The 122,977-nt window shown below is 46.6% G+C and overlaps 4 protein-coding genes and 1 long non-coding RNA gene across 5 annotated transcripts in view; 1 reads left to right on the top strand and 4 right to left on the bottom strand.

Moving 5' to 3' along the window:
* Positions 1–1,581: 1,581 nt before the first annotated feature.
* On the bottom strand, positions 1,582–13,936 carry LOC101172146 (noelin-3). The gene is made up of 6 exons (XM_011473377.3): positions 13,632–13,936; positions 12,183–12,326; positions 11,072–11,227; positions 3,932–4,151; positions 3,356–3,462; positions 1,582–2,653 (listed from the first exon to the last, which is right to left on the bottom strand). Exons 1-6 carry the CDS (start codon positions 13,701–13,703, stop codon positions 1,976–1,978), a joined length of 1,377 nt encoding a protein of 458 aa, XP_011471679.1. The 5' UTR covers positions 13,704–13,936; the 3' UTR covers positions 1,582–1,975.
* Positions 13,937–14,961: 1,025 nt separating this feature from the next.
* LOC111949041 (basic proline-rich protein-like) lies at positions 14,962–17,217 on the bottom strand. Its single transcript, XM_023964959.1, has one exon. It carries the CDS (start codon positions 17,215–17,217, stop codon positions 14,962–14,964), a length of 2,256 nt encoding a protein of 751 aa, XP_023820727.1.
* A 1,208-nt stretch (positions 17,218–18,425) lies between these two features.
* Positions 18,426–94,187, bottom strand: LOC101171898 (collagen alpha-1(XI) chain-like). The gene is made up of 67 exons (XM_023965025.1): positions 93,848–94,187; positions 89,433–89,597; positions 88,035–88,248; positions 87,079–87,241; positions 86,464–86,586; positions 84,028–84,114; positions 81,484–81,582; positions 79,995–80,270; positions 78,997–79,062; positions 77,867–77,908; positions 77,605–77,667; positions 69,949–70,023; positions 69,500–69,583; positions 65,426–65,482; positions 65,099–65,152; positions 64,944–64,997; positions 64,503–64,556; positions 64,379–64,432; positions 63,849–63,902; positions 63,730–63,774; positions 60,634–60,687; positions 60,511–60,555; positions 60,090–60,143; positions 59,483–59,527; positions 59,233–59,286; positions 59,104–59,148; positions 58,734–58,787; positions 58,617–58,661; positions 57,752–57,805; positions 57,515–57,622; positions 56,922–56,975; positions 51,120–51,173; positions 50,700–50,744; positions 50,462–50,515; positions 50,310–50,354; positions 49,874–49,927; positions 49,732–49,785; positions 49,129–49,182; positions 48,055–48,162; positions 47,858–47,947; positions 47,585–47,638; positions 44,591–44,698; positions 44,396–44,503; positions 43,669–43,722; positions 43,331–43,384; positions 42,656–42,763; positions 41,362–41,415; positions 41,165–41,218; positions 41,026–41,079; positions 40,825–40,878; positions 40,573–40,680; positions 40,409–40,462; positions 40,185–40,238; positions 39,862–39,915; positions 39,197–39,250; positions 38,800–38,907; positions 38,519–38,572; positions 38,329–38,382; positions 37,997–38,104; positions 24,171–24,224; positions 24,051–24,086; positions 23,920–23,973; positions 23,439–23,688; positions 22,926–23,038; positions 22,780–22,848; positions 20,477–20,710; positions 18,426–19,474 (listed from the first exon to the last, which is right to left on the bottom strand). The coding sequence occupies exons 1-67, from the start codon at positions 93,948–93,950 to the stop codon at positions 19,328–19,330; spliced, it is 5,409 nt and encodes a 1,802-aa protein (XP_023820793.1). The 5' UTR covers positions 93,951–94,187; the 3' UTR covers positions 18,426–19,327.
* Positions 94,188–119,969: 25,782 nt separating this feature from the next.
* Positions 119,970–120,787, bottom strand: LOC105357968. The gene is made up of 3 exons (XR_002875202.1): positions 120,581–120,787; positions 120,226–120,317; positions 119,970–120,146 (listed from the first exon to the last, which is right to left on the bottom strand). It is a non-coding gene; the product is annotated as an uncharacterized LOC105357968 (long non-coding RNA).
* Positions 120,788–122,514: 1,727 nt separating this feature from the next.
* Positions 122,515–122,977, top strand: part of LOC101163630 (pancreatic alpha-amylase) — a 3,139-nt gene continuing 2,676 nt past the window's right edge. Inside the window, exons 1-2 of the mRNA XM_004085067.4 lie at positions 122,515–122,718; positions 122,927–122,977. The exon at positions 122,927–122,977 is cut by the window's right edge and continues 96 nt beyond it. Of these exons, the coding sequence (XP_004085115.1) occupies positions 122,551–122,718; positions 122,927–122,977 (219 nt within the window). The 5' untranslated portion in view covers positions 122,515–122,550. The remainder of the gene's footprint in view (positions 122,719–122,926) is intronic.

Genomic DNA, 122,977 nt, shown 5'->3' with positions numbered 1-122,977 from the left:
TGTGACCAGGAGCTGCAGCGGGACGTCTCTGAAGTCAGTTTACAGCTTTTAGCAGCAGAAATAGAAAAAGACTGACGGAGTCTCATTCTTGATGTGTCCAACTCTCATGTGACGAAGCAAAACAACAAAATACAGATGTTCTACAACAGAGACGACTGAAACTCCAGCAGAAACATCAGCACCCACCTCATCATCGCGTGTCCTGCCTCCTGGAACCGTCCTGGAAACCTGTGAGCTGATTGGCTATCAATAAAGTTATTGTCTCATTCCTGTGATAACACGTGACATTAATGCACTCCTCCATCATGAGAAGAACATCGATTTGATATGGATGGAGGTCAGTCCATTCTGTCAGTAATGCAGAAGCATCCATGCTAGCCCTGGAATCATTTGGTATCGGATCGATGCCCAAATCTCCAGTGTCGCCCAGCAGAGCAGCTGCCGTTATAGTGACCGCGATCGCTTCAGCTCCATGGACTTATGATGTTTATCTTAGTTTCATCAAGGCAATAATAAAAAAAAGACCCCCCAGGTTTGTTTTTCAAACTGGGCCACAGACAGAAGGAAGTAACGTTTAAAACGGCCAGAGGGACGTGGGCCGGGAGAGTGCAGAACCTCTGCTGCCCAGAGGCCAGCAAAGCTAGCTATGCCGTCCACCGGCGGCTGGCTAGCGTGGCGAGGCCGACCACTGAGTGCCCACGGAAACTTGTTCTATCCTAGGCACTCTAACATTGGGAGGTGGGTCATCTAGACCCACTAGACAGTCTCTGAACCTTTTTTCTTCAGTAATTTGTGATCTTCACTGGTGTCCATGGATTACATGAAATCTTTCCACCTTTATCCACCTTTGTCATGGTAGGGAGAACACATCAATGGAAGGGGGGGTCATCTAAGATAGCACAAGGGTTAAATGATGTAACCAGGTGGGGCCACCACGGAAACTGCAGACAAACCCATTCGGGGCCCACTTTTAAACCATCTTGGCCTTGCTGGCTGACCGCAGACACGGCAACGTGCTCGCCGGCGCCTCGGTAGAGTTCCCCAAAACATCTCAACCCAAGCTACTCGCTCAACACCATCCACGTTTTCCATGATGTGGCAACCAATGGAGTCCAGAAAAACATTGGCAGTTGCTCAACGGCGGCGTCGATCAGTAAATTTGACGAGCGTCAAAAGAGAGGCGGCAGACGCGAATCCCGTCCGGTGTGAACACAGCTGTAGGCGTTCATTAGCCACGTAAGCCATTAGCAACTTAACCTCCTCAGGATCTGAGGTCACGCACTGGCGCTCTTTACTGGACAGCCGATTTACCAAAAGTGCTCTTGAGCAGAGGAATGTGACCTCCACCTCTGACAGAGCGGCGAGTAACACGCTCAACGCTGTTTCTTTGACTGATAAACTCTGCCCGAGGATCCGAGGCCAGTTAACGCAGTGCTTCATACATCAGTTTTAGTCCCAGTCCTTTAATCAGCAAAATGGACATTTATCAAAAGTGAGAGGAGTCAATGCAAAGACACCCGAGCTTCATACAGCAGAGAAAAACAAAAGACCCTAACCCTCTGACAAAAACTCAAACACAACCCTGAAGACACAATATTTTATTTACACACAGCATCTTGTTCACGCAAAAGTAAAACCAAAGGAAGGAACGAAGACACGCAGGTTCACCATCAGAACAGGAGGAACAATGGAGTCAGCTGAGAGTCACGCACTGCAGAATGACCAATGACCTGCTGACGTGCACGAGAAGACGGCGAGACGCTCCACAGACGCCGAACGGGAACAACACTCAACGCAGCTTGGTACATTTATAAAGGTACGATTGCAGACGTTTCTACACACTTCTGCTCAGACTGACCACTAAAAAACGTAAAGCAGTTGAAGAAAACAAAGTCATGTCAGATTCAGCAGAGAGTCATCAGCATAGACGTTTACCAAAAGCTTCCGTGCTTTCTTCCTCTCCTCCAGCTCCGTCTCAGGACTCCTCCTCTGTTTTTATAAGGTGAAAAAGCGTGACGTTGAACAGAACCTGGTGCCCGTTGTTCCAGCCGTACAGGGCCCGGTCCCTGGCGTTGTAGTCCAGCATGGACAAGTGGAAGTACTGGTTATGGAAGGGGATGTCTATGTACTGGTAGGTAGAGGTTTTGGTGGAGTAGGCGTAGTACACCTTGGCCCCCGTCAGGTGGGAGTTGGTGACGTACAGAGTTCCACAGATCATGAAGGACTCGCCAGCGTTCCGCTTTGAGTATTCCGTGTTCCACGTGTTAAGGATCTGGAGCGTTTCCGGGTCCAGCTTGCTGACGACGATGTTTCCAGCATTCTGGTTGGTCGCGTACACGGCCCACAGGCCCAGTTCATCCGTCATCAGGTCGATGTCTGAGAAGCCCCCCCACGTGTACGGGTACACGTTGTGGAAGCCCGCAGACTGCAGCGCCCTCTGCGTGACCACGCGGCCCGTCTCAAGGCTGTACCTCACTATGATGTTGCTCTGCATCTTGTTGTAGTACAGCGAGCCGTTGAAGACCACGTGGTTAGTCCCCGCCCACTTGAAGGGCAGGTTGTAGGTCCTGGACTCCACTCCAGCCACAAAGTCAGACAGAGACTTGAACTCCTTGACTATTTTGTTGTTGGTGTACCTGTCCATGTACCACACCTGTAAAGAAAGAGGCACACTCTGGTCACTTTGGCCCCCCAAGGAGGAACGGGAGTCGAGTCTGTTCTCACTGTTGGCTCAAGACATTTCAGACAAATTCATTGTCCGTCTGACTTCCGGCACACTACAGAAGAACAACTGATTGGTGGAAAACGTGTGATGTCACTCCTCCTCAGACTGATCCTGAGAGAAACTGGCGTTTCAGAGGAAACGAAATGAACGTTTTAAAAACTGACAGCAAAAGTTGGAGCTCAGTGAAGGGCTGTCCCACAGTGAAGGGCTGCCCCACAGGGAAGGGCTGCCCCACAGGGAAGGGCTGCCCCACAGTGAAGGGCTGCCCCACAGGGAAGGGCTGCCCCACAGGGAAGGGCTGCCCCACAGGGAAGGGCTGCCCCACAGGGAAGGGCTGCCCCACAGGGAAGGGCTGCCCCACAGGGAAGGGCTGCCCCACAGGGAAGGGCTGCCCCACAGGGAAGCTTTTCTTCTGGCATGATCAGCATCCTGTGGTTGAATAAGAATGAAGACACTTTCTGAGGTTTGGATCTCATCTACAGTCCAGTCCTCAACTTCTTTCTGTTCACACGAAAGTACAGATTCTGCTTTTACTCTGAAAAGCCAAAACTGGACATCTACTTCCTTTTCCTGTTACTAAGTGTGAATTGGGCAAACACAGCCCCTCCTGACAGACCCCCATCATCTCACTCGGTTGTTTTGGAGAGGTTCCTGAGGGTCTGACATCCAGGCTCCAAATCTGGTCCCTGAAGTCTTCACTGTCAGCGGTCCGGAGATCTTCATCAGCTGCCCACATGCTGTAAAGAACCACACAGTGTGTCAGGACGGCGAGGAACAGGACGCCTCAGATCGTCTTACACTTTCCACGTGTCCCAGCAAAAGCTGAGCCGTTTGTGTTCATCAGCAGCTTCTCCTGGCTTTGACATGTTAATGCTCAGACCAGAGCTGAAGGTCATGTGGTACAATCCACTTCCCTCAGTAGATCCCTTAGCGGTCTGGTGGTACAGTGTCCACCCTAAGGCCAGAAGGTTGTGGGTTCACATCCAGAGGTGCCTCCCTGTTTGACACTCAGCAATAAGGAGTGAATGAAAAACAAATGGACACCCAACTTTAACCTTAAAGCCACGTTGACTCTGGCCTCAGAAGCTCCTGTTCCAATGAAAAGTCTTCATAAACGTGTCAGACTTCTTTGAATCTCTTTTTCCTGGATTATAATCTGCAGTAATCCTGCCGGTCATCCCTTCACAGCTGACCACAGAGACTCACTGAGTTTGTTCATGCAGCTGTGGAGGCGGGTCTCCAGCTTCAGGACCCGCGGACGCAGCTCCTCATAGTCGTCAGCTCCCCCCTCCTCCTGGATGCCCATCAGCACAGCAGACAGGATCCGGATCTCCTCCTGGAACTGGGAGACGAGTCTGGTGTCCGTCTTGTACTGCTCCAGAACCGGGATCAGCGGCTGCAGGGACGCCATCTTCCCCTTCAGCTCCTGGAAGAAAACAGGCAGAGGTGAAGAAATGAAGCCATGAAGGAGCGTCTGCATCTCAACGTGATGCTTGTTAGATCATTTATTCCTGATTTGGACTTCAATCCCCCACCAGTGAAAACGTTCCTTCTATCCAGAGGACGATGATCATCTTCTTTGCTCAGGATGGATTACCACTGATACAACTGTTTGGGTGGAATCCAAACTTTTCCTGGATCTGGTTTATGAAAAAAGCTTGAAATGATGTTCATATGTCTGTATTGATCATTGCTGCAACAGGTTCAGAAGCAAAAAGCTGAACGGAGCCTCGGCTCCCGGAGGTTCTGGTGGACTTCCTGCGTCCTTCGTCTGTTTGCTTTAGCCTTCAGTTCTGCTTGGACAAGCGCCTCCATCCTTACAGAAAAAAAATGGAGTCATTTACTTTAAAAAATCCATGAACGTTTTTTCCACCCAGTAAATGTTTATAAATTTTACTGCGGCTTTGTTTTTTTTAAAGTAAAACTTACCTACTAGAACCAGTTATTGTTCATGAAAAATACAATTTAATTTCACTCCGATTATTACAAACCCAAGTAAATGTTGTCGTCGTTTCTTTGTAGATCTCACACATTTTTACTTTGTTACATTCTATGTAATTATTAGGTAATTTTAATAAATGATATGTTCATTATAATTGAATTAAGGACATCTTTTTACTATTCTATTAAAGAAATAATTCTTTATTTTCCCAAACACATACTTGCAGCTTGAGGAATATTTGAAAGACACTTTTATTTAATAGTAGAAATGGCATAGATCCATTTAAAACATCGACATAACATTACACACAGACACGGCCACACAATGTCTGAACACATACACATGTCAGGTACAAGCAAGGAGCTCAGAGATCAGTATCAACCTCAAAATACAGCAGAGTACAGTAGAAGTTAAAAATACTTCAAATGTATATTTGAATTTCATCGGGTAAGTTAAGTTGACATCATCCTATAGATGACACCCATGAGTAGAAGACAAGCGTCTGTCCTCCAGAAGCCCCGCCCCCTCATGATGACGGACGGTCCTGGTTGTCTCATTGGGATGGACCACAGCAATCTGCAGTCCTCTTCACTGCTTCTCGCCTGACATGCTGGGAAAATGAATAAGCCTTTAATTAGAAATAACTTAGAATAGATTACAAGAAAAAGTTAAGAGAGATCAAATATAAAGTAAGAGGTATACTCAATGTAGTGTAATCAATTTATACAATATTTATATGACAATATTCATAAATCATCTTTTTATATCAAGTTACACAACGTGGTTCACAGGGGCTGACCCTGGGACAAAGAAAGACACGTTGGGGGGGCATACACACCACAACCCTGGCCTGGGCGCACAGTGGTGCACAGCCCCCCAGGCAGGAGCTGTCAGTGGGACAGCAGCTGTGTTGGTAGAGCAGAACTGTTCCCAGTGAGAAAGGTCCCGACGGGGAAAAACTGGAGCTAAAAACGGAATAAATCAGTAAAAAGGTCAAACTTAAATACTATTATGCTCCTAAAAGAACATTAATAATTCATCAATGACAACAAATGATTTCAAAATAAAGGCTAAGACAGTAAAATACATTTAAGAAATCAGCTAAAACTCTTATAAGAAAAATATGCATCTTGATTCTCTTAAAAAAAGAATTCACAATTGTAGAGAAAACCATATAAGGCTAGACAATCAAATATGGTCATCATGATCATAATATAGCTCAGTCTATGATCAGCGCTTTTCCACTTCATCCTCATCTTGTGGCACCTGAAACATACAAGTTAAAATTGAAACTAAACTACAGCACAAAGAAATTTTGTGACAAACATTTAATCTTACCTTGTGTCAGGCGGGGAGTCCAGATTAGCAGTCAGAATGTGCCAGGCTCTTGAAAAAAGGTTATCGATATGTTTTTCACCTCATTTCAACTTATTTTTTATGTAGAAGTCACATGATGTGAACATTATTTTGTAATATTACCTGTGTGGCCAGGTGTCCTGTAATAGTGTAGTAGTGTAGTACTTGTCCAAATTAGTTGCTTATGCGCAATCAAAGTCTGATGCTCCTCCGGTTCTGACTTCCTGTTCAAGTCTAAAAGGAAAACAGAAATATGACGAGCAGCAAAGACTAAACATAGTACTATGGCGCCATGGTCAAAAACACAGACCGTTATACTTTCTATATAATAAGTGTATAACTAATAAAATCTGCTAGTTACGTAAGGATTAATGGGGAAAAAAAGTAAGGATTCTTGGCTGACAAAGTGTGCATTATCACTTTTTACCGCACGCCGTGGAGCCTGAACCGTCCGACTTCGAAGGCATTAACTCGCTTATACCATGGTCACTTACAAAATAAATACATATTAACCCGTTTTTAGTCCCTAATTCTTGTTTACTTTCCGATTTGGATGGCTTTTCTCACAAAAAGCGGACTATTTGTTACGTGCTTCGCGCTGCACCACCGCTGCAGTCAAGATTCGGCGATATATCTATGCTGATGATCACGATGTGTTGAATAAAGCATCAGTTCAGAGAGAAAGTTCACCTTTTACCGCGTATTTTTGTCCAGATGATGAAGCTGAAGGTTGTTTTAAACAATGAGTTTTATCACTAGAGGAGACACGCCATCTTGGTGAGGTCGTCGGTGTCCACATGACAATACTTTCTAAAGCCTTTAGTGGCATTTAAGTAGCTTTTATATAATTTATATTTGTATATATTTAAACAAAAATATAAATATATATGTGTATATAATTTATATATACACGTCATTTTTTGTTGTTAAATAAGAGAAACAGCTCAAAGCTCAAACTTTAATAATAATAATAAAAATATATAAATGATAAGTCAATGATAATAAATAACAATAAATCATTAACAAGTCAACAATAAGTCCAAAAGTTAACAACAGCTTTCCCCTTAAAAAAACTAAAGAGAAACAATAGATTTACTGATTCATGTTAGTGATCAGTTTGTGTAACACAGATGTTATGGTGTCGGGTTTTAAGCTAACATTCTGGCCTCTTATCAAAATGTGTTTCCTCAAATGTTCTGAACATATCCAGACTGTATTACTAGTTGGTACCACAGTGATCCATCTGGGTTAACTCTTTTTATTGCTAAGGCCCACTTTTTCCTGAAGTCTGAATCCTTTGGAAACCTGCAAGAAAAGTTCAGTCTCTGAGTCAGAAATGCATAAATCTATATTATTATAATAGTCTAGTCCTAGTATGCTGTATACAGGTTTGACACAATAAAGTTTACATTTATGTCGACAGCAAATTATACGTACATCATGCAGCAGCATGTTGATAACAGCCCTGCAGCATCATGCATGTCAACATGTGTTCTATTAAAAAAAACATGTGTACTATTAATCAGAATTACTTTATTGATCCCACATTAATGAAGCCCCTGCAGCATTAAAAGAAAAGAATTATAGTACCTACCTCTGACATGTTCTGCCTTCCTCCTTCCTGCACTAATTTCTCTGATTTTGGCAGTTGAAACCCGCACAATGAACTGGCATTTTGCCAAAAATGTGTTCACATGCTGAACTGCAGCAGCGACTTGACCTCACCAAGATGGCGGTGCTCTCCTCCCATGAGGAACCACGTGATGTCTCCTATAGTGATAGAACTCATTGGCTGTAACCCTTGTGCTATCCTAGGCACTTTACCATTGGGAGTGGGGTCATCTAGACCAGTGTTTTTCAACCAGTGTGCCGCGGCACACTAGTGTGCCGTGGGAGATGATCAAGTGTGCCGTGAGAAATTGCCCTCTTTAACTGATCTAAAAACATTTTCCATCTCCAGGAAATCAGCTCTTTGTTCATCCAAACAGGCCCTGATAAAACACTGAGAATTTAAGAATATGAAATATCATAAAATTATTTTTTCTTTGTGTTTATATGATTCTAATAAAGACATTTTGATAAGAATAACGGGATACCGCGATTTAGCTGCAGCTATAACTATGTAAGGAAAAAAGTCCCGCCCCTTTAACTGTCTCCACCAATCATTCTTGAAGGCTTAATCACATGTCATCAGTCTGACCAATCAGAAGTGGTTAAAGTCTTCACTTCCTTGTTTCGATTTAGCGCAAAAAAGTCTCTCTGTTCTAACAGAAACACCAGCTAAAGCTCGTCTTTAGCGGTGTAGCTTTGCACAGAATCTGGTATCAGACTGGAACAAGTGAACAAAACCATGAAGCTCAAAGACGCTGGTCTTTCTGCGGTCGGCGGATTACGGACACTACATCTCCCATGATGCAATAAAGTGACTGTCTTAGCGCACAATGAGTCTCTCCTCTTAACGTCTTAAAACAACGAACACATATCAAACAGTTTTTGAATCTTTTAACTTAATTTTTAATACATCTTTTAGAAAAAACAGCTGCAGCTTCCAGCTTTTTCTGCAACATTTATCACAAAAATGCATGTGAGATTGCAGAGCGGCTGGAAATCAATACAGACTGAGCTTTTTCTTTTTTTTTTATTTATCTATTTTTTTGGATGCTGGTGTGCCGCGGGATTTTTGTCAAGGTTAAAGTGTGCCGTGGCACAAAAAAGGTTGAAAAACACTGATCTAGACCCACTAGTCAGTGCTCTGAACCTTTTTTCTTCAATGATTTGTGATCTTCACTGGTGTCCATGGATTCCATGAAATCTTTCCACCTTTATCCACCTTTGTCCTGGTAGGAAGAACACCTCAATGTATGGGGGGGGGGGGGGGGTCATCTAAGATAGAACAAGGGTTACAGAAGCCGGCGCAGTGATACAATTCATTTAAGATAGGTGACCGGAACTTCTTTTTTCACCGTCAGGTTACGGCACACCCAGCAGAGCAGCCAATCGGAATCGAGAATTCACCCGGACTATCATGGCATACGTTTTCGACTGCATGCATACAATTAAAGGTTCTCTTTATTGTAACGTGCAGACTGTCCATGAACACCTGGCTCACAGGATGTGCACAAACCAGAACATTTCTCCAGCGGACTTCCAGAGTCAGGCGTCCTGCACCATAGCGACGCTGAGGTTCACCGTGTCAGCTCGGTCGGTGTCGCAGATAAAACAGGTCGACGGAGACTTGAGTGAAACTGAGTTCCGTAGACCAGCGGGTTTTTTTCCTAATACATTTAATCATGGCGGCAGTGCAATAATTGAATCATTTCAAACTAGACGGTCTGGGGCCATACTTTAGTCATAATGGCGGGTGAGACAGAGGAGACATGACGGGAAGCACAACTTGATACCATCATCATGAAATTCACTCCTTCCAGCATGAACTTTACTGTCTTTACCACCGTTTGTTTTGGTAAAAACCCGCCTTCAAGTATTAATGGGGCATTTCCAGGCAAACGGACAAAGTTAGCTAGTAGCTCGTTAACTTAGCTAGCTAGCAGAAAAACCCACATTTGCTAGCGCAGCTGCTTGAAGGGAGGACTAACGTAATTATGTGAGCTAACAGGAACGTACAAAATTTGCTTCACTAAAAAACTTACCTTTGTGATCCACGTCTCAGTCAGCAAAGTCCGCCATCATTTGAAATGTGGAGCATGCGCACCTGACCGCTCAAATGAGGGGCGGGGCTCTGACGTCGTGCTCCCAGCACAGAGAGGCGTGTTAGAATCACTTCTGTTTCTACCAGCAAAATGCTTTTTCCCCAATAAGGTCAAAGAAATCCGACTTAAACTAATCCATAAATTCTACCCATCCAGAAATCTGCAAAGGTTCAAAGAAGATATAGATTAAGCTGCTCTGTTTGTCAAGAACAGCCTGAAGATGCTGTACATTTATTTCGGTCGTGTCCCTTTTCCACTAAACTCTGGTCTAAAGTTTGACATTTCAATTCCGCCCACATTGACTCAGACTTCCACCTTTAGAACATGTTATGTTTGGCCTCACCCACTGTCCATCCCATAAAAAAGAACAAGTCTACATCATTAACCTTTTATTGTTTTTATGCAAATGGAACATTCATAAAACCAAAGTTACAAATCCCAGCCCTCATTGTTCTATCTTTATCAATGAGTTCAAACGATACATGAACACAATAAGAAACTCTGACAATGAGAAAGCCATTAAAACATTTGATCTGTGGGTCAGTTTCAATGTCTTTGTGTAAAATGTAATAATAACCCCCCCCCCCCCCCCGGTTTGTTCCTTCCCTGTTGCTGTTTTCAATTGTTGTGATTGAATTGTTACATTCAATAAAGTTTGTAAAAATATACCTTCTGTAACTCATTCACATTTACTTGGAAATATTAACTAATTAAGGCCATGAACTGGTTTAGTAAATATGACTTTGGATGATTAAACTTACATACAAAACAGAAACTTATAATTGCAAAAAATCACCAAGTACTGCATGGAAACAAGGTATTTTAAGTAAAAGCACAGAATTGGTATTATTTTATACCTAAAAATAAGATTTACAGTGTTGTAAAAGTTCAGATGTTGTCTGTTTATGTGGGAGAAACGCCGACACGCTGCCCAGCCTTCTCTAGGTAGACCTCATGAAATGGGCGGCACCCAAAAGGAGCGAAAGGCGGGGCCTCCAAGATCGAGCCATCTTACTTCCAGGTTGGAAAATGAGCTGTGAAAATAACTCATATTTCCTAAAATAACGTTCTTTAGTGTGCCGAGGTGATATTTGCATGGATACAGTTAGCTATGAAAGGCTTGACCATAGCGTGGTAGAGGCCGTAAAGCAGAACCTATGGAGCTATGAGGTCCGTCACCATGGAGGCTGTCCTTGAGCGTCTCCTTGCTGCCTTTACACTTCTGCTTTACAATCCCTGCTTTCCGTCTCCAGGCGGCAGCAGAACTGCACACATCTGACCCCCCCCCCCCCCACACACCCTCCTCCACAGACACCCACCCATGAAAGAAACGCATACCTGAAAGTTCTTGCTAACGTGGGTCCTCCTGTCGGACTCGACCTGCCGGAACCTGGACCGGAGTCCTTTGATCTGGTTCTCCATCCTCATGATGTACTGAAAGTCTCTCTGAGTCCGCAGGTTCAGAATCTGGATGGACTGGGTCATGTTCTGCACCTGTGAGGGAAACGGTTCTGATTTCTCCGTCCAGCAGCAGATCCACACATGAAACTAGACACGTCCTGCAGGAGAGGCTGGTTCTCAACAAATGCAACACGTTTATGAAGCACATGGAGACCCATGTGGGCTGGAACCGTGAACCCGTGTGCACAGACACTGCTCTGCCCCCCCGCAGCAGCTTCAAAACAGCCCCGAGGCTGCAGACACTCAGCTGTGAGCAGAGGCTGGACTCTTTATGTGTTTGTGTCCAAAACTGTATAACTGATGTTCCTGAATGCACCTTCAGTGTGTTCAGATCCAATGTGACCCCCGTCTGTCCGCTCCTGACTTAGTAAAACTTCAAAACATTGTTTTTTGGCTTTTGAGTCTTATTCAGTCTTTTTGTGTGCCTGGAAAAGTGGGTCTGAACTAACAGCATTTCTCTACGGTCCATTTTCAGAAAAGGTTTCCTGAGGACGGATAAAGATGGAGGCAGAGATGCTGCAGCTCTCCAGCTGATGACAGCTGACACGCAAACATGGAGCTTTCTGTGCTGTACTTTTACCAAAGCAGCAACACTGGTGCATTGTGTTCTGTTCTGGTAGATGGATCCTGACCGCTGGCCTCAGGCAGTACATTAGAGAACATACAGGCGGATGTAGGACACTCTCGCACAGCTGATGTGGTTTGTTTCCACACAGAAACTGGACTGTGGGAATGTGACTTTAAAGCGCTTTGGGCCATGTCCCATTTTAGACGCCATGAATGCTGGTGTGTGTGTATGTGTGTGTGTGTGTGTGTGTGTGTGCGTGTGTGTGTGTGTGTGTGTGTGGGTGGGTGTGTGCGTGTGTGTGTGTGTGTGTGTGTGTGTGTGTGTGTGTGTGTGCGTGTGTGTGGGTGGGTGTGTGCGTGTGTGTGTGTGTGTGTGTGTGTGTGTGTGTGTGTGTGTGTGTGTGTGTGCGTACATGCCGACCTTCTCCAGCAGCCGTTTCAGCCGCCTTCCTTTGGCATCTCTGGAGCACAGGTTCTGTTCGGGAGCCACCACGGTGCAGACGCATCTCCCGTCTGCGTCCTGAGCGGAGCTGTAGACCTGCCACCCCTCCTTTGACCCGACCGTCTACACAAGAACCCAAACACAACACTCAGCCTCCACAGTCACGTGTGCTGTGACCCCCAAGGCTCCCCCCGTCTGACTGCATTGAGACCGTCCTGCCTTCAGGGAAGTGCAGCTTGTTTCTAGCTTTGATGGAGGAGCTCCTGGTTTTTCTCTGTCAGTGAAAGTTCCTCAGAGAAATCAAAGGATCTAAACTCGGTGGAGCTTCTTCTGCTCTTTACCAATCATCGCAGAAGGCTTTGTTTTAACAAACCAGTGCTGCATATTTCCATGTTTAATCACAAGCCAACATGAAATCCAGCATTGATCCACAGACCATAAACATGAACCGATGCTGTTTGCTGCAAACATGGAAAAGAACAAAAACCTGTGATCTGAAGACATGGAGATGTTCTGAAAGCAAGCTTGTAGCCTGAACCTGGAGGAGCGCGACTTCTCTACCAGACGGTGACAAGCTGGGCCTTTTGACTCATTTACCTCACCTGCTGATGTGTCACCTCTTTGCTCCAAGGACTGACAAGAAACGCACAGAAAATGACTCCTTCTCTTCTCCTTCCAACCCAACTTATTCAGCGTTTTATGAATTAGAGTCTGATATAATAGAACAGTCATGGGAGTGGCGGTTTTATGGAGTTCTTGCAGAAATCTCTCATTGTGTTCTGCTGCTGAAAGGATGATAGAGACAAACATCCTCTGCTCCTCTCTGAGCTCTTTGCTGCTGAACCTCACTTCCTTCATGAGTCCCTCCATGACTGACTGTCCTCCGGCTCTTTCATTCCCCTCACAATAACTCATAAGACGGACTTCCCACTATGCCTTCCATGTAGCAGAAACTGCAGAACCAGCTGCAGACCCAGTTCATCCCTGTTCTCCCTTCAACAATCTGAGAGCACAGTCAATTTAACACCACTTCCTACCACTGAGAAGCTGCTGCAGGGCAGGGGCAGGGGCAGGAGCAGGAGCAGGGGCAGGAGCAGGGGCAGTGAACTTTTTTGCCCTGCCTGACCTGCTCCCCCCCAGATAATTTTGGTAAACTTCTACATTAGAAACACGGAGCTCCTCAGCTGAACACGCGTGGACATTTTTGGTTTGAGTGATGGAGCGGATCCTTTCTAACTCCACCTGATCCACCGTCTCAGATCAAAGTTTCCGCTTTTGCTCTCAAACATCCCGGATGTGTCCAGGTGTCCGCAGTAAAAGAAACACACCTGAGCTGTGACGTCGAAACACATCAGAACCCCTGAACTTTACCCGAGCCCGTGTTCGGGTCGGCCCCAGTCCTCCCGGCGGGTTTGCGTGCGCACTCACCGCTGTGGGGGGGCAAGATCCGAACAACAGCAGGAAAAGCAGGTGGTTCAGGACCACGGACAGCGACCGCATCCTCCGCTGCCCTTGTGATGAAAGAAGAAAATCCCGCAAGTCCTCGTCCGCGTGCCGTTGTGTTCACTGACTGTCGCAGGGAGCGTGGATATCGGGGAAGGGGAGGGGGCACATGCTCTCTCTCACGCTCACCATTCGGCAACCATACCCCCCCTCCCCCTCCACTGAGAGGAGGACAAAAGTTGAAGGGTCTGTGCGTGACAAAATGCTGGTTTGGGGACCCTTCCTCATGGATGTGACATCACGCAGCGGCCCCTCCCATCTGTGTGTGGGGGGAGGGGTGTGTCATCCTTGCAGGACAGCAGCTTTAGTTTGTTTAGAACAGTGTTTTTCAACCAGTGTGCCTCGGCACACTAGTGTGCCGTGAGAGATGGTCAAGTTTGCCGTGGAAAATTGCCCTCATTAACTGATCTAAAAACATTTTCCATCTCCAGGAAATCAGCTCTTTGTTCATCCAAACAGGCCCTGATAAGACACTAAGTAGTTAGAAATATAAAAGATCATAAAATTTAATTTTCTTTGTGTTCATTTAATTCTATTAAATACATTTTGATAAGAATGACGTTACCGCGATTTACCTGCAGCTATAAGTGTTTGCGGAAAAGTCCCGCCCCTTTAACTGTCTCCGCCAATCATTCTTGAAGGCTTAATCACATGTCATCAGTCTGACCAATCAGAAGTGTTTAAAGTCTTCACTTCCTTGTTCCAATTTAGCTAAAAAAATCGCTCAGTTCTAACAAAAATACCAGCTAAAGCTCGTCTTTAGCGGTGTAGCTTTCCACAGAGTCTGGTGTCAGACCGTGAAACAAATGATCAAAACAATGAAGCTCAGAGACGCGAGTCTTTCTGCCCTCTTTCGGTAGTTTTCACCCTACATCTCCCATGATGCACTGGCTTAAAGGGACAGTGTCTCAACGCACAATGAGTCCTCCTTGTTTAACGTCTTGAAACCAAAACAAACAGTTTATACATTTTCTAACGTAACTTTTATTTCATCTTAGAAAAAAAACTGCCGCAACTTCCTGCTTTTTCCGCCACAACTATCACAAAAATGCACGTTAGATTGCGGGGGGGGGCTCGATTAATGAAGACCATGAATTTCTGCTTCTTTTTTTTTTCTTTGGATGCTGGTGTGCCGCGGGATTTTTGGCAAGGTTAAAGTGTGCCGTGGCTCTAAAAAGGTTGAAAAACACTGGTTTAGAACATCTGACGGGACAGAAACTGAAGTGACAACAATCAACCAAATAAATCTCAGTTTCTACTGACCTTTGTTTCCACACATGCTCAGTTTCCAGTCCGGCTGGATTCTGTCGCGGTAGAGGTCAGGGTTAGGGTCAGGATTGGGGTCAGGATTGGGGTCAGGGTTAGGGTCAGGATTAGGGTCAGGGTTAGGGTCAGGGTTAGGGTCAGGATTGGGGTCAGGGTTAGGGTCAGGATTGGGGTCAGGGTTAGGGTCAGGATTGGGGTCAGGGTTGGGGTCAGGGTTAGGGTCAGGGTTAGGGTCAAGATTGGGGTCAGGATTGGGGTCAGGATTGGGGTCAGGGTTAGGGTCAGGATTGGGGTCAGGGTTGGGGTCAGGGTTGGGGTCAGGGTTAGGGTTAGGATTGGGGTCAGGATTGGGGTCAGGGTTGGCGTCAGGATTGGGGTGAGGATTGGGGTCAGGATTGGGGTCAGGGTTGGGGTCAGGGTTGGGGTCAGGGTTGGGGTCAGGATTAGGGTCAGGATTGGGGTCAGGGTTGGGGTCAGGGTTAGGGTCAGGATTGGGGTCAGAATTGGGGTCAGGATTAGGGTCTGGATTGGGGTCAGGGTTGGCGTCAGGGTTAGGGTCAGGATTGGGGTGAGGATTGGGGTCAGGATTAGGGTCAGGATTGGGGTCAGGGTTAGGGTCAGGATTGGGGTCAGGGTTAGGGTCAGGATTGGGGTCAGGGTTGGGGTCAGGGTTGGGGTCAGGGTTGGGGTCAGGGTTAGGGTCAGGGTTAGGGTCAAGATTGGGGTCAGGATTGGGGTCAGGATTGGGGTCAGGATTAGGGTCAGGATTGGGGTCAGGGTTGGGGTCAGGGTTAGGGTTAGGATTGGGGTCAGGATTGGGGTCAGGGTTGGCGTCAGGATTGGGGTGAGGATTGGGGTCAGGATTGGGGTCAGGGTTGGGGTCAGGGTTGGGGTCAGGGTTGGGGTCAGGATTAGGGTCAGGATTGGGGTCAGGGTTGGGGTCAGGGTTAGGGTCAGGATTGGGGTCAGGATTGGGGTCAGAATTGGGGTCAGGATTAGGGTCTGGATTGGGGTCAGGGTTGGCGTCAGGGTTAGGGTCAGGGTTGGGGTCAGGGTTGGGGTCAGGATTAGGGTCAGGATTGGGGTCAGGGTTGGGGTCAGGGTTGGGGTCAGGGTTGGGGTCAGGATTAGGGTCAGGATTGGGGTCAGGGTTGGGGTCAGGGTTAGGGTCAGGATTGGGGTCAGAATTGGGGTCAGGATTAGGGTCTGGATTGGGGTCAGGGTTGGCGTCAGGGTTAGGGTCAGGATTGGGGTGAGGATTGGGGTCAGGATTAGGGTCAGGATTGGGGTCAGGGTTAGGGTCAGGATTGGGGTCAGGATTGGGGTCAGAATTGGGGTCAGGATTAGGGTCTGGATTGGGGTCAGGGTTGGCGTCAGGGTTAGGGTCAGGGTTGGGGTCAGGGTTGGGGTCAGGATTAGGGTCAGGATTGGGGTCAGGGTTGGGGTCAGGGTTAGGGTCAGGATTGGGGTCAGAATTGGGGTCAGGATTAGGGTCTGGATTGGGGTCAGGGTTGGCGTCAGGGTTAGGGTCAGGATTGGGGTGAGGATTGGGGTCAGGATTAGGGTCAGGATTGGGGTCAGGGTAAGGGTCAGGATTGGGGTCAGGGTTAGGGTCAGGATTGGGGTCAGGGTTGGGGTCAGGGTTGGGGTCAGGGTTAGGGTCAGGGTTAGGGTCAAGATTGGGGTCAGGATTGGGGTCAGGATTGGGGTCAGGATTAGGGTCAGGATTGGGGTCAGGGTTGGGGTCAGGGTTAGGGTTAGGATTGGGGTCAGGATTGGGGTCAGGGTTGGCGTCAGGATTGGGGTGAGGATTGGGGTCAGGATTGGGGTCAGGGTTGGGGTCAGGGTTGGGGTCAGGGTTGGGGTCAGGATTAGGGTCAGGATTGGGGTCAGGGTTGGGGTCAGGGTTAGGGTCAGGATTGGGGTCAGAATTGGGGTCAGGATTAGGGTCTGGATTGGGGTCAGGGTTGGCGTCAGGGTTAGGGTCAGGATTGGGGTCAGGATTAGGGTCAGGATTGGGGTCAGGGTTAGGGTCAGGATTGGGGTCAGGGTTGGGGTCAGGATTGGGGTCAGGATTGGCGTCAGGATCGAGGTCAGGGTTGGGGTCAGGATTGGGGTCAGGGTTAGGGTCAGGATTGGGGTCAGGATTGGGGTCAGGATTGGGGTCAGGGTTAGGGTCAGGATTGGGGTCAGGATTGGGGTCAGGGTTGGGGTGGAAACATGGATGGAGTCCTGACCTTCTCATTGGTAATGTCTCTATCAGTTTATGAAACTGTTTTCTTGCTTTTTTTCTGAAATCATTTGATCCATTTGGGCGATGCTGGGCCTATGTGTGTGTGGTGTAGTGCTTGGCACTCTCACCTCACATTGAGAATCCAAATCCCAGCTATGTTCCTCCAGTGTGGAGTTTGCATGTTCTCCTGGTTCACATGTGGGCTTTCTGCAGTTTCCTTCCTCAACAGAAACTTGCTTCATTAGTGGGTTTGAATAGTTTCCCAGGTGTGAGTGTGGTGGTTGTCAATGTGTGTGTGGCCCTGTGATGGACTGGGTGACCCCCCCCCCCTTACCAGATAGGATAGGCTCCAGCAACTCCAAAAGGCCAGAGCAGGTTTAGAAGATGAATGGAGGCTGACATGCATGTGTCTCCTGAGGGCAGCAGCTCTCAGCAGATTCAGATTTTTCATCTAAAGCTGCTGAATAAACTTTCAGATAAAATGATCTGCTTGAAAAAGTGTTGGAAAAAACACTATAAAACTGAGAGAACAGGCAGCTGTGGAACAACTAAGGAGACAAATCCATTCTAGATCCTTCTACAAACCACTGAAAATGACACTTTGGCTGCTTTCTCCACACAAACCTGCTGTGGGAACGAATATGCTTTTATATGTTTCTATATATGCATGAACATTATTGAGAACTGTGCTTGCTGCAAAATGAACAGTGAGACCTGCTTGCATCAACAGATAAGAAGTGCTGGGGTCCGTGCTGAGGCCATCATGGAACACAGACACCTGTGGATTGCAGACCAGACTTGTGGACGTGTCCATCCTTGACTGGCGGGAAAATATCTGCTTGCTCTCACGTACAGACAGAATCTAATGACCTGTGTTACACGTCCACGCGCATCTCCATAATGGACGTTCTCGGTAGGTTTTCTTCAGCCGCATCATCATCAATCCACGCGGGAATGCGGGCGGCCGTGATGTGCATTCGCTAAAGCACCAACCATTTATTTGAATTGTACTCAGGTTGAAAAGGTGGGGTAATTGCACAGGTTTAAAAGAGACTAACAAGTCTACTAAAAGCTCAAAGTCGGGGTTCCAGTAGATCCGGATTCAGAGAGGACCAAAAACTGAGCAAATCCACCTCTTTAGTTCTTGTGACCAACATGGAGGATCAGGTTTAGGCAGAGTCAGTTCTGCACTCGCGGGCAGCCAATAAAACATTCAGCTCAGCATTTTTAGAATCAAGTTTTAATCCTTTCCAATGAAAGCATGTGAAAACATACACAGATCATTTCCACAGGGCTCTTCTGCAGCCGCTTTAATGAAACCACACGACAACTTTGAACTGATAAAACTCTTTCTGTAGGCTCTTTAAAACTTAGAACATGCTTCCAGAGAAAAATTAGGTCCACTTTTGAGGTACTGCAGTTGGCTGGATAAAAATACCCTCAATAAAATTTGAAAATGGGTTTTTATAGCCTCCCGTTTAAACGCAGTAGGAAGGAAATCAGAATGAGGCGGTGTTTGCCAGGCCGGTTTTATAACATGTACATCCAAAAACAGATTCACAGGGTTTGGTAATGCGTGTCATGGTTGATTGGAATCCACTGCTTCCTTAAGAGACAATAATATATTCTTTATTTGAGCATGACCTCTCAAGTGTGTTCAAAGTTGAAGACAGGGCTCATGCAGGCGAGAGAGTGCACCAATTTGTACAAATATTAATAAAATTAATTACAGTTTAACAAAACGCACCGATCGTAGCACCTTGAGTGGTTTGTGCACAAAAGCTCCTCTGTGGTTGAATTCAGAGCAGAACCTGCTGGGTCAAAGGAGGAGGGAGGAAGAGGAGGATGAAGCTGAGACCAGCAGATCCTCAATGAAGAAAAGGTGCACTGCTGTCCACTGCAGCATCAAAAGTCCTTTTGCTGATGTCACAAGGTCAAAGTCAGGCGGTTCTGACCCAAGTTGGGTCCGCATGCCGGCGCTTCCAGGACTGTTCTGGGCTTTCGAAGACTTCTTAGAGTCACAGGAAACAGAAGTTGCTTTGTGGGGGGAGCAGCTGTTGGGTCTAAATGGGCGTCCGTACAAACCGTCTGACCCTGTCCTTCAGCGGGAGAAGGGGCGTGTCTAACCAAGGAAACACACGGGACCAACCTCGAAGCCAAACCTCTGGTTGGATTCACCAAAGTCATTGAGCATGACATCAATGATGGGCAGCTGGTCAATGCGGGGGGTGTTGATCTCCAACATGGTCCTGGAGTAACCCTGCCTCAGCTGCACACAAAACACAAAAGTCTTTTTAACGGAAGTACTTTAAACTACCAACTGATTTTCTGTCAATAAATGAGGGAATCAAACATTAGCAGGGATGAACATGGAGGCTTCTTTCCTAATCATGAGTTCTGATGTAAACATCTGATATCATTGATCAACCTAAACTATCAAAGGCATCCTGATCAATGAGTGTCCTTGAATGTCACGACTGTCCTTAAAATGGGACGTCTTTGAAACATTTCCTCCCTGGTCCTGATGCTGCTTTACGCCTCATCAGCTGAAGATGCTAACGTGATGGTCACACAGGGAGGGGGGAACATGTGTCCATCACTGAAATCCATGAGAAAAATCTGACTTCAGGCAGAAAGGTTTCATTAGCTTCTGACAAGAGTCGGTCCAAAAACGCTTCAGGGAAATCTGCGGTTGAAAAAAAGATCGCCAGCAGTAAATATGACCATCAATCGTATTGCAGCTCATGTCGAATCACAAGAAAATATTAAAAACATGGTTTGATGTAAACCATCTCAGTTTTGGGGTTCAGATTCAAATGAAAACGTTCTTTCCTGCAGATTCATCTCATAGATGGAAGCGGGAGCTCTGTGGGATCATTCTGTGTCTAACAACTACTTCATAAATCCTCAAGATTTGCTGTTTTGCTTTAAACTGACGTGCAAAGAGAAACACGGACATGTGTTTGTGTTTGAGGTTCTAAGAAGCTCTCCAGTATTGGGAGATGTGCGGATTTTTCTTCATAGTTTAATGGTGGTTTTTGTTTGCCAAATGCTAACCTCCCATTAAACTTTTTTGTTTTCTTGGTTCAAAGTCAAAAACATAACATTTTGTTGGCTGTGAATAAACTAAAAGGATGAAATTAAACTGATGACAGTTTTCTGGTTTCACTCCAGCTGCTATTTTTTTTTAAATTCACCACCTGCAGACATGCTCCCCCACCCATCTGCATTTTCGTGAGGATTGGCGGCATGTTTTGGTCTGTGTACCCACCGAGCAGCCGTCCATCAGAGGCTTGATGAAAGGATTATTGTCATAAGACATCTCCTCGTCGTTGGAGCCCAGGAAGCGCAGAGCCTTGTCATAGCTGTCAGTCAGGGCGTTGTACCAAGCCACAGACTGATGGCAGATATAGGTGAAGTTCTGCCGCGCCGACGAACTCAGAAGCTTCAGGAAGGTCATCTGCACCAAGTCGATGGCGTTGTCTGCTGCGTCCACATAGTTCAGCTAGATGGAGGCGGGGAAAGCGGTTAAAAAGGGAGATGAAATAACAACAATAATGAAATGGACAACAGGAAAGAAGTGCAACACTTGGCTTCATGGAGCAACGATAACAACCTGATACTAAACATCACAAAGACCAAGGAAATTATTGCTGACTTCCGGAGACGCAGTAAGAACCATCAGCCACTTTCCATTGGCAAGGAGATGGTGGAGAGGGTGACCAGTTTTAAATTTCTGGGGGTCACAATGACGGAGGACCTATCATGGGGTCCACACACGGCCTCAGTGGTGGGCAAGGCCCAACAAAGCACGTAACACCTGAGGAAACTAAAGACGGCAAAAATCTCCAGGCAGCTGATGGTGAACTTCTAAAACTATGCCATCAGCAGAGTTCTGACATTTGGGTTCCTAGTGTGGTTTCACAGCTGCACCAAGGCTGATCAGAGATTCCAACGGGTGGGGAAAAAACAGCTGAGAAAATCATTGGGACCACTCTCCCAGAGATGAGCAGCCTCTACACCACCCGCTGTCTGAAGAGAGTCCACAACATCCTGCATGACCAGCACCATCCAGCCCACCACCTCCTCCATCTGCTGCCCTCAGGAAGGAGGTGCAGGTCTATAAAGGCCAAAACAACCAGACTGAGCAACAGCCTTTATCCACAGGCTGTATGGCTGCTGAACAGTCCCTCCCAGCAACTACCCCCCCTTATCTGAGCACACTGTGAAAACTGGACTTTGCATTGCTGCTACTAACTTAAGATCTTGTGTACACTGAATGTCTTATTTAAATGGCGTATACTTAAATAGCGCCTTTCTTCCTACAATGAAGAAATGGGCGTGCAAGGCGGGAATCGAACCTGCAACCTTACAATCATGGGACGACCGCCCTACCGCTACACCAACACAAAACATGTGAAATTAAGTTTGTCATCAACCAATCTCCAGCTGAGCAGAGATGAGGACTGACCATTTCAACAATTTTAGGAGGTAACAACTAAACTGGCTCCCATTATGCAACATCAAATGCACACCTGCTGGATTCATTTTTTTCTTTTCTTTTTCTTTTTAAATTAAAACAGCGAAATAAAATGCTAGGCAGGTTCCTTTAATGTCTTATTTACTTACAGTTTTTCTCAGTGGCTTTAGTACTATTCTCAGATCAGAATTGAAGTTTGCAAATACGTGTGTGCATTTCTCAAAACAATTTCTGCAAACAGCAAAACACTATGGATTTCTGGCAAAAGCCTGTAACTTGCTCAAAATCTTTAGTTCATCTCTCAAAACTAAGTCTTTATGTCATTGAACATGTCAGTGCCATCAGAATGTCAAGTCCTTGTGTCATTGTCTACGAACAAGACAGTCAAATGACTTAGTCATGTTGTCAATATAACTGTGTACTTTAGAGGGAGGTTCTGATGGAAACTATGGCTAAAGTTTGGATGACAATTATTGTAAAATGGAAGTTACACCTTTTTTGTTTGATTGCAAGAGACTGATAAAGATTCCAATTTACACTTTTATTGTTCATATTGTAATTTGTTGACAGACCATGTCATACCAACATAGAAAAAAACCCACTGCAAACAGTAACACAAAGGGAAAAAAAGAGGACAATATTCTGTCCAACAGTCCAGGCAGTGCAGTAGGAATTGGTGTGGTCTTCCTACACCTCTTGTCGTTCCTGTATGTTAGGCCACAAATTCTCATCCACATCACAGCGAATATCCTCTCTAGCAATCCAGCGAAATATGTTTGTCAGATTATGACAACTTGGTCAACCATTTTGCAGTTAATGACTTATACGATGAACTAATGACTAGGTGTTTTGAGGAGGAAGACTATTGCACAGTGAACTTTAGAATACATTTTGATCAACATGACATAAACAATTGATAATGTAGCAAAGAGCAGAGAATTGTACATATTCATTTGCATGGATGAACCAAAGCAATTGCAACTTGTTCAAAGAAGTGAGAAACTGCTTATATGATGTACTAAAGCGACTGAAAAAACTGTATTTGTGAAACAAAGCTCTGCAAAAGAAGAACCACATAACACATGCACACTTACTATTTTGCCACGTTTAAACTCACTGAACCAGGCTCCTGGTGTCTCCTTGGGCCAGTTGGATATTCGAACCTGAAACAAAGACAGAGAAACGTTTCAGGTCCAAAGCTGTACTGAGGGCTGCAGAGACCATGGGGGCCGTTCCTCACCCCCGCGGATTTCCTGTCTGGGTAGATGCAGGTTTCTCCTCCTGCTGTGAAGTTACAGTAGACTTTGATGGAGTCTCCAATGCAGCCCTGGTTGGGATCAATCCAGTATTCACCTGAGAGACAAAGTGATCTATAAACACTGCTGAGGCAGCAAATGACTGACTGTTAGTCAGTCAGTCAGTCAGTCAGTCAGTCAGTCAGTCAGTCAGTCAGTCAGTCAGTCAGACAGACAGACAGACAGACAGACAGACAGACAGACAGACAGACAGACAGACAGACAGACAGACAGACAGACAGACAGACAGACAGACAGACAGACAGACAGACAGACAGACAGACAGACAGACAGACAGACAGACAGACAGACAGACAGATAGAAAGAAAGAAAGAAAGCAACAACTTTGGAAAAGTTTTCAATCTGACATCCTGAGCAAACCCTCAGAAACTGGTGAAACAACCGTTAATGTATTGTGTCGGATCACTGGGTTCTGAGGAATGCTGTGGCCGTTTTACCATCAGGGAAGTCGGGTTGGCTGAGGTGCAGGTCATTGCACGTCCTGGCTGGGTTGTCCTGGGTGCCCAGGGGGAATTTCATACGCTCGATGTCCTGTTTGAGGTTGTTGAGAGATCCAAAGACGTCCTCCATCCCTTCCATGCCGGCGTAGTCAGCCATTGCCTCATCCGCCTGCGCCTCAGCCTGCCGCCGGTTCTTCTTACCGGGCTGGTGGATGGGCAGAGGCTGGATCATGTCTCCAGGAGGACCCTGCAGCACAGAGGAGGTCATTTAGCGGCTCTGAGAGACGGACTCCACAGCAGGCGGCTGCTGCTGCAGGAGAGACGAGCTGCTACAGCCTTCCAGTCATGGCTGATCTGCACAACAACAACCACCTCCATGGAAACGACTGAAGACAGTGAACAAACAAACATGGATTAACAAAACCAACAACAAACAGAAAACACACACAGAATCCAGTCAGTGTACATTGAAGCTTACAGGTGGTCCTGGCGGTCCGATCACTCCGGGGTCTCCCTTCTGACCTGCTGAGCCCTGAAAACCAGCATGACGTTACTGAAACAAGCCTTTTAATATTCTCGGGATAAACTGCCGCCGACACAAACACTCACAGTCGAACCTTTGCTGCCCTTCTGTCCTTGAGCTCCCTGGAGAGAAATGAGAACATTTCCAGTATAAGAAGCTTCTGTGAGGCAGAAAAGAGAAGCGAGAACAGAAAAACTGGAACTCACAGGGATCCCAGGAGGACCAGGGGGGCCGAGAGGACCGGAGGAACCCCCAAGGCCCTGGAGACACACAACAAGGTCAATTACATGGCATGAACCACAGGAACACAAGACAACAGAGAACCACAGGAACACAAGACGACAGAGAACCACAGGAACACAAGACGACAGAGAACCACAGGAACACAAGACGACAGAGAACCACAGGAACACAAGACGACAGAGAACCACAGGAACACAACACGACGCAGAACCACAGGAACACAAGACGACAGAGAACCACAGGAGCACAAGACGACGCAGAACCAGAGGAGCACAAGACGACAAAGAACCACAGGAACACAAGACGACGCAGAACCACAGGAACACAAGACAACAGAGAACCACAGGAACACAAGACGACAGAGAACCACAGGAACACAAGACGACAGAGAACCACAGGAACACAAGACGACAGAGAACCACAGGAACACAACACGACGCAGAACCACAGGAACACAAGACGATGCAGAACCACAGGAACACAAGACGACAGAGAACCACAGGAACACAAGACGACAGAGAACCACAGGAACACAACACGACGCAGAACCACAGGAACACAATACGATGCAGAACCACAGGAACACAAGACGACGCAGAACCACAGGAACACAAGACGACGCAGAACCACAGGAACACAAGACGACGCAGAACCAAAGGAACACAAGACGACGCAGAACCACAGGAACACAAGACGACAGAGAACCACAGGAACACAAGACGACAGAGAACCACAGGACCACAAGACAACACAGAACCACAGGAAAACAAGACGACGCAGAACCACAGGAACACAAGACAACACAGAACCACAGGAACACAAGACGACGCAGAACCACAGGAACACAAGACGATGCAGAACCACAGGAACACAAGACGATGCAGAACCACAGGAACACAAGACGACGCAGAACCACAGGAACACAAGACGATGCAGAACCACAGGAACACAAGACGACGCAGAACCACAGGAACACAAGACGATGCAGAACCACAGGAACACAAAACGATGCAGAACCACAGGAACACAAGACGACGCAGAACCAAAGGAACACAAGACGACAGAGAACCACAGGAACACATGACGACGCAGAACCACAGGAACACAAGACGACGCAGAACCACAGGAACACAAGACGACATAGAACCACAGGAACACAAGACGATGCAGAACCACAGGAACACAAGACGACGCAGAACCACAGGAACACAAGACGATGCAGAACCACAGGAACACAAGACGATGCAGAACCACAGGATCACAAGACGACGCAGAACCACAGGAACACAAGACGACAGAGAACCACAGGAACACATGACGACGCAGAACCACAGGAACACAAGACGACGCAGAACCACAGGAACACAAGACGACATAGAACCACAGGAACACATGACGACGCAGAACCACAGGAACACAAGACGACGCAGAACCACAGGAACACAAGACGACGCAGAACCACAGGAACACAAGACGACGCAGAACCACAGGAACACAAGACGACGCAGAACCACAGGAACACAAGACGACGCAGAACCACAGGAACACAAGACGACGCAGAACCACAGGAACACAAGACGATGCAGAACCACAGGAACACAACACGATGCAGAACCACAGGAACACAAGACGATGCAGAACCACAGGAACACAAGACGATGCAGAACCACAGGAACACAAGACGATGCAGAACCACAGGAACACAAGACGACGCAGAACCACAGGAACACAACACGATGCAGAACCACAGGAACACAAGACGACGCAGAACCACAGGAACAGAAGACGATGCAGAACCACAGGAACACAAGACGACGCAGAACCAGAGGAACACAAGACGATGCAGAACCACAGGAACACAACACGACGCAGAACCACAGGAACACAAGACGACGCAGAACCACAGGAACACAAGACGACGCAGAACCACAGGAACACAACACGATGCAGAACCACAGGAACACAAGACGACGCAGAACCACAGGAACAGAAGACGATGCAGAACCACAGGAACACAAGACGACGCAGAACCAGAGGAACACAAGACGATGCAGAACCACAGGAACACAACACGACGCAGAACCACAGGAACACAAGACGACGCAGAACCACAGGAACACAAGACGATGCAGAACCACAGGAACACAAGACGACGCAGAACCACAGGAACACAAGACGACGCAGAACCACAGGAACACAAGACGACGCAGAACCACAGGAACACAAGACGACGCAGAACCACAGGAACACAAGACGACGCAGAACCACAGGAACACAAGACGACGCAGAACCACAGGAACACAAGACGACGCAGAACCACAGGAACACAAGACGACGCAGAACCACAGGAACACAAGACGACGCAGAACCACAGGAACACAAGACGACGCAGAACCACAGGAACACAAGACCACAGAGAACCACAGGACCACAAGACAACACAGAACCACAGGAAAACAAGACGACGCAGAACCACAGGAACACAAGACAACACAGAACCACAGGAACACAAGACGACGCAGAACCACAGGAACACAAGACGATGCAGAACCACAGGAACACAAGACGATGCAGAACCACAGGAACACAAGACGACGCAGAACCACAGGAACACAAGACGATGCAGAACCACAGGAACACAAGACGACGCAGAACCACAGGAACACAAGACGATGCAGAACCACAGGAACACAAGACGATGCAGAACCACAGGAACACAAGACGACGCAGAACCAAAGGAACACAAGACGATGCAGAACCACAGGAACACAAGACGACAGAGAACCACAGGAACACATGACGACGCAGAACCACAGGAACACAAGACGACGCAGAACCACAGGAACACAAGACGACATAGAACCACAGGAACACATGACGACGCAGAACCACAGGAACACAAGACGACGCAGAACCACAGGAACACAAGACGACGCAGAACCACAGGAACACAAGACGACAGAGAACCACAGGAACACAAGACGACGCAGAACCACAGGAACACAAGACGACAGAGAACCACAGGAACACAAGACGACGCAGAACCACAGGAACACAAGACGACAGAGAACCACAGGAACACAAGACGACAGAGAACCACAGGAACACAAGACGACAGAGAACCACAGGACCACAAGACAACACAGAACCACAGGAAAACAAGACGACGCAGAACCACAGGAACACAAGACAACACAGAACCACAGGAACACAAGACGACGCAGAACCACAGGAACACAAGACGATGCCGAACCACAGGAACACAAGACGATGCAGAACCACAGGAACACAAGACGACGCAGAACCACAGGAACACAAGACGATGCAGAACCACAGGAACACAAGACGACGCAGAACCACAGGAACACAAGACGATGCAGAACCACAGGAACACAAAACGATGCAGAACCACAGGAACACAAGACGACGCAGAACCAAAGGAACACAAGACGACAGAGAACCACAGGAACACATGACGACGCAGAACCACAGGAACACAAGACGACGCAGAACCACAGGAACACAAGACGACATAGAACCACAGGAACACAAGACGATGCAGAACCACAGGAACACAAGACGACGCAGAACCACAGGAACACAAGACGATGCAGAACCACAGGAACACAAGACGATGCAGAACCACAGGAACACAAGACGACGCAGAACCACAGGAACACAAGACGACAGAGAACCACAGGAACACATGACGACGCAGAACCACAGGAACACAAGACGACGCAGAACCACAGGAACACAAGACGACATAGAACCACAGGAACACATGACGACGCAGAACCACAGGAACACAAGACGACGCAGAACCACAGGAACACAAGACGACGCAGAACCACAGGAACACAAGACGACAGAGAACCACAGGAACACAAGACGACGCAGAACCACAGGAACACAAGACGACAGAGAACCACAGGAACACAAGACGACGCAGAACCACAGGAACACAAGACGACAGAGAACCACAGGAACACATGACGACGCAGAACCACAGGAACACAAGACGACGCAGAACCACAGGAACACAAGACGATGTAGAACCACAGGAACACAAGACGACAGAGAACCACAGGAACACAAGACGACAGAGAACCACAGGAACAAAAGAAGACGTAGAACCACAGGAACACAAGACGACGCAGAACCACAGGAACACATGACGACGCAGAACCAAAGGAACACAAGACGACGCAGAACCACAGGAACACAAGACGACGCAGAACCACAGGAACACAAGACGACGCAGAACCACAGGAACACAAGACGACAGAGAACCACAGGAACACAACACGACGCAGAACCACAGGAACACAAGACGACGCAGAACCACAGGAACACAAGACGACGCAGAACCACAGGAACACAAGACGACGCAGAACCACAGGAACACAAGACGACGCAGAACCACAGGAACACAAGACGACGCAGAACAACAGGAACACAAGACGACGCAGAACCACAGGAACACAAGACGACGCAGAACCACAGGAACACAAGACGATGCAGAACCACAGGAACACAAGACGACGCAGAACCACAGGAACACAAGACGACGCAGAACCACAGGAACACAAGACGATGCAGAACCACAGGAACACAACACGATGCAGAACCACAGGAACACAACACGATGCAGAACCACAGGAACACAAGACGACGCAGAACCACAGGAACAGAAGACGATGCAGAACCACAGGAACACAAGACGACGCAGAACCAGAGGAACACAAGACGATGCAGAACCACAGGAACACAACACGACGCAGAACCACAGGAACACAAGACGACGCAGAACCACAGGAACACAAGACGATGCAGAACCACAGGAACACAAGACGACGCAGAACCACAGGAACACAAGACGATGCAGAACCACAGGAACACAAGACGACGCAGAACCACAGGAACACAAGACGACGCAGAACCACAGGAACACAAGACGACGCAGAACCACAGGAACACAAGACGACGCAGAACCACAGGAACACAAGACGACGCAAAACCACAGGAACACAAGACGACGCAGAACCACAGGAACACAAGACGACGCAGAACCACAGGAACACAAGACGACGCAGAACCACAGGAACACAAGACGATGCAGAACCACAGGAACACAAGACAATGCAGAACCACAGGAACACAAGACGACGCAGAACCACAGGAACACAAGACAACGCAGAACCACAGGAACACAAGACGACGCAGAACCACAGGAACACAAGACGATGCAGAACCACAGGAACACAAGACGACTCAGAACCACAGGAACACAAGACGACGCAGAACCACAGGAACACAAGACGACGCAGAACCACAGGAACACAAGACGACGCAGAACCACAGGAACACAAGACGACTCAGAACCACAGGAACACAAGACGACGCAGAACCACAGGAACACAAGACGATGCAGAACCACAGGAACACAAGACGATGCAGAACCACAGGAACACAAGACGACGCAGAACCACAGGAACACAAGACGACAGAGAACCACAGGAACACAAGACGATGCAGAACCACAGGAACACAAGACAATGCAGAACCACAGGAACACAAGACGACAGAGAACCACGGGAACACAAGACAACGAAGAACCACGGGAACAAAAAGACGACGCAGAACAACAGGAACACAAGACGACGCAGAACCACAGGAACAAAAAGACGACGGAGAACCACGGGAACACAAGACGATGCAGAACCACAGGAACACAAGACGACGCAGAACCACAGGAACACAAGACGACTCAGAACCACAGGAACACAAGACGACGCAGAACCACGGGAGCAAAAAGATGATGCAGAACCACAGGAACAAAAAGACGACGGAGAACCACAGGAACACAAGACAATGCAGAACCACAGGAACACAAGACGACAGAGAACCACAGGAACACAAGACGATGCAGAACCACAGGAACACAAGACGACTCAGAACCACAGGAACACAAGACGACGCAGAACCACAGGAACAAAAAGACGACGGAGAACCACGGGAACACAAGACGATGCAGAACCACAGGAACACAAGACGATGCAGAACCACAGGAACACAAAACGACAGAGAACTACAGGAACACAAGACGATGCAGAACCACGGGAGCAAAAAGATGATGCAGAACCACAGGAACAAAAAGACGACGGAGAACCACAGGAACACAAGACAATGCAGAACCACAGGAACACAAGACGACAGAGAACCACAGGAACACAAGACGACGCAGAACCACAGGAACACAAGACGACTCAGAACCACAGGAACACAAGACGACGCAGAACCACAGGGACACAAGACGATGCAGAACCACAGGAACACAAGACGATGCAGAACCACAGGAACACAAGACGACGCAGAACCACAGGAACACAAGACGACAGAGAACCACAGGAACACAAGACAATGCAGAACCACAGGAACACAAGACGACAGAGAACCACGGGAACACAAGACGACGCAGAACCACGGGAACAAAAAGACGACGCAGAACAACAGGAACACAAGACGACGCAGAACCACAGGAACAAAAAGACGACGGAGAACCACGGGAACAAAAAGACGACGGAGAACCACGGGAACAAACAGACGACGCAGAACCACGGCATCAAAAAGACGATGCAGAACCACGGCAGCAAAAAGACGACGCAGAACCACAGGAACACAAGACGACAAAGAACCACAGGAACAAAAAGACGACGGAGAACCACGGGAACAAAAAGACGACGCAGAACCACAGGAACACAAGACGACATAGAACCACAGGAACACATGACGACGCAGAACCACAGGAACACAAGACGACGCAGAACCACAGGAACACAAGACGACGCAGAACCACAGGAACACAAAACGACAGAGAACCACAGGAACACAAGACGACGCAGAACCACAGGAACACAAGACGACAGAGAACCACAGGAACACAAGACGACGCAGAACCACAGGAACACAAGACGACAGAGAACCACAGGAACACATGACGACGCAGAACCACAGGAACACAAGACGACGCAGAACCAAAGGAACACAAGACGATGTAGAACCACAGGAACACAAGACGACAGAGAACCACAGGAACACAAGACGACAGAGAACCACAGGAACAAAAGAAGACGCAGAACCACAGGAACACAAGACGATGCAGAACCACAGGAACACAAGACGACAGAGAACCACAGGAACACATGACGACGCAGAACCACAGGAACACAAGACGACGCAGAACCACAGGAACACAAGACGACAGAGAACCACAGGAACACAAGACGACGCAGAACCACAGGAACACATGACGACGCAGAACCAAAGGAAAACAAGACGACGCAGAACCACAGGAACACAAGACGACGCAGAACCACAGGAACACAAGACGACAGAGAACCACAGGAACACATGACGACGCAGAACCACAGGAACACAAGACGACGCAACACCAAAGGAACACAAGACGATGTAGAACCACAGGAACACAAGACGACAGAGAACCACAGGAACACAAGACGACAGAGAACCACAGGAACAAAAGAAGACGTAGAACCACAGGAACACAAGACGACGCAGAACCAAAGGAACACAAGACGACGCAGAACCACAGGAACACAAGACGACGCAGAACCACAGGAACACAAGACAACGCAGAACCACAGGAACACAAGACGACGCAGAACCACAGGAACACAAGACGATGCAGAACCACAGGAACACAAGACGACATAGAACCACAGGAACACAAGACATGCAGAACCAAAGGAACACAAGACGATGCAGAACCACAGGAACACAAGACGATGCAGAACCACAGGAACACAAGACGACGCAGAACCACAGGAACACAAGACGATGCAGAACCACAGGAACACAAGACGACAGAGAACCACAGGAACACAAGACGATGCAGAACCACAGGAACACAAGACGATGCAGAACCACAGGAAGACAAGACGACGCAGAACCACAGGAACACAAGACGATGCAGAACCACAGGAACACAAGACGATGCAGAACCACAGGAACACAAGACGACAGAGAACCACAGGAACACATGACGACGCAGAACCACAGGAACACAAGACGACGCAGAACCACAGGAACACAAGACGACAGAGAACCACAGGAACACATGACGACGCAGAACCACAGGAACACAAGACGACGCAGAACCACAGGAACACAAGACGACAGAGAACCACAGGAACACATGACGACGCAGAACCACAGGAACACAAGACGACGCAGAACCACAGGAACACAAGACGACGCAGAACCACAGGAACACAAGACGACAGAGAACCACAGGAACACAAGACGACGCAGAACCACAGGAACACAAGACAATGCAGAACCACAGGAACACAAGACGACAGAGAACCACGGGAACACAAGACGACGCAGAACCACAGGAACAAAAAGACGACGGAGAACCACGGGAACAAAAAGACGACGGAGAACCACGGCAGCAAAAAGACCATGCAGAACCACAGGAACACAAAACGACAGAGAACTACAGGAGCACAAGACGACGCAGAACCACAGGAACACAAGACGACTCAGAACCACAGGAACACAAGACGACTCAGAACCACAGGAACACAAGACGACAGAGAACCACAGGAACACAAGACGACGCAGAACCACAGGAACACAAGACGATGCAGAACCACAGGAACACAAGACAATGCAGAACCACAGGAACACAAGACGACAGAGAACCACAGGAACACAAGACGATGCAGAACCACAGGAACACAAGACGACGCAGAACCACAGGAACACAAGACGACTCAGAACCACAGGAACACAAGACGACGCAGAACCACAGGAACACAAGACGATGCAGAACCACAGGAACACAAGACAATGCAGAACCACAGGAACACAAGACGACAGAGAACCACAGGAACACAAGACGACGGAGAACCACGGCAGCAAAAAGACCATGCAGAACCACAGGAACACAAAACGACAGAGAACTACAGGAGCACAAGACGACGCAGAACCACAGGAACACAAGACGACTCAGAACCACAGGAACACAAGACGACTCAGAACCACAGGAACACAAGACGACAGAGAACCACAGGAACACAAGACGACGCAGAACCACAGGAACACAAGACGATGCAGAACCACAGGAACACAAGACAATGCAGAACCACAGGAACACAAGACGACAGAGAACCACAGGAACACAAGACGATGCAGAACCACAGGAACACAAGACGACGCAGAACCACAGGAACACAAGACGACTCAGAACCACAGGAACACAAGACGACGCAGAACCACAGGAACACAAGACGATGCAGAACCACAGGAACACAAGACAATGCAGAACCACAGGAACACAAGACGTCGCAGAACCACAGGAACACAAGACGACTCAGAACCACAGGAACACAAGACGACGCAGAACCACAGGAACACAAGACGATGCAGAACCACAGGAACACAAGACGATGCAGAACCACAGGAACACAAGACGACGCAGAACCACAGGAACACAAGACGACAGAGAACCACAGGAACACAAGACGATGCAGAACCACAGGAACACAAGACAATGCAGAACCACAGGAACACAAGACGACAGAGAACCACGGGAACACAAGACGACGCAGAACCACGGGAACAAAAAGACGACGCAGAACCACAGGAACAAAAAGACGACGGAGAAACACGGGAACAAAAAGACGACGGAGAAACACGGGAACAAAAAGACGACGGAGAACCACGGCAGCAAAAAGACCATGCAGAACCACAGGAACACAAAACGACAGAGAACTACAGGAGCACAAGACGACGCAGAACCACAGGAACACAAGACGACTCAGAACCACAGGAACACAAGACGACTCAGAACCACAGGAACACAAGACGACAGAGAACCACAGGAACACAAGACGACGCAGAACCACAGGAACACAAGACGATGCAGAACCACAGGAACACAAGACAATGCAGAACCACAGGAACACAAGACGACAGAGAACCACAGGAACACAAGACGATGCAGAACCACAGGAACACAAGACGACGCAGAACCACAGGAACACAAGACGACTCAGAACCACAGGAACACAAGACGACGCAGAACCACAGGAACACAAGACGATGCAGAACCACAGGAACACAAGACAATGCAGAACCACAGGAACACAAGACGTCGCAGAACCACAGGAACACAAGACGACTCAGAACCACAGGAACACAAGACGACGCAGAACCACAGGAACACAAGACGATGCAGAACCACAGGAACACAAGACGATGCAGAACCACAGGAACACAAGACGACGCAGAACCACAGGAACACAAGACGACAGAGAACCACAGGAACACAAGACGATGCAGAACCACAGGAACACAAGACAATGCAGAACCACAGGAACACAAGACGACAGAGAACCACGGGAACACAAGACGACGCAGAACCACGGGAACAAAAAGACGACGCAGAACCACAGGAACAAAAAGACGACGGAGAAACACGGGAACAAAAAGACGACGGAGAAACACGGGAACAAACAGACGACGCAGAACCACAGGAACACAAGACGACAAAGAACCACAGGAACAAAAAGACGACGGAGAACCACAGGAACACAAGACGACTCAGAACCACAGGAACACAAGACGACGCAGAACCACAGGAACACAAGACGATGCAGAACCACAGGAACACAAGACAATGCAGAACCACAGGAACACAAGACGACAGAGAACCACAGGAACACAAGACGACTCAGAACCACAGGAACACAAGACGACGCAGAACCACAGGAACACAAGACGATGCAGAACCACAGGAACACAAGACGACTCAGAACCACAGGAACACAAGACGACGCAGAACCACAGGAACACAAGACGACGCAGAACCACAGGAACACAAGACGACGCAGAACCACAGGAACACAAGACGACTCAGAACCACAGGAACACAAGACGACGCAGAACCACAGGAACACAAGACGATGCAGAACCACAGGAACACAAGACGATGCAGAACCACAGGAACACAAGACGACGCAGAACCACAGGAACACAAGACGACAGAGAACCACAGGAACACAAGACGATGCAGAACCACAGGAACACAAGACAATGCAGAACCACAGGAACACAAGACGACAGAGAACCACGGGAACACAAGACAACGCAGAACCACAGGAACACAAGACGACGCAGAACCACAGGAACACAAGACGACAGAGAACCACAGGAACACAAGACGACGCAGAACCACAGGAACACAAGACGATGCAGAACCACAGGAACACAAGACGATGCAGAACCACAGGAACACAAGACGACGCAGAACCACAGGAACACAAGACGACAGAGAACCACAGGAACACATGACGACGCAGAACCACAGGAACACAAGACGACGCAGAACCACAGGAACACAAGACAATGCAGAACCACAGGAACACAAGACGTCGCAGAACCACAGGAACACAAGACGACTCAGAACCACAGGAACACAAGACGACGCAGAACCACAGGAACACAAGACGATGCAGAACCACAGGAACACAAGACGATGCAGAACCACAGGAACACAAGACGACGCAGAACCACAGGAACACAAGACGACAGAGAACCACAGGAACACAAGACGATGCAGAACCACAGGAACACAAGACAATGCAGAACCACAGGAACACAAGACGACAGAGAACCACGGGAACACAAGACGACGCAGAACCACGGGAACAAAAAGACGACGCAGAACCACAGGAACAAAAAGACGACGGAGAAACACGGGAACAAAAAGACGACGGAGAAACACGGGAACAAACAGACGACGCAGAACCACAGGAACACAAGACGACAAAGAACCACAGGAACAAAAAGACGACGGAGAACCACAGGAACACAAGACGACTCAGAACCACAGGAACACAAGACGACGCAGAACCACAGGAACACAAGACGATGCAGAACCACAGGAACACAAGACAATGCAGAACCACAGGAACACAAGACGACAGAGAACCACAGGAACACAAGACGACTCAGAACCACAGGAACACAAGACGACGCAGAACCACAGGAACACAAGACGATGCAGAACCACAGGAACACAAGACGACTCAGAACCACAGGAACACAAGACGACGCAGAACCACAGGAACACAAGACGACGCAGAACCACAGGAACACAAGACGACGCAGAACCACAGGAACACAAGACGACTCAGAACCACAGGAACACAAGACGACGCAGAACCACAGGAACACAAGACGATGCAGAACCACAGGAACACAAGACGATGCAGAACCACAGGAACACAAGACGACGCAGAACCACAGGAACACAAGACGACAGAGAACCACAGGAACACAAGACGATGCAGAACCACAGGAACACAAGACAATGCAGAACCACAGGAACACAAGACGACAGAGAACCACGGGAACACAAGACAACGCAGAACCACAGGAACACAAGACGACGCAGAACCACAGGAACACAAGACGACAGAGAACCACAGGAACACAAGACGACGCAGAACCACAGGAACACAAGACGATGCAGAACCACAGGAACACAAGACGATGCAGAACCACAGGAACACAAGACGACGCAGAACCACAGGAACACAAGACGACAGAGAACCACAGGAACACAAGACGATGCAGAACCACAGGAACACAAGACAATGCAGAACCACAGGAACACAAGACGACAGAGAACCACGGGAACACAAGACAACGCAGAACCACGGGAACAAAAAGACGACGCAGAACAACAGGAACACAAGACGACGCAGAACCACAGGAACAAAAAGACGACGGAGAACCACGGGAACAAAAAGACGACGGAGAACCACGGGAACAAACAAACGACGCAGAACCACGGCATCAAAAAGACGATGCAGAACCACGGCAGCAAAAAGACGACGCAGAACCACAGGAACACAAGACGACAAAGAACCACAGGAACAAAAAGACGACGGAGAACCACGGGAACACAAGACGACGGAGAACCATGGCAGCAAAAAGACGATGCAGAACCACAGGAACACAAAACGACAGAGAACTACAGGAACACAAGACGATGCAGAACCACGGGAGCAAAAAGATGATGCAGAACCACAGGAACAAAAAGACGACGGAGAACCACAGGAACACAAGACAATGCAGAACCACAGGAACACAAGACGACGCAGAACCACAGGAACACAAGACGACAGAGAACCACAGGAACACAAGACAATGCAGAACCACAGGAACACAAGACGACAGAGAACCACGGGAACACAAGACGACGCAGAACCACGGGAACAAAAAGACGACGCAGAACAACAGGAACACAAGACGACGCAGAACCACAGGAACAAAAAGACGACGGAGAACCACGGGAACAAAAAGACGACGGAGAACCACGGGAACAAACAGACGACGCAGAACCACGGCATCAAAAAGACGATGCAGAACCACGGCAGCAAAAAGACGACGCAGAACCACAGGAACACAAGACGACAAAGAACCACAGGAACAAAAAGACGACGGAGAACCACGGGAACAAAAAGACGACGGAGAACCATGGCAGCAAAAAGACGATGCAGAACCACAGGAACACAAAACGACAGAGAACTACAGGAACACAAGACGATACAGAACCACGGGAGCAAAAAGATGATGCAGAACCACAGGAACAAAAAGACGACGGAGAACCACAGGAACATCTGTGGAACATTCGGGGTGCAACAAACTTAGAAAAAAAAGTTTCTCCATCTTTTTTATTTGGAGTACTTACAGCCTCTCCCTTACCACCAGCAGCTCCCGCGGGTCCTGGCAGACCTCTGTCTCCTTTCTCCCCAGGTTCACCAGGAGGTCCAATCAGACCAATCAGTCCAGGATGTCCCTGCAGCAACAGACAACCAAACCGTCCATTCAGCAGAGGAGCCCATTCTCAGCAGTTTCATGAGCTGTCAGAAAGACGATGCTTTTGGACCGATGTCTGCTCAGTCGAGCCAAAAACATCCACACAGTCCTCATGGTCAACCGGGTTTCCTCATGAGGTAAGTCTGCAGAAGGTCCAGTTCAATAAACAGGAGCAATGAGGAGCAGATGAAAATGATGTCTTGCCTTTTCTCCTTTTGATCCCGAGTCACCTTTCATTCCAGGAAGTCCCGGGGGTCCCTGGGAAAGAAAACTCTGTTTTTGAAGGAACTTAACTCTAGCAGAGAGGGAAGGTTTTCATTCTTTTTCCTGAACAGCTTTCAAACAGGAATCAAACCATACTCCCAGACCAGGAATGAACAAAAGTATGTCTCACAATTGGTCCAGGGGGGCCATCTTGACCAGAAGCACCAGGGAGTCCTTGTTCACCCTGGGGGAAAATGGAATCAACAGCTTCTTCGTTAATCCGAGGACCATGATGGACGATGACTTGGTCTGAGTCTAAACTGGACTGAGGAGCTTGACTGAGGTTTGCATCCTCTCTATAACCTGCCATAAATCCTGCAGGCGGGTCAAATGTGTCCCAGCCATTATTTACACTCCAACCAACAAGCCAATGCAGACGGTCTCTGAAATACACGCCACTAAAAAACTCACAACAGGGCCAGGGATCCCACGCAAACCCTCAGCACCAGGCTTTCCAGGGGGGCCTTGAGGTCCCACAGGCCCAGTTTTTCCAGCAGGTCCTTCTGCTCCGGGATCTCCCTACAAACCAAAGGTAGAACATGGCGAGATGCTCCTGACAGCTGATAGAGAAATTCAATTCTACTAAATTTAGGGATGAAAACAAGTGGAGAAGAAGCAGAGCGGGACGGACGGACGGACGGACGGGTTTGTATCTTCCTTCCCATTCAGAGTCAGAGGACTGGAGAGCGGCTAACAGAGGGTTTCTAACTGATCTTCTGGTCGCAGCATGTCTGCTGGTCATTTGATCGACCGTAAATGACCCACATTATCCTAAGGAAATGATTGTGTTTGCTCTCCAGGAACGTACCTTGGATCCTTTTTCTCCCTGTTTGCCGTCAGCACCAGCTCTTCCTACGGGACCCTATGAGACGCACAAACCAGCAACCGACACAAAAAAGCAGTTTTAGGAAATGAAAAAACAGACACTTCTACAAGATGTGTGTGTTTTTCTGTGTGTCCGTTAGGATCTGTGTCTCTTTCTGGTTCCAAGCATTCAAATGTTTCATTTGGACTTTAACTAAGGGAAGTATTTCATGACTCATTTTTACTTGTACTAAAGTAACTTTATTTGAAAGTATTGCTTCTCTTTTGAAAAGTTCTGGCTGCTCTTCCTGTTTATAGTAGGAGAACCCAAACCCACAAAGATGACATTTGACTTTGTATGAGAGACGGTTTAGTCATGTTATAGTTCAGGTTTTAAACAAAAGTTGTAACAAAGTAATGCATCATAAATAAACATTCTTCCCATAAACAGTAGTTGCTTTATTATTGGAAATGAAAGATGCTACAAAGAAGAATACAGCAAAACTTTCAACAAAAGCAGATTTTTAGCATTATTTATATACATTTGTGTGTGTGTGCCATAAATACATGATTCTATACTTTTTCATAAATAAAACATGTGGAGTTCAGATCCTCAGAATCCAATAAAGGCAGAAGGATCATCTCTACTGAGTTTCAACAAGCACTTACCCTTTTGCCAGGAGGTCCTGGTACTCCAGCTTCCCCAGATGGACCTGGAGGGCCCTAAATGACAGCAGATAAAAAAACTCCTCATAAACTGAGGTGGAGTTCACAGCGAAATTCCCTGCTAGAAACAAGAAAAGGACTTCTTCTAATGATCCATGAAAATATGACATATGGACGACTTTCAGATTCTTATTTCTCAGATCTCAGATGCAGTTTCCAAATTCTCACTTGGGATTTTTTCAGGAGGTGCTAAGAAAAGGATGGGGAGGACAAGATGGTCGTAAATCTCTTTAATCACTTTAGTTTTTGGGTTCCATCGCACTCACCGGTTGTCCTGCCTCTCCATCGTCTCCTTTGTCTCCAGGTAAACCGTCCAGACCCTGGAAACAGGTAAACAGAATTATTGATTCTATTTTAATAAGAACCAGGCACAAACCTTTCCAAAAGTAACAAACATTTGATAGTTTTGAGGTTCTTCTGTAGTTTTTGTGACACAAACCCGCATCAGTGAAACAAGCATCCATTAACTGGAAGATCATGCAGAACTTACAGCAACACCTGGCTCACCAGGGGGACCAGGGTCTCCTGGGAAGCCAACAGGACCCTGTAGACACAAAGGAGAGGGCGGAGCTTGACTCACAGCTTTGAGCCTCAAAGGGGGGCTGCACAGCAGTATGACACCCATCAGTCACTGCTTCCTCTCAGTCCACATACAGGGTTACCCTTAGGACCATCATCTCCAGGGGGTCCTCGACCACCGGGGGGTCCAGCTGCTCCCGGGGGGCCAGTTTCTCCCTTCTCACCGATCTCTCCTCGAAGTCCCTGCGTCACATGCATGACAGTGCTGTTACCTTGGCAACAGATCCCTGTTTTTAAACCAGTCAGACGGTCGGAAATGAGGGGATCCACCCCCACTCCCACCCCCCAGGCCTAAACAAACAGCAGTTCATCAACAGTTACACTTACGCCAATGCCAGGCTCTCCGGGTGGTCCTGGGTTTCCAGCCTCACCAGTTTCTCCCTGTAAAGTCACATTAAAGCGTTACTTCACTGAGATCGTTATAAAGGTGTGTGTGTGTGTGGGGGGGGGGGGGGTCAATTAACCACAGGAAGATGTCCACATTTTTAAGGTGGTATGAGAGAAATTCAGCGCGTTTCTGGTTCTTACCTTCTCACCGACAGCTCCCATGGAACCTACACCTCCAGGAGGACCGGGTGCACCCTGCAGGGAAAACAGAAGCAGGTTCATTTCTTCTGCTGTCTGAGGGAAGTTCAGCAGAGAAGAAGGGAAGCTGATGCTGACGTACATCTGCTCCGCTGGAACCCTGAGGACCTCTGGGACCAGGAGGACCAGGGGGACCCTGTCATGGTTTCAGAAAAACGGTTCAGGGGGGCTCAAGAGACCAAAGAGAGTTTCTGCACGTTCAGATAAAGATGGGAAAGGTTCCAGAGAGTCTGAAGCTCTCAGAACTTTCCACATCTGTCTCTGATGGTCGCCACCCACCATCGCACCGACATCTCCGTTCTCCCCCTTCTCACCAGGAGGTCCGGGCAAACCCTGAGAAGAAGAGAAACACGGGTCACACAGCAGACATGGGGGGTTCTACGAAGGAGTTCCATCATGGAAACCTGGAACATTTGTGTCCGTAGAGGAACTGCAGCAGCTGCTGGCTTTGCTTCTTGCCGTGTGGATGATGGCGGCTCTGTTGGTATGGAGGTAGTTTGAAGGGCACTAAGTTACTGTGACAAGCTGACATGGAAATCAATCTCAGCTTTCAGCCATTTTGTTGACTGACGGCCCCTTTGTTTCCATGGAGACAGCTAATTCATCACAGGTGAGGGAGGACTTGGGACGTGAGAGCAGAAGATATCAAATCATTCAGTGACAAATGCCTTCAGACTAAAGCTGCCCCCCCCAGGAACTCGTGCTTAAGCCTCCACTTCCCGTGAAAGTCCATGTAAACGCGCGCATGGATGGCGTCCCGTTTAGTTTAGGAAGCACCAACCATTTAAAAGAAATGAAGGAGAAAGTCTTGATTGTGGTTCGTGTCCGGCTGGAATTCTATGACGCGTCTTTCGTGCATCAGAATCGAGCTGAGAGAGAAAACGTCTGGATTCAGCAGACTGACACCGCTGCCACATTTCACACCCTTCCAGCTGTAGGCGGGTGGCGACAGTCTAGCGTGCACACCGTATGTCACGTGTCCGTGTGAAGGAAAAAACATTCTAGTCCTCTCATCTGAGCAGCATGAACCCACTCTAGTATCTGCTCTCATTTCCCAGAAGAGATTCAAAGCAAAGCAGCAGTTTAGAAGATTTTCCATAAAAGTGGAGAGAAAAGCCTCCAAAGAAATGAAGCTCCTTCTGAAATGTGAGGAACAGGTCATCCTGCAGCTCCAGCAGGAAGGTCATTTCTGGAAAAGCGTCTTCAAATCAATGACTGCCATGAAAATCAGACACGGAGGTCAGAGCGTGAACAGCTTCTGATGAAAGCTCCTCATATTTCTGTCCTCCACGACAAACAGGTTTGGATTTTTCTAAACCAGAAATAATGAGCATCACATTTATTCCTGAGTTTAAAACATTGATTTATGCGTGGAAATGGAATAATATCACAGTGATAAAGTCTGTCTCTGAATCTGACCAGACAAGCAGACGGCGTTTTTTCTCCTGCAGCTGTGTCAAGGAGGCGGGTCTGCAAGGAAGGACGTGTGCTGGTCTGAGGCTCTGGAGGTGACCTGCTGATGTTATCGAATCCATCTGAGCGCTTCAACATCCTCGTTTTAAAGATAACTTGCCTGCAATCCAACGGGTCCCGGGAGACCTGGAAACCCTCGAGGTCCTTCGTCTCCTTTCTGGCCGAACATGCCCTGCTGCCCCCTGGGCCCGGGCTCACCGTCGCTCCCCTGCAAGAGGAACGGGTGGAACATCTCATCATCAGAACTTTATGAACCCAAGCTCTAAAATCCTGTTCTCAGACCCACTAAGACAGACGACAGTCCCACCCAAAGTCTGGATCATTGGCTTTCTAGAGTTTAGTCAGTTTGGTAGCCGATCCCTGATCACTGACTGTGAACACACATTCGCTGTCATTAGGAGCCATAAACTACATGATGATCCTCACATCAGAATCCAGAAAGGACAAAAACAAATGTCTTCATGTTGGGGACAGAAATTCTCCTCCTTTGTCTTCTTTTCTGAGCCTGAACCTCCCAGAATTCCTCACTCTGTCCATGGATTTGATCAGCTGGTCTTTGAAGTGAGATAGAAGTTATCCGTTCATTTAACTGGTGACATGGACTTAACTGAGCTACCTTTTTGTTTGTATGACAGAGTGGAATGATGTTTTAAAGGGAGCTTATTAAAGTTTTGAAAACCACAATAAAGATTTGTTTGAACAAAAGTCTTGATTTCCACAGAGTCACTGTGGGAGTGGGCTCAGCTTCAACAGAGCCAGAGAAAGTGGAACTCACTGCCGGACCGGGAGCCCCAACCACGCCCTGGGAACCCATGGGGCCTGGTGGACCCTGAGGGAAATGAAACAAGGGGGGGTTAATTTTTCATTAAAAATATTGCAAGTACACTTGAAAATAGTGAAGATCTATTCATGAAGACCTCAAAGTTTCATCTATTCCATAAGTTAATCAAATCAAAAACCTGGAAGTAAAACTAGAAACTAGAATTACTTTTCATTTCTGTGAATAAAAACTTCTACATGTTTTTGTTCTACTTTGTATTCTGAGCTCTTTGCAGTCGGCTGTCCATCACTTTGACATGAACATGAAGTGGGTGGTGGAGGAGGAGGACTCACACGCTCGCCTTTGTCTCCTTTGCCTCCCTTCTGTCCAGGTCCTCCAACCTCCCCCTGTGGAACACACACACACATGCACACACACGCACACAGACGCACACATGCACACAGACGCATTCATGCACACACGCACACACACGCACACATGCATACACACGCACACATGCACACAGACGCACACATGCACACACGCACACAGACGCACACATGCACACAGACGCACACATGCACACGCACGCACACATGCACACAGACGCACACACACACACAGACGCACACATGCACACAGATGCACACAGACGCACACATGCACACACGCACACAGACGCACACATGCACACACACGCACACATACGCACGCATGCACACACGCACACAGACGCACACATGCACACATACGCACGCATGCACACACGCACACAGACGCACAAATGCACACATACGCACGCATACGCACGCATGCACACACGCACACAGACGCACAAATGCACACATACGCACGCATGCACACACGCACACAGACGCACACATGCACATACACGCACACATGCACACAAACGCACACAGACGTACACATGCACACACGCACACACGCACCCACACACAGACACAATTTCTTCTTATGTGTAGATGAATTGTCTTTAAAAACAAATCTAACCAAATCTTCGGCGTGAAATATTGTGAAGAACATCGCTGAAGGGGGAACAGCGAGTACCAGATCCTTTACCTTGTCACCATCTTCTCCAGGTGGACCCTGAGGACCAGCTGGTCCAGGAAGACCTACAGGCCCTTGAATCCCATCACGGCCAGCCGGACCCAAGTCGCCTTTCTCTCCCTGTGGATCATCATATCATCATCACAGACATGCACCTCAGAAACCAGGAGAGTTGATCCTCAACCGGAGACAACATGTAACACTCACGGGGCCACCCTTTTCCCCTGCAGGACCGGGTGGTCCCTGTGGACCGTTTCGACCCGTCTGACCAATGGGACCTCCAGGACCCGCTGGTCCTCTTTCTCCAGGAGAACCCTGTTGGTAAAAGTTATTTAGTATCAGCTTCATGTTGGACCAGATAGAAATGCTGCTCTTTTCCTGAACAGATGTTGGGAGCAGCAGTGAGGAAGACTCTGACGAGTCATATCGTCTTCATCATAACCCGCTAGCGCTGAAGCTGCAGGAGGGACCCGGGCCACTCCTCCTCTTTGGGAGGAAGAAACGCTGAGGTCCCGCCAAAGTCATTCCTGCACAGGAAATGCAGGAATGACCCCCCTCAATGTTTCTGAACAGATCCTTGAGCAGCACGATGAAGAACGTGTATGCATCTATAAAATCCATCGCACCAACATCTGTTTATTATATTCTTTTTTAATCTAACCTTTATTTTACCTGGGGGGGGGGGGCAGTTTAGGACAAATTCTCATTTACAGTGATGACCTGGCATCTGACCTTTTGCCCCCTCCCTACATGTAAGGGTCCAAAGTTTGGACTGTTTGAACATGAAGGCGAGGTGAGCAGGAGATCTTCATCCAACAAACCGCCTGTCTTCTGCTTATCATCATGCAGGGGGGGCAGCTGCAGACCTGAGCCCCATTCATGTGTGCTCAATCACTCAACGGGTTTTCTAAAAGAGTTTCTCTGAAGTCAAGATCTTCCAAACACAGAAGACACAAACTACCCTATCTGTGCCTCATCTGTTGCTATAGCAACGGGTAAGTGTGGGAGGAAAACGGTACGGGACCAATCACAGAACAATTGTTCTTCCATGAGGTAATTAAGGTAGAAACAGCGTAGCTGGTCACATGTCCACACGTGTCTAATGTTCAAACGTGTCACATGTTCACACAGCTCACATGTTTACACGTGTCACATGTTCACACAGGTCACATGTTTACACGTGTCACATGTTTACACAGGTCACGTGTTCACATGTGTCACATGTTTATACATGTCACATTTACATGTTTCACATGTTCACATGCGTCACATGTTCACATGCGTCACATGTTCACACCGGTCACATGTTTACATGTGTCACATGTTTAAACCTGTCACATGCTTACATGTATCACATGTTCACACAGGTCATATGTTCACACGGGTCACGTGTTCAAACAGGTCACATGTTCACACGTGTCACATGTTCACACAGGTCACATGTTTACACGTGTCACATGTTTACACAGTTCACGTGTTCACATGTGTCACATGTTTACACATGTCACATTTACATGTTTCACATGTTCACACGTGTCACATGTTCACACTTTTCACATGTTTACACAGGTCACATTTTCACACGGGTCACATGTTCACACAGGTCACATGTTCCTTAGTGTCACATGTTCACACAGGTCACATGTTCACACAGGTCACATGTTCACACAGGTCACATGTTCACACGTGTCACATATTCACACAGGTCACATGTTCACACAGGTCACATGTTCCTTGGTGTCACATGTTCACACGTGTCACATGTTCACAAAGGTCACATGTTCACACAGGTCACATGTTCACAGGTGTCTAATGTTCAAACGTGTCACATGTTCACACAGGTCACATGCTCACACAGGTCACATGTTTACATGTGTCCCATGTTTACACGTTTCACATGTTCACACAGGTCACATTTTCCTTAGTGTCACATGTTCACACGTGTCACATGTTCACACGTGTCACATGTTCACACAGGTCACCTGTTCACACAGGTCACATGTTCACACAGGTCACATGTTCCTTAGTGTCACATGTTCACACAGGTCACATGTTCACACAGGTCACATGTTCCTTAGTGTCACATGTTCACACGTGTCACATGTTCACACAGGTCACATGTTCACACAGGTCACATGTTCACACAGGTCACATGTTCACACAGGTCACATGTTCACACGTGTCTAATGTTCAAACGTGTCACATGTTCCTTAGTGTCACATGTTCCTTAGTGTCACATGTTCACGCAGGTCACATGTTCACACAGGTCACATGTTTACACAGGTCACATGTTCACACTGGTCACATGTTCCTTAGTGTCACATGTTCCTTAGTGTCACATGTTCACACAGGTCACATGTTCACACAGGTCACATGTTTACACAGGTCACATGTTCCTTAGTGTCACATGTTCCTTAGTGTCACATGTTCACACAGGTCACATGTTCCTTAGTGTCACATATTCACACAGGTCACATGCTCACACAGGTCACATGTTCACACAGGTCACATGTTCCTTAGTGTCACATGTTCACACAGGTCACATGTTCACACAGGTCACATGTTTACACAGGTCACATGTTCACACAGGTCACATGTTCCTTAGTGTCACATGTTCCTTAGTGTCACATGTTCACACAGGTCACATGTTCCTTAGTGTCACATGTTCACACAGGTCACATGTTTACACGTGTCGCATGTTGACACAGGTCACATGTTCACACGTGTCACATGTTCACACCGGTTATATGTTTACACGTGTTGCATGTTGACACAGGTCACATGTTCACACGTGTCACATATTCACACATGTAACATGCTCACACGTGTCACATGTTCACACGTGTTGTTTTTTAAAGGGCAAAAAGTTCATTCCCTGTTACTTCAATGTTTTTGTTAAATATTCTGGGAAAATTACAAAGTTTCTTTGCTTATTAGAAAAACATCATCCTAAAAAAACAATGAAATGTACGAAACTCCTTTAAAATGACTAAGAGAAATAAGTTTGATGTTATCAATAAATAAAAACAATAAAAAGTAAATCAGTTTTACAAATAGCATCATCAATGTGACAGTTATCTACAGACATATTTTGATATGAAATGAAAGCATTTTGTTCACAGTGATCCATTCTGGATCTATATACATAATTGACTGCTGTAAAAGAAAGAAAACAGGCAACCATAGCAACAGGCTACTTACAATGGGGCCAGGGGGACCCTGAGGCCCTTCTCCTCCCTTTAAGCCAGCTGGACCCTGAAACCAGAGGAGGGGGCGGGGTATTATTTTCCTACATATGTATACATACACACTACCTCGACTGTACTCGACTTAACATAACCCAACCCGCCTAACCTAACTCCACCAGAGCCAACGAGAACAAACCTAAAAGTGGGTTTGGACTGTGATTGTGATAAAAAGCAGGAGCATTTGTGAACTGAGTTTTTTCCTGTTTAGGTTAGTGAGGATTCTTACCGTGGCCCCTGGAAGACCTCTTGCCCCTTGGAAGCCCCTCAAGCCCGGGGGCCCAACCTTGCCCGAATGACCGTGGGGACCCGGATCTCCCTGTGGATGAGATTGATGAGGGAACTTTCCATGCCTTTAAAGGTGCAGCAGAATAATCAGACGGAGCCATTAAATACTGTTGACTTCTGACAAAAACTTTGACAGACCTTTCCACCCTCTTTTCCTGCAGCTCCCGGTAGACCTTGCTCACCAGGTGGACCTGGGGAGCCTGGATGTCCCCGTTCTCCACTTGGTCCTGTCTCTCCAGTTGGTCCCTTTCATGAACAACATACTCATTAAGATCGATGGTTTTGACTCAGCAGACCGACTGAACTTTGATGGAAACCTTTTTTAAGGAATCAAACTCTTTGCTTTTTCAGAACTTCAGTCGGATCCACTTTCAGGATCCGTCTTCCTCTTTTCTGGCATTGGTGTCTCCGTTCTCAGGTGTGCACAGCTGAAACCTCCATCTGCTCTATTCTCTCCCTGAAGTTCTCTGCTGATGGCAGAAGACGGGCCCCCATCCCGAGGATGCCACCATAGCATCATTCTTATTGAGAAGCAGAGGCTGCAGGATCCAGCAGGGCCAACCAGGAAGACGGGGGTCTGCGGGGGTCTGCAGAGCCTCCAAGATTGTTATCTGCCTGCTGTGTTGTTCATCCTCATGTTTCCAGCAGCCGTCTCAGGCTCGGGTGACCAGCCAGACTACATTTATGTGGAAATATTTTAAAGCTCCTGGTGTGGACGAGGTCAACTGAGTTCCTCAGGTCTCTGGATGTTGCTGGTCTGTCCGGGGAGGGGGAGTCAGCTCTACACCTTACACCCAGTGCTTGAGGGATCATGAGAGTTTGTTCATCAAATCCCCTTGTGATTGGTGGAGTTAGGGAAAGCGTTTGACCCGTCTTTGGATGAGCTGGGGGGGTCATGGTCCTGTTGCAGCATAGGCTAGTGCACAATAAGAGGCACTCAGTGGGAGATCACTAGCATTCAGCCAAGATGGAGCAGAGCTGGATTTCAGCTGGACCTTCTTGTGCAACAACAGTCCTGAAAGGGCTGTTGGATGTAAACCCCCACCAACCAACCGATAGGCAGCTAATCTGAGCTGGACCCCGCGTGGTGTATGACGGCCTGAAAGGGGGCTTTATGCAGTGTCTTCTGCCCTCCCTCAGGTAAGTGTGGTCTCAGCTTCCTGTGGCTCTGCCTCTGTTTCAGATGATAAACAGATGTCTGAGTGTCCGTACCTGGGGTCCAACCACACCTCCGGGTCCTGGGGGCCCCGTCTTTCCTTGAAAGCCCTGAAGAGGAGAACAGTGACAGCTGTGAGTCCTGCAGGAACAGCCTCATCGTAGCAAATGTGGTGATTGGTATTATAGATTTCATTGTACTGATTGTACTATAGTATCAGTGCTGAAGAGGACAGTAAAGAGCTTTGGGAGGCAGTAAAGGTGGTAGAGTACTGTTTAAGTACACGCCATTTACCTTTTGGTTTGTAACTTTGGGGGGTGTCAATGATGTAAAAAACCAAATGGTCTATACTCTTCATAAAAGAGCATCATCAGCTCTTTTCTCAGTGATTTTTGCAGAGTCTGTCCATCAAAGGCTGAGGTGGGAGCCACATCTGACTGACGGCTGGAATTATTATTATTGATGGTTTTTCTTTAGCATCACATTCATATGGATTTACTTCAGGCTGACTTTTCCATCAGCTTTGTATCCGATCTGCCTACAGAGATGAGGGTTTCTGTTTGTTCTCCTGTTTCGTCTAAGGTCAGGCTCTGTTTGGTTCTAATGACCTTGACTGAGTCTGTGTGCTGTGTTCATGGTCACATGACCCCCCAACTCACCGTTTCCCCTCTCTGCCCCGGATGGCCGGGCAGCCCGTCTTTTCCTGGGGGGCCCTTAAAGAGAAGAAGAAAGTTTGTGGTGATGAAGACATGTAAAGGTTCTGAAAGCGGGGCAGGCTTCAGGCTCACAGAAAACGCTTACATTTGGTCCTTTGGGTCCGGGCATACCCACGGGTCCCTGCGGCCCCTGAGGCCCCTGGAATTACAGGTAAAGAAGAAAAAAAAATGAGTAAGAAGATGATTAAATAAATGAATTATTACAACTACTGACATAATAACAGCAAACAGTATAATGACTGTAACGACGCAACGAACTAGAGTGACATACAACGATAAAAGAATATTCTCAAAGCAACGGTGATTCTAACTCCAGAATGATTCATGTTCAGTTTGGTGCTTTTGTATTTTTAGCAGTAGAAGCAAAAATGATCAAAAACCTTAAATAATATTTTATAATATTAATGATCTTGATGAAAACCAATAATTCTTCAGACAGAAACAGAAGCTTTATCAAAGACAAGTGCTTCAGTGAAACCTGTAAAAATGACGAAACAGCAAAAACTGAAAGAGGCACTAACCTGTTCTCCGGGTTGGCCTGGAGGTCCGTCAGTCCCTGAGGTACCCTGAAAGGAAAATATTACAAATGATGAAGATAAAAATGGACAAAAACACAGAAAGAAACACAGAGAAGCTTTAACCTGAACTTTCCAAACCTACACCTGGTGTTTACCTTTGCTCCTGGTTTCCCGGTCGGCCCTCGTGGTCCTCGTCCTCCTCGTGGACCCTTGATTTTTCACACAAAGCATTAAAAATGCAGTCAATCGCTTCTGTCACTGAACTCCTGCATGTTCCGTCATGATGTACAGAACACACTAGTGTGGCAGCCACGATGTTTTTCCATTAAAACACGTGGAGTCACTGAAGTGGAAAATGTTTTTTTGAGTGGGAAAAACCTTCAGGCTGCTTACCGTGGGGCCGCGTTGGCCTCTGGGGCCCGATTTTCCAGCAATTCCCTGAGAAAAACAAACAAAAGAGCTTTGAGTAAAACAAAATAACTTCTCGAGTGAACCGCAAGATTTGATGTCAGAGACGGAATTGAACCATCAGCACATAAGTGGAACGAGATAAATTATCAGATCGATCAGATTCCTCAGCAGCCTGGACGGTCAGTGGAAGTGCTGTCGGCGCCGTGCCTTTCTGAGAGCAACCATCAGCCTTTCTGGTCAGAAACAACCCCAATCATTCAGAAACACTAATCATCCATCCATCCATCTATTTATCCATCCATCCATCCACTCATATCCTCATATAATCAGGACACAAATCTTCAGGATTCATTCACGGAGAAATACTCTAAAGACAAAAAGCTGCTGCTAGAATTTTCTCACCCTTGCTCCTTTTTCCCCGTTTGCTCCGGGAAAGCCGGGAAATCCGTTGGAGCCCTGCCGGCAAAGGAGAAAATGAAAGAAGATTGACTTTAGAATCACAGTGAAGACGTCTCTGAGAGGTAAAAAGAAGCAGGAGGAGCTTTGATAACTATGAGGGAGTGGAACCCTAAACAAGAACTTATGGAGACTTTTAAAGCCCCAGCAGCAGAGTCTGCTTCTCACAGAGGAACAGGAGTTTAACAGCAGAGGAACAGCTGAGGAACAGCAGTTGAACAGCAGAGGAACAGCGGTTGAACAGCAGTGGAACAACAGTTGAACAGCAGTTGAACAGCAGAGGAACAGCAGTTGAACAGCAGAGGAACAACAGAGGAACAGCAGTGGAACAGCAGTGGAACAGCAGTTGAACAGCAGAGGAACAGCAGTGGAACAGCAGTGGAATAGCAGTTGAACAGCAGAGGAATAGCAACGGAACAGTGGAGGAACAACAGAGGAACAACAGAGGAACAGCAGCTGAACAGGAGTGGAATAACAGTTGGAACAGCAGAGGGACAGCAGTGGAACAGCAGAGGAACAGCAGTTGAATAGCAGTGGAATAGCAGTGGAACAGCAGTTGAATAGCAGTGGAATAGCAGTGGAACAGCAGAGGAACAACAGAGGAACAGCAGAGGAACAGTGGTTGGACAGCAGTGGAATAGCAGTGGAACAGCAGTGGAACAGCAGAGAAACAGCAGTTGAATAGCAGTGGAACAGCAGTGGAACAACAGAGGAACAGCAGTGGAATAGCAGTGGAACAGCAGTTGAATAACAGTTGAACAGCAGAGGAAAAACAGAGGAACAGCAGTGGTATATCAGTTGAACAGCAGAGGAACAGCACTGGAACAGCAGTTGAATAGCAGTGGAATAGCAACAGAACAGTGGAGGAACAACAGAGGAACAGCAGTGGAACAGCAGTGGAAAAGCAGAAGAACAGCGGTTGAACAGCAGTGGAACAACAGTTGAACAGCAGTTGAACAGCAGTTGAACAGCAGTTGAACAGCAGAGGAACAGCAGTTGAACAGCAGAGGAACAACAGAGGAACAGCAGTGGAAAAGCAGTGGAACACCAGTGGAACAGCAGTGGAATAGCAGTTGAACAGCAGAGGAACAGCAGTTGAACAGCAGAGGAACAGCAGTGGAATAGCCGTTGAACAGCAGAGGAACAGCAGTGGAATAGCAGTTGAACAGCAGTTGAACAGCAGAGGAACAGCAGTTGAATACCAGTGGAATAGCAACAGAACAGTGGAGGAACAACAGAAGAACAGCAGAGGAACAGCAGTTGAACAGGAGTGGAATAACAGTTGGAACAGCAGAGGGACAACAGTGGAACAGCAGAGGAACAGCAGTTGAATAGCAGTGGAATAGCAGTGGAACAGCAGAGGAACAACAGAGGAACAGCAGAGGAACAGTGGTTGGACAGCAGTGGAATAGCAGTGGAATAGCAGTTGAACAGCAGAGGAACAGCAGTGGAATAGCAGTTGAACAGCAGAGGAACAGCAGTGGAACAGCAGTGGAATAGCAGTTGAACAGCAGTTGAACAGCAGAGGAACAGCAGTTGAATAGCAGTGGAATAGCAACGGAACAGTGGAGGAATAACAGAGGAACAGCAGAAGATCATCAGTTGAACACGAGTGGAATAACAGCGGTTGAACAGCAGAGGGACAGCAGGGGAACAGCAGAGGAACAGCAGTTGAATAGCAGTTGAATAGCAGTGGAACAGCAGTTGAATAGCAGTGGAATAGCAGTGGAACAGCAGAGGAACAACAGAGGAACAGCAGAGGAACAGTGGTTGGACAGCAGTTGAATAGCAGTGGAACAGCAGAGGAACAGCAGTTGAATAGCAGTGGAACAGCAGTGGAATAACAGAGGAACAGCAGTGGAATAGCAGTTGAACAGCAGAGGGACAGCAGTGGAACAGCATTTGAACAGCAGAGGAACATCAGTTGAATAGCAGTGGGATAGCAGCAGAATAGCAGAGGAACAACAGTGGAACAGCAGAGGAACAACAGAGGAACAGCAGAGGAACAGCGGTTGGACAGCAGTTGAATAGCAGTGGAACAGCTGTGGAACAGCAGAGAAACAGCAGTTGAATGTCAGTGGAACAGCAGTGGAACAACAGAGGAACAGCAGTGGAATAGCAGTTGAACAGCAGTTGAATAGCAGAGGAACGGCGGTTGAACAGCAGTGGAATAGCAACGGAACAGTGGACGAACAACAGAGGAACAGCAGTGGAACAGCAGTTGAACAGGAGTGGAATAACAGTTGGAACAGCAGGGGGACAGCAGTGAAACAGCAGAGGAACAGCAGTTGAATAGCAGTGGAATAGCAGTGGAACAGCAGTTGAATAGCAGTGGAAAAGCAGTGGAACAGCAGAGGAACAACAGAGGAACAGCAGTTGAATAGCAGTGGAACAGCAGTGGAACAACAGAGGAAAAGCAGTGGAATAGCAGTTGAACAGCAGAGGAACAGCAGTTGAACAGCAGAGGAACAGCAGTGGAATAGCAGTTGAACAGCAGAGGAACAGCAGTGGAACAGCAGTGAAATAGCAGTTGAACAGCAGTTGAACAGCAGAGGAACAGCAGTGGAACAGCAGTTGAATAGCAGTGGAACAGCAGTGAAATAGCAGTTGAACAGCAGTTGAACAGCAGAGGAACAGCAGTGGAATAGCAGTTGAACAGCAGTTGAACAGCAGAGGAACAGCAGTTGAATACCAGTGGAATAGCAACGGAACAGTGGAGGAACAACAGAAGAACAGCAGAGGAACAGCAGTTGAACAGGAGTGGAATAACAGTTGGAACAGCAGAGGGACAACAGTGGAACAGCAGAGGAACAGCAGTTGAATAGCAGTGGAATAGCAGTGGAACAGCAGAGGAACAACAGAGGAACAGCAGAGGAACAGTGGTTGGACAGCAGTGGAATAGCAGTGGAATAGCAGTTGAACAGCAGAGGAACAGCAGTTGAACAGCAGAGGAACAGCAGTGGAATAGCAGTTGAACAGCAGAGGAACAGCAGTGGAACAGCAGTGGAATAGCAGTTGAACAGCAGTTGAACAGCAGAGGAACAGCAGTTGAATAGCAGTGGAATAGCAACGGAACAGTGGAGGAATAACAGAGGAACAGCAGAAGATCATCAGTTGAACACGAGTGGAATAACAGCAGAGGAACAGCAGAGGGACAGCAGGGGAACAGCAGAGGAACAGCAGTTGAATAGCAGTTGAATAGCAGTGGAACAGCAGTTGAATAGCAGTGGAATAGCAGTGGAACAGCAGAGGAACAACAGAGGAACAGCAGAGGAACAGTGGTTGGACAGCAGTTGAATAGCAGTGGAACAGCAGTGGAACAGCAGAGGAACAGCAGTTGAATAGCAGTGGAACAGCAGTGGAATAACAGAGGAACAGCAGTGGAATAGCAGTTGAACAGCAGAGGGACAGCAGTGGAACAGCATTTGAACAGCAGAGGAACATCAGTTGAATAGCAGTGGGATAGCAGCAGAATAGCAGAGGAACAACAGTGGAACAGCAGAGGAACAACAGAGGAACAGCAGAGGAACAGCGGTTGGACAGCAGTTGAATAGCAGTGGAACAGCTGTGGAACAGAAGAGAAACAGCAGTTGAATGTCAGTGGAACAGCAGTGGAACAACAGAGGAACAGCAGTGGAATAGCAGTTGAACAGCAGTTGAATAGCAGAGGAACGGCGGTTGAACAGCAGTGGAATAGCAACGGAACAGTGGACGAACAACAGAGGAACAGCAGTGGAACAGCAGTTGAACAGGAGTGGAATAACAGTTGGAACAGCAGGGGGACAGCAGTGAAACAGCAGAGGAACAGCAGTTGAATAGCAGTGGAATAGCAGTGGAACAGCAGTTGAATAGCAGTGGAACAGCAGTGGAACAACAGAGGAACAGCAGTTGAATAGCAGTGGAACAGCAGTGGAACAACAGAGGAAAAGCAGTGGAATAGCAGTGGAATAGCAGTTGAACAGCAGAGGAACAGCAGTTGAACAGCAGAGGAACAGCAGTGGAATAGCAGTTGAACAGCAGTGGAACAACAGAGGAAAAGCAGTGGAATAGCAGTGGAATAGCAGTTGAACAGCAGAGGAACAGCAGTTGAACAGCAGAGGAACAGCAGTGGAATAGCAGTTGAACAGCAGAGGAACAGCAGAGGAACAGCAGTGGAACAGCAGTTGAATAGCAGTGGAACAGCAGAGGAACAGCAGTGGAACAGCAGTTGAATAGCAGTGGAACAGCAGTGGAACAGCAGAGGAACAGCAGTTGAACAGCAGAGGAACAGCAGTGGAATAGCAGTTGAACAGCAGAGGAACAGCAGTGGAATAGCAGTTGAACAGCAGAGGAACAGCAGAGGAACAGCAGTGGAACAGCAGTTGAATAGCAGTGGAACAGCAGTTGAACAGCAGAGGAACAGCAGTTGAACAGCAGAGGAACAGCAGTGGAATAGCAGTTGAACAGCAGTGGAACAACAGAGGAAAAGCAGTGGAATAGCAGTGGAATAGCAGTTGAACAGCAGAGGAACAGCAGTTGAACAGCAGAGGAACAGCAGTGGAATAGCAGTTGAATAGCAGTGGAACAGCAGTTGAACAGCAGAGGAACAGCAGTTGAACAGCAGAGGAACAGCAGTTGAACAGCAGTGGAATAGCAGTTGAACAGCAGAGGAACAGCAGTTGAACAGCAGAGGAACAGCAGTTGAATAGCAGTGGAACAGCAGTTGAACAGCAGTTGAACAGCAGTTGAACAGCAGAGGAATAGCAGTTGAATAGCAGTGGAACAGCAGTTGAACAGCAGTGGAATAGCAGTTGAACAGCAGAGGAACAGCAGTTGAACAGCAGAGGAACAGCAGTTGAACAGCAGTGGAATAGCAGTTGAACAGCAGAGGAACAGCAGTTGAACAGCAGAGGAACAGCAGTTGAATAGCAGTGGAACAGCAGTTGAATAGCAGTGGAACAGCAGTTGAACAGCAGAGGAACAGCAGTTGAATAGCAGTGGAACAGCAGTTGAACAGCAGTGGAATAGCAGTTGAACAGCAGAGGAACAGCAGTTGAACAGCAGAGGAACAGCAGTGGAACAGCAGTTGAATAGCAGTGGAACAGCAGTTGAACAGCAGAGGAACAGCAGTTGAACAGCAGAGGAACAGCAGTGGAATAGCAGTTGAACAGCAGTGGAACAACAGAGGAAAAGCAGTGGAATAGCAGTGGAATAGCAGTTGAACAGCAGAGGAACAGCAGTTGAACAGCAGAGGAACAGCAGTGGAATAGCAGTTGAACAGCAGTGGAACAACAGAGGAAAAGCAGTGGAATAGCAGTGGAATAGCAGTTGAACAGCAGAGGAACAGCAGTTGAACAGCAGAGGAACAGCAGTGGAATAGCAGTTGAACAGCAGAGGAACAGCAGTGGAACAGCAGTGAAATAGCAGTTGAACAGCAGTTGAACAGCAGAGGAACAGCAGTGGAACAGCAGTTGAATAGCAGTGGAACAGCAGTGGAACAGCAGTGAAATAGCAGTTGAACAGCAGTTGAACAGCAGAGGAACAGCAGTGGAACAGCAGTTGAATAGCAGTGGAACAGCAGTGGAACAGCAGTGGAATAGCAGTTGAACAGCAGTTGAACAGCAGAGGAACAGCAGTGGAACAGCAATGAAATAGCAGTTGAACAGCAGTTGAATAGCAGAAGAACAACATAGGAACAGCAGAGGAACAGCAGTTGAATTCCAGCAGTTGAATTGAGTTCCGGCAGAGATGTTTATCGTAACTTCCCACCTTTGGACCTTGTCTTCCAGGGTATCCGGGTAATCCGGGAACTCCGAGTTTTCCCTGAAAATAAAAAAGACAGCCGTGAATTTCTCACCGTGTAGTGTTGTTAGAAGGAGTCTGGAAAACCGTTACAGCAGGTCCCCTCATTCCTGGTCCTGGAGATCTACCACCCCGCCTGTAAGCTGCTGATTACCTGGACCAGGTGTGTTCATTCAGTCCGAATGTGGAGACATCGGATTGAGCTAGTGAGCAGCTAGCAGGGCTTGGAGATCTGGAAAACAGTCATGGTGGTAGATCTCCAGGACCAGGAATGAGCAGCCCCACGAAAAGGAAAACACCCAACACAACCAACATGGAGCAACGAGCAACTAAAGCTGAACTTCTACTGTCAGAATACCTGCTGCAAACGGAAAGCCTGATGGGATTTCAGTTTTCCTAAACCCCGATAAACTAACTAATCCTATATTTAAAAAAAGCAGTAAAGGTTCTGGCTTAAAGATAAAAAATGAAGAACAAAAATCAAATCAGCATTTTGGAATTTAGACCGGAGGTTAGCTGCAACATCACAGCAACACAACCTCTGATGTTTGTTTGTCTACCTTTTCTCCAGCTGAACCTATTGGTCCAGACTCTCCAGTGGGTCCTGATGTGCCCTTGGGACCTTCAGGACCATCCTCTCCTCTGGGCCCTTGAACTCCTCCTTCACCCTGATTACAAAAAGAAAAAGAGAGAGTAAAGCGTGGGACAGCTCTGTGGAGCTGAAACCGTCATCATCATCATCATCATCATCATCATCATCATCATCATCATCATCATCATCAAGGGTCACAGCCCACCTTGTCTCCCTTGATGCCCATGTCACCTTTGAAGCCAGGAAACCCGTCTTCTCCCTGAGAAAGGGAAAGCATTCATTGCTGACTCCATTAAAAAAAACAGGCATTTTGTTTACAGGAAAAGGAAACAAACAAAAACAACAGTATTTAGATGTTACTTCAACAGTTTCACTACATTCAAGCTAAGAGAAATTACTTTTGTGGAAATATCAATACTGCCATCTAGTGGTCATTCTGCCCTCATTCTCATGCCCAGATTATTCTGCCATCTAGTGGTGATCATAGAGAATGCACTTAGTACATGTTTATCTGCAGCCATGTTTTCTCTGACTTCAGGGAAAAAAGTCACAATTTTAGAGAAAAAGATCAAAATGTGTCTGTATGTGTGGAGTTTGAAGCTTCAAGGCTGGATGACCAAGTCCATCCAGGTCCATCCAAGTCCATCCAGGTTCAGAAACATGTCTGTCCATCCAGGGACAGACATGTTTCTAAATCATGAATTCAATCTCAACAACAATCAGAGAAAAGTTCAATCTAAGACGCTAGAAGCCAAAATGCAGAATTTAAAGAAAACCTCACATTCATGTTTGAAAAGCTGTGATTTGCTGATAACAGAGAAGAGCCAAAAACAGATTTTCAGCCAATCAGTGAAGGACATGAGGAAACAAAGAAGGAAGGCAGCAGGTCAACCTTGACAGAAACAGAGGCGCTCCACTTCAGCCTCTATACTCCATTACAGACACAAAGACTGACGGACTTTTCACGCTTTTCCATGTGAAGATTCAGAAAAGGATAATAGTTCAAAGGAAACTTTGACATTTAGCATGAAAGAAGACAGAATAAGGGGCATAAAGAAGGTTTTTTGTACCTTTTCTCCTCTGTCCCCTTTGAGACCTCGGATGCCCTCAGCACCCTGGACAGAGGAAAAAGACCAACATAAGATGCAGAGAAAATGGAATATGACATCAGAAAGTGTCAAGCTTACTTTGACCCCCCGGGGCCCCGGATAACCGATGGATCCGATGGGACCAGGAAAACCCTGAGAGGTAAAGAGGACACACACAGGACTTAAGTTCTGCTCAAACCTCATCTGAGATACTTTCGGTCTTTCCTTTTAAAAATACAAAGACATGAAGTGAATACAACCGAACTTTGACGACTTTACTTATTAATGAGTGTTGGAAAGTCTGCATGAAGGCGCCACAGATATTTGTCATGGGGTTCAATTATTTCCATGAATTTTTCATGACAGTAAATGAATTTTGGCACTTTGACCCTTTAGTCTGATCTCATGTTTCTGCCGTTCCTCAACTGTTTCAGAAAACCTGTAATTAGACACGTAAAGGTTAACGTACCACTGAGCCTTTCTCGCCCGGAGGACCCTCTTTCCCCGGGTGACCCTGCAAACGCAGAGCAAACCGCTGATTCTGTTCTCATCAAGACTGGCTGTGAGTGACAGGAATGCAGAGAGCGGAGGAACTTACAGGAGGACCATCAGCACCAGCGAGTCCAGCCAGACCCTGTTTCCCCTGAGGTCCCTGTGACGGCAGAGCGGACCGAGTCACGGTGAAGAACGGAGCAGACTTCACATTTAGGATCATTCTGTGTCTTTCTGCTTTAAAGAGGCCTAAAGCTCAGCCAACAGTGTGGAGAATCACTTAGTGAGTCCTGAACCACAAACTCTACTGAACTGTGGTAGGGGGGGGGGGGGGGGGGGTGTCCATCTTTACTTACTTTTTCACCTGGAGGCCCAATCGGACCCTGAGGACCAACCAGACCCTGAAAGAAAACCCAAGAAGGTGATTAAAGTACAGTCAGGTTTGTTCGGGAGGCATGAACCCCCCCCAGACAAAACTTTGGTTTTCTTTCTTCAGATCTGCTTTTCCAGCTGTTAGAAAACGGTTTGTTGTTTCCTGCAGACATTTTAAAGCCCCCAAAAGGAAAACGGGACGGTCGACCGCGCCAGGTACAGCTAATGACGGAGCTATTCACTCCACCTGCATGCCATCAATGCAGCTCCCAGATAATCGTTTCCAGAGGAAAATGGGGGCACCTGGGGGCCTCAAATTCTCACCTTGCACAGCCCTCCCCATGCCAAACGCTCTGTTAAAACTGAAATCAAATGGTTTCCCAGCAGCTGGAGGAGAGCGCCGTTTTTTTCCAGCTGCTGCGGTCAAAACTGCAATTTTAGCCTTTAATGACAGAAAAGTAGGAACTTTGGAGCAACAGAATCCAGGTTTGGAGCAGAAGACAGCGCCAAGATGAAGATGATGAAGGAGGAAGATTGGTAGCACAGAGAAAAACCCCCGTCAGCGTGAGGGAGGGGTGAAGGGACACTCACATGGGGGCCCGGCATGCCCTGCTGCCCCGGAGGCCCCGGCTCCCCCTGTGGACCCTGTGGAAACAGAAGTTCATCGGCTCGACCAGATGATCCAAAAACAGCTTCAACTCTGAACATTATGGGATGGATTTACTGACACATCAGTGAGAAGAAAGGAGGGAAACTCTCCTCAGTGACCAAACTTTTCTTTATCGTTTGATCAGCAGGTTCCCAGTTTGTCACATGAACCTAAACCCCAAATGAACTTCTGCTCCAACGTTCTCAACACACTGATATGTGCAGATGCATCCCATAATGTTCAGTTTTTAACCATAACCTCCCCGCCATCTCTTTCACCCCACAGGAACATAAAGGTTTGATGCTGCAGGCGGTGACTGATGAGGCAGACCGCCGTTCCTCAGGAGCTCAGACGGGTTCTCACCATGTTTCCTTTGGGTCCAGCTTGTCCATCAAGTCCAGGAAGCCCCTAAAAGATCAAACCTCTGCAGTGAAGCCGTTTGCTGTGCAAAGATGAAGATGTGTGTTTTGGAGGAGACATACTTACAGTCTGTCCTCCAGGACCAGGAAGGCCCCGGGGGCCAAGCAAACCTCTGGGCCCCTGACATGAAAAACATTCATTTATTCTCAATGACAATGGCTGATCCAATGTGACACTGACGCTGTAGAACCTTTTCCCTCACAACGTCCATTAATCAGAGCATGACGGAACATGACCAGCTCAGTGGCCCTGTGGAGGAGTGTCTGCCCTGTGACTGGAAGGTCGGGTGTTCAAATCCAGGCCGAGTACCAAAAACTCTAAAAATGGGACCCAGTGGCCCCCTGCTTGGCACTCAGCAATAACAATGGATTAGATTTATCTGCGCTTGTCAAGACGCTCAAAGCGTTTACAGTGTGTCCATTATTCATTCACTCCTCATTCATACTTGGTGATGGTAGCTACGGTTGTAGCCACAGCTGCCCTGGGGCAGACTGACAGAGGCGTGGCTGCCAGTTGGCGCCTACGGCCCCTCTGACCATCACCGGGATCATTCATACACATCCATACACCAGTGGAGCCACACTGGAGGCAAGGAGGGTGAAGTGTCTTGCCCAAGGACACAACGACATTTGGCTGGGGGAGCGGGGATCGAGCCGCCGACCCCTTTGATCATTGGACAACCTGCTCAACCGCCTGAGCCACTGCCGCCATAAGGGGTTGGATTGGGGGGTTAAGCCACCAAATGGTTCCCGAGCGCGGCTGTGTCTGCAGCTCACTGCTCCCCCAGGGGAGGGGTCAAATGCGGAGAACCCATTTCACACACCTAGGTGTGTGACAGATAGTGGGACTTTAACTTTAGAACATGACGGAACATGAGGTCTGGGAACGAGAATCCAGCTTTGAAGCAGAAAACAGACACCGTGGTCTTCTAAAGGATCATTATTCATCATTTAGCCCCTGACTGTCCCCCCAACCACGGCTGGATGAAGCTCGTCTGCTGGACTTTTATATATGTAGTTATAGATTTAGATAAGTTAATTCTTCTCTAAGAGTTCTGGTAAATCGCCTGTCCGTCCTGGGGGAGGATCCCTCCTTCATGTGGGCACCCCTGAGGTTTCTTCGTTTTTCCGGAATCCGTTTTTTTTAGGAGTTTTTCCTTACCGCGAAGGGGGGTCTAAGGGCAGGGATGCCAGTATAGCTTAGTCAGTTTGTTAGTTCATTTTGGTATTTTCCTATTGAACTCTTTGTATTCGTGATCCTTTTGAGTTCATGTTTTACTTCGAAGCCCATCGAGACGACTGTTGTTGTGATTTTGGGCTATACAAATAAAATTGAATTGAATTGACATGCTTAGAAAGACCTGCACTGTAGATCTATCAGAGACGTTCATGATGCTGTGGAGTGGTTAGCACTCTAGCATCACAGCAAAAAGTTCCTGGTTCAAATCCCAGCTGGGATCCTTCTGTGTGGGGTTTGAACGTTTTCCATGTGCACGTGGTTCTCCAAGCATTCATTATATGACTCTGATCGTCCTTCAGTTGATGAGTGTGACGGACTGCCAGAGGGTGGCCCACCTTCACACTTCAGGACGAAGGGCGGGAGGATGAGGAGGAGAGGGTTCTATGGAGGCAGACGATTTACTATAGTAACCTCCAATGGAAACATCCATCATCCATCCATCCATCATCCATCCATCATCCATCCATCATCCATCATCCATCCATCCATCATCCATCCATCATCCATCCATCATCCATCATCCATCCATCCATCCATCATCCATCCATCCATCCATCATCCATCATCCATCCATCATCCATCATCCATCCATCATCCATCCATCATCCATCCATCCATCATCCATCCATCATCCATCCATCCATCCATCATCCATCCATCCATCCATCATCCATCCATCATCCATCCATCCATCCATCATCCATCCATCCATCCATCCATCCATCATCCATCCATCCATCCATCATCCATCCATCATCCATCCATCCATCCATCCATCCATCCATCCATCCATCATCCATCCATCCATCATCCATCCATCATCCATCCATCCATCCATCATCCATCCATCCATCCATCCATCCATCCATCCATCATCCATCCATCCATCCATCCATCCATCCATCCATCCATCCATCCATCATCCATCCATCCATCCATCATCCATCCATCCATCCATCCATCCATCCATCATCCATCATTTATTATCCATCCATCCATCATCCATCATTTATTATCCATCCATCCATCATCCATCATTTATTATCCATCCATCCATCCATCATCCATCCATCCATCCATCATCCATCCATCCATCCATCCATCCATCCATCCATCATCCATCCATCATCCATCCATCCATCCATCATCCATCCATCCATCCATCATCCATCCATCCATCATCCATCCATCCATCATCCATCCATCCATCCATCCATCCATCATCCATCCATCCATCATCCATCCATCCATCCATCATCCATCCATCCATCCATCATCCATCCATCCATCCATCCATCATCCATCATCCATCCATCCATCCATCATCCATCCATCCATCCATCCATCATCCATCCATCCATCCATCATCCATCCATCCATCCATCATCCATCCATCATCCATCCATCCATCATCCATCATCCATCCATCCATCCATCCATCATCCATCCATCATCCATCCATCCATCCATCCATCCATCATCCATCCATCATCCATCCATCCATCATCCATCCATCATCCATCCATCCATCCATCCATCCATCATCCATCCATCATCCATCCATCATCCATCCATCATCGATCCTTGGTGGGGTTGTTCTTAAAGGTGTGTAGGAATAGAGTCGATTTGATCAGAGAAGAGCTACAGAATCTGCTCAGAGACGCAGTAACATTCCTGCTGCAAACGATGAGAGAAACGATGAAGCTGTTCTGGGTCTGACGAAGAACAAAGCATTTCTGAAGGAGCGCTCTGCCTCATTTCACCAGCATTTGAAGGCCGTGGAATTTTCTCACAGATCTGTCATGCAAAGCCCTCAGTGCAGCACCATCAGACTGGCAGAGGACGGGGAAGGGCGCACGGCCAAGCCTCGCTTTACAACAAGGGCTGATGGGAATTTCCATGAGGATGTAGAACTGTACTTACACTCTCTCCTGCCACTCCTCTTTGCCCAACCTGGCCATCTTCTCCCTGTGTTCACATAGACAAACAGAGGATTATTGTCAGGAAGCAGCAGGAATGATGGCCTCTGACGAGCCGCTTACTCTGGGACCGTCCTGTCCTGGAGGGCCTGGAGACCCTGTGGGGCCCTGCTCTCCCTGGAAGAGATCAGACAGAAAGCAGCAAAGATTAGGGGGTGTGGCCTCCACATTCTCTATTTCTAAGGTGTTTGAGTAAAAAGATTGAACTCTCACTTTCCAAACGCTGTGGACCACAAGAGCAAAAACAGACAGAACAGACGTTAATCTACAGACGGCACGGTCACCACAACTGGCACTGACCACAAATATATGCTTTGTGCTGCTGCTGCTGTAAGGACGGGCCCTCCTCTGCTCCATATAATTACTCAGTATGGTTCAAGACTGGAAAGTCTGCAAACACTCCTCCCTGCATCTCATTTTGGGCTCCGTGAAGGCCCGATCCCCAAAGAGGCAAACTCAGAGCTGCTCGTTTGTTTCAGAGCAGCTTCTGACAGCTGGATTCTGATGCAGATGGACGTCCGTCAGTGGCAGAGTTTGAAAGTGGAAAGTGGAACGTGATTGATGGTTACCCGTCCCAGAACCAACACACTCACCCTGTGACCTTTCTGTCCAGGAAGACCTGGGAGTCCGTCAAACCCTCGGTCGCCCTGAGCAAAGAAAGGCAAACATGAGTGCAGGCTGTGGTTCCGTCCACACAGAACCTCATGAGGACCGTACTTTGCCTCCTGCCTCTCCGGGCATGCCTCGGGCTCCATCAGCGCCGTTCCGGCCCTGGAGAAGACACGTCAGGTGAGCGCTCAGATAGCAGAAAGCCTCTTTCTACCTTATCATTAAGGGAGTAAACATTTAAATGATGAAAAGGTTCATTAAGGGGAGCAGTCGAGCTGCTTGAAACACGCCAATGCTGGAAAAAAAATCTCACCTATAGGTGGAAACAAACTGACACACAGTCATGCTGAAAATATTCATTTTTTCTGTCAGCTAAAATTCTGTAGCAAAACTCAGAGAAAAAGCGATTTTGGTGTTTTTTGACAATATGGGAAAACAACACTTTTGTTTGAGCGATTTTCATGCAATCGCTCAAACATGCCGCCAGTTTGATTCTACAACCACCAAAGAAGTTTCTTTGACCTTTGCCAATCAGAACAAAGTTTTTACCCGTTTTCCTGGCTTCCCTGGAGGACCAGTCGGTCCCTGAAGACCTCTGGGGCCCTTGAGGACAAGATGATACAACATAGCTCAGAACATGAACACGGGCAGGAAAGCTTCTGAAAGGAAACGTCCTGAAAGAAACACAGGAGTCTTCCTCTAACCTGCGGGCCAGAATCACCGCTGTCACCTTTCAGACCTGGAGCTCCGGGGTTTCCCTGTTTGAAAATGGAAAAGCTCACCAGTGTCTCCCTGCTGCTCCTTAAGCCACAGCAGGTTAAATGCAGGACTTCACAGTAACTCAAAGAAGATCCAAATAGGAATCTAAAACCTGGAATGTCCTGAAGACCATTTCTGATGTAAAAGACAGTTTCAGCTCTGCTGGACTCACAGTGTTGATGTTTCTCGCATCATTAGTATGAATATTTGCTGATGTGGAAAATAAATGCTAAAAAACTAAGAGATGGAGATCTGGTAAGTGGCTGACTAACCACTGGACCGGGTCTTCCTGTCAGTCCTGCCGGGCCTGGAGATCCTCTCATTGTTAGCTGGAGGGCAAACAGAAAATACAAAACATCACAGACTGAGCTGAAAGACCACAACACTTCAGTTCTGCAGGCGTTCTACTGCAGAACTCAGCACAACGTTCTGCAGAAAACATAAAGGAATCCAAACTAACACGGTCTCCTAGAAGTTCTCAATGACCGCTGAAGGTCCGTTGTTTGTACTTCTTTTTTAATCTTTTTAAAACATCGCCAATCTGAGTCCAATTGTGTCTCGTTCTGAGATGGAGATGCTTTTCTATCTTCTCGTCTTGATTGCTGCAACTCCATCTTCACACGTTTAAGTAAAGGTTGCTTAAACATGCTTAAGCGTTCTGGTTGTCCAGAACGCTGCTGCAAGGCTTTTAACCAATTTATCCAAGTCCCCCCCCGTTGTTAATCCAGCTGCAAACATACACAGCTCCTAATAACCAAACACCGATAGAAAAGACCTTGTGCAGCCGTACACCCCCAGCAGGTCCCTGAGGTCGTGTGACCAGGGTCCGCTGGTTGCTAACAGAACACGAGCCTTTGCAGCAGTGGCCCCATCCCTCCTTAACTGCAGCAGTGGCCCCATCCCTCCTTAACTGCAGCAGTGGCCCCATCCCTCCGGAACTGCAGCAGTGGCCCCATCCCTCTGGAACTGCAGCAGTGGCCCCATCCCTCCTTAACTGCAGCAGTGGCCCCATCCCTCCTTAACTGCAGCAGTGGCCCCATCCCTCCGGAACTGCAGCAGTGGCCCCATCCCTCTGGAACTGCAGCAGTGGCCCCATCCCTCTGGAACTGCAGCATTGGCCCCATCCCTCTGGAACTGCAGCAGTGGCCCCATCCCTCCTTAACTGCAGCAGTGGCCCCATCCCTCTGGAACTCCCTTCCTCTCAGACTCAGATCTGCAGACTCAGCGTTTTCTATAAAAAGCAGCTAAAAAATGTCTTTTTAAAACTGATTTTTCATAATTCTGTTTTTATACTCTGTGTTTAACTTTGTGTTTTATTGTTGAAGCACTTTGTGATTTTGATCTTAAAAGGTGCTAAATAAATAAAGTTTCACACACACACACGTACACACATCCACAGATGTTGGTCATAATAAAGCAAATGTTAAAATAAGTGCACACGTGAAGTTCTTGTTTATCTGCAGTGATTTACAGCCGTTCTTTGATGTTCTCTGTAAATCACGTCTCCCCACAATGGAAAACAGTTTTGCCTCTATCAGACGTCAGTAGAGATGGGGCGACGTTCCCGTTGTTTCCGCCACAGATGTGTGTGCGTGCTGTTCATGTACACATCCTCATTGGGCCGGGAGGCCGTTCAGACCCTCATGAGGCTCCAGCAGCCTTTCAGTGGAGAAAAGTCTTGTTGATTTTTGAAGGTTGGTGTTTGTGTAAAACCTAATGATCTCCATCTGTTTAACAATGGCTTCCACTTTGCTGAAGGCTCCAAACAGGAACGTTTCCTGCAGCGCTGCGGATGTCAGAGATTAGGTGTGAACATCTGTTGTTGCTTTAACTACTGCTGAACCATTTCTGACTTTATTTGTTGCTCAAAGTGAATAAAAATCAGGTCTTAGTGGTTTGTGCTCTGCTACACACACAAACATGTATACACTGCGTGGCATTTCTATTATAAAACTGACAACACAGAGACGAGACCCGGGCGCAGAGCAGCAGTAGAAAACGCTCCTCTGAGCCTCCCTTAGGGTTAGTGCCGGTGCAAAACCCATGCAGGGAAAGTCAAGCAGGTCCTAGCTTTAGCTTATGTGCTGAAAGACAAATGAAAGGAGCGCGTCATAGAAACCTTACAGTGACAGACAGCAGTTCTCACAAGCAGAATTATGATGTCATTAAATGCGGTTTATTAAACATTCGATCCATTTCCTCCAAGTTCCTCTTAGTCAATGAGTTAATTACTGATAAAAACCTTAGTCTTTTAGCCTTAACAGGAACTTGGCTCCATCAGGATGACTATGTTAGATTGAATGAAGCAACCCCCCCCCACTTATGCTAACTATCAGAAATCCAGGATTTCAGGGAAAGGAGGTGGTTTGGCAGTAATATCACAGTCTAGCTTACTTCTCAGCCCTAAAGTTAAAAATGCTTATAATTCATTTGAAAGCATCATATTGTCTTTAAGTCACCCAAACAGGAAAACTCCAAAACCTGTTTTACTCATAATTATTTATCGCCCCCCCGGCCCATATTCAGAATTTTTAACTGAGTTTTCCGACTTCCTATCGACTATTGTCTTAGATTCTGATCAAATTATAATATTAGGGGATTTTAATATTCATGTTGATGACCCCAGTGACTGCCTAGGAAAGGCTTTTGCAGCTTTATTAGATGATGTTGGTTTCACCCAAAGTGTGAATGAACCCACTCACTGTCATAAGCACACCCTGGACCTTGTTCTAACCCATGGGATAGAGATCAGCCAGCTGAGTGTCCTTCCTCTTAAGCCCATCATTTCTGATCACTTTCTGATTACCTTCCAGCTTACACTGGAACATCCTTCTGCCCCAGTGAATAAGAAACAGCTTAGAAGAACCTTAACTGACCGTTCTGTGTCTGAGTTTAAACACACAGTTCAGCCAGTACTTAGTGATATTCTGAGAAAATACTCTGAGACCAGCTCCCATAGTATCAGTCCTAGTATAAATGACCACTTTGTTAATGATGCCTTACAAGCCCTCAGGAGTACACTCCATGTTGTTGCCCCCTTGAAACCTACGTTCGTCAGACAAAACCGAGTAGCACCGTGGTTTAACGCTGAAACTCGTTCTCTTAAACAAGAAACCCGTAAGTTGGAAAGAGAATAAACCATCCTGTTTATGATTTACATGCTACCCCTAGGAAACATAATCAGGAAACACAGCATTAATTTTCATTGTTATGCCGACGATACGCAGTTGTATTTATCCATGAAGCCTGACCAGAATGACCAGATAGAGAAACTGAACGCCTGCATCAGTGACATCAAGACCTGGATGACAATTAATTACCTCCTCTTGAACCCAGAAAAAACTGAGGTCATTATACTTGGTCCTAAAAACCTCAGAGATGCTCTGTCTGCTCAGATAGTCTCCCTGGATGGTATAAGTATAGCCCCCAATTCCACAGTTAGAAACCTTGGGGTTTTATTTGACCAGGATTTATCATTTAAGGCTCACATATCTCAGGCGTGCAGAACTGCCTTTTTTCACCTGTGGAATATTGCTAAGATCAGAAATCGACTTTCTAAGAGTGATGCTGAAAAACTCATCCATGCATTTGTTCCGTCTAGACTGGATTACTGTAACTCCTTGTTAGCAGCGTGTCCTAAGAGTTCCTTAAGAAGTCTCCAGCTTGTTCAGAACGCAGCTGCTAGATTGTTAGCTGGAACTAGCAGAAGAGATCACATCACTCCTGTGTTGGTTTCACTTCACTGGATCCCAGTTGATTCTAGAATCAAGTTCAAGATCCTCCTGTTAACCTATAAGGCCTTACATCCATCCTTACATGGTTGCCTCGTCTCTGCTCCTGCTCCTACACCTGGCTGTGGAATCCCCCCCCCCCCCCCCCCTCTGCCTCAACTGGCGCCCCTGACTGTCCCCCCAACTCCGTCTTGATGAAGCTCGTCTGCTGGACTTTATATATGTAGTTGTAGATTTAGATAAGTTAATTCTTCTCTAAGAGTTCTGGTAAATCGCCTGTCCGTCCTGGGGGAGGATCCCTCCTTCATGTGGACACCCCTGAGGTTCCTGCTTTTTTTCCGGAATCTTTTTTTTTAGGAGTTTTTCCTTACCACGAAGGGGGGTCTAAGGGCAAGGATGCCAGTATAGCATAGTCTGTTTAGTTTAAAAATTTCCTATTGAATTCTATGACTTTATGTTCTATATAATTCCTGTTTATTACACAGTCACTGGTATAAAACCTATTGAGATGACTATTGTTGTAAATATTGGGCTATAGAAATAAAATTGAATGGAAGTGAATAAAAACATTGTTTTTGCTGAACTCAAAGCCTCATAATTGTACCTAATACTCACCCTAGCTTGGGACAGGATGGCTTGAGCTTGAGCTTCCTGGGCCGTCACCACCGGCCCCTTGTGTGATTCCCCCCCAGCGCGAAACTAGCAAACACACAGGAGAGGACAAACCCGATTCAGAAGAAAAAGATGTCCCTGCTGTTACAGAGCCACACCGCGGATGGTCACACGCTGAGTGTTTCCACATTTTCACTGTTTGAATTGAAGCTGTGTAGCTGTGGACCAACCCCTCCCACACTCAAACAAACACAGTCCTGAGCCTTTCACAGAACCATCTGTCTTCCCATTGGACAGAGTGACATTTACAGGGTTAGTGATTTGTACGCCTGAGAAAAAGGTTATGATCCTCGGCCTGCTAGTGATGCAGGGAGGAGCCAACGGAATTCATGGGTTAGTGCTGCAGAAACAGGAAACAGCAGTGTGGGCATGTGGAGAGCAGCAGGACTTACCGGGAGCATCAGAATGGTACCTGGAGGCCCAGGAACCCCGTCCGAACCAGGAATACCAGCACGCCCAGGAGGACCCTGCAGAGGGAAGACGGCTGGTTAAACTCCAGTCACTCCTGTGCAGAGCCCACTTTAAGACTGATGACTTCAATTCAAAGACAAGCAAAGAAGAAGAACAACACCATCATAATGCATAGAAATGATCTATTTTCATTGACAAAAATGAGCTGCCAAAGAAGAACAGACATGTCCAAGAAGCTTAAACATTATTGAACTACATTTTGGAACGTAAACATGGCAAAAATACTGACTAAGGGTATGACTGTGGCATAAACAACAGTAACACCTATGGAGGTATAAGTTATTAAGAGTCTCAATGAACATCCCTCGTTTCTACATTTGTATTAAACTAAATCTCAAACCCTCAAAGAAAAGCAGCTCTGAAGCCCCAAAGTTGGGACTCGTTTAGAAAACTAGCTGTTTTAGGACGAAGGTTGTCCTTTAGTGTCCATCCAAAGACGTGAAAAGCAGTTTACAAAATACAAAGGCTTTGCTGTTAACAATGTTCACTGCCTTAAGGCATCAGCACTCGACCAGACATGTTCAGTGGGGCAGAACCGCTGCCCTCTACTGACCAAACCTGAAACTGTTGTTTGATGCATCTATTCTATGTTACTGTCAACAATGCTAGTTATTGATCCATCCATCATCCACCCATCCATCCATCCTTCATCCATCATCCATCCATCCATCCAGCCATCCATCCATCCATCCTTCATCCATCATCCATCCAGCCATCCATCCAGCCATCCATCCATCCATCCATCCATCCATCCATCATCCATCCATCCTCCATCCATCATCCATCCATCCTCCATCCATCCATCCTTCATCCATCCATCCTCCATCCATCATCCATCCATCCATCCTTCCATCCATCCATCATACATCATCCATGCTTCATCCATCCATCCATCCTTCTTCCATCCATCCATCCACCCATCCATCATCCATCATCCATCCTTCATCCATCCATCATCCATCCATCCATCCATCCAGCCATCCATCCATCCATCCATCCATCCATCCTTCATCCATCATCCATCCAGCCATCCATCCAGCCATCCAGCCATCCATCCATCCATCCATCCATCATCCATCCATCCTCCATCCATCATCCATCCATCCTCCATCCATCCATCCTTCATCCATCCATCCTCCATCCATCATCCATCCATCCATCCTTCCATCCATCCATCATACATCATCCATGCTTCATCCATCCATCCATCCTTCTTCCATCCATCCATCCACCCATCCATCATCCATCATCCATCCTTCATCCATCCATCATCCATCCATCATCCATCCATCCATCCATCCAGCCATCCATCCATCCATCCATCCAGCCATCCATCCATCCATCCATCCTTCATCCATCATCCATCCAGCCATCCATCCAGCCATCCATCCATCCATCCATCCATCATCCATCCATCATCCATCCATCCATCCATCCATCCATCCATCCACCCATCCATCCATCATCCATCCATCCATCCATCCATCATCCATCCATCATCCATCCATCCTCCATCCATCCATCCATCCATCCACCCATCCATCATCCATCATCCATCCAGCCATCCATCCATCCATCCTTCATCCATCATCCATCCATCATCCATCCATCATCCATCCATCATCCATCCACCCATCCATCATCCATCATCCATCCTTCATCCATCCATCATCCATCCACCCATCCTTCATCCATCCATCCATCCATCCTTCATCCATCCATCCATCCATCCTTCATCCATCCTTCATCCATCCTTCATCCATCCTTCATCCATCCTTCATTCATCCATCCATCCATCCTTCATTCATCCATCCATCCATCCATCCATCCTTCATCCATCCATCCATCCGTCATCCATCATCCATCCTTCATCCATCTATCCATCCATCCATCCATCCTTCATCCAACCATCTATCCATCCACCCATCCATCCTTCATCATCCATCCATCCATCCATCCTTCCATCCATCCATCCTTCATCCATCCATCCATCCATCATCCATCCATCCATCATCCATCCATCCATCATCCATCCATCCATCCATCCATCCTTCATCCATCCATCATCCATCATCCATCCTTCATCCATCATCCATCCTTCATTCATCCATCCATCCATCCATCCATCCGTCATCCATCATCCATCCATCCATCATCCATCCTTCATCCATCATCCATCCTTCATTCATCCATCCATCCATCCATCCACCCATCCGTCATCCATCCACCCATCCATCATCCATCATCCATCATCCATCCTTCATCCATCATCCATCCTTCATTCATCTATCCATCCATCCATCAGTCCTTCATCCATCCATCATCCATCCATCCATCCATCCATCATCCATCCATCATCCATCCATCCTCCATCCATCCTCCATCCATCCATCCATCCATCCATCCATCATCCATCCATCATCCATCCATCCATCCATCCATCCATCCATCCACCCATCCATCATCCATCATCCATCCATCCATCCATCCATCATCCATCCATCATCCATCCATCATCCATCCATCCATCCATCCATCCACCCATCCATCATCCATCATCCATCCAGCCATCCATCCATCCATCCTTCATCCATCATCCATCCATCATCCATCCATCATCCATCCATCATCCATCCACCCATCCATCATCCATCATCCATCCTTCATCCATCCATCATCCATCCACCCATCCTTCATCCATCCATCCATCCATCCTTCATCCATCCATCCATCCATCCTTCATCCATCCTTCATCCATCCTTCATCCATCCTTCATCCATCCTTCATTCATCCATCCATCCATCCTTCATTCATCCATCCATCCATCCATCCATCCTTCATCCATCCATCCATCCGTCATCCATCATCCATCCTTCATCCATCTATCCATCCATCCATCCATCCTTCATCCAACCATCTATCCATCCACCCATCCATCCTTCATCATCCATCCATCCATCCTTCCATCCATCCATCCTTCATCCATCCATCCATCCATCATCCATCCATCCATCATCCATCCATCCATCATCCATCCATCCATCCATCCATCCTTCATCCATCCATCATCCATCATCCATCCTTCATCCATCATCCATCCTTCATTCATCCATCCATCCATCCATCCATCCGTCATCCATCATCCATCCATCCATCATCCATCCTTCATCCATCATCCATCCTTCATCCATCCATCCATCCATCCATCCATCCATCCATCCATCCATCCATCCATCCATCCATCATCCATCCATCCATCCTCCATCCATCATCCATCCATCCTCCATCCATCCATCCTTCATCCATCCATCCTCCATCCATCATCCATCCATCCATCCTTCCATCCATCATACATCATCCATGCTTCATCCATCCATCCATCCTTCTTCCATCCATCCATCCATCCATCCACCCATCCATCATCCATCCACCCATCCATCATCCATCATCCATCCTTCATCCATCCATCATCCATCCATCCATCCATCCAGCCATCCATCCATCCATCCATCCATCCATCATCCATCCATCCATCCAGCCATCCATCCATCCATCCATCCTTCATCCATCATCCATCCAGCCATCCATCCAGCCATCCATCCATCCATCCATCCTTGTTCCATCCATCCATCCACCCATCAATCCATCCATCCATCCATCCATCATCCATCCTTCATCCATCATCCATCCTTCATTCATCCATCCATCCATCCATCCACCCATCCGTCATCCATCCACCCATCCATCATCCATCATCCATCCTTCATCCATCATCCATCCTTCATTCATCTATCCATCCATCCATCAGTCCTTCATCCATCCATCATCCATCCATCCTCCATCCATCCATCCATCCATCCACCCATCCTTCATCCATCCATCCTTCATCCATCCTTCATCCATCCTTCATCCATCCTTCATCCATCCTTCATTCATCCATCCATCCATCCTTCATTCATCCATCCATCCATCCATCCATCCATCCTTCATCCATCCATCCATCCATCCGTCATCCATCATCCATCCTTCATCCATCTATCCATCCATCCATCCTTCATCCAACCATCTATCCATCCACCCATCCATCCTTCATCATCCATCCATCCATCCATCCTTCCATCCATCCATCCTTCATCCATCCATCCATCCATCATCCATCCATCCATCATCCATCCATCATCCATCCATCCATCCATCCATCCTTCATCCATCCATCATCCATCATCCATCCTTCATCCATCATCCATCCTTCATTCATCCATCCATCCATCCATCCATCCGTCATCCATCATCCATCCTTGTTCCATCCATCCATCCACCCATCAATCCATCCATCCATCCATCCATCATCCATCATCCATCCTTCATCCATCATCCATCCTTCATTCATCTATCCATCCATCCTTCATCCATCATCCATCCTTCATTCATCTATCCATCCATCCATCAATCCTTCATCCATCCATCATCCATCCATCATTCATCCATCCATCCTTCATCCATCTATCCATCCATCCATCCATCCATCCTTCATCCAACCATCTATCCATCCATCTATCCATCATCCATCATCCATCCATCATCCATCCTTCATCCATCCATCCATGATAGTCATTTTTCAGATTTTTTAAAAAGGGGTGGAAGGGCCAAATGAAAACTGGCCACATTTGGCCCACAGCCTCACTTTGCTGGTCATGAAACGCATAAACTGAATTCTTCTTTTTTTGAAATAGTGGAATATGTGACTGAATAAAGGAGAGGACACAAGAAACATTTTTTTGAAGACTTATTGTGTGTTTCCTACACAAAGCTGGTAATGTGTAACTGTAATCTTGAGGTAAACCACAGCTATGTTTTATTGGAACAGCAAACCTAAACTAGAGAATTTGGTAAAAATGGAAATAATTTCAGATGCACGATAAAGCTAACAGTCTGAAGAGGCCATCATTTATTTGAGTACTTTGCCTGTAAAAAAGTGGCACCATGAAATACTCAGATTACCTCAGGTGGAAACAATGTCTACTCTGGCTCATGGTTTGGATCCTGAAAGCTCAAGCATTCAGCCACGACTCCACGAAACGCTGGGCGTCACTGCACTTGGCTTGATCCAAACACTGTTTGGATGCCGACTAACTCCTGTGTGACAGCTGCTTTGTAACAGCTGTTGACATGTTTAAAACAGATTGAGCAAAAGTACTTAACTTCCCTGCACATAAATCACATGACTGATGAAATAAAGACACAACTTTCAATCCAGAACCAGAGAATCCAACAGACTTCTCCAAAACTGGATCCACTCAAGCTCCTTTTCATTCGGAGAAATCCAACCGTGGCTCAAATTGTTGCCATGTGCCCCCCCTCCCATCTGTGGTAGTTTTTCTTTATCTGCTGTTGTAATTTTGGGGTGGGGGCTCCAGGACTAATGAGGATTTTTTTCTGCCTGGAAAAGTGGTGTTTGAGGGGGTGGGAGGGATGTTTGGATCATAAGAGAAGCGGCCTGCTTGGGGGTTGAGAGCAGGCAGAAACTGCACTGCAGCAGAAATTCAAAATGTGTCACTTTTGTTATCCCTGTCAATCCACAGTGAGGCGGTTTCTGGTGGTGGTGGTGGTGGTGGGGGGGGGGGGGGGGCAGACCTCTGGACCCCACAGAACGTTTTGGAGCTGAACTGTAAACCATTCTGATCACGACGACGTTACTGTATCGCTGAGGCGTTCTTTGGTTGGTTTTATTCTGAACTCTACAGAGATCAGCTGTAAAATTAGCTTTCAGGGGGGTGTGGGGCAGGGACGTGCACAAGATTTCAGAGGGGCGGGGGCTCAAACTGGAAAAAGGGCACCAATAAAGACCTTTTTTTGTCCTTTAAACAGTACATAAATATACTAACAGATACTAAACAATACTAACAGATAAATATTCAGCCACTGTTGGTGAAAGTGATACAACAGTCATTTGGTTTGTAATTAAATGTCACAGACTTGGAAGACAATAAGGCTCTTTGTGCTGACACAATGTGCTGCAGGCAGAACCAACATGAATCCAGTTTAATCCAGATTATATTATAAACACAGACATCCTGCAACTTTCATTCCCACAATGCAACATTTTTCATGATAATTATCAGACTGTTGCTGTGAGGATTCTGCAGTTTAGTTCAGTTTTTGTGTTGTTGGTCAAATTCTGTTGTCTGTCAGTCACTCCAGGTTGATGTCAATCATCCACATGTCTTCATTTCTGTTGTCTTCAGTCAGTAGAAGTGTCTGCTTTTCAGGTCTACATCTTTTTTTTGTTTCTCCATGGATTTTTTTCCTGTTTAAGCTTATTTATTAAATGTTTTCCACTAAGCAGAATTTTCTGCATTTTAGCTCCTCCACTTCCTGACAGCTGGATCCAGTGTGACTCTGGTTCTAGATTGGGATTCCCAGCTAAAGTGTCTTTTGCATCTGATCCTCTAAACACAGAACCTTGTTGTGACTGGAAAGATTTTAATGTAAAAGATGGTGAAACTGAGTGATACAGAGTTTAAAGAAGGCTAAACTAATCAGAAAACATTCCATTAAACAGATGCATTTATTGTCATGAGGACGCCATCAATACTGTTCATTTATTTTGAAAATCCCCAGGGTTTTTTTGTACTTAGTACCCAGCTTCCTGTCCCGGCATGATGTGTTGAATTTCTGCCGCGCAGACGTCTGGGTAAAGTAGAAAGTGACTCCTTGACTATATAGAGCGTTTTTCTCAAATATGAATCATATTTAAGCTAATTGGATGCACGGATGGCGACAGGTTCAAGTCCCTTCACTGTCACGTCTCTTTAGTTCTCTGTGGGACAGCAGTGCCTCTCGCTGTCCCCGGCTGAGGTTGAGCGGCGCCGCACAGACAGAAGCGACAGATCAGGACGGCTGGGTCGCAAGAAAATGGGTTCGACAGGATTCAGGGGGGTTTGAACCACATGTTTTTTTTCTTGTATCTTTAACAGAAATGGATTGATTATATTACAAAAAAAGAAAAAAAGCAGAGGGCTTGGGGCACTTTTTTTTACGAGGCAAACTGGGCCCTGGAGTGAACGTGCCTAGAGGTGTAATGTTGAAGGGGTGAGGGGGTGCAGGGCTCTTTATCTCACCCTATCAATCCAAATTCATGAGTGGAGTCCCACAGGGCTGGGAGGAGAGAGGTGAGGTGGAGATTTTCAGCTCCTCCCTATTTTACTGAAAACTCCCTGAACTTTTGTACAATCTAGAGTTCAGCATCACAGCTGCTCCTCAGAACTGCAGAGCAGCTCGGTTCCCTCCTGCTGTAGCGGCACAGACTGGGCCATAAAAGAGATTTATATCTGTCTAGAATAGGTAAGAGCAGCACAGAGCTTTGCACGTGTTGAAGCTGCAATAGAAACTCTGATAAGATAACTGAGGGCAGAACTTCCCTTTGTGTTGTGAACAAACTGTTAACAGATTAACATCTTTCAACATGGAAACGGATCTTTACCATTTTTAATTGTCAGAACGTATCAAGGTTTGTTAGAATATTCACAGAAAGAGCTGCACACACGACAGGAACACAAAGCTAGGATTCCACTCACCATCTCACCCCGATCTCCTGGTGGTCCCGGGGGTCCCTGTAATCCTGGGGCACCAGACACCCCCTGAGAGCAGACACACTTTTAACACATCATCCCTACCATTGCTAACCATCATTTCCCCCACAGAGGGATTGTGTAGCCCAAAATCCAAAGGTTCACTGGAAATCGCTCTGACAGTCTTTCCACAAATACATTTTTTCCTTCTTTAGCTGTTCTCCATCTGCAGACAGCAGACGGGACTGTGGGAGAACGTGATACTTACTGCTGGACCGGGGGCTCCTTGGGGTCCCTGTACAATCATCCCCTGCAAAAGAAAAAAGTGGATACAGTAGCATTCAGGGGGGGGGGGGGCTGTAAATCCACAGGCAATGGAAAACGGGAAATGAGACACAGTTAAAGCCTGAGAACTCCACCAATCCATCAACTATATGTTGAAGATGCTTTCTGCACTTAGGCTGTTAGGAGGAAGAACTGGAGTCCAGAGGACGCAAACATCAATAAAAGATGAAGACACAACAGGTTTGTCTCAGAAAGAGAGTCAAAAGAACATTCTTTTGTTTGACAAAATGTTGAAGTTGACATAAAATGCAAAGATAACAGATGACAGCAGCTCTGAAAAAGCCATTTAGTCTATTATGAACCTCCTCCTGAAGGTAATGAAGACAGAAAATCGGATCGATGCAGGGAAGCAGATGGAGACGTTTGGACAGAAGAGGAACCGGGAGGATGTTGGTGAAAGGATGCTGAGGGTGGAGCTACCAGGAAAGAAGAGGAGGTTTGTGGATGAAGAGGAGGAGGACATGAGGGAGGATGGTGTGAAGGACAAGGTTTCAGAGGAGAGGACCAGAAGAGGGGGGAGGAGTTGCTGTAGCCCCCCTAAAGAGAGCAGCCCAAAGACTACGAAGAAGAAGAAGAAGAAGGTGTCAGTCAAGCACAGATCTGAGGATGAATTGGAAGAAATGTTTGTGAAAAAACCATTAAATAACAGACTCAAGTTCTTCTACTTTAGTGGCTTTTGGCACCGTTCACACCTAGAAAGACATGATGGATGTGACATCTCAGCTGCTGCCACAGGTGTCCAACACCTGGACTGTGAGGAGTTCAGAACCATTCTGATCATGTTTGCTCTAAAGTCCATCTCATCCTGCAGACATGTAGCTTCAACAGAGACAGCTGATGTGTTCAACAGGGTCCAACCCTGACCCTGTTTGGATCAAAGGAGACCTTCTGAGGTGCAGTAAACCACCCTGACTCAGGTGTGGCAGCCAGATTTGGCACAGAGGTCATCTTTGGTGTGCCGGGCGTCGCCATAACGACACCTGATGTGTATTTGGAACATTGATGGAATTCTAAACTCCAACACTTGTCTCATATAAAAAGAAAAATACTTACGGGTTCAATGACAGCAGGTTCTCCCTTTTCTCCCTTTTCTCCATAGTAAGACTGACCTCCACCCACCTGGGGACAGAGTGACGCTTTTTAATATGCATGTCTATTTCTGAAGGGTAGAAGTTGCTGCTGAGACGTGTGAGACGTTGGAAGAGAAGATGAAGAAAATCATCAAAGTTCTGTGCTGATTTAACATGAGCAGAGTTTTTCCCATCTGAGACGGTTCTGCATCTGTTGGTGTTGGTACCAAAACCGTTCGGCCTGGATCTTCCGTTCGGGGTTCTTTCGACTGAAGGTAACGTCACACTACGGTGGCCCCACTTGGACAAACTACGTAGCGTGGAGATCTGCTCGGGTTCTACAAATGTTCATTTCACGTTCCCTTTTGTAATCTAAAGTTTTTTCCCTCATAAATTGTGTCTGACATTATTCTTTGTAATTTTTATAAATAGATTTTGCCACAATCCACTTGTTATTCCAGTTTAAGTTCAGCCGTGGCTGAAAATGTTGTCAGCACGGCTAAATGTCGTTCTTCCGTTCTGCCAATAATAAAGCACTGGGTGCCCGGATTAGAAAAACTACAGGCGAACATGCATTGAATAATAATCATAACAATAATAAAGACACGTTTAGAAGACAATCTCGCTCCATGTCGGAGCTCTGTGTGTTTACAACAGACTTCATTATTTCTTCTTCTATGGTATTATCCTAATTTGTCCAGACCAATCACTGTCTGATACGTCGTCGGACCACCGGACAGCCGATCACATAATCTGACGTCAGCACTAGTCCCAGGACCCTGAACAGAAGTTCCAGGCTGAACGGTCATGGTACCTACACCGGCGTGTCCAGGACTCAGAACCGTCACGGCCGACAGGAGCCCAGTCTTCTGTCTGAGACGGTTCTGAACCCTGCATCTGCCGGCGTGTCCAGGACTCAGAAATTTGTTGCAAAAACTAGTAAGAAGGTTGATGAAACGCAGGTCCAGAGTCATGACTCACACTGCTCCCTGTGAAGTCTGTCTCTGCGGGCGACACCGGACCCAGCTCTTCCTCGTATGCTTCCGGAGTGGGTTTGGCGTCAGTGGAGACAGAATCACCATAGTCTCCATAGTTACCATATTCATAAACTTTCTCGCTGTAATGTTTGTTGCCGTCATATTCCTTTAGATCGTAATCATCGACCTTGGGAAGGTCAGGGTCCGCCGGAGGCGTGGTGTCCACGCCAACCTCCTCCACACCAGTGATGTAATCATCCACGATCTCCTCTTCATAATTCTGGAATTATTTCAAGGTAGAGATGACAGAGAGATGAACGCAGATTAAACATTTCAATGACCTCAGCAAATGCTTTTTTATTTAGCTCGTGCTTTTACTGAATCGCCAAATGAGTACATTATTTAAAAGAGCCTAAAGGCCCGTTCACACCGGGACGAATTTCGCCGGCGATTTTCGCCGACGTTTAACGCCTCGTGACTAAACAAAGGGCACCAATGAGAGTGTGAACACCGAGGCGAAAAAAATCGCCACGCGCCAAAGCGTCAAAAAAAAAAAACGCCTTGGGTTCGTTTTTTTTTTTTTTTGACGCCTCGCGTCAAAATCTATTCGACCAATGAGAACGGCGCTTTTGCACACGTGTCTGGAGCTTCTGAAGTTCCAGTAAAACACAACTTGGGGGCACTCAAACACAAAACTGCCTTGCTGAGCACACATACCAGCGAAGAAGATAGACGCCAAGTAGCGTCTACACTGCCGCGAAGAAATAATGACGGACATTCTAAAATATCCCCGAACCAAGCAGCAGTTGGAGCTACTGGTGCTTGAAATATTCATGTTTTCTTTGTATGATTCTGACAAGCGTGTAAATACTTGCTCTCTTCTTCTGAGTGAAAAGCGACTTTAAGAAGCGTAAAGTTGCGCAGCGCCACCTTGTGTACAGGAGTATTTCTGTTTACATTAAGCGCCATCTAATGTCAGGGAATGAAATTGCATGTTCGCTCGGCTCATCGTCAGCGAAAATCGCCTGGGTGTGAACACAAAAAACGTGGCGAAAAACGCTGGCGAATATTCGTCCCGGTGTGTACGGGCCTTGAGCCTGTGAGGAAGGTAGAAGTATACACCATTTACCATTCACCATTCCTGAGGGTTCAGGCTCTGCAAATGTTCTCCTGAACTCCTGTAAAGACACCGCTGCTCATTTTTCCATGGTTCTGAACATGTCGCATTTCCTACGATGACTCAAATACAGCCAATCAAATCCCAATCAGAAGTACTTTATTGCTCTCCAGGATTCAGCCATCCTGTCTGGTTATGGTTCTTGGTACGTTCCTGTTTTCCTCCATCATGAAGTTCTTCTGGGTTCTCGTCAGTCAGACTGGACTGTCGCATGTTTGTGCGTGTTTACTGCGGTGCAATCACACACGTGTTGTGTTGCTCATGTTGAAGGGCAGCGTTCAACACTAAGAATAGAGAGTATGGTTTCTATGGTTACCGGTTTGGTTTCTTTGGTCTCTGTGGGAGTTTCAGGTTGACTTTCCCTCACGATGCCATAATCGTAACCGCCTGGATACAACTCTGCATCTGCACCGGTCTGCACACACAACCAAGAAAAAATATGGAGGAGGGGGCCACAAAAGAAGCATTCCAGACAGACACACAACTGCACAGATACACACAGATGCACACAACTGAACATATACACAAAAACAGACACACAACTGCACAGATACACACAGATGCACACAACTGAACATATACACAAAAACAGACACACAACTGCACATATGCACACAGATGCACACAACTGAACATATACTCAAAAACACAAACACACAACTGCACAGATACACACAACTGAACATATACACAAAAAACACGAACACACAACTGCACAGATACACACAGATGCACACAACTGAACATATACACAAAAAACACGAACACACAACTGCACAGATACACACAGATGCACACAACTGAACATATACACAAACACAGACACACAACTGCACAGATGCACACAGATGCACACAACTGAACATATACTCAAAAACACAAACACACAACTGCACAGATACACACAACTGAACATATACACAAAAAACACGAACACACAACTGCACAGATACACACAGATGCACACAACTGAACATATACACAAACACAGACACACAACTGCACAGATACACACAGATACACACAACTGAACATATACACAAAAAACACGAACACACAACTGCACAGATACACACAGATGCACACAACTGAACATATACACAGACACACAACTGCACAGATACACACAGATGCACACAACTGAACATATACACAAAAAACACAGACACACAACTGCACAGATACACACAGATGCGCACAACTGAACATATACAAAAAAACACAGACACACAACTGCACAGATACACACAGATGCACACAACTGAACATATACACAAACACAGACACACAACTGCACAGATACACACAGATGCACACAACTGAACATCTACACAGACACACAACTGCTTAGATACACACAGATGCACACAACTGAACATATACACAAAAAACACAGACACACAACTGAACATATACACAGATGCACACAACTGAACAAATACACAAACACAGACACACAACTGCACAGATGCACACAGATGCACACAACTGAACATATACACAAAAACACAGACACACAACTGCACAGATGCACACAACTGAACATATACACAAAAAACACGAACACACAACTGCACAGATACACACAGATGCACACAACTGAACATATACACAAAAACACAGACACACAACTGCACAGATACACACAGATGCACAAAACTGAACAAATACACAAAAAACACAAACACACAACTGCACAGATACACACAGATACACACAACTGAACATATACACAAAAAACACGAACACACAACTGCACAGATACACACAGATGCACACAACTGAACATATACACAGACACACAACTGCACAGATACACACAGATGCACACAACTGAACATATACACAAAAAACACAGACACACAACTGCACAGATACACACAGATGCGCACAACTGAACATATACAAAAAACACAGACACACAACTGCACAGATACACACAGATGCACACAACTGAACATATACACAAACACAGACACACAACTGCACAGATACACACAGATGCACACAACTGAACATCTACACAGACACACAACTGCTTAGATACACACAGATGCACACAACTGAACATATACACAAAAAACACAGACACACAACTGAACATATACACAGATGCACACAACTGAACAAATACACAAACACAGACACACAACTGCACAGATGCACACAGATGCACACAACTGAACATATACACAAAAACACAGACACACAACTGCACAGATGCACACAACTGAACATATACACAAAAAACACGAACACACAACTGCACAGATACACACAGATGCACACAACTGAACATATACACAAAAACACAGACACACAACTGCACAGATACACACAGATGCACAAAACTGAACAAATACACAAAAAACACAAACACACAACTGCACAGATACACACAGATGCACACAACTGAACATATACACAAAACACAGACACACAACTGCACAGATGCACAAAACTGAACAAATACACAAAAAACATTGACACACAATTGAACAAAAACACAAAAATTAACCAGATACACACCCACCTGCAAGTACACAAAACTGCAACACACAATGCACAAACACACACAGCTGCAGAAATTACATGAACTGTTCACAACTGCACAGATACACAGAAATGCAAAGGTCAACAACTGTAAAAGAAATCACAACTCCAAACACAAAACTGAACAAGGACACACAACTCAGCAAATATACACAACTGCACAGATACAAAGAATTCCAAACAAACAACTTCAAACAGGCCCAAGTCCAAAGACACACAACAGCAAACAGGAACGACTGCAGTTTGTGTGCGGTTGTGGAAACGCACACCAACTGCAAACTTGCAGAGGTGCATGCGTTGTGGTTACCTGTGTGTTCTCCCCTGCAGTGGGAGGAGCTTCAGTGGTTTCTCCTTCACTGTAGTCATAGAAGGCCTCGTAGTCGTAGTTGGTGTACTGTGGAGACAGCAGAAGACCGGAGACGCATTAACGGACACTTGAAGTGTGCAGGAGCTTTTGTCCAACAGGATTCAGTTCAGACTCTTCAGACGTGTGAAGAAAACTTAATGTTTGACATTGACCCCCCCATTATTGATCCTAAAAAGACCTCAAGGCTGCAGCTCCACGGATGGATCAGGATACGTCTGAGCTTCTGCAGCAGAGCAGAGCTGTGCTTCAAGGTGGAAATGTCTGAAGTACACAGGCAGCTGCGGAGCAGAGGTACAGTGGTCGACCTCTGATTGCAAGTTTGGTTCTCTCAGAATCAGAAATCCTTTAATGTCATCGTCACACAAGAAGCTTGTGACAACGAAAATCCCGGTGCTCTCCAGCTGTTCGGGCAATTTAAATAAAGTAATAAACATGCATATAAATGGAATAAAAGAATTTATGGGGCTATGAATGTATACATATACATACCTACATACATGTATTGCACATAACCGTTATTACACTTTCTGGATATTGCACATGATTGGTATCCATCCGTTGATGCGAGCTCTGAGTGATCCGTGCTGCCGGCCTGACGGTGGCAGTTGGAACAGGCGGTGGTTGGATGGTGGGAGTGCTTGATGATTGGCTCTGCTCGTGTAGCGAGAGCTGGCGATGCCCTCTAGGCTGGGCAGGGGGGAGCCGGTTGATCACCGTCTGCAGCGCTTTCCCGTCTGCGGCTGAACTTCCTGCGTTCCAGGCTGTGAGGCAGAGCGTCCGGATGCTCTATGGCGGCTCTGTCACCAGCGGCTTCGTCTCTTTTCCTACCCATTTATTGAAATGTCCCTGGGTTAGACATTGAACCCCACATTGCTACTGGTGGTCGGGGTTGGTGCCATCTGTGTATGTGTGTGTATGGGTGTGTGTGTGTGTGGGGGGGGACTTTTTCCTAAAAGAAAATATTTGTTTCTGCCTCAAACAGAAAAGAGAAATTTAGGTTAAGGGTTTAAACATTAAATATTTCCTTTTCTAAGTTCAAAATGTTTTATTTTGTTAAATTTAACAAAATAAAAGAGAGAAATCTGAGTTGTTCCTGGAACAGATACTGAAATTCTTGACCTGGAATTAATTAATTAATTAATTAAGACTTGAATTAGATGAAGATTTGTGAACCACAAAATAAAGTGAAAATAGTCCCAACATTTCTCTGAATGTGTGAGAAAGATCTTTTCTCTAGAGTTTGATTCTCAAACTACTGTCAGCTGGAAGCTTTCAGGTTTTTCTGAAGATCTTAAAGCCTCATTATTACAGGAAAATAAGAAAACCTTTTCATTTGAGCACTAAATATGTAAGAAACCTTAAACCTAGATGTCAGTGCAGTTTTAAGTGACTTTATATCTAAATGAATTTTGTTTGATTGACACGTTTCTTTTTGATTTGATTTGATTTTAATGTCATTTTTGTCAGGACTGAAGAAGCCAGCAGAGTTTTTTCCTCGGTTTGCTGATGAACATCTACCATCCCAGGCTGAAGGCAGCAGACGCCCCCACCCCTTAAAGATCTCTGGAAAAGGACACGCTTGGCTACAAACTGAGAGGTTGAAGAAAAACACAATATGAGCCCCCCCTATTCATTTGTGCTTTGATGGAAATTTGTTTGTGTTGTGCAGAAGGATTAGCGCTCATAAATTACGCCGCTTAACTTCAGGAATGGGGCAGAAACTGAGAAGGAATGAAGCAGATTTACGGCGCTCTTGAAGCCAAACTGCTCCCTGCTGTCTACTTCCAGATGACAAGCTCCTGATGTTGGAGCTGAGACGTTACGGATGATGAAGCAACATTTTCCAGCACTGGTACCCACCACACTTTGGAATAAAGACAGAGCTCCTGATTTTTCCTCCACTTTCTCCCTTGAACCACGGATTCTTTTCCAGGTACTGAAAGTGAGCGTCTGCGCTGCTGCTGCTGCGTCTGCGCAGAGCCTGCAGAACTCGTTAGTCATATAAATCAACGAGGACCCAGACCTCGGAGCAGGGAAGGAATTTTCCAACGTGAGCTCATCAGTTATTTAGTGAATTACCAGAGAAGAAGGAGAAGCAGCGGAAAAGATGGAAAATCTCAAATTCCCAAGGAGAAATAAAAACTGGAAAAACAAAATCGCTGGAATTTCAAAGTCATCTGTTTGTCTTTGAAGGAGAATTTTTCTGCAAAATGCTGTAAATTTTATGAAAGTTCAAAGAAATGAAAATACAGCAGAAAAAAGTGTCAAAAGTTTTGCTTTTAGCTGATCAGAAAACTGTTGAGCCTCATTTCAAACATGCTCTTATTTTGAAAAAAGTCTTTCACTCTGGCTCTTGACCCCCCCTCAGATACTCACCTCGGGTTCCTGAGCCTGGGGGGCGTCCTGGTGACTGGGTGTTTGGCAGTCGGGGCTGTAGTGCTCACAGTAGTCGTGGGCTGCGTGGGGGTCCGCCACGATTAGCAGCTGCTGGATGTCTCCCTGGAAGGGGGGGGGGGGACATTTTAACCTTGGTTCCGTCGTCAGTGGGTGAGGGGTCACATCACGATATTTACTATTATAAACTTGTTTTTCATCCACTTTTTCAATCAAGGCTGCAGACAATGGCTCATCTAAAAGGGTCCATTTCCCATGAGCCTTTGGGAATGACAGATGACCCCCGTCCAATCACGACTGTCCATCTCAAGCTTCTGTCCCCCTACCAAACTGAGCTCAGACAACAGTTTGAGCCCATGAGTGACCAGCTAAATGTTTCCTGATGGGGTCAGACCTCTTTAACCCCCCCTCAGAGACACGCCCTGCTTAAACCTCAGCAGTCAGGAGGGTTGGATGGGGGTCCTCATGTCCACGGCCTGCGCCCCTCCCTTCCAGGTGTGACAGCGGCTGCCCCGCTCCACAGGTGTCACACCTGCAGACTCAGCTGTCCCGCTCTTAGAAATGAAGCTTCAGCGTCGTCTGAAGGTCGGCGCTCACCTCAAAGACCTGCTGATCCAGGATCCTGGTGCCGAAGAGCGTGATGCCGTCAGTGCTGATCACGGCCCCGCCGCTTCTCTGGAGAGGCCTGGTCCCCTTCTTCCTACAGTCCACGAAGATGCTGACGCTCTTCTTTTCCACGCTGAGAGCCACTCGATGCCACCTGTCCAACAGAGAGGAAGGTCAAAGGTCAGCACGGACCGCTGCGTTCTGTGGTTGGCGTGCGGCGTGGAACCATCTCTGGGTTTATGTTGAAGTGAAACAGCAGAAAAATCCAAAGTTTAAGCAAAACAAACTGGATGTTTCCTCAACAGCGGAGCTCTGAGCAAACGGTCACAGTGATGCTGGACTCCATCTTCAGGGTCTCCTGGACGTCCATCCCAGAGTCACACAAGGGGCAGTTTGGAGCCCCCCCCCCCCCCCCAGAGCACGGGGGAACCAAACAGAACCGTCACCTTTATGAACCATTTTTGGAACTGTTTAAAGATGGGAGACCTTCAGGACCAGGACCGACAGTCCTGAAGGTCTACCATCCGCCCAGATTTCCAGATCCCTTTCTTGCTGCTGATCACCTGGATCAGGTGTGTTCAATCAATCAGAATGAGAAGAGACCCGAGTCAGCTGATCAGCAGGGAGGGGGTGGAGCTGGAGGATCAGGACTGGGCGGCTCTTCCTCAAAGACCAGATGTGTCAAAGAATGTTCATCTTTCAGAGAATAAAGGCTTCTCTGTGGGGGGAGGAACGCCCCCGTTCCCATTAGATTTATTACAAAACTGTGTTTCTTCTGCAGCTCATTTGCATTTTCCCATGATGCCTCTGCTGTAGCTCATCTGGAGCCTTGGTTCGGTCTCACAGGCGTGACAGGATCCAGTCAAACATTTGTTCATAACTAAGACCTTTGAGAAAACAGCGTCTGTCAAACTGAGGACAGACGGACGGAGCGGGGGGGGACCTACTTTCCATCAGCAAGGTTGACGGAGCGGAACAGGGGGTACTCCTCAGGGCGGGGGCTGCCGTGCTGGTCCTCGTAGAGGAAGAGCGGGGCGCGGCCCACCTCCACGCCGAGCTGCTGGACGCCCTGCTGGTCGTAGACGGACAGGAGGAAGGACTGGAGTCCGGCTTTGGGCCTGATGGTGAACAGGATGGAGAAATCCTCCGGGAAAGCCCCCCCTGCAGGAACGAGAGGCATGTAGGTCGACAAGGAAACTCATGTCATAATCCCCCCCCCCCCCCCCCACACACACACACACATAGCCCCTTAAGGGGGCAGTTGTGTTGTTTTTGGCTCCTTAAGACTCTGTTGAAGCCAGAGACAGAAAAATGTTTGGAAGCTGAAACAAAGACACAACCATACACACACAGAGACACAACCCTACACACACACACACACACAGAGACACAACCCTAAACACACACACACACACACACACAGACACAACCCTACACACACACACAGAGACACAACCCTACACACACACACACACACAGACAAAACCCTACACACACACACAGACACAACCCTACACGCAAACACACACCAACACACACAGAGACATACCCTTACACACACCAACACACACAGAGACACAACCTTACACACACACACACACACACACCACCCTACACACACACACACACACACACAGAGACACAACCCTACACACACACACACACCAACACACACAGAGACACAACCTTACACACACCAACACACACAGAGACACAACCATACACACACACACACACACACAGACACAACCCTACACACACACACACACACACACAGAGACACAACCCTACACACACACACACACAGACACAACCCTACACACACACACACACACCAACACACACAGAGACACAACCTTACACACACCAACACACACAGAGACACAACCTTACACACACACATCATCTAAACTTACATGTAAACACATGAAAATCTCTTTGTTTTTTGTGGATTAAATTCTTTTTCTTGTTTATTTAACTAAATAAAACAATTTTATGTTGTTGTTTTTGTTTTGTTTTTTGAAAAAAAAGCATAAATCTAAGTATTACAATAAAAAGTTCCTGTGTTTTTGAGTTGATGACTTCAAATTTGTTCAAACGTTCCTGGTTTTGGGTCCGGTTCTGATACCGGTTCTGGGCAGACTGACAGTAATCAGGATGAGTTTGTCATGATGCTGTTTGTTTGTGGAAGTGCAGTTCTGAGTCTCCAGATGTGCAGATCGGGTCAGAACAGTAACCAGACCCCCCCTGCAGCAGTGGTTAAGGTGGGGACGCGTGTCCACAGGGACACCTCCACCTCAGTGAGGTCGGGTGTTCCACACAGATGAGCAGAGCGCTTCCTTCACCTGGAAAAATCTGTTTGGTGGGAACGCTGATCTGAACGTTCCTGCTGATCCTGAACGCCACGTCGGGTTTGGATCCTCTCCGGAAGGTGCAGAATCCAGGTGCTTTCCGGACTCCTTCAGGGGAACTCTGGAAGTCCAGCAGCTTCAGGACGTCCACGGGTTCAGCTGAGGACACAACGATCACAGTCAAAACACGTCTTTGCACCAGAGATATACAAATACACACACACACATATATATATATATATATATATGTATATATATATATATATATATATATATATATATATATACATATATATATATATATATATAATGTCATTAGAGTAAAGGAATTGAGTTTCTTTAGAGAAATGTTAGATTTTTCCTCATTATGGGGATTTCACAGACGACCATAGAAGCAGCAGCATCAGATGGAAACGGGCTGAAGCAGCTCAGCGTGACGGTAACCCCCCCCCCAGTCCAGATCCATCACCCCCGCCTGTTTATGAGCTGCTGGGCTGAGCAGCAATAAAAATGTTAGCAAGCATTCAGGGGAAATAATTGCCCCAAACCACCCCCCACCGGCCCCCGCATGCAGATCATTAGGTCTTCACAATAAGGGGAACCCGGGGGGGGGGGGGGGGGGGGGGGGCTTTACAAGCCCCCAAACAGAACTGAACTCTGTTTTATCAATGGGGCCAAGGTCTGGGAGGGTCTGCCAGTCATAAACAGTTCCCTAACCCCCCCCCGCTGCTGTCTAACTCATGAGCTGCGTTTTATTGGGGGGTGGGGGTGAAAGGATGATTCGACATTTCTGTCGTTTTAAACGAGTCGCTGCACCAAGAAATGATATGAGAATAATAACCATGACATTCAGAGGAACGGCGGCGCCGCACGCCGCCTAAAATAGCAGGACTAAAATAACGGTCAAGCTGAGCAGCGTCAGCCTCACTGTGAGAGATCCTGGTTCAAATCCAGAGGAGAAAGTCATCAAGACCAACCTGACATGTGAGATGACGCTAAAGCTGATGTTGTTTCTCCCTTTTCTGTTCTTTACTGATCCGGTTTCAGTTTATGTCTGGGACCTTCTCCTAACAAAGACCCCACTGTGGAACCAAAGCCCAATCAGGAAAACTAGAACCGAGCCCTGAGATCCGTTCAGTAACTGAACCAAGTCCAGAACCTTCAAACTGATCTTAGTCTAAAAAAGAAGCCAGGATGATTTGGGGAAAACTAAATGATGGAAAACCACAGCTGGCCCTGGTTCTAACCCCCCCCCTGACTGGTCTGGACCTGGTCATACCCAAGCAAGACTAACTAGATCACTGATCCCCTTTGCCGCTCTGAATGCATCACTGTGACAGAGAAACCTGGACTTCAAAAGCGTTCAGCCCAAATCTTTAGTCCTGAGTATAAATGTTTTCCAACGTTTACTTGGAAGTTTGAGCTTTCAGCTTCTTTTGAGGAGATTCTTTGGGTTTCTTTCTTTCCTCTTTTATGCATTCTTGAATTATTTTCATCGAAGTTTATTTTTCTCTTGCTGCCTTTAGGAGGCGCCAGAGGAAATCGTCTTCTTTCATTTAACCGCGTCCTTTGTCTTCTCCTGACTCACACCGATCTCCGTCACTACATTCACCATCAAAACACGTTTTTTACCAGTGTTTTGTTCTACATATGGGGCGGCTGTGGTGCAGCGGTACGGCAGGTGACCTCTGATTTATTACTATTTATTATTATTTAGATTTAACACATCACTGCACACCTTCTGACCTTCAAGCACATCTCCACTTTTTTGACTGAATTCCCAACATCTTCCAGCATCTTTCAAACCTTTGAGGTCGTGGTGATGCTGGAGCCTATCCCAGCTGTGTTGGGTGGGAGGGGTTCACCCCGGATGGTTCAGAGTCCATGACCGCACCACATACCCCCACATGAACACGGAAGGCACAACTTACAGAAAACAATCAACCTCTGATGGATGTTTGAACGAGGAGAGGACGAGCCGACCGCTACACCACCGTGCAGCACAGCAGATAGATTATCCAGCTGATTTGTGTTCAAATCCCAAGAGATGTTTGATAGTGAAATGTCTCAAAGCAGAAGCGTGAAGCTCTGCTTCTGCTTTGGATCAGCTTCAGATCCCACAGCCAACATGACCATCAGACCACAGCCTCCATGTGGAAGTTCCCTTTCAAAATAATGGTCGCCAGGAAGGATTTTGAAGCTCAAATGCCAAAGCAGGAAGAAGATTCTCCATGAGACAGAAGTTTTTTAAAACCTACAAACACTTCATGTCCTTCTAATAAAGTCAAACTGGCTTCTTCTGAAAACCTTTCCAAATATTTTCTGTTTCTCCGTCAGGTGGTGCAGGAAGTCAGGAAATGCTGACCGTGCAGTTCCATGTTGCTTTGGGTGACAGGGAGGGGCTCAGGGTGGAGCAACCAGTCCACATGCTGAAACCATTATGGACCTGGCACCGCTCCCTTCGCCTCCCCCACCCCCAACCCAAACATAGATGGAGGTGAAATGAGCAGCCCCCATCCTCTGCGCTGCTTCTCCTGTGATGAGAAGAACAGTTCTGGGCTGCCAGAGGTTCTGATGGAACCAAGCCAGAACCCAGAGACACCCAGCCACCGCCTCAGCCTCAGCAGCCTCAGCAAAACAGACTTTTTCCAGAAAGAGGAATGATTGAAAGAGCAGAGACGGCCTGCAGCAGCAGGACCCAAACGGCTCGGATGACTGCCGCCGCTTCTTCAAAGAGCCCAGCTTCTGCTTCCTGGAAAACAAAGGAACCTGGACTGAAGGCTCTTTGTGAGTTTAGAATGCCGCTCTGACTACCGCATTCCTCAAGGCCTCATCTGTTCCAGATGTGCTAAATTGGCCAGGACCCCCCTCCCCCCTCTGACCCACCCACGGCAACCCCCACTCTTCAGCCTCGTGCCCCTCCTTCACAATTCCACAACCAGAAGCACGAGATGCCGCCACTATCCCCCAATCCTTGCGGCCCCCAGCTGGGGGCACGTCATGGTTTTAGGGGAGGTTCTGCCCCTCCCCGAGGATCACGGCCCCCACACCGAGCTTCAGTCACCATCTGGGAAAAAAGGACCCCCATCTTCATAGAGATGAGGACCAGAAAACCCTCAGCAGAGGTTCTGTTCCTGCAGGATCCTGTGAGGCGCAGCGACACGCCGCTCATCACTTATGAGGGTCCAGCTTCATAAGTCCTGGGGGGGGGGGGTAACTTTGATGTCTAAGTTTAGACCTCTGATTAACTTTGAAATGGGAGACGCTCTAATTTGAAGTCTGGGGCTCTGCGGTCTCCCGCGGCATCATGGGATGTCTCCTGGCAGCACAGGCACCAATCCCAGCTCCCTGGACGGCCTGTAAGGTTTCTCAGCACTTCTAACAATCATGGTTGGCTTCCAAATGTGTGAGGAAGCAGAAGACTGAGCCGCTTTCAATCCGGAGGATTTGGCTTTCGTGGATTTTCTGATAAAACTGAGAAAATCCAGCAAAAGAAAAGTTTTAATGAAGCAGCATCTGATTCCTGTTTTAATGTTACCATAATAAACATTTAACATCTTCATTAGAGTTCATATAGGACGAGTTAAAAAGCTTAAAGTACAAATAAAGATGAAACTAACTCTTAAGGTCGGAGCTTCAACTCCACAAAGCGCACTGTACCACGTGACCCAAATACGTTTATTTAATCAAAACAAAGGTTTCAGATTCCTTTTGTTTTTCATAAAAGACCTTTTTGGACACATTAGGAGTTTACACTTTATCCGCACCTCCATCTCTCCGCGCATGAAGCCACTTCTGCGCCTGCGCAGCAGCTGAAAGTCTAAAGCTGAACTAAAGACAAACTTTTCTCTGGTGATGCGAAATTTCAAAACTGGATTCGGGTTCATTTCATCTTCACCTCATCCTTCTGCTCCTACTGCTGCGCAGTCCTATTAGTCTCAGCTGACGGCTCCTTCTGGATGAGGGACGTGACAGACACAGCCAGACCGAACCCCTTTTTTGTTTTAATCAAAGATGACTTAACCCTTGTGCTATCTTAGATGACCCCCCCCCCCTTCCAGTGACGTGTTCTTCCTACCAGGACAAAGGTGGATAAAGGTGGAAAGATTTCATGTAATCCATGGACACCAGTGAAGATCACAAATCATTGAAGAAAAAAGGTTCAGAGCACTGTCTAGTGGGTCTAGATGACCCAACTCCCAATGTTAAAGTGCCTAGGATAGAACAAGGGTTACAGCTGAAAAAGTGGACTCTATTCAAACGAGGGACGCAGACGAGGTTCGAACCCTAGACGGGGGTCCGTTCCAGCTGCAGGTTCTCCCTGGAGCGGCTGCGCTCTGCCATCCGTGGGCAGGATGCCAGCACGTGAAGGGGCACCTGGTTGACAGGTCACGCGCGCGTCCTCTTACCTGCTCGGGCGGGTTGAAAGGTTAAAACCATGAACGCGGCTAGAGTCCAGTCCCACAGACATCTTTTCGTTTTCCACCTGGTGCTCCATCTCTGTATCTCCATGGTGAGCGCCCGCTGCGGCTCCGGTAACGGGCGACCTTTCAAACGTCAGTCGGAGGAAAGTGCGCGTCCTTTACTGCACCATGTGTGGACAGATGCGGGGGGTCTCCGGAAAAACAGCCCCGTCAGATCCGCAAAAGCTCCGCGCAAACGGTGAAGGCTGTCAGGAAAAAGCGCAAAGACTACGGCAAGAAAGCTGCGCGCGCGCACCGCGAGGAGGCAGGACGAACGTGACCCTGGAAAACCCGCCGCCCATCACATCACCGGGAGGAGAGACGGCTTTGAACCGCCCCCCACCACCCAGAGACCCGGACTGCATCCGCAGAAGCGTCAGAGTCAGGACTGGACTCAGAACCACAGGCACAGAAGGAACCAGGGTTCCTGTCCAACCGGGATCCTGGTCCAGAGAGACAGTGATGCGAAAACCAATATGAGTTCAACAAATGTTGTATTGAAAAATCCTGGAATCCAAGGAGACTTTTAGAGAATCCCAGTTTTTACATCCGCTGAAGTCATCGTAGTAGGTTTAGGAAGACCGCCCCTGAACCTACCACTATGATGGAATCAACCTGGATGAATGAGAGTCTAGACATCAGCTGAAGGTTTCCAGGCGCCACACTAAAGACGTTTAAAGGTTCCTCTGGCAGCAGAAACATACAAACCCTCCAGGGGCCCACGGAGCCCTCCAGGGGCCCACGGAGCCCTCCAGGGCCCACGGAGCCCTCCAGGGGCCCACAGAGCCCTCCAGGGGCCTACGGAGCCCTCCAGGGCCCACGGAGCCCTCCAGGGCCCCACGCAGCCGTCCAGGGGCCCACGGAGCCCTCCAGGGGCCCACGGAGCCCTCTAGGGGCCAACAGAGCCCTCCAGGGGCCCACGGAGCCCTCCAGGGCCCACGGAGCCCTCACTCAAAAAAAGGAAATTACCAGCCAATTAAGTTAACGAAAAAGTAACTTGTCATTTCAACCAGAAAATTTTATGTTTGTAAATCTTACGTGAATGAATCATGTCGATTGTACATAAAAATAATCCATTTAAAAGTTACTAATTTCAATCATGTTGATCCAACATGATACCATTAAATTGGATACATTGGTAATCGCAAGGAATTGTGGGATTCCATTTTCTTTGTCTATCTGAGCAGATTGGGGTCTAAGTGTGAGTTTTTGTCCATGGGTTTTATTGTCTAGCTGTTTTACTCTGTTTTAACTAGTGATTTAAACTGTTATGTTTATTTTTTTTTGCACCATGAGTTAAAGTTTGGTAGAGGATGATGACCAACCCCCTTGTGTGGCAAACTGTTAATGTTCCAATACTTAACACAGAGTTCGCGGTAATTGAGCTCCTGTCTTGTGATGTGGGACTTTGCTGGGTAATTCATGTCTTTGATGTGAAAATTAAAAGACCCACTGGTTGTAACTTTGGAACAACATATCAATTACAGATGAATAAATAAAATTAAAGAAATAAATAGAAATTCAACTTAAATAAACTTAATTTACTTAGGTGTGACCAATTGAAGTGATTCAATTAAATTGGATCAACTTTTTTCTTTTTAGAGTGAGCAACAATATCAATTTAAAGTTGGGTGCAACTGCTCTATTTAAATTGAATCAACTTAAATGTATTAGTTTGAACCTAAATACATTAAGTTGAGCCAACCTAAATAAATTAAGTAGGACCAACATGATTCATTTTTGTTCAAGTAACGCAATCTAATCATGTGGAAATCCTTTCCATAATTTTTTTATGTTCATTCAAAGTGAACGTTTTTTGAGTGCTCCAGGGCCCCACGCAGCCGTCCAGGGGGTCTACGGAGCCCTCCAGGGGGAGAGTGGTTAAACAGGAAAAATAATTGTATAAACCAATTAATAATTGGATTAATCAATTATGCTCGTACTGTTGTGAGCAGAGCAGCTGCACTCGTAGCTTCATGTTTGCAGGCAGGGGAGGGTGCCTTGTTACGGTGTGTACAATAGAGGAGGCTTTGGACCGCAGTCCGTCCAGCTGCTCCGCGTGAGCGGGCTGCCGGTCTCAGGAGGTCCGAATCCCTCGGGAGATTAATGTCTCCAAGCAGAGGAGCTGGGACGGGCGGAGGCGGCATTTGAATGAACAGTTCTGAGAAACCGTGCAAACAATCATGAATTTGTGTTTCCAAGCTGGTCCAGACAAAATAAAAGCTGATGTTCTTCCACGTTGTTAGCACATATGACCTTAACCCAAACCCTTCTTCCGGGTCCGTTCTGCCAACAATAAAGAACCGGCCATATGGATTTAAAAATCTATAAGCGAACATGAACTTAATAATAATCAGAACAATGATAGATCATCTCGCTCTATGTCGATCCTTTGTTTACAAGGAACTACCAATGTTTTTATCCAGACCAATCACTGTCTTCCACGTCATTGGACCAAAACACAGCCAATCAGGAGTTCTTGTATTTTTAATTTTTATTCATTTATGAGAGATAAAATCAAATCAAATGTTCTTATGAAATGTAATATAGAGGAGTTTGATTTTTTTTAAACCTGTTTTTGTGAATATAAAAGCTTCAAGTATTAAAACATTAAGAAATAAATCAAATGTCCCCTTGGATGAGTCCAAAAAGTACTTGTTTTTCTAATTGTGTATTAAAAGGAATTTTGTGCAAAACCCATCCATCCATTTTCTGTACCGCTTTGTCTCTTTCGGGGTCACGGGGCTGCCGGAGCCTATCCCGGCTACTTGGGCGTAGGCAGGGGATGCCCTTGACAGGTCGCCAGTCTGTCGCAGGGTAGAACGTCCACAATCACACACCCATGCACTCTCACACTCACACCTAGGGACAATTTAGAGTTGCCAATTCACCTATGAAGCATGTTTTTGGACAGTGGGAGGAAGCCGGAGATCCCGGAGAAAAACCCACGCATACACAGGGAGAACATGCAAACTCCACACAGAAAGGTCCCCAATTGATGTATTTTTCATGTCCCCCAGCCGGGACTTGAACCAGGGGCCTTCTTGCTGTGAGGCAAGAGCGCTAACCACTGCGCCACCGTGCAGCCCTTTTTGTGCAAAACCAACAGTAAAAATCCTCCCACAGACGTCTGTATGCATTCATAAAACAAATGTTTGTATCAACATCACTAAAAGCTCACTTCCACACTCAGACGGCTGGTCGGTGGAGGAAAACCCTGGAACAGGAAAAGCTCCAAAGTAGTTCCAAAAGATTTAACGAAAACCATGAACAAGTTAAGCCAGACAATAGAAAGACACGTCCTAAATACTGGACACTTCATCAATGATCACAGGCAGCCATGACCGTCTCAGGGAGACTCAGGTTCTGGAGAACATCCAGCAGCAAACCTGCACAGAACCAGAACAGAAGAGAAACCAAGACAAAACCAAAAGGCAGTATAGACTTCCAGACCTGTGAGGGTCACTGCTGAATGAGCAGCTGATGATGTTCTGTCCCGTTCTGTCTCGTTCTGTCCCGTTCTGTCCCGTTCTGTCCCGTTCTGTCCCGTTGTGTCCCGTTCTGTCTCGTTCTGTCCCGTTCTGTCCCGTTCTGTCCCGTTCTGTCTCGTTCTGTCTCGTTCTGTCACGTTCTGTCCTGTTCTGTCACGTTCTGTCACGTTCTGTCCCGTTCTGTCCCGTTCTGTCACGTTCTGTCACGTTGTGTCCCATTCTGTCCCGTTCTGTCCCGTTCTGTCACGTTGTGTCCCGTTCTGTCCCGTTCTGTCCCGTTCTGTCACGTTGTGTCCCGTTCTGTCCCGTTCTGTCCCGTTCTGTCACGTTGTGTCCGGTTGTGTCCCGTTCTGTCCCGTTCTGTCCCGTTCTGTCACGTTGTGTCCCGTTCTGTCCCGTTCTGTCCCGTTCTGTCACGTTGTGTCCGGTTGTGTCCCGTTCTGTCCCGTTCTGTCCCGTTCTGTCCCGTTGTGTCCCGTTCTGTCCCGTTCTGTCCCGTTCTGTCACGTTCTGTCACACTCTGTCCCGTTCTGTCCCGTTCTGTCCCGTTCTGTCACGTTGTGTCCCGTTGTGTCCCGTTCTGTCCCGTTCTGTCCCGTTCTGTCTCGTTCTGTCACGTTCTGTCCTGTTCTGTCCCGTTCTGTCCCGTTCTGTCCCGTTCCGTCCCGTTCCGTCCCGTTCCGTCACGTTCCGTCCCGTTCTGTTCCGTTCTGTCACGTTCTGTCCCGTTCTGTCACGTTGTGTCCCGTTCTGTCCCGTTCTGTCACGTTGTGTCCCGTTCTGTCCCGTTCTGTCCCGTTCTGTCACGTTCCGTCACGTTCCGTCACGTTCTGTCACGTTCTGTCCCGTTCTGTCAAGTTCTGTCTCGTTCTGTCCCGTTGTGTCCCGTTCCGTCCCGTTCCGTCCCGTTCCGTCACGTTCCGTCACGTTCTGTCCCGTTCTGTCACGTTTTGTCCCGTTCTGTCCCGTTCTGTCCCGTTCTGTCCCGTTGTGTCCCGTTCTGTCCCGTTCTGTCCCGTTCTGTCCCGTTCTGTCCCGTTGTGTCCCGTTCTGTCCCGTTCTGTCCCGTTCTGTCCCGTTCTGTCCCGTTGTGTCCCGTTCTGTCCCGTTCTGTCACGATGTCCTTCAACTTTACCCTGAACAGCAAAAATCAGCCCAACAAGCAGCGCTTTTTTTAATTTCCTGACTAAGATCCAGGCTGATCTTCTCTGAAGACACAGAAACTCCTCAGTGGAGTCGAGCAGAATCGCGTTTGATGAAAGAATGAAATGGCAGCACAAAGGATCAAGTGAGCATCTATTCATTACTCACAACTTGATTATTGATGACAGTGCCTGAGGACTTGGACCGTCATCCAGATCCTGTCAGGACGCTTCAGTGCTTGGTCATATTTACAGCAGTCTGGCTGCTGGTTTCCGGCAGATGATTAGTTTTATGGTTTAGCGTCGTGTTCATGTTCCTGGACTGCAGAGATGCTGCTTTTAGGCGTTTTGGCAGAGAGGAAATGAAGCGACTTCAGTTTTTCTTTGTCACACAAACAAACCGACTCTCCAAACTCTCCAGTCTGCAATTTTCAGGACGGCGAGCGTTTAGAGGCTTCCTCTTTGAAGTTGGAAGCACATGATTCCCACCAATCCATTTTCTACAAATGTCCGCCGACAGACAGTAGTATAATTATTCTATATTCAACTCATTCTGGGCCTCATTCCAGACGCTAACACAGGGGTTGGTGCCCCATCCAGGAAAACTCTGATTCACTCAGATCTGACCCCCCCTTTCCTCTCCAATGCTTTTTAATTCAGGCATTTCAGAACAAACAGGATTTGAATGACAGACTGAAGTAATGAGGAAACCTCTGTGGAAGTATGTGAGCCCCCCCAGAGGACATCAGGAGGAGGAAGCTCTCTGATGCTCTCTGATGCTCTGGTTGTTCCTCTCATGAGAAAGACAAATAAAAGAAGAAAGTCAGCTGACCTCTGGCAGACAGCAGTGGGACACGCTCCTCCAGGGTTCCTCATTATCCTGCTACCGAGACTGTGCAGCTGCTTCAGGGTGGGGAGGGATGCAGACCACAGAGCCACGGCGTGGACGCCGTGTCAGTCTGGGCACGCTCATGACGGTGGCATGTGGGGCACAGATAGCTTCACCCTACAGGAGTCTGTTTCTGTGCACATCATAGAGGATCCTGAAGTTAATAATTACAAAAGTCACAATTTCAGTTCAGATCACGTCTTATATAGGCTTAAATAGGCTTTGTTGAAGACAACTAAAGGCAACTAGCGCTACTTTAGTTTAGAATAAAACTGCTGCTGCTGCAGAAAGCCCCCAGAGGAACAGCATGAAAAACATTTGGTGTTTGACAATCTTATAAGTTTACAGGAAAAAAAAAAGTATTTCAAAGTGTTTTTTTTGCTGGGGGCAGGGCCAGGACATTGTGGGGTCAAGACAAAAAGTGGGCGGGGCTTGGATGTTGTGATTCAGCAGCAGAACGCCTTTACCCAAACTGTTTAACTGATGTCCTTTAAAGCTTCAAAAACTAAAAGTCCTGAGATTGTTATACCAAAATAAAAGGCATTAGCGAGCTTTTCTCTTGTTTTTGGCAGCTGAACAAAGAGCTGCACAGCAGCAGGAAGAAGAAGAGAAACTGAAGCCATAGACGGGCGTGGGGTTTGTGCACACGGCTCAGCTCCGTGGATGTAGGTCACTCAGGGAGATGCTGGTCTAACTCCTGTTTGTTGTGGTCAAACTCATAGCCGGCTTTGATGATGAGCAGAAAAACAACAAGCCTTCAAAAAAAAGGTGGAGAACGAGGGGTTTGGGTTTTTATTGAATGCATTAGAGCCACGCTTTGACATTCCCTCTAGGAAATACTGAAACAATGATCGCTGCTCTGTACGCCCAGACCAGAGCTATGGTTTACAGCAGAAAGAGGGGCATCCCTGCCCTTAGACCCCCCGTCTCCTCAAAGGTGGACGAGCGGCGTCCTGATGCTAAAAAGCCTGTGGTTCTCCAGAAAAACATGAACATTTAAACATCACATGCAGATTTTCCCCCAACGTTTTGTTCACAAAGATGTTGACTTTTAGATGCTCTTTAAGTTCTTCATAGATTTTATTCCTGGTCATTTATTTTGAGAACAGTTTATGTCGTAAATAACTTAAAGGAAAGTTTCTAGCTAGATTTTTGTTTTCTGAGAGAATTATATTTTTGTTTCCACCACATTTGCACTAAATGGTGTCATTTATTTTTAACAAAGACACTAGTATTTGTTCACAGAATTAATATCTGATTTACAGCTATTATTTTAAATAATGCTTTAGCTATGGCTTTGTTTTTCAAAAGTTAATACCAATGTGCCTGGCAGCTACTTGACTTATTCATTTTTGATCCTGTTTACAGCAATTCTGTACTAAATAATGGCTGCTGTTCATGTTCACTATTGTTTAAACCGACTTTTGCAGATATTTCCAAATGAAAATTGTCATTGTTTGTCAAAGACAAAGTACTACTGATTACAGAAATGTTACACAAAAGTCTGTTATTATTACACAAAATAAGACACAAGTTGTTTATTATTTTTGTGTTTAAAAACTAAAAAAATAAATGGGGAAATATTTTCCAAAAAGTAGTTTTTAAGTTCTTCTTTCTTAAAGTTTGATATATCGTGAGTTGTTAGAGACGATATGTATCAGTCATCATATTATCGCCATATCGTGATAGTATCGTTATCGTGAGCGATTTATCGCAAATCGCATCGTATCGTGAGGCACCCAGTGATTCCCAGCCCTAGTGTGGACAGGTTCAAAAGTATTGTTGTCCCACATCAGTACACAGCCAGATTTCTGCTTTGCATGAATCATTTTATGCATTTTGATGTGTGCGGGGGGGGGGGGGGGGTGCATTGGATTTGTCTTTCCTTTTCTAATTTTGTCTTGTTTTTGGTTCTTAATGCTTTTTTGACTTTTCATGTTAAGCATTTTAAGTCAATCGGGAAGTGTTTTACAAATAACGTTTGATTGGGTTTGAACTGGAGCAGAACTGTTTAAAACACAAAACGGACAAGTTGTAAAGCAACAGTTTGGCTTTAATGGAGATAAACCTTCTTCCATCCACACTGAGGCTGCAGAGTCTTCCTCTCTGTTTAGTAACTCAGTAAAAGTCTCATCACTAGACGTAGAAGTTTGCTATTTCTAACATCCACGGTTGGGAATTTGTTAAGTTTGTTTTAAAAAAAAAAGCAGATTTTCTGTAGATTCTTGACTCCAATTCTTTTCTCTGCTAAAAGAAGAAAATCAGGATGGGATTCATGTTCATTCTCTTTTTCTTCCATTTGAAATTTCAAAGTAAAAGCATCAGCCAATCGGTTTTCCACCTCCTGTTGTGTATGAACTGGGTGGTTTCCAGCATGGCGGTTCACGGTTACAGTAGCCACAGCAGGATGCGGCGTTGTTTCCACGTGCTCTGTAATCTGTGGTCCCTCCACAAGCTTCTGCTCCAACTGCAATCCAGCAGCAGCTTCGCTCAGCAAAGCGGCGGCGGACGGACGCGTTGATCTTTTATTCCACTCAGCAGAAAGTCCTGCTTTACATGCTTTCATGTTGGTCCTGCTCCGTCTTTGCTCTCAGTCCTGTTAAAAACCTTGGAGTCCATTTTAATTCAAACATTTTAATCTCATAATACAGGACAACTTTTTCCTCAAAAGTGTTGAAAATGAGAAAGATCCTGTCAGAAAAATGCAGAGAAAAGATTTCATGCATTAGCTATAGGATGAACCTGCTGAATGTCTGCTTTAAAGCGTCCAGAATACCGCAGCCTCTTTTCTTATTTCATTAAACTGTAGCTTCTCTCCATTTCTGCAGAGCTTGTCACAATTATGAACAACTTTTAACAGAAAAGCTTCACCGGATCTCAAGGAGATCCATGTTTTCCAGAGAACTTTGTTTCCGTTCTGCAGGGTCCCGAGTCCTTCCTGGAATGTTCCAAACTCACATGGGGGGGGCCTTCAAACCAATAAGATTCCTACTTTTCGGAGGAGGCAGAGGATTGGACGAAGCCCCCTGGATGACTGCTAAAATATTTCAAAGTCTTAAAGTCCAGATGTCATGATTCAACACCACTTGAATGGAGAAGCAGAGAGGCGGAGCTTAAACACCTGAACAGATTTCAAACCACTCCTACCTCCACTGGGGGTGGGGGGTGCTTGTGGTCGGAGAATACACGTCTACTTTCTCCATCCACCCTCTTTCCCTCTGTTCAGTGTAACCAATGAAGGTTATTGCAGTCACTAACTCATGTCTTCCAACAGAAGCTCCTGCTTTGTCTCTTCTCCATCTTCTGACTGATGTTCTAACAGAGTTTAGTAGAAAGGACACATCCACATCTATTTCTTTGTAACCGCTTTAGAGATGTCCATTAACTACACCTGCTTGTATACAGTCTCATGTTGCCATGGTTATGCATCAGAACAAGTAGCAGAAAAGTGATAAAGTCCAAACGTCCACGAGCAGCTCAGTGTTCAAACTAAACAGTTGGGGAAGCTTCTGTGCAGCCGTCTGTTTCATTTGAGGGCTGATAGAGCTCAACACTCCATCTGACCTGTTTTCAAAGCGTTCCCATGGTCCTGCCATCAGGATCAAGTGTGGGACATCGTCTTCAGAGTGGCAGAAGTTCACTAGAAAGTCACCTGGGAGTTGCTGGCACAGAGCAACCCCAGCCCCCCCTCAGTGATGAGAGCTCAATGAAAGGCTTTGGTGTTTGTGGGGCTCGGCGCCATTTGACACTCAGAATGAGTCGTCTCAGGGAGCCCAAGGTGTGTAAATGAAAACACAAGGCAGCGATGACAGTAAAACGCAATCCATTAAAACATTTAAACAATACAAAACAGGGAACGAGGGCTTCATGTCTGAGTCCTCCAAGTCCAAAGGTATAGGTGGTGATGTGGTTCAGGGGTTTGCTGCAGCTGATGAGACGTTATTGGAGGTGGTAGCATCAGGATCACCTAGTTGGGTGGCTCACCATCCAAATGATCGAAGACGGAACAAGACTATACAAAAAAAAACCTGACCAAGAGGGTCAAGAAAAAAATAAAAGTCAGAATTCAACCAAAGCAAAACAGTCATTTCATTGGGTGTTCTGGAATAGCTCAGATCAGCGTCGTTATTTTACAAAGAAGGAGAAACAACATTCTGATCAAAATCAAACAGCTGTTACCAGGAGAACTCAAAAGGTACGCCGTTCAAATAATTCAATGTTTCAAAGTTCAATATTTCAAATTGGATAAAAGTTTTAAATCAAAATGTTAATTTTATCCCATCATTAATCAAAAGCAGACTAGAAAACAAATGAAACATTCAAAGTTCAAACGTCATTCAATTCAGAAGGATTTCCTTCTGCTTCAACAAGGAGCTGCAGAAGCTGAGAGATCTCAACTTAAAATCCCAACAAAGGTGCAAAAACCAAGAAACCCAACTGAACAGCTCCACAGCTCCAACTGCTGAAGACAGAACTCGGATTTGTGAAAACTAGAAATGATATTAGTATGTTTACATCAAATCCGCTCCACTTATTTTCCTTTTTCCAGAGGATAAAGATTCAATAAAACACAGTTTCAGTTGCTTCTCCACAGAAACCAGAACTTTCTGTTTCTCAGTAAAAAAACAACAACTATAATAAAATTAGAACATTCCCATTTTTTCTACTTTTCACAAATGAAAAAGCATTTTCTGAAGTTTTGTGTGCAACATAGTGGCAGAAATATCACTCCACACTCATGTTGCTGCATTAGTGCAGAAAAAAAACCTTCCAGGGCTTCTGATGAAAAGCTGCAAAGACAAACGTCCTGAAAGGGGGGTCATTTTATGAGGGCAAGACAAGCTAACGTGGAAATTCTGACTGGGTAGCCTATTCTGAAGGAAGTCCTTATTTCCTTAAAAAGACGTGTTTTCATGTCTGCACTTCTGTGCCATTTTTAAAGACTTTGACAACACCCAACTATTTTTGTAGGTCCAACATCTGGCCGTCAAACGGTGCCAAACCCCGGCTTAGAAGAGAAGAAGCTTCTAGGAAGACCTGCAGAAACTCAGAGAGACGTTAGGACCATTTTTGAGTTTTTTAAATCCACTTTAACCTTTCCAGAGAAAAGATCTGAACAAGAAGCAAAAACAAATGTCTGGAGGAGATGAACTCTTATTTCAGTCCGTCTTCTGTCTCATTCAGGGTGCAGCCAGCAGCAGGGGTGATTGTGTAGACGATGGGCTGGTTGTGCGTCTGCAGACGCGTTCAGGCTCACGATCCGACCCCTGCTGAAGCTGGAGGGCATTCCCACATGTGGAATCTCTCCTCATTCCCAGTCAGTCTTTCCAAAGTAGGATTCAGGTGGAAGTTTTTCCAGAACATTAGACTGTCATCTCTGCAGGCCTTCACAGCTGCTGGGATTGGAGGTTCCCTCTTTGTGATGTGGGACATCTGATTGATGATTCTTCTGGATTTCTGTGAACCAGCGAGTCGACATCACAAACAGCAGCAGAATCTGTTCTCCTAGAGTTAGTTGTTCCAGGACGAGAGGCTGACAGAAACTCTACAGGAGAAGCTGCTGTGACCACAGCGAAGGACGCTGCAGCGATCTGTTGCTGTCTGCAGCTGCAGGATGTGGACGCCGGCCTGACCTCTGCAGTTCCTGTGTTTGCTGGATGAGCTTGTGACACTGTTGTGATTTTAGTCATCTGTCTGTTTGTGCACACATGAAAGCAAATATGCAAACCAAAGCACTCATGAGGAAGCTCTCACCTGCCTCTCATTTAGTTTACATCCAGATTCTGGCTGGATAATTGACTCTGTCTGTAACCATCGGAACAAATCTGCAGCTCATGACTGAAGTTTCTGCCTCAGACAGACGCTCGTCTACATTTATTTACCCAAAGAGGAGGATGAGAATGAAAACAATTCATTCATTTCAATCATGACTTGAGACGGTCTGTGCTTTTCCCTGAACTGACGGCAGATCCTTTTGCTTCCAAACGTGTCTGTTGGTCCAATCTCAGGGAGAAAATGAGCTTTTCATGTTTCACTTTAGCGGGACTCAAACTGTGACACAAAAAGAAAAGAATGGTCGGACCCGTCTGCAGGTCGGACCCGTCTGCAGGTCGGACATGTGTGCAGGTGGGACCCGTCTGCAGGTCGGACCCGTCTGCAGGTCGGACCCGTCTGCAGGTCGGACATGTCTGCAGGTCGGACCCGTCTGCAGGTCGGACCCGTCTGCAGGTCGGACATGTCTGGAGGTCGGACCCGTCTGCAGGTCGGACCCGTCTGCAGGTCGGACATGTCTGCAGGTCGGACATGTCTGCAGGTCGGACATGTCTTCAGGTCGGACCCGTCTGCAGGTCGGACCCGTCTGCAGGTCGGACCCGTCTGCAGGTCGGACCCGTCTGCAGGTCGGACATGTCTTCAGGTTGGACCCGTCTGCAGGTCGGACCCGTCTGCAGGTCGGACATGTCTTCAGGTCGGACCCGTCTGCAGGTCGGACCCGTCTGCAGGTCGGACCCGTCTGCAGGTCGGACATGTCTTCAGGTCGGACCCGTCTGCAGGTCGGACCCGTCTGCAGGTCGGACATGTCTTCAGGTTGGACCCGTCTGCAGGTCGGACCCGTCTGCAGGTCGGAGCCGTCTGCAGGTGGGACCCGTCTGCAGGTCGGACCCACCTGCAGGTCGGACCCGTCTGCAGGTCGGACCCGTCTGCAGGTCGGACCAGTCTGCAGGTCGGACCCGTCAGCAGGTCGGACCCGTCTGCAGGTCGGACCCGTCTGCAGGTCGGACATGTCTTCAGGTCGGACCCGTCTGCAGGTCGGACCCGTCTGCAGGTCGGACCCGTCTGCAGGTCGGAGCCGTCTGCAGGTGGGACCCGTCTGCAGGTCGGACCCACCTGCAGGTCGGACCCGTCTGCAGGTCGGACCCGTCTGCAGGTCGGACCCACCTGCAGGTCGGACCCGTCTGCAGGTCGGACCCGTCTGCAGGTCGGACATGTCTTCAGGTCGGACCCGTCTGCAGGTCGGACCTGTCTGCAGGTCGGACCAGTCTGCAGGTCGGACATGTCTTCAGGTCGGACCAGTCTGCAGGTCGGACCCACCTGCAGGTCGGACCCGTCTGCAGGTCGGACCCGTCAGCAGGTCGGACCCGTCTGCAGGTCGGACCCGTCTGCAGGTCGGACATGTCTTCAGGTCGGACCAGTTTGCAGGTCGGACCCGTCTGCAGGTCGGACATGTCTGCAGGTCGGACCTGTGCACAGGTGACCCACAGCAAACAACAAGGTGGTAGAAGGCTCAGTAGAGAGAAAATGACAGGTTGTGCTGAACACGTGAACACGTACAGATTTTTGTTTTTTTCAAGCCCCCAAACTCCTGCATACTGTACAAAGAGCCATTAGTGCTGTTCACGTGACACGTGCGCGCTCCTCGCTGCAGCCTGACTGTTAGAAATGAGGACTTCAGACAATCAGAGTGCGTTTCATGTGGACGTCAGCAGAGATGAGGGTTTCACCACCAGCAGAAGGTCTGAATCTGGAGAAGCTTCACATCCACAGGATTCCTGTGGATGTGAAGCTTCTCCGCTCCCTGAACTGGAGCCCGATGCCCTTCAGTGTCAGGCCCGCGTGGGACTCACGTGCACGGCTCTGCTCGTGCCGCAGCAGCTCGCCGCGTTCTTGTCTGTGGTGCAGAGGCAGCCCTGGAATAGAAGTTTATTACCGGCCGCTAAGTCAAGCCCTGCTCACAAAATTGATGCTTTGGAACAAATATAACACAGAAAATGACACACGGGCATAAACCGTGGAGCACATGCACCCCCCTGCACAGAGGCTGGGGGGGCAGCTCCTGAGCTGAAGGCTATACTTTACAAGTTCCTGTTTAGGTGTAAGTGGGTAAGAGATGAGGGCCTTTGTGCAGCCCAGAAAAGTTCCTGGAGTTCAGAGGAAAAACTCAGAGGGAAAGTCCAAAGAAATGTAGTCCAGTTTAAGGCTGTTGAAGCTTTCAGCTGGACAGTTTCCACGCTGTGGACAAACAGAAACACGTTCTTTACCTGAATGCCAACAATCATGTAAGTCTTATTCCACTTCATGTATTTTAGGAGACTTTCAATCATAGGTGGCATTAAATGTAATGAAAACACACTTTAATGGTTTGTAGACTTCAAATTGGAGAATTTCAAGACCTGACTTCGCCTCCCTGGGGGGTTTCCTGTTGAAAACCATTGATGTCCCTAAAAGAGTCGTTCTGGAGAAACGACTCCTGTTGGACATTTCATCATCTTTTTTCTATATGTTTTACAGAAAAAGACATTTTCTCATCTCAAACATCATCGTTTTACTTTGGTTCCTATTTCCAGATGTGGTTACAGTCGTTTGTACATTAAGGGATCTTTCTGAATATTATCTCAACATTTGTTTATTTTATTTTATTTTTGTCCTGTCCAACAGCTGGACAGACAGATGAGAGCTGAGGGCCTCTTGTGTTGGACATATTTTACTTTAACAAGAGGGTTATGAATCTTCAGACAAACCAGAGGTATGTCTGAATAAACCCCTTTAGGAATCGAGGCCAAACTTTATTCATTTTAGTCATATTTGAAAATCTTTGTCGTTGGACCGGACGGAAAATGAAATGAGGGAAGAAGAGAGAGGGATGTCAGAGAGAGGGGGGGTTAGGAGGGTGATAATAGGAGGGGGGAGGGGGGTAAAACCATGAAGCAGCATAAACCAACAAGCTACTGGATGTTTATCATTACGGTAAGGTTCAGATAGAATACAAATCTCAAAGGGGCGGAGCCTGTCCACACACACACTCAAATATTATCAACACACCTGCAAAGCTGCAAAAATATCCACATGTCAACATGTACACAAAACAGATAGTGTTCACACACGCATACTTATGCCTTCAAACCAACTAGTGTGAAATATTTCATTCATTCAATCAAGCTAAATATTAGTGCAAAGGTGAGCTAACACCTGTGCTCAGGTGAGTGTTTATGTTCTTCTAAAATGGATGATGGAATGTAAAAGAAGGAGGAGGAGCGCCCAGCCGTCAACATTTGTTTAAATTTAATTCAATATTCTGACAATTAGGCGTCCGCTGTTCTAATGAAATGCTTACAAATCAAAAATTGATATTACATAAAATATTATTGATAACTTAAATCCTAAAACATAACTAATCTGTGAAAGCACACAAGTCATGAAAAAAATTAATTAATTGAAGAATTGCAACAAAAAACTCTGATTATGGGGTAGTTCTCAATATTTCAGACAAAAGTCAAGAAACACACAAATTTAAAAACATTTGTAATAAATAATATCTGAAAATGTTGGCGTTTTAGGGCTGAGGCGTTACTCAGAGCCAACTCTAAAATGATTAGAAATTATTAATAAATATTCATTTAGACAAAAATAAAGACATTTCCAGTAAAAGAGCACAAAAGAAGCTTTAGATTATGGAAACTTTACTGACTTTTTAAAACACAACGGTTGGTTTTCCTAAAGTAAAATAAAATTTTATTAGGGTCATGGAAAAACCTTTTTATTGTTTCCCGTTAAAACCTTAAAACATTGAATGTTCTAACGCTTTCAAAAAAGAGAACCCTTCAGTGAATTTATAATGATGTTTAAATATCATGTTTCAAATAAACTCCACTTTTGAAAAACAGAGGGACTCAAAGACCAAACTGGACCTGAAGGAAAACGCCGCCATTGTCTCTGAGCTCAGCATCACTTCCTGTCTGCATCCTGGGGTCACGTTCCTCAAAGACGCATCGACCTTCCTCCTGCCTGGTGACATCATCTCAGAGTGAAACCGAGACTCCAGCTGGACCCTTTTCCTTTGGAAATCCGTCTTTCCCTTAGCCAGACCTTAGAGAGACCTCTAGTGTTCGACTGCCAGAAGTGCAGCAGCTTTCCGGGGTCGCGGCCTTCAGATGAGCAGATAAAAGACAGACTGCAGGAATCCGCGGATACGTCAGACACGGGGAATCTCACCGGGATGCTGGCTCACTCAGAGTGGGAGACTGAACCGGATTTGGCTGGAAGTGGATTTTTCCAGACAGCTGATGGAAAAACTCCAACTGAACTTCCTGGATTCCTACAGGGCCCCCATGTCCGCATTCAAAGCCAGAACCTCCTCGCTGATGTCGCTGTGTGTGAATCATGTGTTTGCGTTGAAGAGGAAAATAACAAAAAAAGGTTTGAAAAAGGTTGGAGGAGCAGAAAAATGATAAAAGGCATTTATGTCAAACCTGAGGAATGCAGGAGATTCCAGAAATATGATTGTTGATCCATAACGGTAAGGACCTAATCTGGTGCTTCTCAAATAGTGGGGCGCGCCATGCGATGCCAGGGGGGGTCGCTCAGTAGCAGCAGTTTTAGGCACAGGTGTGCAAATATTACAGGGGGCGGCGGTGACAGCGGCTCAGTGCTTGGAAAACGCGGAGAGCTGCCCAGAGTGTGCAACATCCGGATCATCACGTGCCTTTAGATGACTCAGCTCATGCTAATAATGTCATTTATGAATTATTGTAGACATTTTGATGACGTCTTTATTTTCCATCAATGTTTTCTTTGTCTTTTCTGACAGCAGGTAATGCAGGAAAACAGCTGCACTTTATAAGATCAGAACTAAACTAAAGATTTAGAAACAATCAGAACAATTTTTTATCTATTTCTTCAGACTAAAAACGTTAAATATATTGGTGCTGCTGTGTTAATGTTTCAGATCAATTTAGATTTAATATTATTTTTTGAATCATTTTTCTCTGCATCAAATGGTTCAGTTTGTCACAATGTTTCTAGTTTAAATAAAGATTGACAGATTTTTTATTTCAGGCATTTTAAGCTTCTTTTCTGTTTTAGTGTCACGATCCGAAAACGAGACAGACCCAGATGCTGAAACCCGGAAGGACACAGGTAAGTGGTAAGGTGAGTAATAAGGATTTATTTTGATCCGATGAGATTAGGAGTTTTGGCGTGGCTGGAGGTTCTGGCGAAGTTACGACCGTGGCGAGGCTGGAGGTTCTGGCGATGAATGCTGGAGCTAGGTCTCCTTAAGTAGAGCAGAGTCTTGATGAGGTGAGTGGTCACAGCTGGAGGAGTCAGGAGCAGAGCAGAACAGGGAGGGGGAGGAGAACTGACAGAGGCACCATGACGTTTAGACTATAACAGGGTTTCTGTGGCTAAATAAAAGTAATATCTGTTGAAAGTGGATTTATATTGATTTTTTCTTTTGCTAATGTTAAAAGATACAATTTTAGGTATACTTACACAATTTTTATAGATACTAACCTAATATATTGTCACCGCGTGAGTGTGTGTGTGTGGTTAGGGTTAGGGTTAGTGTGTGTGTAGATCAGATCAGAGAAAAGGCATTTATACCAAACCTGAGGAATGCAGGAGATTCTAGAAACATGATTATGGTTAATAGGGATGGCACGTCACCTGCTGTGATGTCATCAACACCCCCACCTGTTCAGGTGAAACTGCCCCCCCCAATGTGTTCATTGGCGCTCAGACACAGAGGAACAAAACGGCCTCCCTACTGAAAACAAACCCATCAAAGAGCAGAAACCGTGACACTGAGAGCCAATCAGGGCATCCTTGGAGCTGGGGGTGTGTCCACGCGTCTCATTAGAGGGGGATCCGGTTCACAGGCAGACGTTGGTCATCACTCGGGGGTCCTCCTCCCCAAACCCGTCAAGTCCTCAGGCACAGAAGACGGCGCTGTGACCGATGTTTCCAGACCTCGGATCCCACAGACGCACATCTGGGCCACACATTCCTGTTTCCTAGCAGGGCTGTTGTCGTCTGGGGGGGGGGATTACGGCTTCCCAACTCACTTCCTGGTTGCTAATAAATGCAGATATTTCCACTCACCTAAAAGTTTTACAGGACTGAGAAAAACAGCACAATTCCCACAATTCCTGACCTGGTACACCGAGGTAATAATCCAGGATCACACTGGGGTGGGGCCTCACCCTGTTATGACCCCCCCTCTGTGTGTTGTCTGTCAGCAGGGATCTCCTGAAGAACCATGCAGGAACAGAGGAGGCCCTGGATCCTTTCTCTCTGGGTTTCCTCTTCATAACTTCTGATAACTACAGACTGCAGATTCTGCATCCGTCCCGTTTCCACGACTGAAGGGCTCACAGACAGCTGGATGACGAGGACAACCCGGAGACATTTCCAGAAGAATCCGAGCAGCTCCCAGACCGTGAAAGCAAAGCTTTCATTTCCCGCTGACTACTGTGAAAGAGGATCAGAGAATTAAAACCATCTGCGATTTTATGGTCAACTTTCCACGTTCTGCTGGAACTCTGTGAGGAATTCCCAGTCGGAGCTCAGTCACCCTGCTGTTGGTGGAAAAGGTTTCAGCATCAAACACGTAAGACGCCTTCTGCTCAACCTTCATGACCTCTGACCTCACAACCCCAACAGAGATCTACCACAGAGCTCTGCAGCCGTTCAGACAGACCCGGTCTCTGTGTGAGAGCAGTGTCCCACCCCCTATCTGATGTGAATCACAGTGTTGCAATCAGTATAGGAAGCCCCCCCAAGGTGAAGGCATGCCTCAGACGGAAGCAGCTTCCATCTCTTCCTTTGTTTTTTCTTTACTTCCTTTTCCTTTCATGCAGCACAAAACCCCTTCTGACCTCAAAATGTCACTGTGGGGGGGGCAACGAGGAGGTAATGGAGGGGAAAAGGGGAGGTGGTGGCAGCACAGCAGCTCATCTGATTGACCTGCAGGAATCAGTCATTCTTCTAAACTGTTATGTCCCTTCGGGGTCACAGGGTTGCTGGAGCCTATCCCGGCCACTCGTGGGCGAAGGCAGGGGACACCCTGGACAGGTCTCCAGTCTGTCCCAGGCCCACAATCACACACACATGCACACACACACTCACACCTAGAGAATTTAGAGTAACCAATGAACCTATGAAGCATGTTTTTGGACAGCATGGGGAGAACATGCTAACTCCACACAGAGACCCACCCCCCATCGTTGTTCTGGTTCAGGTCCCCCATCCAAGAGCGCTAACCACTGCACCAACGTACAGCCCAGTGATCTGCTGGTTGAAGCCAAACATCAGTGTCAGGACCTGACGATGATGTTAGGAAAGAGGGAAAGAGGGTCAGTCCATGAAGGCCATAAGGCCTTCTAGGTTAACAGGAGGATCTTGAACTTGATTCTAGAATCAACTGGGATCCAGTGAAGTGAAACCAACACAGGAGTGATGTGATCTCTTCTGCTAGTTCCAGCTAACAATGGCGTATACTTATACTTAACAATCTAGCAGCTGCGTTCTGAACAAGCTGAAGACTTCTTAAGGAACTCTTAGGACACGCTGCTAACAAGGAGTTACAGTAATCCAGCCTCGACGTAACAAATGCATGGATGAGTTTTTCAGCATCACTCTTAGAAAGTAGATTTCTGATCTTAGCAATATTCCACAGGTGAAAAAAGGCAGTTCTGCACGCCTGAGATATGTGAGCCTTAAATGATAAATCCTGGTCAAGTAAAACCCCAAGGTTTCTAACTGTGGAATTGGGGGCTATACTTATGCCATCCAGGGAGACTATCTGAGCAGACAGAGCATCTCTGAGGTTTTTAGGACCTAGTATAATGACCTCAGTTTTTTCTGGTTTCAAGAGGAGGTCATTAATTGTCATCCAGGTCTTGATGTCACTGATGCAGGCGTTCAGTTTCTCTATCTGGTCATTCTGGTCAGGCTTCATGGATAAATACAACTGCGTATCATCTGCATAACAATGAACATTAATGCTGTGTTTCCTGATTATGTTTCCTAGGGGCAGCATGTAAATCATAAACAGGATGGGTCCTAGAACTGAGCCCTGTGGGACTCCATAGTTGACTCGAGTGCACTGAGAGGAATGGCCATTTACATTAACGAACTGATACCTATGGGACAGATAGGATTTAAACCACTGGAGAGCAGATCCTCTGATCCCTATGTCCTGCTCTAATCTATGGAGTAAAATACCGTGGTCGATAGTGTCAAAGGCTGCACTGAGGTCCAACAGGACCAGAATAGAAAGTAGTCCCTTTTCTGAGGCCAATAACAAGTCATTAGAGACTCTAACTAGTGCAGTTTCCGTACTGTGGTGAGGTCTAAACCCCGACTGAAAGTCTTCAAAGTGGCTGTTGTCCTGTAGGTGGCAGTAAAGCTGCTTAACTACAACTCTTTCTAGGATTTTAGAAATAAAGGGCAGGTTTGATATCGGTCTATAGTTGGCCAAGATGCTAGGATCCAAACTGGGCTTTTTCAGAAGAGGTTTAACAACTGCATATTTAAAAGACTGTGGCACGTAACCCGTTTCCAGAGAGGCATTTATCATTGTTAATATGGGATCATTAATTAGGGGAAAAGTTTCTTTAAAAAGTCTACTGGGAATTGGGTCTAATGTCTAAAATGTAAGAAAATCATCAGAGCTGAGAGAAACAGGAACATGTGGTTCTACTGAGCTCTGACTGCGAGTTAATTTAGCAATAGTGCTAAAAAGAAATCTTGGATTGTTTCCATTCTCTGATATTAAGGTTGAATAGTACTGGCTTCTAGCTCTACGCAGGGCTTTTTTATAATTTAATAGGCTATGTTTCCAGATATCCAGAGACTGCTCTGAACCGGAGCGGCGCCATTCTCTTTCCAACTTACGGGTTTCTTGTTTAAGAAAACGAGTTTCAGCGTTAAACCACGGTGCTACTCGGTTTTGTCTGACGAACTTAGGTTTCAGGGGGGCAACAACATGGAGTGTACTCCTGAGGGCTTGTAAGGCATCATTAACAAAGTGGTCATTTAGACTAGGACTGATACTATGGGAGCTGGTCTCAGAGTATTTTCTCAGAATATCACTAAGTACTGGCTGAACTGTGTGTTTAAACTCAGACACAGAACGGTCAGTTAAGGTTCTTCTAAGCTGTTTCTTATTCACTGGGGCAGAAGGATGTTCCAGTGTAAACTGGAAGGTAATCAGAAAGTGATCAGAAATGATGGGCTTAAGAGGAAGGACACTCAGCTGGCTGATCTCTATCCCATGGGTTAGAACAAGGTCCAGGGTGTGCTTATGACAGTGAGTGGGTTCATTCACACTTTGGGTGAAACCAACATCATCTAATAAAGCTGCAAAAGCCTTTCCTAGACAGTCACTGGGGTCATCAACATGAATATTAAAATCCCCTAATATTATAGTTTGATCAGAATCTAAGACAATAGTCGATAGGAAGTCGGAAAACTCAGTTAAAAATTCTGAATATGGGCCGGGGGGGCGATAAATAATTATGAGTAAAACAGGTTTTCGAGTTTTCCTGTTTGGGTGACTTAAAGACAATATGATGCTTTCAAATGAATTATAAGCATTTTTTACTTTAGGGCTGAGAAGTAAGCTAGACTGTGATATTACTGCCAAACCACCTCCTTTACCTGAAATCCTGGATTTCTGATAGTTAGCATAAGTGGGGGGGGTTGCTTCATTCAATCTAACATAGTCATCCTGTTGGAGCCAAGTTCCTGTTAAGGCTAAAAGACTAAGGTTTTTATCAGTAATTAACTCGTTGACTAAGAGGGACTTGGAGGAAATGGATCTAATGTTTAATAAACCGCATTTAATGACATAATTCTGCTTGTGAGAACTGCTGTCTGTCACTTTAAGGTTTCTATGACGCGCTCCTTTCATTTGTCTTTAAGCACATAAGCTAAAGCTAGGACCTGCTTGACTTTCCCTGCATGGGTTTTGCACCGGCACTAACCCTAAGGGAGGCTCAGAGGAGCGTTTTACACTGCTGCTCTGCGCCCGGGTCTCGTCTCTGGATTGTCAGGTTAACAGACTAAGGCTAGCAGAAATGTTTCTAGAAAGAAGAGCGGCACCGTCCCGAGTGGGATGGACGCCGTCTCTCCGCATGAGACCGGGCTTCCCCCAAAACGCGCTCCAGTTATCCACAAAACCAACGCCGTTTTCTGGGCACCATCTAGAAAGCCAGCGGTTAAATGATGAAAAGCGGCTGTACATTTCATCACTGACTAAGTTCGGCAGGGGGCCAGAGAAAATGACAGTGTCGGACATCGTCTTAGCCAGTTTACACACCGAAGCTACGTTTAACTTAACCACCTCTGACTGTCTCCGTCGGGCATCGTTACCGCCTGCGTGAATCACGACTCGACGGAACCTGGACTTACTCTGAGCTAACATCCTAAGGTTCCCCTCGATGTCACCAACTCTGGCCCCCGGATAACACCTGACTGTAGCCGCTGAGAGCTCCACGTTTATAACTAACTGACGTCACAGAGGTCAGAGGTCACCTCTCCGGATGGAAGCAGGACTTCCGAGACACTTCGTTGCATTTGTTCCGTTAATCCAGAAGACGCAGAGAAACACTCAGACTCAGTTTGTTCCCAACTTCATCCAAATGAAATAAATGATGAGATTACAGAGATTATGCGCAGCCACACGTTGGTTAATCTGTGGTTAACATGAATCTGTGAGCCTCACCCCCAGAAAAACAGACATGTTTTTATGTGTTCCTCCAGCTGGAGATGCTCCTGGGGGGGGGCATTACTTTCTGCTGCGCCATGGAAACCTATTCCTAACATCTGCAGACCATCGTCAGAGCAGACCTGAAGCTGGGGGGGCGCTGATGGTTCCCGTCCGTCCTGATGGAGCCAAAGAGGCATTTGGTGTGAAAATAACTAAAACATTTATTTTTATTGTTTTTTATTTGGGTAGTGAAAACAAGCAGCAGGGGTGGGGGGTCCTTCATCACCAGCGAGCAAAAAGTCCAGTTCAGGTTTTTCACCAGAACAGAGTTCAATCCAGACAGAGATCCATCCCATCTAGAACTGGTTTCCACATTTTCTTGAACTCCTGCATTTTGTCATGAATGGTTTCTTAGTCTTTCTCCGGTCTTCTATGGTCGGAATGTTTTTCCTGCTGCAAACAGAAGACTTTCAATTAGCTTGGCGTCCACGTTAGGGCCAAGAACAGAGCTCCACACTACATCCCAGCAGTATTGTCACTTCCTTTTTCCTTCAGTCCAGTGTTGTGGTATCCACATGTGTGCACATGTACCTATTTCACCGTTCATTGCAGCAGTGGGAGGAGTCTGAGCCCAGCTACTCCTCAGCAGTGGTATCAAATGGAGTCAGTGTGATATTTGAAATTGTCTTTGTTTATGCGTGTTTCTATCAGATGGCTCCACTTATCGTCACTTTGTTCTAGTTCAGTCTGCCGCTATCTTTTGAGGTCATCTGGAGAATGAGTAAAACAGATGTAAACAGATGTAAAAAGCGTTCTCTGAACTGCTGGTCTTTGCTCCAAATCAGGACTGGGTATGGGTAAAGTGGTTCAAAGGAGGCAATGATGCTTCCTGATCCACAGTCTGTGCGTCCGACTACAGAAAACATCTTTAACCTCCAGATAAAGAAAGAAGGCCGCCTGGCCTGGGGGGTTTCTGCAGAAGTGGACTACACAATAGTGAGGGTGTCATGGTGCAGGGTGGCTCGAGAGCCGGTTGGACCCAGACGCAGAGGTGGAGGCATGAGGATCAGAGTCTAGAGGGTTTAATGAACAAACAAAAGGCGCTGCAGAGCAGGATGACAAAACTAAACAAAACTCACTGTGGCGTGGAACAAGAAACGAGGAACATGGCATGACAAGGACAACCAGGACAGGAATAACTAGACCAACACAGGAGGAAGGCAGAGACAAGACTTAAATACAGACAGGGCAGACAAGACACAGGTGGACACGATCAGGGCTGATGGGGACCAAAGGAAGTAAAACTCAAGAAAACAGACAAGACAGGAGACTTTCAAAATAAAACAGGAAACAGAAACAAGACAGAACAAGGACCAAAAACAAGACATCAAATTCAAATCATGACAGAGGGTTTTCTTTTTTTTTTTTAATTGAGGTTTCTTTGAAAACAAGGTGGGTTCTCTGCACCTCCTGGTTTTTGCTGCCCCCAAGTGGACGATTGTTTTTTCTTTCAAATATGTTTTCATCAAGTGACCAAAAGAGAGAAGAGCAAAGAAAAAGTCGCTAACTTTATGTGAAATATCTTCTTTCTATAACATTAATACGGGTCATCCCAGGCCAGGGCCCCCCAGACTCACTGAGGGGGGGGGGGGCTGAGCCAGATGTGATTTTGGTTACACTATAATCCAGGTCCCTTTCTTACTGTGACTCAATGCATAATTAAGCATTCATTAACTATAAAATAAAGTACTAACAGACACATTTAAGCAGTTATTCTTTAATCCATTAATGCTTAATTATATGTTGACTAAGATTAGAACAGGGACCCGTATTATTTAGTATTACTATGTCTTTACTTTGGTAATTAATTCTCCAAGTTCCTGATTAATATTAAGAACAGAAAAACCAACACATCTGTGGAGAAATTCCTGTGAATGTTTGGGTCATGATGATGATGCCAGAATAAATCACCATAACCAACCGCAGACATTCAAACACAGGAAGTTTCATTAACCTGCTTTGATCTATTTTTTAAAATAAAATCATCTCGGCGTAGTCATGATTTTAGCATAGCATAGTCTTAGTATGTAAAATCAGAGCACATCAGACTTTAATGCATGGAGGCTGAAGTCCAGAGACCACCACACAAACCCCAGAGATACTGGAGATGGAGGAGGAGTAAAGAGCCAGGAGGAAAACTTCCTCAACACAAGTGGAGGAGCTCCACCACAGGAGGAGGACATGCAAACATCGAGTCCTGCCACCCGCTTCCCAGGAGAAGGGAGACGGATGAACCAGCGATCCTCATCAGGTTTGTGAATCAGAAACACAAGCTAGCTCTGATGAACCAAAGGAGGAATCTGAGGCAATCTGCTGCTTATGTAACCCTTGTTCTATCCTAGGCACTTTATCATTGGGAGTGGGTCATCTAGACCCACTAGACAGTGCTCTGAACCTTTTTTCTTCAATGATTTGTGATCTTCACTGGTGTCCATGGATTACATGAAATCTTTCCACCTTTATCCACCTTTGTCATTGTTTCTCCACACCAGGCATTTACAGACGCAAATGGTTCTCATAACGGGTTTATTTGGTCTCTCCAAATCCACCGTGAAAACTGCATATACAGACATAATAGAAACTTCTTTGACATTGAACATACATTGTAAACAGACAGTTAAAACAAATAAATAAATCACCTCGTTGGCTGCATGCCGAGATGGGAGTTACTCTTAGTGTCCTCTCATCCACATCTGGTATTCTTTGCATACAAACGTGGTGCTCCTGCTTCCAGCGTCTCTCTTCTCTGTCCATACAATGTGCGCTAAGCAAGTAAGCACTTCCGGTATTTTCAAAATAAAATTACCTTAAAAATAAACTTCTCATAACTTAACCAACATTTACCAAACAAAACACAACAGACTAACAAATGACCGTTACAGTCATGGTAGGGAGAACACGTCAATGGAAGGGGGGGGGGTCATCTGGACCCCCTAAGACAGCACAAGGGTTAAACGACCATCTGACCAGAAGGAATGCTGATATGGCCAAACATGCCAGGCTTCTCAGGAAGCGTAAGCAGATTCAGAACATTTGGGTTAAAGGCTGCAGGATCTTTGTTAAACCACTCGGTCCACCGGACCGGTCGAAGGTTCTGGTTGTGAACACCATGAAGGACTTTGAGAAGTGTTTGGTCACAGATGTCTGAACCAACAAATGCAGTAATGAATCAAAGAGTCAAATATAATTTCAAGAAATATGGCGCCTGCGATCAGCGCTAACTCCAAAAGTCTGAAGTGACCTGATTCTCACCAGAGTTCTGACCTGCAGACAACTTGACCTCAACTTTCAGCGCCGCTGATATCAGCTGAAGAAGGATATGGACCTGAATCTAATGTCTGCAGACATAACTGTGAAGACAACTGTAAACTGTTTAAACCCAGAAGTATGGCTGTTTATCAGCAGAAGGAGAAATACCAACCTTGGACATTTGACAGAATTTGGATCCTTATTTCACAGCATTACCTTTTAATGGCCTTATAATGATAATTAACAAAAAGATTTGTAATCAATCATTGAAGATGGTTGAAGTGATTGATCTGTAATTATATCCCAAAATTAATTCATGATTTTTTTCAAATGAAAAACAATTTGCAAATATTTTTTCACTTTTGATACTTGATCTGCAAATTCTATGAATGATTTAGATTGATTTTTAATGATAGTGATTTGTATCACGAACATAATCTGCATAGATGTTAGATAACTGATCTGCATTTGCCATGTTGATTTCTAAAAATGTAATGTTCATTTTTTTACATAATAATTTAAGTATTTCATCTTTGTCATGTGCTTTATTGATACTTCAGGATTCTTAATTCTGTCTGATAAAGCTATGAACCGGACATAGATAAATCATGTAATAAAATGGTTACGGTAGAACAGGGGGGGTTATATAAGTTCGCTTCCTTCCACTCCCTTTCAAGCAATATTGTCATGATCTGCTTGGCGGGACAGACCCAGACGCTGGATCCTGGAAAAAAAACACAGGAGAGTGAGATGGCGAATAAAGGAATTTATTTTTCTGGACGAGGATCCAAGGGTGAGTTTATTGGAGATTGACCGATGGGGAGATGATACTGGCGTGGCAGTTGTGGCGTGGCTTGGGGATCTTGACTCGGTTGGAGCCGTGGCGTGGCTGGAGGCTAGAATTCCAGGACACTCGTGGTAATTAGTCCTGTAGATGAGGCAGAGAAGCCAGGTTAGCATAGAACCTCAGCACGTGAGCATAGAGTCAAAACAGATGACCAGGCTACCATAGGGGGCTACGAACGAACTGGTGATGAATGGAGGAATGGAGCTGGATCTCCTTAAATAGGCTGGGAGGTGATGAGGTGAGTGTCCACAGCTGGTAACCATCAGGAAAGCAGAGCAGAGAGGGGAGGGGGAGCAGAGACCAGAGGCACCATGACAAAAATGTAATTTTATGTCTAATTTTCTTAAGTTTGATACGTCTTTGTATGAATGTTTAACTGATGATTGTCCTGTTTTTGTGTATTATTATTATTTGATTGCTTGAAATGAACCATTTCAAATCATTTAAAAAAAACATCTGCAGACAGCAAAGCAAACATCTGGATTCATGACGGGCAGAATATTTCCTTTAGTCACCTGGAAGTTCCTCTGAAGGACATTTAAGCTTCTCTAAACTGAGGCCTGAAGAAATGGATATCATGTCAAGAAATAATGCTGCTCCCCCCTTCTGAGGAGGCACTGGCACATGGTCCTCTCCTTAGCACCCCCAGGGACGCAACAATTCTCCAGGGGACGTTTGGGCACCAATCAAAAGACAGCAATGAACCATCCGAGCGAGAGAGTCCCTCCGTTTCCCTGATTGATTATTTAACAGTCAGAAGCAGCTTTTATTTGTCAGATCAGCTCGGTTTGTTTTATCACCTGCAGCGTGTCACAGCTCCGCTTTTACCTAACAACAAAAAAAACCATCCCACGCCGCTCTGCCCCACGCTCACCTTTTCCCAGAAATCCTGTCGCCCTGAAGCCTCACATGACAAATGTTTGCATAACTGGTTTACGCAACATATCTGACACATTTCCAGCAGTCTTTCAAGGAAATGTTGCAGAACTTTTAATTCTGAAGCAACAACAACTGCAGGTTTCATGAGGGCCTGGTGTGATCAGGGGGGTCAAACTCAAACTCACAGGGGGCCAAAATGAAGCAGTGAAGTAAAATCACGGGCAGAACTCAATATCTACTGAAAAATTAACTGCAACTGATATGTAATTTTTAACATACAGTGTCTTTTTGTGTTATATTCTTCCGTTAGCTCCGCCCACAAGACAAACAGGTCTGTCTTTATGTTCGTGAACAGATCATCTGTCTTCAAAGCTCCTGTTATCCGTCTTCCTTTTGGTCATTTTTATGGAGGGTGAAGTTAATTTGTCTGATGTGACTGGAGCATGGCTGTCAGAAACTGTCAACAGAAAAAAGGAGCGCTCGCCGGTTTGGAAGGCGCATCAACATACTAGCAAAGCATTGTGGGCTTTGCAGTATTAACGGGACAGTATATACCATGGGCCAGCTCCAATGCACATTTGATATGATCTCGCGGGCCAATTATAATTACACTGCGGGCCACTTTGAGTGTGACACGGGCGGTGTAGATGGTGCTGACTGATGACCTCCTGCCGTCACCTCCACTGAACACTCTTCCGGGATCCTTATGATACGGATTTAGAATCATGTTTGACATCAGACCCGCCAACGGGGAGCTGGGACACGGCCAGAGCGGTTCTGTTGCAGGAAATTCTGTGTTTTCAAACGTCTGCACAGAAAAGATGGACTCTGATCTGACAACAATCCAATCACATTTATAGACATTGAGGACTTCCTAATTAATTATCATTAACTGAGATTAAAGTTCATAAATATAATAAATGTTATTGTTATTTATTATGATAGATTAATATAAATGTTAATCAAAACCTTTACTACAATTCTTTTAAAATGAGGAAAAACCTGAAACACCCTTTCAAGGCCATTCCCACAGTTACATAAATGCACATATGTGCGATTTTGTACATTTTCAACATATGGAAGAGAAAATGTGCTTTCTTCCCCACAGCGACCCTGACCTTTGAGCATGGCAGCATGTTCTCATGATGTTTACATTCAGCAGAATCCTGCACTTTAAGATTGAAATTTAAAAAGTTGAGAGTTTCAATGATTCAGATTTAGGTTTTGAGAATTAATTAATTGTTTGTTTTGATAATTAAACGGATGACATGGAATAATAAACTGTTACACAAAATGCAGTTTTACATGTTTTCATGACTGAATACTTTTGGAGCGTCTGATCTAATAACGTTTTTAAAAAGGCGATGATGCTGACAGCCACATTTTCCTCTGAGGGCTTCATGGGGCTTGTTTGCTCTGGCATGAATGCTGTTTGAGTGCAGTCCATGTGATCCCGTCTTAGAAAACGTGGGAAAAAGGCATCTGCTCAGTTTCAAGATAAGCCCTGGAGGTTCCTTCCCATTGGTCCCTGACAGACAGAGAGTGCTATAAAAACAGAGGTGGAGGAGGACAGAGCCTGTGGTTTTCTCACTCAGCAACGGGAAACATGAAGCTTTTCGTTCTGATCGCTTTGTTCGGGCTCGGCTTCGCCCAGCACAACCCCAACACCAGGGATGGGAGGACAGCCATCGTCCACCTGTTTGAGTGGCGCTGGGCTGACATTGCTGCAGAGTGCGAGCGCTTCTTGGGTCCCAAAGGCTTCGCTGGTGTCCAGGTAGAAGGGTTCTACTGCTTTACACATTGAATGCACAGCCTCTTCAGTAGGAAGACATGAATGTTCTACTCTGATCAATCACTTTATAATAAATGTTCTGCAGGAAATAAAACAAAACACAACAGTAGTTGAAATATAAAATCAACTTCAAAGTTCTGTCCTCACTCACGTTCTTGTTCTGAAGAGGCATTTCTACTTTGTTTTCTAGATTTCTCCACCAAATGAGCACATCCTCGTGAGCAGTCCTTGGAGACCCTGG

Source organism: Oryzias latipes, chromosome 17 (assembly GCF_002234675.1).
Source record: "Oryzias latipes chromosome 17, ASM223467v1".
Taxonomy (NCBI): Eukaryota; Metazoa; Chordata; class Actinopteri; order Beloniformes; family Adrianichthyidae; genus Oryzias; species Oryzias latipes.
This window is presented reverse-complemented; position numbering and strand designations above follow the sequence as displayed.

Coding starts and splice junctions, on each gene's coding strand:
- LOC111949041 (XM_023964959.1), bottom strand. CDS start 17,217: ATGAGAAGGTCAGGACTCCATCCATGTTTCCACCCCAACCCTGACCCC.
- LOC101171898 (XM_023965025.1), bottom strand. CDS start 93,950: ATGGAGATACAGAGATGGAGCACCAGGTGGAAAACGAAAAGATGTCTG. Junction 87,242..88,034: donor GTCAACCTTGCTGATGGAAA/GTAGGTCCCCCC, acceptor TCTGTTGGACAG/GTGGCATCGAGTGGCTCTCA. Junction 41,416..42,655: donor CGGGACCCGTTGGATTGCAG/GCAAGTTATCTT, acceptor TCTTCTTCTCAG/GGTTTGCCCGGACCTCCTGG.
- LOC101172146 (XM_011473377.3), bottom strand. CDS start 13,703: ATGCGGTCGCTGTCCGTGGTCCTGAACCACCTGCTTTTCCTGCTGTTG. Junction 12,327..13,631: donor GATCTTGCCCCCCCACAGCG/GTGAGTGCGCAC, acceptor GTTCTTGTGTAG/ACGGTCGGGTCAAAGGAGGG. Junction 4,152..11,071: donor ACGTTAGCAAGAACTTTCAG/GTATGCGTTTCT, acceptor GTTTTCTTCCAG/GAGCTGAAGGGGAAGATGGC.